The 144,179-nt window shown below is 31.1% G+C and overlaps 12 protein-coding genes and 1 pseudogene across 17 annotated transcripts; 6 read left to right on the top strand and 7 right to left on the bottom strand.

Moving 5' to 3' along the window:
- The first annotated feature begins 417 nt into the window (after positions 1 to 417).
- On the top strand, positions 418 to 1,710 carry LOC108451517 (factor of DNA methylation 1-like; annotated as a pseudogene).
- Positions 1,711 to 12,663: 10,953 nt separating this feature from the next.
- On the top strand, positions 12,664 to 16,350 carry LOC108453575 (cinnamoyl-CoA reductase 1). The gene is made up of 5 exons (XM_017751759.2): positions 12,664 to 12,898; positions 13,022 to 13,176; positions 13,730 to 13,915; positions 14,109 to 14,461; positions 15,946 to 16,350. The coding sequence occupies exons 1-5, from the start codon at positions 12,766 to 12,768 to the stop codon at positions 16,133 to 16,135; spliced, it is 1,017 nt and encodes a 338-aa protein (XP_017607248.1). The 5' UTR covers positions 12,664 to 12,765; the 3' UTR covers positions 16,136 to 16,350.
- Positions 16,351 to 21,106: 4,756 nt separating this feature from the next.
- Positions 21,107 to 27,808, bottom strand: LOC108450300 (metal transporter Nramp6). 3 transcript variants are annotated; one of them, XM_053028942.1, is made up of 14 exons: positions 27,460 to 27,808; positions 26,848 to 27,245; positions 25,479 to 25,557; positions 25,359 to 25,399; positions 24,958 to 25,036; positions 24,771 to 24,875; positions 24,318 to 24,427; positions 23,952 to 24,133; positions 23,793 to 23,862; positions 23,254 to 23,427; positions 22,981 to 23,085; positions 22,412 to 22,543; positions 22,121 to 22,216; positions 21,107 to 21,651 (listed from the first exon to the last, which is right to left on the bottom strand). In XM_053028942.1, exons 2-14 carry the CDS (start codon positions 26,959 to 26,961, stop codon positions 21,316 to 21,318), a joined length of 1,623 nt encoding a protein of 540 aa, XP_052884902.1. In that variant the 5' UTR covers positions 26,962 to 27,245; positions 27,460 to 27,808; the 3' UTR covers positions 21,107 to 21,315. The 3 variants fall into 3 exon arrangements, with proteins under 3 accessions (XP_052884902.1, XP_017603349.1, XP_017603350.1); XM_017747860.2 differs by having other exon boundaries at positions 26,848 to 26,995; XM_017747861.2 differs by having other exon boundaries at positions 26,848 to 26,986.
- Positions 27,809 to 45,349: 17,541 nt separating this feature from the next.
- Positions 45,350 to 47,660, bottom strand: LOC108451907 (CBL-interacting serine/threonine-protein kinase 25-like). The gene has a single exon (XM_017749613.2). It carries the CDS (start codon positions 46,979 to 46,981, stop codon positions 45,635 to 45,637), a length of 1,347 nt encoding a protein of 448 aa, XP_017605102.1. The 5' UTR covers positions 46,982 to 47,660; the 3' UTR covers positions 45,350 to 45,634.
- Positions 47,661 to 58,235: 10,575 nt separating this feature from the next.
- Positions 58,236 to 60,438, top strand: LOC108451998 (probable WRKY transcription factor 40). The gene is made up of 5 exons (XM_017749725.2): positions 58,236 to 58,789; positions 58,896 to 58,961; positions 59,085 to 59,420; positions 59,520 to 59,636; positions 59,774 to 60,438. Exons 1-5 carry the CDS (start codon positions 58,712 to 58,714, stop codon positions 60,119 to 60,121), a joined length of 945 nt encoding a protein of 314 aa, XP_017605214.1. The 5' UTR covers positions 58,236 to 58,711; the 3' UTR covers positions 60,122 to 60,438.
- Positions 60,439 to 61,181: 743 nt separating this feature from the next.
- On the bottom strand, positions 61,182 to 66,019 carry LOC108453868 (uncharacterized). The gene is made up of 5 exons (XM_017752220.2): positions 65,521 to 66,019; positions 62,826 to 62,883; positions 62,631 to 62,714; positions 62,314 to 62,455; positions 61,182 to 62,065 (listed from the first exon to the last, which is right to left on the bottom strand). Exons 1-5 carry the CDS (start codon positions 66,017 to 66,019, stop codon positions 61,733 to 61,735), a joined length of 1,116 nt encoding a protein of 371 aa, XP_017607709.1. The 3' UTR covers positions 61,182 to 61,732.
- A 260-nt stretch (positions 66,020 to 66,279) lies between these two features.
- Positions 66,280 to 69,381, top strand: LOC108450663 (photosynthetic NDH subunit of subcomplex B 1, chloroplastic). 3 transcript variants are annotated; one of them, XM_017748384.2, is made up of 7 exons: positions 66,280 to 67,426; positions 67,513 to 67,663; positions 67,770 to 67,960; positions 68,095 to 68,352; positions 68,541 to 68,646; positions 68,898 to 68,983; positions 69,068 to 69,381. In XM_017748384.2, the coding sequence occupies exons 1-7, from the start codon at positions 66,990 to 66,992 to the stop codon at positions 69,231 to 69,233; spliced, it is 1,395 nt and encodes a 464-aa protein (XP_017603873.1). In that variant the 5' UTR covers positions 66,280 to 66,989; the 3' UTR covers positions 69,234 to 69,381. The 3 variants fall into 3 exon arrangements, with proteins under 3 accessions (XP_017603873.1, XP_017603874.1, XP_017603872.1); XM_017748383.2 differs by having other exon boundaries at positions 66,908 to 67,426; positions 67,513 to 67,693; XM_017748385.2 differs by lacking the exon at positions 69,068 to 69,381 and having other exon boundaries at positions 66,883 to 67,426; positions 67,513 to 67,693; positions 68,814 to 68,929.
- Positions 69,382 to 92,743: 23,362 nt separating this feature from the next.
- On the top strand, positions 92,744 to 95,350 carry LOC108451516 (probable N-acetyltransferase HLS1). The gene is made up of 3 exons (XM_017749198.2): positions 92,744 to 93,072; positions 93,249 to 93,379; positions 94,428 to 95,350. The coding sequence occupies exons 1-3, from the start codon at positions 92,863 to 92,865 to the stop codon at positions 95,284 to 95,286; spliced, it is 1,200 nt and encodes a 399-aa protein (XP_017604687.1). The 5' UTR covers positions 92,744 to 92,862; the 3' UTR covers positions 95,287 to 95,350.
- Positions 95,351 to 99,137: 3,787 nt separating this feature from the next.
- Positions 99,138 to 100,551, bottom strand: LOC108452394 (LOB domain-containing protein 24-like). The gene is made up of 2 exons (XM_017750177.2): positions 99,964 to 100,551; positions 99,138 to 99,580 (listed from the first exon to the last, which is right to left on the bottom strand). The coding sequence occupies exons 1-2, from the start codon at positions 100,114 to 100,116 to the stop codon at positions 99,278 to 99,280; spliced, it is 456 nt and encodes a 151-aa protein (XP_017605666.1). The 5' UTR covers positions 100,117 to 100,551; the 3' UTR covers positions 99,138 to 99,277.
- Positions 100,552 to 101,265: 714 nt separating this feature from the next.
- Positions 101,266 to 123,864, bottom strand: LOC108453152 (ABC transporter C family member 13). Of its 2 annotated transcripts, none has more exons than XM_017751094.2 (36): positions 123,563 to 123,864; positions 123,042 to 123,082; positions 122,832 to 122,919; positions 122,186 to 122,341; positions 121,935 to 122,066; positions 121,007 to 121,107; positions 119,650 to 119,713; positions 118,322 to 118,573; positions 117,950 to 118,055; positions 116,960 to 117,020; positions 116,139 to 116,226; positions 114,841 to 114,959; positions 114,398 to 114,495; positions 113,075 to 113,141; positions 112,168 to 112,285; positions 111,934 to 112,050; positions 111,744 to 111,824; positions 111,127 to 111,375; positions 109,495 to 109,596; positions 109,333 to 109,400; positions 108,160 to 108,291; positions 107,905 to 108,052; positions 107,176 to 107,456; positions 106,918 to 107,074; positions 105,783 to 105,958; positions 105,590 to 105,701; positions 105,429 to 105,482; positions 104,885 to 105,007; positions 103,950 to 104,048; positions 103,775 to 103,867; positions 103,529 to 103,639; positions 103,294 to 103,455; positions 102,989 to 103,176; positions 102,523 to 102,712; positions 101,833 to 102,000; positions 101,266 to 101,636 (listed from the first exon to the last, which is right to left on the bottom strand). In XM_017751094.2, the coding sequence occupies exons 1-36, from the start codon at positions 123,602 to 123,604 to the stop codon at positions 101,556 to 101,558; spliced, it is 4,425 nt and encodes a 1,474-aa protein (XP_017606583.1). In that variant the 5' UTR covers positions 123,605 to 123,864; the 3' UTR covers positions 101,266 to 101,555. The 2 variants fall into 2 exon arrangements, with proteins under 2 accessions (XP_017606583.1, XP_017606585.1); XM_017751096.2 differs by having other exon boundaries at positions 117,986 to 118,055.
- Positions 123,865 to 127,218: 3,354 nt separating this feature from the next.
- Positions 127,219 to 131,961, top strand: LOC108450350 (protein LPA3). Its single transcript, XM_017747929.2, has 12 exons — positions 127,219 to 127,727; positions 128,270 to 128,300; positions 128,588 to 128,680; positions 128,758 to 128,820; positions 129,200 to 129,311; positions 129,468 to 129,553; positions 129,820 to 129,878; positions 129,964 to 130,066; positions 130,154 to 130,214; positions 130,966 to 131,048; positions 131,121 to 131,201; positions 131,581 to 131,961. The coding sequence occupies exons 1-12, from the start codon at positions 127,294 to 127,296 to the stop codon at positions 131,638 to 131,640; spliced, it is 1,266 nt and encodes a 421-aa protein (XP_017603418.1). The 5' UTR covers positions 127,219 to 127,293; the 3' UTR covers positions 131,641 to 131,961.
- A 952-nt stretch (positions 131,962 to 132,913) lies between these two features.
- Positions 132,914 to 138,703, bottom strand: LOC108452099 (putative cyclic nucleotide-gated ion channel 7). Its single transcript, XM_017749842.2, has 8 exons — positions 138,571 to 138,703; positions 137,728 to 137,861; positions 136,714 to 137,302; positions 135,956 to 136,168; positions 135,346 to 135,650; positions 134,876 to 134,987; positions 134,368 to 134,604; positions 132,914 to 134,088 (listed from the first exon to the last, which is right to left on the bottom strand). The coding sequence occupies exons 2-8, from the start codon at positions 137,784 to 137,786 to the stop codon at positions 133,357 to 133,359; spliced, it is 2,247 nt and encodes a 748-aa protein (XP_017605331.1). The 5' UTR covers positions 137,787 to 137,861; positions 138,571 to 138,703; the 3' UTR covers positions 132,914 to 133,356.
- A 516-nt stretch (positions 138,704 to 139,219) lies between these two features.
- On the bottom strand, positions 139,220 to 141,824 carry LOC108452114 (pentatricopeptide repeat-containing protein At3g14730). The gene has a single exon (XM_017749864.2). It carries the CDS (start codon positions 141,654 to 141,656, stop codon positions 139,731 to 139,733), a length of 1,926 nt encoding a protein of 641 aa, XP_017605353.1. The 5' UTR covers positions 141,657 to 141,824; the 3' UTR covers positions 139,220 to 139,730.
- Between the last annotated feature and the right edge of the window lie 2,355 nt (positions 141,825 to 144,179).

Raw genomic sequence — 144,179 nt, 5'->3', positions numbered from 1 at the left:
TTAAAAAGGAAAAACTCCATTGTTACATTTTAATAAATTAGACAGAAATTTTGTGAAGAACAGAGAGTTTGGATGAATATTCTGTAATGTATTCCCATTCACAGATTAGTTTCGAAGGTTGCATGAAAATATATCCCACTTACTATCAACAATGTCAATCGACTGACAATATTCTATGTTTTCAAGTGTAGTCAATATTGCTTAGAAATGCATTTGTGAACTTCTTTTTGATCTTTCAGTGTTCTCCAACTAAAGCTTAATGTATCCCCTGCCGCTTTAAAATCCTCCATTTTCTGTTTTATGATTTGATTTTTCCTTGTCCTGTATCATATTTTATGGGATTTGCTATTTAGGCAAAGGTTATCATGGTCATATTTCAGCCAGTCATTAACATTTGTTTCAATATAGACTAATCAGATGGACTTCAGCTTTGGAGAAGAGTCAGATCTTAGTGAATCTGAGATCAATGAATACAAAGAAAAACCATATGAAGAGATTAGGTCTGGGAAGTACAAACTAAAGGCCTTAAGTGGTAACTTAAGATGCCCCTTTTGTGTTGGGAGGAAGAAACAAGACTACAAGGGCCTGCTTCAACATGCTTCTGGAGTGGGTAAAGGATCTGCCAACAGAAGTGCAAAACACCTGGCTTGGCTAACTATTTGGAAATTGATTTAGCCAGTGAAGCTGACGAAATCTCGCGTCCAGCTCTACCACAAGTTGTGAACCAGACTCCAGAGCAATATGTCTTGCCCTGGATGGGAATAATCATGAACATACTTGCCGAGTCAAAGAATGTAGATGAGTTGCGTGATAAAGGGTATTGGTTGAACTGGTTTGTTAAATACCAACCTTCAGATGTTAAATGTTTCTGGAATGAGGAAGACTCCACCGGACAAGCTGTTCTAACTTTCACTAGTAAATGGGTTGGGTTTCTGAATGCAACTGAATTTGAGAAAGCTTTTGAATCTGAGCATCACACTAAGAAGCATTGGAATGGCCGACAAGCACAGCTTGGTTCTAATAAATATGGTTGGTATGCACGTGCTGATGACTACCATTCCGACGGGCCTGTTCGGAAGGTGGGAAACTACAAACCATATCTGGCATTGTCCAAGAAACCGATCAAGATAGGAGTTATGTTTTGGCAAAATTGGCAGCTGAAATTGACTTGACAAATGAGAATTTAAATGAATTACGGTACAAATACAATACGACTACTACGTCCTTAAGCAGAACCCTTGAAGCGAGAGACAGGCTGCACCTCGACTTTATTGAAGGTCGACTGTTCTAGTTTCTTTCTTTCATATATTTAGTTGATCGTATTCGGATATGCCTTCTGAACAATGTGACATGCATCACTTTCAGATGCCTTCTCTTCTTGATATTATAAATTGGACTGTGTATTTCATATTATTTTCTTACGTATTTGTTTGTTTAGCTGATGCCATGTCCCAATCAAAACGCATCTGGGTTCTTTTTCGTTTTTTTGAAAGACATTCATGGACTCAATTAATCCATTATGATTATAGAATCAGAAATTTTCATGGTTTAAATAAGACACAAGTTAATTCCATTATTGTAAATGGAAATTTTAGACTCGAGAGGAAAGCTACAAGTGATGGAGCATCTGAAACATGGTGGTGCTGCGGTAAAGGAGAAGATGGAAGAACTGAAGAATGAGTTGAAAGAGAAGGAAGAGACGGAAGATGATCTGGAAGATCGGGAGGCGACAAACAAAGCTCTTATAAACAAAGAGTATCGAAGCAATGTTTGCTACAAGAAGCAAGGAAACTGCTAATTCAGGTACTGCATATTTGTTCTTTTGGCTCAAGACTGAATTACATTGGCCTAAGCCTTGTAGTACTAGGTAGACTCATGCAACTGGTCATCAAATCAATATTGTTTTCCTTCGCTATAGGGTTTGCAAGCGTTGATGGGTGCTCGAAGTAATAATGGGAGAGCTTGATCCGAAGGCTTTTCATGACACTTGTAAGTAATGATTTCCTCCTGCTGAAGCAGAAATCCAGGCCGCTACTCTTTGCTCATCGTGGTAGGAGAAACTCCAGAATCCAAATTGGCATCTATTCAAAGTTATAATGGAGGGAGGGAATCATAAAGTATATCTAGCACAGCCTAAGTCGTCAAATGGTCATCAGTTATATTTTAATTGTGGCTTCGGCCAGTATCAAATTGTTCATGGATTATACTTGTTGAATGTTGGCCAGCCATGCAGCAGCAAGAACTCTTGATGCACAACCATGCAGTTGAAGCAGTGTTACATGCAAGTATGACTGAATTGCATGGTGAACTAACTTGGTTTGATGATGTATAAACACTAGTTGACTGATATGCTTTTTGTTAAATTAAATATTTAAATTATTTTTTTAATTATTAAAATTAAATTCATGATAATTATTTAAATAGATAGATGTAGCAACGAACCCTGAACATGGGTTGTAAAACAGGCATGAATATACAAAAATATTTAGTTCAAAAGTCAATATGCAAACCAATTATCTACAAAGAGGGATCTATTTCCATAGTATAAAAATTAAAGTAATTTTACACACTTCCGTAAATATTTATATAGCTGTTATTTTAATGACCTAACCGTTGAATTTATCAATATAATTGTTCTTATCATACATGAAAATTTTCAAAATAATCTGATATTTTTATCATATCAATCTAAAATACTCTATAAATTAATATATATTGAACAATTGAATTTTTTTACATAAAACAAATAGTTAGAAGTTTAAAATTTACATCAAATTTGACGTGCATGATTCACATGAATAGACCATGAAATATAATGATTAGATCTTTTAAAATATTAATCATATAAACAGTTATTAAAGTGTGTAAAAATATTTTAATTTTTACACTATATAAATGGATCCTCCCATTATTTATAATTAATTATTATTTAAATTTGAAAACCTAATTTTTTTAATGTGAATTGGGTGCAAATATGATTTATAATTAATTGTTATTTAAATTTAATGTGCTACATATAAACTTACATTTTATAAACCTATATATCAAAATAATAAAAAGAAAAATTTTCGTTTATTTTAAAGATGTCTTATTTTTGTACTAACTATTCTTTATTTTATGTCTAACTATTATAATACATACTTAATAAATAAATATTTTTATGTTATTACATTAGTGATACATCTATAAAATAGCATATTAACTAACTCATAAACTAACTTCTTGTAAATATAACAAGAAACTAATGTGTCATAATTTATAGATATATAAAGCATCATATAACTAACATACAAATTGTTGACTGGAAGTCAGACTTTATTTTCTTTTCGAAATTTTTTTTTGAAGTTTAATCTATTGAGTGTCTACGAATTTAATGATGGAAATAATATACTTAGGACATTTATGTTTGATTTTTTCTTCAAATTTAGTCTCTCAAAAGCCGGAACACCTCACCCATGAAAGAAATGTGATCTTTTGGCCAAATGTTACCATTTTTACGCATTAATGACACTAAAGGGCAAGGGTTCCAATTCAGCAAAAAAAAAAAAAAAAATTCCCCAAATAGGATTCATAATATGCTTCTTCTTCTTTTTTATTCCCTCTTCTGAACATATTTGGTAGTTAGACATTAGGTTTTGGAAATGACATGACATGTTAGGCATTAATCACCTCTTTCTTCGGCCATCAAGTTACCAACTGTCAAATTCTTGTAGTGAGTCAACTCATTAGGCTCCGATGACTTCTTACTCTTCTACATTATATAAATCTTTATAATAATGTGATTACTTAAAGATTAAGCAGTGATCCAAAAAAGGAAAATAATTTGACGAAAGAAAATGACGATTGAAATTTATTTAAGGTGGCTTACTCTATACTTGTCTGTTAAATAAGACTTGAAAGCCATTACCTACTTTTTCATTTGATTTGAAGTAACCCTAACATTATTCTTCATTTAACTTTGTTTTTTAAGGTAATGTATGAACATTTGGATTAAATTTTTATTTTAAATGTAACAATAAAAACCCAGGACAACAACAGGTGTGATTGCTAAATTTACAATAATTTATATCCTCAAGTTTAATATCGTCATGAGGTGGCTGCTAAAATGTTGAACAATGGGGTTTTTATTTATTACACCAAAAATTATTAATTATTGACCAAAACGAAATGTTGAGATGGAGTTGTTTAAACATTATTTTATTTTTTTTACACATGTTTTTGTTCTTATAATATGGTTACAACATATCAAGTTTTTTCTTTTCTGAAAATTATCTTTAAAGAATGCAAATTTAATTTGATTATTATTCCGTTTCAAGATGCCAAATTTTGGTATTCGGTTGCTATAAAAAAAACAATAATTAAGAATATAGATATAAAAATGATTCCATACACAGCTTACTTATAGAATATAGGTGATTCGAAACTTCTCATGCATGTATGACTAAAGTCATTGTTAAAATATAAATTATAGATAATATGTTCTAAAATGCATAAATTTAATTTATATAATATAATTAGAATGTAAATAAATTAATTTTGAACTTTCATGGTTTCGTAGTTTAGAATTGTTGGTTGATTTCAATAAAAAGAAAGCCATTATGAAATTATGTAATTTTAGGGTAATATAAACAAATCACGTAGATATTGAGGCTTTTTAGTCTTAAAAATCAAGTAAGTATACATTTGACTTGACTTTCAACAGTAATTTCGGGAAGAAGAAGCCGAAGAAAACAATCTCCGGATCTGAAATTTTGAACCACACAAATTCCCTAAGTTGCCAGTCCAGGACGTCGTCGTCTGTCGGTGTTGCTTCAAAAACAATAAAAAAAAAAAAAGGGGTTAGCTATTAAATAATGGCTAATAAAATCAAACTGAAGATATTCTTTGTTGAATTTCCTTCTACAAGAACCACAAGGAAAGCAGTGATTGCTGCATTTACTTGAACTGTATCCTCAATTTCGATTTCTTGCGGCAAGTTTAACAATAAAATTTTTAAATTAAAAAAATATAGGTAGATGTTGACATGGAGTTGACAAAACTCATCAATTTTGACTCTTTCATTTAAATAACTTTGACTAATGAAGCACATTATTTTTTTTCCTTTTTAATTTTATTTTCTGGATTATTATTTTAACAACGATGGAGTCTTGTTGAGAAAAAAGAAAATCTCTTACCAATTACAATCTAGTCTTTGTGTGTTTGCGTAAACTCTTTTATAAATTTATTTTTTAGGGACATTTTAAATTTTTCATTATGATTTATATAACTTTTATATAAAATATGTAAAAGTAGAACATAACCTACTCAGACGTCTATTTACTGCAGTGAAAACACACATATATACATAAATAACTTTTATCTAATAGATTTATATAAAAATCAAACGAATGTTTTAGTTTAATTAATAAAATTTAAGGTTTGATTTTCATAATATTTGTGCTTCAAATATTATCATATATATAAATTTTATTAAAAAAACTCTCGTAATAATATAATTTTTTAAAATTTATCAACTAAGTTGAGACCTAACTAACGAGTGACACCAACTATAATAAAGCTATAGTAAAACTCTTGATTAAATTGGCATCACTAATCAATTGAATCTCAAATAAGTTATAAAATTACTAAAACTCGTTATTTTATAAAACAAAAATATTATTTTAAAGGTATTTTTATTTTTATTTATATAAATATGAGAAATATATATATATATATATAATGAAATTTGAAGTAAAAATATCGTAATATTCATTATCTTTAACTATGTTTTATAAATAATTTGAAATAAACAAAATTATCGTATTTCACACAAAATTATTAATAAGAAAACATGTAAAGTTTAACAATTTTCAAACAATAACTTATATTTATATTTTTATTGCCTAAAATTTATTTGCCCTCCAATTTTATAAAAAAAATATTTTTGCACTTTTTTTTCTCTTTTAGTCTTTAAATTTAAGTTACTTGTAAAATCACCTCAAAATGGATAAAAAAAGTTAATGTCTGTTAACTTCGTTGACGTGGCATACACATGGATTGTCACATATTGATTTTTTAAAATTTTAAAAAATTTAAAAAAATTATAAAACTTATTACAAAATATTAAAATATATATAATTATATATATATTTTAAATATTTGTTTATTGTTAAAAAAATTAATTAATTGCTCACGTGGCATACAAGTGGACTATCACGTGAATGCCACATCAAATTAATCGATGTTAACTTTTTCATCTATTGTAGTGTTTATTTTAGTGTTAATTTGATAAATAATATAATTTAAAGATTAAAATAAATAAATAAATAACTAAAATAATTTTTTTATAAAGTTGAAGTTGGAAATAAATCATTATTTTTTTATTTATTAATGATGGGCCGGTCATCAATAAATTGAGTTTGAATTTTTCCTTGCATTTACCGAACATTTGAGTAGTTTCCAAGAAAATTGAAACATTTTGAAAAACTATACCTACTTTATACCAACAAAAATTATACGCATCTCGGAAGCTAGAATTGGAAAATTCTGGTGCCAGTTGTCGCAATTTAAAGTAATATGAATCATGTAAAAAAATCTATTTATTAATTTTCAACGAGATTAGGTTGATTTGGAAAATATAAAATAAAACTAATTTATTGGATACATAGGTCGTTATTTCATTTTAATTTTATTAATTATTATTTTGAGACTTTGGTGATCACAATTAGGGTATTGAAATGGGTTGGTTTGATAATTAACCGAACTGAATTACTATTAATTGAATTACTTAAAATATAAAAAAAATTAATCGTTAATCAAATCGAATTTTTTCAAATAAATTAATCAAAATAAAATATTTTCGTTAATTCAGTTGGTTAACCGAAATTTATATGTTTTTGTCTTTTGGTTAAAATATGTATAAAACATATAAAAATGCATGCTAATATTTATTTTCTTTTTTAATAGTTCAAAAATATATTATATATTATTTATTTATGATTAATTATTTGATTTTGAACCGAATTAATTGGTAATCGAAATTTTAAAAATCATTAACCGACCTCCAACCGAATTAGATTGATTCGATTGATTAATTTAATTTTAACCGAACTATAAAGACCTTTAATCATAACAGTTTAAAAGGTAAGTAGCACAACTTAAAAGATATTATTGTTAACTAATATTATTGTTTAGATTTGAATCTTATTGTTAACAAATGTGATGTTCTGAAATCATTCTAAATTTAAATCCTATAGATATTATTTAAAGTTATTTTAATATAAATTGGAATATATTATAATTTTTGTTTAAATTGTGAGGTGACATATTATTTATAATTTGGTGTAAAAATATTAGTGCATGAGAAGTCTTTGGCAAGGAAGATTGTGAAAGAAAAAACAAAGCAGCATAAAAATGGTCGTGTTTGATTTTTCTTCAATTTTTTTAACTTCTATTAATACAAACTTGTATATAACAATGATGAAATCATGTTATCTTAAGTATACTTCCCTCACTTCTGGTTTTTCGACCTTTTGTCTTTCGTAAAGGAAAAAAACACGACATTAGTGTATTTTATAAACTTTAGTTTTATAAACTTGTTCTCCCATTAATTTCAATTAAAAAATAAATTTAAGGAATGAAAATAAAAAAAGTAAACGATTGTATAAATATGATATCAAACGATAATGTTAGTTCATAAAATACTGTCATGACGTGTTTGGAGTCCTTTATTAGAGCTTTCATCTGTCACCTTAAACATTATCATCCTTTTCATTAATATTGTAATAATAAATTATGTAAAATTATATCTATAAAATATATAAAAAATTGATGAAGTTTTGGTTAAAATGAAAAATTGAGTTTTGAAATTTTAATGTTTAGATACAAATCTCATTATTTTTAAGTTATTTTAGATTTAAATTTATTTTTATATATTTTATGTAAAAAGATAAAAGAGATAAAATGCTCTCGTAATTAAATTTATTATTTATTGGGTTGAATTTGATTAACTTGTTAAAATTATGTAAAATAAAAACTTTTTGGGTGTTGGTTTTTCTTAAAATTAAAATGTCGACCAAATTTTAGAAATTACTGTACTACGGTTGACAAATTGAGTTCAGTTTCAACCTTTTCAATTGTATTTCATAATTTCAGTATTGAAGAAACTTGTAAATTCACAGAGGCGGTAGGTGAGACAAAAATATCAAAAGTTGGATAAATAAATTTATATAATATTTTAAAAGGTATTATTTTATTTTTTTATTTTGTAGATAATTTTTAGTATATTAGTGTTGGGTTTTTTTAAACTTAAATTTAATTTAAGAATAAATGGTAATATCTCGACAGGCTTAGGTTTATAGAGTTATAAATAATTATTAGTTTTATTATCTAAAATAATATAAATAACAAAAATAAATTGGAGTTTGTAATGTGAGCAAATTTCTTTTTATGTTATCTATATTTATTTTATTATTTATTAAAATTCGAATCTATATTTTTTAAAAAATACAATATATTTTACCATATTATTAAACTATTTTAAGCAAATCTTGGATGGAATAGAGTGATTTGTGAGAGGGAACAATTGGAGAAAAATAATTACGAAAAAGAAAAGAGAAAAAGGCGATCCAAAGTGGGGGCATGACATGAGCATGACATCATTTCCTTTTTGTTTTCTTTCTTTTTAATATAATATTATATTGAATAAAGAAAAAAAAATTTATCATATTGAATTAAGAAACTATTGAGGCAATATAGAAATTGGAGTAGGTATATTTGTTCTGTTTTTAAAGAAACTAAGCGAATTTAATGTTAGATTGCACCACATGGTCTTCTCTACATGTATTTCTAAACGAAACATGCATTTAAGAAATAGACATACGTCAAGATTAAAACACAAATAATACAAATATATCCACCAACATAGGTCTTTTTCTATAAATGACCAAACATAGATAAGAAAATTATTAAAATAAAGTATAAAGCGTAACATCATGTATTTTATAATACTATAGATTATACGAAAAATAATTAAAATAACTTTCACAATATTTAATAAATTGGTTGAGTTAATTGTCAAATAACTAAGCCCTAAAATATAAGTAAATATTTAGTTTTTGTTGATTGCATTTCGTAACATTTTCGTTTAGGCTTTTATGCATAAACTTTTGAAGTGATTTAATTATCTATCAATTTCGATATTTATAATTATCGAAGTAGTCTTCTAAAAATCATATTTTTAGAAAAAGATTCTCGCAAACATAAAATGATGAATAATATTAAAATACACTATTTCAAAGTTTAGAAAAACCCAACAAAATCCACTTTCCCCTAGAGATGCAAATTAAGGTTGGTTGTTTGTGAATTGTAAATTTGGGTATGATATTCGGACCGCTTAACTCAACTAGACGTTCACTTGTACGTCATCACTGACATCGCCACCAATTTTCTTCTTCCTTTTAAAGAAAACCCTCTAATCTTATTTGTTTAATTTCAATGCTTGGTCAATATGTGTAATAACACAAACAAAGATATTAATGGTCCAAATACATTAATTTATATTATTTGAAACTTATATTCAAGGTTAAAATTCAGTTATTCTGTTTTCAATTTTATAAACAATTTAATTCTTAATTTTTATATATTATATAATTTATATTATTTGATAATTAAATATATAATATTATATTAAAATATGTTGAACTCGTCTTAGAAATTTACGAGAAAAATATATAATTATTACAAACTAAATAAAATATCATATTTTAAAAATATTAAAATAATAATGAGTAAACTAAATGAGTTGACTATTTTCGTAAGTGAAATTCTACTTTTCATATTTATATTTTATCTGAACAAAGTTGTATATAAATGATTATCATATGTAATCAATTTTGACTAGGATAAAAGTATCATCAAGATTTCTATATTAAAAGTTTAATTGTATTTTACTCTTTTTATTAAAAATATAAGTAAATTGATCTTTATAAGTTAAATCAAATAGCAAATCAATTAGTTTGTTAAAATTGATTCTTATATACATGGCACGTCACATATAATTATCTGATTATTTCGTCAATCACGCCAATTTTTATAGTAGAAATTGATGAAAATTTTAATATAAATAACTAATTTGCTATTTGATCTAGTGTATAAGAGCTAATTTGCTCATTAGTACTTTCACCCTCCGACTTGCCTTTTACTCTTGTCTTGTTAATTTTGTTTTTGTTTTTTAAACTTTACAATTAGATTTGCTTTGATACATATATATATTTTTCCTTATTTTGATACCTGAATTTATGAACTATATCAATTTTGATCTCGAACTTAAACAATATTAAAATTTGATAACAGAACAATTCAAATATAAAAATAAAATGTATCTAATTATAAGTTAACAAGAAAATATATAAATATCAAAATGTATTTAAATATTAAATTTAAAATATAAAATAATATTTTCTTTCCACTCTGAATCATCCATGTTATATGTATAGAATATTTTAACTTAATGACACCTTGTGTTGTGCAATAAAGCTGAGAGAGAAAAGGTTTTGCCAAAGACAGATCTTAATGACATCTAATCAATTAATAATAAAATAGAATATAATATAATAATTATATAATAGTAATTGGGTTAATATTTAATACTCTTAGTGTATTTTTTTATTTCAATAACAATTTTAAGAACTTGTGATATATCTCTTTTAAAGAAAAATATTTTAATATTTTATTACATATCTATAAAACTCTATTTGTAAAATTTAAAATTTTATTAATAATATTTTTCATAATAATTATGTACAAAAAAATTATATAATGATTAAATATTTTCAAAACTCACATTGTTTACTTTTGTTTTATTATTTACCAAATGTAATTATACAACTTTGTTTTGCTATTTATTTCCTGCTCTAAATAAACAATTTTAACATAAATCCGTTGTGATTTTAAAATTATATAATAATAAAAACAGTAATTTTAGTCACTATTTCTATATTTAATTCATTAGTAAAACAAGTTTTTCTAGATACGCCTTATATATTGTTTCGGACAATTCTCTCAATAATTAAAAATTCATGAATTTTATGATAAGATATATTATATTTTTAAAGAGAATTATTTATTTTAACTTTAGAATCTGACATACCAACATGAGAAAATAAAAACTTTTTTATATATTAAATTTTTGTCACTTATAAGAAGTGTGCCATAATATCCTTTTATCACTTACATAGTGACTTTTATATTTGAAAGGAGTTTTGGCATAACCGACTACCAAAGCATGAAGCAAAATCCGAAAATAGGCACTGACAAAAATTGGAAAAAAAAAAAAATCAGATCTCCCATCCCTTTATTAAATTATATAACTATCATATGCAAAAATTGGTGTGGACAGATTTTGCTATTTACCCCTATCAATGGATATGTTTTTTTTTTTTCATTTTTCCTAGTAATTATGTAAAAGAAAAAAAGCAGAAAAATTCAAAATTCTTTTTATATGATAAATTTCCTTGTCAGCATTGTTAACAATAAACATTGATTGATGTTGGTTAAGACAAAAATTGTTAGTCTACACCCATAATGAAGTTTGTGAATGCAAGAATGGTGCAATTGTGTCTGTAATAAAGTAATTTAGAAGAGGAAAACGATCTTTTGTTACATATTATTACAATGGAATCATTAATTAATTTCTCCCTCAATAATATTCTTTCACGTTGAATTCAGATTACAAATTTAGTAAAGAATGAAGGCCAATATTCTTCAAATTATTGTTAAATCCACATTTTTAGCATAGGCAGAGGAATAATAGCATCATTTCAGTGCACAAAAAGCACGTTGGCCATTGTTCCCTTTAAAATCAATCAATATTGCAATATAACTAATTATGATTTGATGTGTTTTTTAAGAGGTGAATTTTAAAATTACATATAAATTTTAGTTCATACATAATATTATACATAAATTTCAAATTTGTATAATTTTATATATGAAATATTAATTTAATTTTCATAGAATTATTAACACAATTATTAATATAGCATTATTTTAAGCATACTTATTACAATATAAATAATTATATATTTTAACATAAAATTAATATATATATTTTAAATGTATATAATTGAATCAAATAAGTTTTATGTATACATTTGAATTACAATCAAATTTTCATATATATAATTGCATCAAATCAAATTTCAATATATATAATTGTACCAAATTAAAATTTAAAATTTATGTATTAAATTACACATTAAATTAAAATTATTATATAAATTTGAGATTTATAATGATTCTATATTTTAATATTTAATGTTTAATATTATTTATGTTGTATTGATATTACTTTAGGTTATATTTTTCGTATATGGAATCAAACCTAATCCATCTACTTACCAAATTCCTCTCCTTAAAAAATTGTAAAATAAGCAAAAACAGAAATATTTAATACAAATTTATAATATAATAATAGCTTGCCGGAAACAACGTAATACATCACCCCAAAAGGGTATTGAAGGAAAAATAATAATAATTAACGCAAACATAATCATGATTTTAATTTTATTTACATACCTATGAAGCCACCTTCTCCTCTAATTATTGTTTTGCTTTTTATATTTATTGTAAATACATTTTTTAAAATTTACCTTTGGTTGGTGGGAAGGGTAAATTTTTTTGGCTTATAAATATCGACGCCTGTGCCAATTGGCATCCCAGCAAAACAAAGCATCAAAACCCCAGAAGACAAGAGTTTCACCTCAACAAAACACCTACAAAGCAAATATGCCAATTGAGAGCTCTTCCACTAATGGCCCAACCGTCTGTGTCACCGGTGCCGGTGGCTTCATCGCCTCCTGGATTGTCAAGCTTCTTCTTGAAAAAGGTTACACTGTCAAGGGCACTGTAAGGAACCCAGGTTGGTTGCTTTCCATTCTTTTTAATCAGTCTGAAGAAAGAGATTTTGCTTGTTGATCTTTGTTTGTGTTAATTTTTTTTTTTTTACTTAAACATGGATTTTGGTCGTTGGTTTTCTGTTTAGACGATCCCAAGAATTGTCATTTGAGAGAGCTTGAAGGAGCAAAGGAGAGGCTATCTCTTCACAAAGCTGACCTTCTTGATTACCAGTCTCTTAAGGAAGCCATTAGCGGTTGCGATGGAGTTTTCCATACTGCTTCACCTGTGACTGATGATCCTGTAAGTTGTATTTTTTTTTTACTTTCGCAAACTTTTTTATGTCCTGTTTGTTTGTACAGAAAGTATGGTGAGGAAAAAAAAAAAAAAAGAAGAATTGATTTTACTTCCTTTTGTCGAAAAAGTTGAAAGTTACAGCTCAACTAAGATGGAGATGAAATGCACTAGATAATGCTTTTTTAACCAAAAATATTTGGTCAGCTTGATTTGCCAACACAGTGGGCCACCATCCCAATAGCCTAAATACTTTATACTGTCAATTTTATCACCTACTCTTCTGATTCTTGTACTTAACAAATTTTTCTATCAAATTTTTTTGTTCGTAAAATTCCGGTCAGATCATTTTCAAGTGAAAAATGTTGGTTGCAATTCTTTACAGAAGAATAACATTTTCCTGGGAAAGAATCATTCCTTCACAGTATTCGTTTTATTACAATCAATAAATGAGGATTTTGAAGTACAAGATGTGTTTTTCTTTTTATTTTTTTAATGTAATATGTATACTGATGATTGGTGGTTGGGGTATGTTTTTTTATTAATAATAAATAAATAAAAGGAACAAATGGTGGAGCCGGCCGTGATTGGGACTAAGAATGTGATAATGGCAGCGGCAGAGGCCAAAGTTCGACGTGTGGTGTTCACATCTTCCATAGGTGCAGTGTACATGGACCCCAACAGGAGCCCTGATGTGGTGGTCGATGAGTCTTGCTGGAGCGACCTTGAGTTTTGCAAAAACACCAAGGTCACTTGGATTCTTCCTTTTAATTACTGCTTAAGGCAAACTCTAAACTTTTCCCATATATAAACTACCTGATTAAGGGTCCATTTGGATCCTGCTACTCATCACCAAAACCAAAACAGGATTCAAAATAAGGAAATATTGGGAATTGGAAATGAATTAATGATTGGTGCATATACGATATTCAAAATTGCAGAATTGGTATTGTTATGGGAAGGCAGTGGCAGAGCAGGCAGCCTGGGAAACAGCCAAGGAAAAAGGGGTGGACCTTGTGGTGATAACCCCAGTTTTGGTGCTGGGTCCATTGCTGCAACCAACTGTGAATGCCAGCATTGTTCACATCCTCAAGTACTTAACCGGCTCGGCAAAGACCTATGCCAATTCAGTTCAAGCCTATGTTCACGTCAGAGATGTCGCATTAGCACACCTTCTCGTGTTTGAGAATCCCTCTGCCTCCGGCCGCTACCTCTGCGCTGAGAGCGTCCTCCACCGTGGTGAAGTGGTTGAGATTTTAGCCAAGTTCTTCCCAGAGTATCCCATCCCTACCAGGTAAGTTTTTTTTAGTCATCCAATTTGTTTTTTTTTTTTCCATATGAACAATGACAAAATCGGTTCAGAAACTTCAGTCAAAAATCGACTGCTCCAAATGTATAAGTGGGGCAACCCCTTTGCTGTTTGAGATGAAGCTGATTCAGCTCTTTCAATCGGCAATTTGGGTAAAAATTATAACAAACATGAGGCATAATCACAATTTGTCAAAGATTAATCTTTTAATACAAAGAAAATAGTCGTCTGATTTTTTTTTTCAAATACAGAAATTGAAATTCTATTTCCAAGTTGTATTATATCAAAGATTCTGTTCATAAAACAATGAAATAATGATATGCATGACATACAATATTAATGGAAGAATAGGGGTTATTTTAGTTTAATTAATTAATTGATAAAGTGAACAAAATCTGAATTCAGTGCTAGCTAGTTGTTAATTGCATGTTAGTTTGTGCCCAATTGCATACTTTATGTATAGAATTATCTTAGTGGACGATCTCGTTTATTTCCAGTCTCTAACCTACTACAAATTTGCTAGGTGTTTTTTACTTGCCTTGAACGAATTCTCACGGGAGAATTTGAATACCCACTCTTCAGATAACCATGTATAGTAATATGTACATGTTGTGATGATTTGGAGAAGTTGAAGATGTGGAAAAGTTTTGGAAATTAGATTGGATATGCATCTTATTCATTGTTGTAATTGGCTAACTTGAAATTGTCAAATTGCTTGATGTATGCTTGCTTTGGCAATCTTACCTAACACTGGAAAATTTAACAAACAAACACCTTAACCCTCTGCTACACTTCAAATAGAGTTTATCCACAACGTGTTGACTGGTACATTTCGACCTTGTTGTTGTTGGAGGATAGTGACAGGAAGAATTGGTGCCTCTTCTTCAAGCATTAATCTAGTCCAGGAAAGTTACAAGGGCTTAATATGGGAATAGACTAGATAAACCATCTTTCAATATTGTAGAGCAACGGGGGTGGGGGTGGTGTGGGGTAATGGGTGCACCCACCAGCTTTGAAAAAATGACAAACATGTCTACCTAATTCTCCACGACGAAGTGAAGTTTTTTTCTGGAGCTGAAAGTTATAGAAATTGTGGTTTAGAAAGGATCTTCACCAACCCCATATGTCTTTGTCAGCTAATCTCAAGAAAGTTGGATAAAAATGGATATTATATTCAATCCACCTACTGAACTTCAATCATGGAGATTTCGCACTCTAGGGCAATTTACTTGTCTTTATTTAAACTGAAGCTTTCTTTCTTTTTGAAATATTCAATGGATTGTAATCTCGTGCTGCAGAAGCAAGGACAAAAATGGGGTCCCCCCTCAACTTGTTCCACCACCTATTTATTTATTTATATCATTTTTGAGGATTTCATGCAAATCTTCTAAATATTTTAGGGGTTTTGTGTTTGAATGGAATATATATGCCAAGTGTAGAAACTAAAGATAGTGTATATGGAAAAGCAGGTGCTCAGATGAGAAGAACCCAAGAGCAAAACCCTACAAGTTCACGAACCAGAAGCTGAGGGATTTGGGGTTGGAGTTCACCCCGGTGAAGCAGTGCCTATACGAGACGGTGAAAAGCTTGCAAGAGAAAGGTCACCTGCCTATACCAGCGCAACACCAGGAAGATTGTGGCCTTCGTATTCAATCTTAAGCCTTGTTCTCATACACTTAATACTCCTGCTTAGCTTACCTACCATTATTAAGGGAACCGAGACATGCACCCTGGATGGCTGGCATTACTGAATGCCAATGTGTTGTGTGCCCATTTTGTGTTGTCGTATCTAATTAATAGCAAAAATAGCTTATTGGACCCAATAATCTGTTGAACTTTTTCATCTTCTAATTAATCAATTATTTAAAATGAAATGTGTGGAAAATATTATATTTTCATGTTTTAGTTGTTAAAAACTTCTCACTCCTCTCTTTATCAATAGCTAATTAGCAACTCACGGATTCTAATGTTCTAAAATTTTTTAACTACTCATCAAATTAGTTGCTAGTTTAATAGTTTTGATCCTTAATCTAATAATCATATTTAAATTTTTATAGGTTTCGAGTGATTCACTTAAAGACCAATTCAATAATTTTTCCCAAATTGATATACTAATTAATTCCGATCCAATCATATTCCAACAACATTAGCAAATTCGTATTTATATAATTTTAATTATATTATATTTGTTTATTATATATTTGTTAAAACTTCAATATAAATTTATTAAAATCATTATGATGATTGGAAATATTTTTATTAATTGAAAATCGAGGCGAATCTATAATGGCAGGGGTCCAACCCTTCTAAAATAGAAAATTGTTATTTTGGTTCTTTAGAAATTTTTAAAATTTTAAATTAATAAAGATAAAATTTTACTTTAAACCCTTAAAATTATAAAAATTTGATTTAATCCTTTAAAAATTATAAATATATAGACTATTAAAAATTAAAATTTCATTTCGGCTCCTTAAAAAAATTTCCAGCTTCTCCCTTATTGAAAATACTTAAAAAACTATCTTTTAGTAAATAAAATGAAAATGTAGTGATAGTTATAAAATGTTTTAGTATAATAATGATTTGAATCTAGACTATTTTTGGAAAGGTGTGTAATACCCGACAATTTCTATAGTAAGATATTATCCTTGATATAGAAAAAAAAAAGAAAATAAGTGACAAAAAGGGAAGTTTTGAGTTATGAAAAACATTGGGAAGTAAATTATGATATCTTGATTTAGAAAAGGACTAAATTGTAAAAGTGTGAAAAGTTTTGTTGCCTAAGAGTAAATACTCAAAACTTGAGGGGTTAAACTGTAAATATAAAAAAGTCAAAGGACCAATAGTTTAAATATTTTAAGGGTGGAATGATCTAGAAACTAAGGAAAATGGATGAATTAGGACCAAATTGAATAGGTGACGAGCTATGAGGGACTAAATTATAATTTTACCAAATTAAATGATGACCCAAGGATAGAATTTTAAAAGATAATAAAGGGCAAAATGGTCAATTCAAAGAGAGAGAAATCTAGAAAGTAATGATGATGTTGATGATATTTTATAATTATTTAATTAAGATAAATATTATTTTAATATTTTAATGAGATATTTTATTATTTTTATTATTTTTATTAATTTATTTAATATATAAGGAAGGAAAGATGAAAATTTCTATCATCTTTCCATCCATGCAATTCAGTTAGAAGAAAAGAGAAGAAAGAAAGTTTTCTTTTCTTTTCTTTACAATTTGGTCCTTCCACCAAAAATTCACCATTTTAACTTAGAAATTAAAAGAATTTCCTTAGCTATCAAGAGAGAAAGATGACAAGGAGACTATGAGGAGCTAGAATATCAAGTTAGATTCAAGAAATAGAAGTTGGAGGAGAGAGAAAATCAAGTTAAAGATTGAAATCAATGAGATAAGGTAAGAACATCAAGATTTCAATATATTTTTAAGTTTGATACTATTGAAAAAGTATGGAAATGATGTTAATGTAGAGTTTTCTTATATAAGATTTTATGTTCTTGATATGTTAGTGAAGAGAAAATAAGAGAAAGTAATGAGAAATAGTGTAGAGAAAGAAAATAAGGTTGTTATAAACATGGTAAATAAATATCTTGCACTAAAATAGTTTTGGATAACAGTAGTAGGCTAACTTTGAAAAATCACCATAAATTTTAAAAATCGAATTAGAGGATGAAAAAAATATGAAATTAAAGCTTATTAAGTCTAGTTTCTTATAGAAGAAACGGTATAGCAATGGAATTTTTAATTACGAGATATAATAAATTTTGTGAGATAAGTTCAGAATGATTTTGGGTTCCCCTATTCTGACTTTAGAAAATCATTAAAAATTGGATAAAAATAATTAAGAGCTTGAATTTATATGTTTAAAATCCTTAATGAGTATATTTTGAAGATAAATAAGTGAGAACATCATCTGAATCTCGTACAATAAGATAATTAATTCTTAGCGAAGAAGCGTTGAAACTGTCAGACAGCATAACAGGGGTAACTTTAAAGAATAAACTGTACTTATTGGATAAACAAAAAAAATCTAAAAATTTTATAGTAAGAAGATATCTGAATCTAGTTTCAGGGAAAATTATCGGATCTTAATTTGGAGTTCTTTATCTTAAGATAAAAATAATCTAGTGACTATGATACAGATGGACAGCTTTGAATAAACATATAAGTAAATAGTAAAATTATATATAATGTTACTTATAAGCATGTTATATACATTAAGGATGTGGAATGGAGAGGAGGAAGAGGAAAATATATATGAATATTCAGCTAGTATGGTTAATTTGCATGTTATAGGCTCAAGGACTAAATTGAATAAAAGTAAAACTTTGGGGGTAATTTTGTAAAAATGTCAAAAATGACCAAATTGAAGGGAATGAATTGTTTTATTATATAAATTAATAAATTGAATGAAATTATTAATTTAAGATCAAGTGAAAATTGGGAAAATGATAAATTACCAAAATGCCCTTAAATCTTGGTATTTCTGCAATTTAGTTAGGTAGGTTCATATAACTTGAATGAGCACCTAAATATGTCAATTTAAATATTGTATTGTATTTTATATGATATTTGAATTGAATATATGAAATGTATGGATGTTGAAATGAAGCAATAATCCATGTTCTGAAATTACTTGAAAAGGATAAAATCTGTTTGAATATTGGGTTTTAGATGGATATAGGTGATTTACTAAATGAAAGAGTTCCTGCATGTGTTGCAGAAATAGATAACCCGGACGGTTAATCTGAAAAAAGCCTTCTCGAGAATATAAAGTGAATAAGATTTGTTCCTGATTCACTATGGTAATTTAAAGTGAATAGGATTTATTCATGATTCACTACGGTAATTTAAGGCGGATAGAATTTATTTTTGATTCACTACGGTAACTTAAGGCGGATAGGATTTGACCTGAAAAGGTAATCCTGATTCGCTACGGTTACACGATATATGATTCCTTATGATAACTTAAGGTGGGTAGGATTTGACCTAAAAAGGTAATCCTGATTCACTACAGTTACATAAGATGTGACTCGAGAGAGTGCTTGATGATTAAACGTCCTAAGGGTTATTTCTGAATATGAATTGATGGAATATGGAAATGTACGCTTCGAGTGTACTGTTGAAAAATCCATCAAAACTCCAATGATTCAACGGATAAAATATTTGATATGATACGAGAATTATAATATGAAAAGGATGTTACATGAAACATGAAAATGAATACTAAATGATATAAATTAATTGAAATTATTTTGAAAATTTTGGAAATGCCTCGTATCCTATCCCGATCTCGGGTATGGGTATGGGGTGTTACAAGGTGAACACCTGACAATAGTCGACAACTTAGAGTTCATATTATATTTAAATTTATGATCTAGTATCTATACTTTAATTTTACATAATTTGGTTTTTTTACTTTTAAATATAATCTCTCAATCAAAATAGTTAACACCCTTAATTATTTCTATTAAAATGTTAAGGCCGATTTTTTTCTTCAAAATATTCATTCCAACTTATCATGTCAAACTAGATTTTTTTTTTGTTTTGTGTGTGTGTGTTATAAATGTGTGTGTCTTTTTTTTTAAATCATGTCAATATTTTAACCGAAATAGTTAATGGTGTTATTGATCCAAAAAGAAGCATCAAATTAGTTGACCTACGAACTGAAATGGACCGGACGAATTAGATTAAAAAATAGATTTAATCGATTTTTGTTTTTAAATAATTTTATTTTTATGATGATTTAGACTAATTTAACCTCCAGTTTAGTTTTGAAAATCTTACTTAGAGTATATTTTAATTATTAAAATTTTACTTTATAATTTAATACAAATAAATAATCAATTCAATACAAAACATAAAATATAAATTCAAAGCATCACATCTCATTTTTCTCAACGAACAATGCAATGAAAGGACCGAAATAAAATTTAACGTTAAAAAGGAAACATGATTACAAAATAAATTATTGGTTTTCATTAAAAGATTTCACTGGATATATAATTCGAAGTATTTTTCTATTAAGAATAGTGGAAAAATATTCATTTTAAACTTCAAACTTAACACAAAGATTTCCTAGTTGAAAGGATAGATAAGGATTTTGCTAGTTTAATAGAATGAAATAAAAATAGAATCCATACTACTTTATATTAAGGAAAGTGAAGGATTGTTTGTTCTGTTAAATTTTTTATGAAATTCAGGTACATTCTAATATTATTTTATCATGTGAATACTAATTGAGTTTTTTTTTAATTTTAAATTATCACGTCAATAAATTTAACAAATAAATTTTAATAGTAATAATAAATAGACGTTTATTTTAAACTCAAAAAGTCAAAGGGACTATTTCCTAAAAGTAAAAATATGAAGACTAAATTCTAAATATATGAATAATACAAAAATTTAGAGCATATTCCAACCTTTAAATTTTTACTCTATAATTAACAAATATATATATATTTATCCCAACACGAAAGAAAGCGTGGATGAAAATCATACTAGCTTGATAAAAAGATGCATCAATGAAACTGGAATTTCACCGTTCTATTAACAAATTGTAGGTATTGGTTAAGGTTAAAAAGAAAATGATGTTAAAACCAGTATTTTGAACAAGAAGAAAGTGTAATCCATTATCAAAATATTGCACAAACAGGAGAAAGCCACATTAGAATCGGCAAGGTTTTCCGATTTGTACCCTTTTTCCTATCCTTCCTAGCGAGTAAAGCCCTTATTCTACTACTCTAAACGAAAACACGAAAAACTAGAGTAAAACCTGCCTTCACAATGTAGATAAGCTGGTATAGTCTGTTAGTCAAATGTCCTCTGTCTGCCGTCTCTGAGGTAACTGCATGCTTACTATATCTTCTCGAGGGAGACAGTACATTGATGTGTTGCCCGCATCGTCAACCATATGTTGATTTTCGGATGTTAATGCCAGAAGGTGCGTTGCTTCTTTGTTAGGCCGGAATACCAGGTATGCTATTGCAGCCAAATAGATCGCCACCCCTGAAAATCCAAATATTCCCAGAAACACAACTGCCACAAGCTCCCAGTGATTGTGAAGAAGCAAGTGGATGAAGTTCGTCATAAGATAGTATATGTTTATGCCCATGATCAGGGATCCGATGATCCACGTGATAGCTGAAACCTGCACACAACTTATCAGCTAACTAGATTGTTCGATAACACAAACCCAAGTATCTGAGTTAGGAAGTATCCCAATTCCCAAATGCTCAACTCCGTAAGATCACAGCAATATCAAGTCCCCTAACTCTATTTACAACTGAGCCTAAACCCTCATAAAACATAAAATAGTCAAGAAGATTACAATCAAAATAAATTCCTAAATAACTTGGTCTGTTTCAGGTAGCTCCCAATAATGTGTTGATAGCATTTAAGACAAAAAAACTCTCCGGGAAATTTCAGGTCGAACCAATCAGTTGAGCTAAATAAAATCATGTAAAACTTTATGATTTTTAAAGATTCTCAGCCAGATAATTTTGTTACTGTTTAGTCAAGCAACTTTCCATAGCAAAGTCGGTTATAATACTTGTATCATATATGTAACTAAGATAACACCTTAGCCATAAATTGGGAAAGGAAGAAATAGTCTTTACCGCAATTGAGTTGACATATGCTCCCATTTTCGTCTTACTGCTGGTGAACTTGAGAAGCGGAATGAGTGCGAAAGGTAGCTCAAAGGATAATATCATCTGCAAACACAAAATCAAGGTATAACTAACTTGCTGGTGATGCAAACATAAATCATGATGCCTTTCCTCCATAACTATCAAAAGTTCCCCTCTTTATATTCCAACAGCTGACGATATCTAGACACATGTGAATACAAGTAAAAAGAAGAAGAAGAAGAAGAAAGAAACAGAAAGCATTAAGAAAGTATTTCATACTGAAGCAATGATAATTAGCTTTCCAGCCCCAGCAGAGCCACCAATGATGGCAACAATTAAACTAGGGACAATTGCCAAGCACCGAGTAAGCATGTTCCGGATCCATGGTGTTAGTCGTAAATCAAGAAAGCCCTACAGAAAAGAAGGGGATCTCAAAGAGGGAGCAAATAAGATACGCAGGTTAAAATGCTACCATAGAAATAACAACTATCAAGTTACTTTGAGAAACAAAAAATATAGAAGGAAATGAAAGAGATAGAACAGAAGTAATTTTGTTCTCAAAGAGAAAAAATAATGATTAAACCTGGTTGACACTACCATATCAAACTAACCCCTTAGTTTGTTTATGATCAAGATTTATTTAATCCGTAACCAATGGACCCATGACAGTCTAAGCTCCACAAATTAATTTTTACCAAAGTGATAAAAAGGCTAAGTTTTATAACAATAAAGTGACAATTTCTTTTAACTTTTCAAATTTTCAATATAGAAATGCTTAAATTGTTCAATTATGAGAACTTAAAGGAAACATGAGCTGCAAAAGAATGCAGCATACAATAACAGAGTACCTGCATTACATATTGGCCAGCATATGTTCCCGTTATAGTAGAACTCTGACCTGATGCCAGCAAAGCAACTGCAAAAAGTTTTGAACTCCAACTGCCTAAGACATTCTGTAAACAACAATATAAACCATATTCAAACTCCAAATCGAACGTGGTCAGGAGAGCGCAAATATGATCTTAGGATAAAGAAACATAAGCACTATTGATTAAAACTCAAAAGAGCCAGGGAAGTAAAGGGCAACTAAAGAAATCATAAAATGGCTTGGAACCACATACTCTTAGTAAGAATGAGGCCTTGTTCAGGTCTAAATCTTCACAACTATCCTGATCTTCTTGATTCAAATTTGATGAATTGCAAACTGCACCACTTACAGAGATAACTGATATGTTAATGAGAAATGCCACCATTAAAGCGAAGCCACTTTCTATCATATAAAATCTGCAAGCCTCCTGCAGAAGAAGTAACACATCAGATGTTGCTCATTGCTGCACATGACAAAAATCATCACTAACATGAAAGGTTTCCTGTTGTGGTGAATAATATCTTGTTGATTTTGTTTTTGCAAAATCAACTTCTAACCAAGTCTTTCAAAGAGTTTACTACTTGAGCAATTGATTATTAGCGTCGACAACTTTAACCGACTTCATTTGTTTTGTAAACTATACCATTCACCCTTCAAGGGAGGCTGATGTTGTACCATTCTCAATCATGGTTGGCATGCAAGCACATTTGGATCACATTTCTAGTTGCAAAAATGGAAAAGCAAGTTCAATACTAGTCTGGTTAAATAACTTAAAATTCTCCTAGAAATCACCTTAATGCCCCGGACGGATCGAGGGATTTTCCTGGAAAGCACCAGTGCAGAGTGGAGAAAGAGGTTGTGCCTGCAAAAGGGCACAAAATCCATCCAACAGATTAACAGTGCGCCATATGGAAGGAATCACTAGAAACTCGTAAGAAGAAAGACACCTACGGCATAACCATAGCCCCAAGGAGTGAAATTGCTAGACCGGTGGCACCATTTCCTTTGAGTTGAGGAACAAAAAGCCCATCAAGAACTTCACTAGCCACAGGCTTCGCATAGTTCATCTCCGCAAAAAAGCACCCAGCAATTGTAAGTACAAGAAAAGCGATTAAAAACTCAAGTTTCCTAACCTGAAAAAAAAAAAAAAAAAGAAAGAAAAGAAAACAGGCAGAAAGGCTTGCGCTTAGTCCAACCAATCAAAATCTTGGATCAATTAAACATTCCAAAAAGATGCTTATCATTGGTCCGGTAACATAGAAAAACAAACCAGAAAACTGCAGTAAGACCTAGAAGCATAGGGCAGACAAAACATACCCCATATTGCTGCAATGCTAGAAGAACCAATGTACTGAGCCCCGTCAATAGGACACCAATCCAAACTGGGATGTTGAAGAGCATGTTTAACGCAAAGGCTGTGCCAATCACTGGACAAGGAACAGATCAAAAGCCAGAAGCAGTGAAAACAAATGAGAATTGAAGGAAAAAAAAAAGATAGATAATAAGCCCCAGATTTCAGTCCATTGCTTCCCAACCAACTGTTATTAATAGCATTAGAAGGCCATTACACAAATGAAGTGGAAGCTTTATGAATCAAGCACAGCTCAATGAACATCAAAATGAATTGAAATGCCATCTAATTTCAAATGATGATACAAAATATAGTTTTTTGTCTTATTTCACTTTTGAGATATTTCCAATTAAATTAAGATCTTCATCAAGTGGCAATGAAGAACTCAGCTTGTTTAGCTTTTAAGATCTTATGGTCACCTTCAGGAATATCACATGCAACAATAGCGATTTCAGCAAGAACCCATAACACGAAGTTTGGGCCTCTAGGATATTCAGTTCTACAGTGCTCTGCTAAATGCTTCCCTGCAACAATGAAATCAACGCTAAAATGAAAAGAAATATCAGTAGCAAAATATAGAAACGGAAAATATGTAGTAATATATACCTGTGACAACACCCAAATTGGCAGCCAGGGACTGAATAACAAGAGCAGCACATGAAGCCACTAATATGATCCAAAGTAACTGCAAGAAAGATAAAATTAACTTAAGAGAAACCGAGGAAGTAAAATTTTGGAACTTTTCGAAAGAAAAAAAAGGTAAAATAAGGAGAAGCTAATATTAGCTTCGCCACAGGTACTCATCGTTAGCAGTGTCTATTGCAGCTCAAACAGGCTACAATAAGGGATACGAAGTGGCAAGTTTTACATAAAATGGGAAGACTTCCCGAGTATTGTCAATTTGTATTCCGAATCTCCACGAATGGGACATGCTATCAAGTTGTCTAATTCTGTCCAGAAAAAGACAATGATTTACAAGCCAAATAACTGCAGTAGAAAGTACTCACCCCATATTTGTACTGCGCTCCGGCTTGAAGATCAGTTTCAACTGTAAGACAAAGATAGTGTTAGAATATATGCTTAGGTAACTTTTTCAGAATACAAAAGAAAACTTATAATGGTCTTACAATTTCCAGGATCGATATATGCAATTGAAACAAGGAATCCAGGACCCATGTACGCAAAAAAGTTTTTCCAGCTTTTCCGCTGCATAAACAAAATGCAACTAATAAAAATTTATAGTTCTTGAAAGCATTAAATTATTAAACATAAAACCACAGTAAATTCTAAAATAAAAAAATACCATGAAAAACTTGTCTTTTAGTAATGACAGAAATTTATTCAGAAAAAGAAAAAAATAATGTAAATTTATATATCATGGTCCAGCAGGAACCTTATAGAATCCAAAAAAAATAATACCAAATTTCTATTAACCAGTGTGCAGTTACGAAGAGCAATATTCTTAGCAGACTAGATAATCTGTAGTCATTGAGGACCACACAGAGGCACTCTGTTTACAACATCCACAAGCCTCTAACATTTGGATCACTTCGGATAATCCTGATTGATAATTCCTTTAATGAGTAAAGATTTCACACATTGTGAAATACTCTTTCCTAAACAATAGCAATATTGAATTGGTTATGTCTATGCATATTTAAAGATTTCTCAGGCTACACTTTCATTGCACTTCTTAGATGAACTAACTAAATAGCAAAACTGTGATTCAATACTTGTTCTATTGGCTGCATCAAAATACATAAGAAGACATAGCGATAAGTGAATATGAATACAAAGTTCACCAGGAAATAGAAGAAACAAGAACTGAACGCTTTGTTAGTTTAAAATTGTAATCTTCAAACCTGGTGTCTTGAAGGAAATTATAGTGAAAGATAAAAGAACGCCGCAAATATTATCCATGATTTAAACATAGTCGTTCCAGCTGAGTAAGAGGCTAATAAAATAACGCATCTTGACAACAAAAGCAGACTTCGCTTAAGACTTTAGGCAAATCATAGTATGTCATGCAAATTTCGGAATCCATTGACAACTCATCTCATCAGAGATTAAAATCAATATCTTAACTAAACCTTTTATGAAGTAAACAATTGAAAAGCTCATCCTCAGCTAATTCTTAAACTGGCGACCAAAGATGAAACTGACCGTCCTTCCTACATATACAACCCGTATTGTAAATTTAAAGTTCCTTCTAATGAGGACCTACATCTTCAAATAAACCCGCATTTGAATAAGACCAAATAATTCACACTCAAAATCTCATGTCAGTTTAGTCTTTCTCCCTCGAAATCTTAAACGGTGTTTCGACAAGACTTCCCCCCTAACTTAATCCAGCCAAGTTAATGCTAAGCAACTGTAACACCCTTTTCAACATTTAATAAAAAAAATAAGTTTCGACGATTCTGAGGACCCTATAATTCGAGAAAAAGGAAAAAAAAGTATAAAAATTATATAATGGGAAAAAAAAATCAGACTCACGTCAGGCACCACAATTTGATTAGTATCTGCATTCTGAATCAGCGGGGCATTTGAGAAACTCCGGTTGCCGGTGCTAGCTATGAACTGCGGCTGCCCGGAATTAGATCCCATCATACGTTCTTTTTCTTCTCTACCGTATCTGATTCAACTTAAAAAGCAAAAATATTAAAAGCCAGTCAGCAAATTAAATAACAAATGAGCATTAAAGTTGAAGCAGACACAAACTCGTAGTAGAAACCAAATAGTTTAAGTAGGAAAAAAAAAGTGTTTGATTCCCATCTGATGACGAAAAAACCAAAGGCTTGAAAACGCATGATGGTAGACAAAAGACAGATGAAAAAAAAAACCCGCAGCTTTGAGATTGAATCTTCAAATGTCGAATAAAAACAGCGTTCGAACTAGATAAAAATTGCAGAAAAGGAAAATCAATTTTCTTATCATGTCAACAAACCAATACCAAAATGAAAAGACAATATATATAAATATAATGGTTATATCATGTGGGTTTATCTGTAAAAAGGGAAATCAAACAATGAAATGAAGATAGAATTTTTTTTTCTAGAAAGGCAAATGAAACTGAGCAAAGAAGCAAGAGTGAAGAACCAGACAAACCTGAACCTAAGAAAAAAGCGTATATAGGAAAGGAAGAGAAGGGAAAATCAGAGAGACCCAGAGTGGCTTTTCCTCTCAGTTTCCTTTCTCCTTAGTAGAGTATGGCTTTCCCTCTTCCTATTATATATAGAGAGAGTTTTTGTATGAATTGAATTCTTGCCTTTCTTAAAATTTAATACTGTTTCTTCGACAGCAACTTTAGGCTTTTGTTGCTTAGCTTTGACTTTTTCGTGGGGGCTCTTAGCTCTACTCCGCAATCTATAACTATTTAATGGTGTTGTTTTTTTTTGTTTTTTTTTTTTGTTTAATTTCTGGAACAACAGAAAGGAGATCTTAGAGTTTCTTGTTTGTTTCTGGCACACTCTCTTTACAAAGTACAAAAACTGAGGGTGTTATCCTCTCAGTTCGCTTCTATAATAGTCCTGGTGAGCCCACAATATGGACCAACCACGCTCTCATCCTACACCTCTTACGACTTAAGTTTGATGAAGGCTAAACTAATTTTAATTTGAAGTCACCTATCTGTCCATAGGTGGGCCAAGATCCATATACAACACATCTTCTTTACATAAGGTCCCGTCCACCATTTGAAATATTTTTATTTTTCTTAATCACATTTACATCCAATTTTGTGTTTACTATTCCAAAAATACCAAAAGTAAAAAATATTAAATATATTTAAACATAATTAAAATTATTATTTTCTCAATCTTTCTCCTCTCCACACTACAATTGTTAAAAGGTTTTCTAATATCTTGAGAAAAAAAATCATATTGAATAAAGACAATCCTTTCTCTTGTTTATCAATTGTTTTGTGTCAAGATTGAGAAAATAATTACTATAGTTATAGTTTATTTATATTTAAATAAAATTATTCATATTTATTTATAAATTTTTAATATTTTAAATTTTAGTCATTAATGAGCTAACATAATGTGGATTATGCACAAGAGATATGTATTAATTGTACATCAAAAAATATTTTTTAAATAAATAATCATTTTATTGTGAAATAATAATTGTTCGAATTTATAAAAATTTATCCAAAACTCTATTTGTAAAAGTTGAGTGTATAAGATAACTCTTGAATAAGCAGAAATTAATGTATTCTAAGGAATCTCATCTTCCTCAGTAAAATGGTTAAGTTTTATTTATAAAACATCACATGCTATTAGGTTTATAAAAGCCGGATGTATTCATGCGCACAAGAACTGAGTCTGAAAGAGTAGTTGAGTACAAATCACTTGATTTTCCTTCTTTCTCAATAACTTCTATTCCTTTCTTGGTTGAGTGTTATTTTCGTTAATTCAGGATTCACTTCATTTTTCTAAATTAAATTAAATTTATTTAGGGTTTACTTTTTTTCTAGAGAACATCCAAAAATTCGTGTTTCATTATCCTCCTCTCTTAATCAAATCAATTTACATTTGTTTCTTACTTAATTTTTCGTTCTATTTGCTCGCTGTTTCTTTTAAAAGCAGATATACTTGTTAAATTCTGGAATATATGCTCTCTGCGAATTATCCTTATATAAAGATAATGCCAATCATATCTCAAGTGATGATCCCAAGTCCCAACTCTTATGTTCAATCCTCCTTTCATATTTTTACAACAAATTGTTGATATAAGGAGGATGCTGTAACAATTTAAAACAGTTCATTGAATGGGTGGATGATTAGAATATGAATATTGAGGGAAGTTCAGAGAGAAGAGAGTAGAACAAAATTGAGAACTTTTTGACGTGTAAATTTTTAAGGTAATTTTTTTTTTATAGTTCTTGAAATACTACATATTATCTATGTGTGTCTTGAACTTTTTATAAGCTAACCGGTTAACAAGTGACTTATAATCGCAGATTATTTAGAATAAGTATTTAATTAAAGTTGTGATTAGACTTGATAATGGGCCTGGCCATCTCAGCCCGGCTCAAAGGCTCCCCAAAATGTGGGGGATTTGGGCAAAAATATAAGCAAAAAAAAATGAGCTTTGACAAAACAATAAAACCCGTTTAAAAAATGAGCCGGGCCTCAAGTAAGGCATTTTTTGCCAGAACCCGGCCTAACCCGGCCTAAATCTACTAAAGGACAAAAAAAATCTGTTTTTTTTAATATTATTCTCTTATTGTTTGGTCCCTATTTTGCTACTATTTTACTATTATGTTGTTACTATTTTGTTGTTATGGCTTAGATATTATATAAAACTTATTTTATTGTTAATTTTATTATTATTTTAAAGACATTTGTTAATTTTATTATTATTTTAGAGACATTTGCTTGTTAAGTTGCATCTATCTTAATGTTATTTAAGTATACATATTTTTTAAAATTTATTTTAAATTTGTTGGAAAAATTTATTTTGGTATTTTTAGTGTTTTGATATATTATATATTTTTAAAATTATATAAAAATAATATAAAAATTAATATGGTAGGTCAAATTAGGCTCTGATTTTAGCATTTTTATTCAAGTCATACTTAGACAAAATTTTAGACTTATTTTTTGTTGGACCAAACTCGAACCTAGTAAACGAGCCGAAATCTTTATCTAGGCCCGGCCTGACCCATGCTCAACTCTAGCTGTGATATGTTTAAGGTGTGAATGAAACGTTGTATCCATGTCAAATAAATGACTCCAGTCGTTTCGGCCCGGCATCTCAGCTACAATCCAAGCTTTCCTTTTTGTTTTTCTCATGTTAGGATCATGTATTTGTCCCTTTGCCTCTTCAAAATTTTAAACCTACATTTATTTTATTTACTTGCAATCGTTGAAAGGAAATGGAAATCTATATTTTATGGGATTGACATAATTATAGAAGGTTAGTTTTCATTTCATTTTTCTTCCTTTGCCCTATCAGATGATGTAATAAGTTGACTTTAATTTATTTTTAAGTTAAAATATGTTGTTTGTTTTTGTATTTTCGTAGAGTTTGACGTATAGTCTTTATATTTTAAAAATTAAAAACTTAATCTTTCTTTTTTAATTTAAAAATTTTAATTTAATCATTAAATTTATAAGTATTTTTTATCAAAATTTATTAATTTAGTATGTTAATTAAGCTATTTTTATATGACATAATATAAGATTATGAGAAATAAATATATTAATTAAGTTGATAATTTTAATAGAAATTATTAAAGACAATAATAATTAAACTATAATTTTAAATTAAAAAATAAAAATTAATTTTTTATTTTTAAAATATAAATATCAAATTCTATAGAATTGAATAGCATATTTTAACATAATGTTTCTTACCTTCCATCAATTAACCTAATGTATTTCATATTTTTAATTTTAATATTATCTTGTTAGATTATTTTTTATTATAGATTTTTTTACACTAATAATAATTTTTAATTTCATAATCGAAGTTAACATTTACTACGTACTCAATTTTTATATTTAACTTCTTTATTTCACTCATAATATATTAAATAAATTTGTTTACTTCATTATGAATGCGTATCTTCTTATTTGTATTATAAAGTTGATGAATCGAACGGTGTAGAAAGAGTTAGATGAAGTGCAAATGTAAAGAGTTAGCAGTATAGGATTAGTCCCCAGTAATATTCTCCAGCGTGTGGGCGAGGGAGCGTGACAGGTTTAAAAGACAGCATGGGACCGCTGCCACATCACGTCAACCAAAGATCAAAACGGGACCTCCCACGGAAAAACGACCCCATGATTAAAAGAAAACGACAAGTGGCAAAGACAATAAGAGGTTTATCCATGGGCCCTTTGGCTGGTTGTAGTTGTACTTATAACGCACACCACCACCATTTCTTAGATAACATCAAATCTTTGACTTCTCCCACTTCCTTCATCGAGAGAGAACAATAAAGGTTTATACTGATTTTTTTTTTTAACTACAAGTAAAATATAAAGTTATAACAACAATTTAATTAATATAATTTGAACTTAGATCATACTTAAAATGATAAACATTCAGATCATCAAAGACAAACACTCATATATAATGTATACAATAAATTATCCCATCCATTTTTTCCGGAACTGTTACGCTACACGATCTAGTAACACATACCTTTTACCCTTTGATAGCTAAAAATATAGATAATATGTCCATCTGGCACTAACAAGAATTTGTTCGAGAGCAAGACAGGATAAGAAATGTAGTCAAAAGAAGGAATAATATTATATTATGAATAAAGCTGGTTAGGAAATAAAATGAGAAAATATTATGATTTAGTAGAATAAGTTGATGTATTTTCTATTCTGAATTAATAGTCTCCATTGATATATAAAATAATAAGGCCAAGTGGGGTTTACAATATCCATCCAATTCATGCACTATCTTCTCCCCCTTCCCCCCTTTTTTCGTGGAATATTGTTTTCTCTACTGTTGTTGGAACGCTGCCATTTATGCACCATTCATGTATAATTTATGGCAGTCAGTTTCAGTACTCGTGCTCCCTTTACTTAGACCTGCCACTGATTGTGAACCGTCCACCAATTATATCAAAACAGAAATGAGGTATTCCACTACACAATTCCCCTTTTTAGGGCTTTGTTTTCTAATAGAAAGAGCTTCTTTTTTGGTTTGTGCAAAATTTTGAGACATATATTAATTAACTAACAAAGTGATGATTTGTTCTGTTTAAGATTCCCTTGGAAGGAGAGCATGAGAGGCCAGGGAATGGTGTCAACTTTAATGCCTTTACATCTCCATTAGCATATATGCTGTCTTTATAATTATGTATACAGTATGACTAGGAAAGCCACAAAGTTAAACATTTTACATTGAGTTTGAGATTAAGAAAATAATTAAATTATGACCTTTTTTTCTATATGCAACGTTTTCTTTTTTATATATACTTTTGTATATATGATGTCATTAAAAACAGAGAATTTGGGAAACAAGTGAACCCCTTACCTGCCCCTCCTATTGGCTTTTAATTATTATAATTTATATTATAATCAATCCCACTTTTGTCTTCTTCTTCTTTTTTTTTTTTAATAAGAATGAGGGATAAGAATTGTATAAAAATTGAATTCAAGATTGGTACTAACAAAAAATTTAATAACAATTTATTTTCCACTCCTTGTATAGTTCAGCTAGCTCCTTTTATTCACCTGTAATTATATAGTTTGATGTTATAGTCAATATTGATGTTCTAATGTTCAGCAAAAAAAGAAAAACATAAACAAACTTTTAGGGCCCTTCCTTTTTTTTTAATTCTGGGCTTCACCTTTTGTACAAACATAATTCAGTTTTAATTTTTATTTTCTGAAAAAAATTATCAGGGTTATCAAAATCCTAAATCAGGGATAACAGGAATAAATGGCAGTCCATCCCAACACGAAGTAGTGCCCGTTGGAAGGCACAACCAATGACTGAAATTGTGCTTAACCCTTGGAGTTGAATGGCTACAGTATCAGTATACTCACCCTTTCAGCAAACGACTTCTTCAGTTTAGCCACAAATCCAAGTGCAGCAGAAGCCCAAGTCTCCTACAGCAGGCCTTAAACTGTTTAATTACTGATTAAAAAAATCAAAAAATTAAATAAAAGATTAAAAAAATATTTTTATAAAGTTAAAAGGTCAAAAAAAATTATTGTGCCATGTTTAAATCATCCAATTTAATTTAAGGGTCCGACCCGCTAATATATTAATCTGCTTTGAAAAATAAACTTGAAGTCATTTGTAAAATTAAACTTATCGGTGATCAATATTTGTGAGTTATCTAAACCTTTCTAATGATATGGTTTAAAATTTCTTTAAAATATTTTAGGTTATATGATTGAATTATCATAAACTAATAAATAATTATGGTATAAATATTTTTAAAATTAAATAAAATTTTACAAATATTTTTATAAATTATTAGATAAATAGTTTACTTTTGAATTTTTCGTATAAGTTTATGATTGTTATTTTTTTCAAATATTTAAATGTACATATGTAACCAATTAAGAATGTTTTTACTTTTTCAATCATAATATTTTGAAATATTATAAATTTTATAATAAATAAATAAAATAAATTAATTGATACGTACAATTAAATCCATAAATCATACATAATTTTATATTTAGCATCTTATCAACAATGTTGTAGATAGTTAACCACTAGCAAGTAGTATCATTTTATCTTACGAACTGCAATTGTGACTTTATGGATGTTGATCTGTAGGAAATTATATCTCGACAACCATGAGCTAAATATTTTCCAAATATTCAATTTAAGTTTAACATTTCTATCTTAATACTAATTACCTTCTTCACTTTTAATATGACTTTTGTAGCTTAAAGGTCAATTCTCTTGTATCCATCAATTATTACATATAATTACAAAGTTTGGAGAAGCTTAAAGATTAAATCTGCATTCAACGTTAACTACTATCTTTATTTTAAATTGAATTTTAAATCATTTTAATTATATCTTTAGAATATCAAGATTATATCAATTAAGTTATTTCGTTACTAAAATAGTTATTTTAGGTAATATAATTTAATGACACATCATATATTGATAATATGTTAATTTGCATGATTTTTGTGTTTAATTCGGTTAATTTTTGAATTGATCCCTGTTGAATTAGTGCATTTATATTTTAATCTTGTCAGGGATGCAATTGGGACGCTAAGAGTGAAAAACGAGCAAAAAAGGACCAAATTGAGACACAATCAATGAAATGAGGCCAAATAAAAAATGTGAATAAAGCCAAGGACTCATCAGATTTTTTTAACTTTGTAAAAGCCAAAAATAGAAAAAAAAATCTTATTTTATTTTTTATTTAATTTTAATTATATGTGGAAAAGATTAAAGCCAAAATTAGTAAATACCGACACATTTAATTTCACATTTTGATTTTAATCTAGAATTGAATAGAATTACTTTCTTTTTTTCTTCCAATTTGGGTGTTAGCATTCCGTTGCTTCCATTTACATTTCTTTGTTCTTTCTAAATTAGTCTAATTGCTTTCCAAGTACCTTTCTTTCCCATTCTTCACCATCATCATTAAATCACCTTTCAAAATCTACAAAACATGAATAATTTCATGCTTCACTAAATTCCATCTTAGCTTTAGGCCGATATTCTTTTTGGTCGAGAATCGTGAGATACATATCCATACTAAAAACTCTTCCAATCGGTATTCATATTTTTCCTAAGTATCAGGATTGACAATTTATTCCTTAAAGTTAACTCGATTTCAAGTCAAAAAGTGCACATTGGGTTGGAGCCGTGTTTACTGACAGTTGGAGAAACGAGTCGGTCATGCTGTATTTGGATCTTCGAGAACAAATCAAGGAAGAAGTGATCGGGTTTAAACAACCCACGCAGTTAAAGCCGTTAATTCGAGTTGGGTTCTTCAGAGCGTAAGGCTACCAGAATCTTGAATCGAGAACACGTGTATCTCAGTTAGATTATCGGTAAGGGTTGGTTTGCAGGTCATATCGGGACCAGCTATGTAACGGCGTAATTTTCAGTGGTGTCGGAAATGGTGATTTGAGATCACTAAATTCGACAAATAAGATTGAACAAGATAGTAATTTAATATTTATGAGTCAAGTAAGAATTTAGAAGAATTTGTGAAATGGTGAAATTAGTGAATTAAAAGAATTTATTAGGTCAAACGGGTCAAAAATGAGGTATCGAGACCTCAAAGTTGAAAATCGAGCTATAAATATTTTTATAAATATTTATGGAGTGTCATTGAGTTAGTATTAAAGTTTCGTTAGAAAATTTTAACGTTTGGATTGCTAATTAATTAAAAAGGACTAAATTGAAAATAGCGCAAAATTTGTTAAATTGTGAGTAAATAACTTAAGTATTTTAAAAAGATGGATTTAAAGAGCAATTAGACCCAAAGGTTAATGGCTGGACGGTTTGGGTATGAAATAAGCAAGAAAACAATGTGAACAAGGGGCAAAATTGGAAATAACATAAAAGTTAATAGTTAAATAATGATGTAATTGAAAAATCTAGACATTTCTTCATATTTTCTCAGCTAAAACGCCATAGAAGGTCTGGAGAAAGCTGGTTTTTCATATTTTACATCATGTGAGTTTAATTCTTACTTTTCTTGATAATTTTTATGTTTTTATGACTTTTACAATTAGGTCCACTTGTAGAATTCATTAGTTTTTGATTTTATGGGTGAAATTGGAAGTTACCCTGGATGGATAAGGGAATTTTATGATGAATTATTATGAAATTTAAGTTCTAATTTTATATTAAGGTGGTTTTATTAAGTGATTTTGATAGGAAATGATATTTAGGACCTAATTGTGAAAAAGTTATGAATTGAAGGGTTCTGTTGAAATTAAGAATATAAAAGGTTTTGAAATAGTTTATAATGATAAAATAAAGTGTTAATTGAGAAAAATTAGTTCAATTGATGGGTGAATTGAGCAGGGACTAAATTGTGAAAATTGTAAATTTTGGGGTAAAAGTGCAATTTCAAAATTTAAACAGCATAAATTGTGAAGTGAAATAGAATTGAAATGGATGCTAATGAAGGAATGATTTTATAATTATAGATCAAGAAAACGAACTGAATCGTGGAAAGGAGAAAATTCAAGAATAGTCCTTGAATTTCTATGACTTTTACAAATTAGTCCAGGTAAGTTCATATGGCAAAGTTCAATGTTTTGATATGAAAATATTATGATTGTTAAAGTATTTTATTGTTGATGAATACTATCAATTTGCATTAACTAATGAATAATGTGTAACTAAAAGTACAAATTAGTAGGAACAATGGATTTGAGTGCTTCTATTTCGTGACCACGATGAGTTGACGAAACATATGTGATAAGTGTGCCCGTTTAAGACCATAGCTGGGCTATGGCATCGGTGCAATGTGATAATGTGACTCCGTATAAGACCATAGCTGGGCTATGGCATCGGTATAATGTGATAATGTGATTCCGTATAAGACCATGTCTGGGATATGGCTTCGGTATGATATGTGAACCGTGTAAGACCATGGCAAGGCTATGGCTTCGGTGTGTGATGCGTATCAATGTGAAAGTCCATAGTTTACTATGGCAATGTGATAATGAAGCACTCAATTCCTTATTGTTCCCTAATTTGACAATGAAGTAAATGAGAAATGGGCCTAAGGGAGTTAAATTGTGAGTTGCCATATGGAAATTATTCCAATGAGTTATTAATGAAATTGTGATTTGGAGGATGAAATAGTTAAACTAATAGATATATGATTGTGTACGATATTTGATATGATTTGTGTTTATATGCCTATGAGCTTACTAAGCTTCAATAAGCTTACTTGTGTGTGTTTAATATTTTTATGTAGATTGAATTGAAGTGAAGTGGGTAGATCGGATCAACACAACAGGGCACACTATTCAGATCAATTCCGGTAGTTTTTGTTTTATGTTTAAAGATTTATATGGCATGTATAGAGTTTGAATGAATTGAAGTAAAGATGTTATAAACTAGTTAACAATATTTGTACTAAAACAGTTTTTGTAAGTAGCAGTAGTTTGACTTTGAAAAATCACTAAAAATAGTAGAAATGGAATTAAATAATGAATAAATTATGGAATCGAATCTTGATGAGTCTATTTTCATATGGAAGAAGCAAAACAGGTATATGAGCTATATTTTATGAGATGTTTAAATTTTTGTGAAACAGGGCCAGAGTGATTTCTGGATCCCCTGTTCTGACTTTGGAAATTCACCATAAATTTTACCAAGATAATTAGAAGTCATACTTTATATGTACAGATTCCTTATTGAGTCTAGTTTTATTATAGACAAACGGCATAGTCATTGAAGCTCTGTACAGAGAGATATCTGATTCGTAATACACAAAGGTCAGAGTAGTCAAACCCTGAAACAGGGGAGATTTTAAATAATAAACTGTACTAATTGGCTTGACCAAAAATTCTAGAAAAAAATTGGTAAGTAGATATATGAGTATAAATTCAGAGAAAATTTACGGATTTTGATTTCGAGTTTTATAACTCGAGATATGAATTATTTAGCAACTATGACGCAGTTGGACAGCTTGTCTGAAAAGTATTATATAAATTATCTAAATTTGGTTAAGTGCTCAAATAAGTTTAGTAGTGCCTTGTGCTCGACTCCGGCAACGGTCTCGGGTATGGGGCGTTACAAGCTACAAGAGGAAGAATTGCTGGTTAGTGTAACACCTCTTAACCCCAAACCGTCACCAGAAGAGGGTTATGGAGCATTACCGGAGTTTACAGAATAATTACACACAATTCTATTATTTTCTTATGTTTATGTCAAAGCTGTCTTCTTGAGCAGCAGTCACTAAAATATTTATAACTGGAGCTACGAAACTTCAAATTAAGTTCTGTTAATTTTCCTTAAAACTAGACTCATATACCTTTCTACCATAAAATTTTCAGAATTTTTAATATAGTCAATTAGTACAGTTTATTCCTCAAAGTTACCCCTGGTCTGCTATTTGACAACTTCGACCCTTTTTTTACTAAAATTTAATTATCTCATAGCATAGGACTCGGATGATGTTTCCGTTTATTTCTCTTGAAAATAGACTCATTAAAGATTCTAAGCATATAAATTATAGCTCATAATTATTTTTATACAATTTTTAATGATTTTCCCAATTCAGAATAGGGAATTCCAAAATCAATCTGACATTGTCTCACAAAAATTCAAATTCATACCAAATTAGTCAAATCCTATTTTATACCATAACCAAACCTAAATTTATTTATTTCATCCTTACATTTACAATTTCAAAATGACACACACATAAGACATCCTAGGTACATGCCATTACCCATAATTCACACACTTTACCTCATTGAATTCGGGATCGGCCTGGGATGCTGATTCAACGTTCTATCTTTACTTTACCTGCGCACGGAAACAAACCGTACGCTGAGTATGGTATACTCAGTGGTATTTCTATAATCCAAACACTTGATAATATAACAATTAAACTTAAAATCACAATAACAAATATAACTATTCATTTATTTATTTTATAGATAAGTTTCATTTACTTACCATAAAAATTCTATACAAGCCATATAACAAACACAACAATATATTTGCTCAATTCTTTTCATTTGCTTACCGTATAAATTCTTTACAATATATTCACAATTCATTTGTATTCACACTTTACTTCTTAACAATATACCATTTTAATTCATTCTAACATCAATCATCATCCATTTGAACTTCACTCATTTCATGAACCTTTTTGTTCATGTTTTCAATCTCATATCTCAATTTCAATTCTCAATTCAATTTCTCATTTCATTCCAATAGCTCAATTAACCAAATTCACTCGATTTATCTTTTCACTTATTTACCCCTATTAACAAGACTCGGACTCTGATAGATACACGGATTCCTCCCAAACACACCAGAATATCCAACCCAAACACACCCGAAATATTATAAATTCTCCATAACACACCAGTATATCATATCCTCCCAAACACACTAATAATGCATTAAATGCCTCTTCGGATAAACCGAAGTATATAATAACAGAAACATATTCTCGGCCGAACTACAAATCTCCCCATCACATCACAAATCCAATGGAATGCCATTTGTATCCAATCTGGTCCGATACTGTTAATAGGATATTTGATTCACTTTCTCAATTTAATAAGTCTTTCATCAATATACCATTCTAATAATCACATATATTCATATCAATTCCCTCATATTTCCAATCAATATAATTTTTTTCAATATAACATTCATTCAATATTCAAATTTTTACATAAATCATATATATATATATTATATATTATATATTTCAATCAATATAAATTCAATCAAAATGATTTCAACCAATATAAATTTGATAAATTCATCACATACCAAAATCAATCCATTTCAATTGTAAAATATCATAATTCTAACACTAACAATTGTCATCTGTATATAAATATAACAAATAATGACTGAGTTCGGATTATAGAAATACAAACCGTATTTTCTCGAGCTAACTCCGTTGTCTTTGCCATTTTTCCTTGCTTAGTCGAGATTTCCGAGACAACATTAGCTATGGAATTAAAACAATTCATATTCGTTAATTCTCTACTAATTTATATCTAATTAATAAATTTTGATTCAATTTCTACTTTAATTTCAATTTAATCTTAACTAAATTCACTTACTTTTTCTATCTCAATTCATACTTCATTTCTATTCAAATTTTGTCCAAACTCATACTTAACTATTACATTTTCAGCATATTTTCCTAATTTCGAAAATTTCATCAATTTAGTCCCTTCAACATAAAACTTATGAATTACTTTACAATTCAATCCTTATTTCATTTCTAACTTGAATTCCTATCAATCTAACCCTAATTCATTTTTTATTCAACATGAACAATATTTAGAATTCTAATAACTTTCAAAATATTAATTTAATTTCATCAAAACTTTGTTCTAAAACTTTTAAAACATCAAAATTAAGTAGAAAGGGCTAAATTAACTTACCTATTAAACTTCCAAACCTTCAAATCCTAATTCTCCCTTTTTCTTTTCTTTCTCCTTTCTTTCTTTCCTTCCCCTGCTTTTCGTTTGCCTATTCTGTTTCTTTTCTCTGTTTCCTTTCTTTTTTCTTTATTTATTTACTATATATATATATAATATAATAATAAAATAAAATATCCATATTTAAAAATCTATTTAATAACAAATATTTATTTAACACTTGTATGCATTTTTATTATTACACATGTCACAAATTTTACCATACATTTGTCATAATTTAATATATTTATTACATAAAATCTCATAATATAATTATTTAATTAATAAAATCTTATTTAATATTAAATACTAATATTACAATTGTACACACTTATATTTCACATTTGTACCAATAAATTCATTACAATTGTCATTATTTAATTTATTTATAAAACAAAAATCTTATTATTTAATTATTTAATTAATAAATATCTTTTATTCTAAAATTAAGTAAATATACAATTATATTCCAAGTGTTCAAATACATATATTACACTTGTACAATTTTATCATCACACATTTGTCTTTATTTCAATTTATTTCATAATATAATAACTTAATATCAATTAAATAATAATAACCATAATAATTAATTAATTAATTAATATAAGAAAATCCTAGACTCTTCCATCTTTTGCCGCCTAAATTCATATATTAGGCATAATTGCCTATTTGGTCCCTTTTATTTTCTTTTAATCTACAATTCAACTTTCATCCTTTATTCAATTTAGTCATTTTTCCTAATTACTCTTAATTAAGCTAAATTCACTTAATTAAAACTCTAATTAACCACTCGATTAACTTCATAAATATTTTTAATAAATATTTTCTAATCCATTTTTCAGAAACAGTGATCCGAAAATACACCTTTCTAATAACCTTAAAGTTCGGGTCGTTACAGTTAGAACGTTCTTAATTGCTATAACCAGCTTATTGTTGGGAAGTAAAAATTAATTTTTAAGGATCGATTCAAAAATTCAAAATCCATCGAGTCTTGGGCTAAGGCTTATTATTTTTTATTACAAAATTCGAATTTATTTTCCAGTTTAATTTCCAATTTATTTATGATGTTCAATTATTTAATTTCTAAACATTCCAAAACTCCCCTGACTTATTTGTTTATTTTTTTACAGGCCCGTTTTGAGTCATAAGCGTGACTTTTGCCATGACAAAAATTCTGATCACAAGTTAAATGCGGAAGTTGATTATAACATCCAATCCCTGTGGACTCGACCCTACGGGTCTCTTACTACTATTTAGAGTTATTTTTGTAGGAATTATTTTTTATGGTTTCAATGCCCATCATATATGTAATATGATTTAGGGTAAATTACAAAAATAGCTAGTTTTGTTTGCCTTAAATTATATTTTAGTCACTTATGTTTGAAATATTACGTTTTAGTCACTTACGTTATTGTTTTGTTACGAAGTGATCACTCTACCGTTAATCTTCGTTACCTCCCTAACGATAGTCTTATATGACAATCCAAATGTGTTTTAAATGCCAACTTGGATGTCCTACATGGCAGCCCAAATTAAATTTATTTAATTAAAAACCTATTTTCATCCTAGCGACTGGACATCCAAGTTGACATTTAAAATCTATTTGGACTGCCACGTAGGACTACCGTTAGGGGGGTAACAAAGCTTAACGGTAGAGCGACCAATTTGTAACAGAATGATAACGTAAGTGACCAAAATGCAATATTTTAAACATAAGTGACTAAAATGTAATCTGAGGCAAATAAAAGTGATTATTTTTATATTTTGCCCTATAATTTAGAATAAAAAATTTAAAAGAAAAATGAATGTTTTAAAAATAATAGGTTTGAGGTTTTCAAAATTTTTATAAAAGTTTTAACTTTTACTCTTTTTCTTGGTTTACGTTGAAAGTTATGTAATAAAATTCGTGTCGTTTTGTGACTCTAATAATGAAAAGACTTAATTGATATAATAATAGTTTGGGGATATAATTAGAATGTTTTGAAGTTTGAAGATAAATTTAGAATGAGGGTCATAGGGATATCTAATGCAATTAACTCTTTTTAATCTAATATTTGTGTTTTTTTATTTAAGATGTTACCTAAATTCGATAAAAGTTATATATTTTAGTACACAAAACTAATGTTGTTAGCTTTTTAATATACAATTTATTTTTAAGGTTGATTTCATTAAAAGTTAATTAAATTTTATTAAATCCAACACTAAAACTTACAAAAACACCATCATATTCTTTTTAACAAAATAGGCATAGAGTTAATTTTAAAATTAAATTTGTTGTATTAAAAAATCATTAAAATTCAAACATGCCATCAACGTTGGTCAAATTAACACCATTGTGTTTTGTGAAGGGGGTAAGAAGCAGTTAACTAATATCAAAAGGGTCCTTAGATGCTTTCAAGCAATGTCTGGTTATAAAGTCTATTTTGATGAATCTTCCGCTATACTATTATAAAGTCAATAGTATTATGAGCAACTTTTTTTTTGGAGCGGCAACTCTACTAAAAAGAGGATGCATATGGTTAGCTGGGCTGACGTTTGTGCTCCTATTCAGTCCGGTGGTTTAGGTATTGTCTTAAGAGTTAAAAACAAGTCACTCTTAACTAAATGGCTTTGGAGATATGAAAACGAGGGCGAAAGGCTATGGAGAAAGGTGCTGCAAGTCCAATATGATCCTATTTTGAACAATATCCTACCTTCTGTTTCTGCTTTGGGTAATTGATCATGGGTATGGAGAAATTATCACAAGAACACTTATCCCCTGAGATTCGAGCCACAATGATTTTTCCAATAATATTGTACTTTGTGTTGGCGATAGTGGAAGTATTAATTTTTGGTCAGATAGATGGATTGGTAATCTGTCGTTAGAGCTCCGTTTCCCTAGGACTTTTTCTTTAGCAATCAAAAAGAAGGAAAGGTCATTGAATTCGGGTATAAGTCTAATGGTGAGTGGACTTGGAACATCAAACTCTCAAGACCAACCTTTGATTGGGAAAAGCAACAATGGGAGGAGTTCTTGCAGGTTTTTGACAGTGCATCTTTGAATCGGTCTACTAAGGACAGTGTCAGATGGAAACCGTCCAGCTGTGGCAGCTATTCGCCTAAGTCTTTTTGTAACATGATCTTGGATAGAGCTTACCCAAAGGTTGAATACAGTAAATATGTTTGGGCAGGGTATGCTCCACCAAAAATCGAGATCTTTGTTTGGAGATTGTTAAAAGGTAGAATACCCGCTAAAGTAGAGCTTGCTAAGAGGAATATTATCCCATCTAACGCTTGCTGTTGCCCATTGTGTGGTTCAGAAAAAGAGACTATTTATCACTTGTTTTCTAGTTGTTGTGAGTCTTGGGCTATTTGATAGCATTGTGCTTCGTTATGAGAGATCCTCCAGGTGGCCCCAAACAACCCTGATATGTTTTTCATGGTATAGATTCCTGCTATTGACCCCAACTGTTGCAACAAGATCTGGTCTATGCTATTCTTTGTTGTTGTTTAGTCCATTTGGTCTCACAGAAATGAGATGATCTTCAATAACAAAATATGGGATAGGTTTCAAGTCATTGATGTTATATTTGCTAGGGTTGCTTGGTGGTTCAAAGCTAAGTGGCCTGACTCTAAGGCCTCATTCGATGACATTTTACGCTTCCCTCATTGCTAGATCATCCAAAAGATGGCAGTCTCCGCAGTCTGGTTTCCTTAAATTCAACGTTGATGTGCTGCATAAGGGAAGGACGGCCTCGCAGGTATTGGAGGTGTTTTTCATAACGAACTTGACGAAGTTTTGATGTCTTTCTCAAGAACAATCGATGAAAATGATTTCAACACAGCAGATGTGTTTACAATTAGAGTCGCGGTTTTTTCCTTCACTGAATAAGATGGTTCATCTCGCATAAGTTTATCATTGAATCAGATAGCTTGAATTTTGTCAATTAGATAAAAAATGTCGTTTTAATACTTTATCATCTCAAAAGCTTTGTGGACTACATTCTTATCTTTAAAAATCCTAATTATCTATGGAACATTATTCACATCAATAGGGAAACCAACGAATTTGCGGACAAACTGACTAAGGATGGTGCACTTAATGAGACCATCTTAAGTTAATGTCGCCTATTGCTTTGAGTATCAATTTGCAATTGAAGGGAGTGCTTGAGAGCTCCCTGGAGAAATATTTCTCGTCTTTCTAACTCGAGTACTAACCAAATGATTTTATGCTTTGTATTGATTTATTTTTGTTTTTTTCTCTAGAGTTGTCTTGCCAATTTGTTCTCTATACTCGTTGTTGTCAATATAAGATCTTTTCTTTCTTTTTAAAAAAATTTTTTTAACACTATTATAATTTCATAATATAACATTTGTCAAATATAAATATTACATTAGACCAAAATATATATAATCACGGCATTAAAAAACATCAAATTCGAATAAATTATTTGCTTATAAAACATTCCATCAAAAGGAAATTAAAGAGAGGTTAGAAAAAATGGAAATAAATCATAATGGGAAACCAACATGCTTTTGTAGGATAAAACATTGTTAAAAGCTTGTACATGTAAAAACAAAAAAAGAAAAGGAAAGGCATAAAGCAATAGGAAGAAACTTCTCTATAGTTAAAATATAGCACCGTGCACTGTTTTCATACTATATTAGCAGTGTTTAAATCTATGATTAAAACTACTTTATTGGCTTCAACCTATGGGATGCTCAGGCACTCTTGGCCCGAGAAACCACTGGATCAGTTCCGTTGTTCGTCTTTTTCTTCTTTTCATTCTGGCCTATGCTTTCTAGGACCCATACAGTTAAGCTCGAAATGGATATTAGCGAATATAACAATCTAATAATCACCATAAATTAGTTTTTATGTAAACATCAGTAATAAAGTTGAGAAAAAGTTAAGGACCATAATTCTAACTTCTGAGCTATTGATATAATGGATCAAAAAAGGGGCTGATGTCCGTGAGCCTGATATTGTTTTGTGATGGAAAGTTGCATGATTTGTCGCTGTTTCCTGATATAACCAAATACCAAATTGTCCTTTCTTTTTGCTTCAACCAAACTATCATCCATCACCACCCGGCCACCTGGCTAGAAACCGTAACAAAGTATGGCTGGTTATTAATTCAAGATTAACATCATCATTTTAGGCCCTATTTTGGAGTCATCACTCATCCAATGGTTCATCAAATGACCACGACGTAAATTAAAAGAGAGACATGCAACTAACAGCAAAAACTAATATTGGAACTACCATTCCTCATTCTTTGATACTAAAATAATCAAACTACCATTCCTAGCTCTTTGAATCTGTAAGTTAACCCCACTAGGTTCTAATCATTTTTGTTAATTATGATATCCTATAAATTTTAAGTTAAAAAAGTTCTCCTATCCCACGCTACAAATTTCTTTGTAAAAGAAAAAACCATATTTTCTTATTATCATTAATTACTGTAACAGCTCATTTACACACATATATATATTCATGTACATATTTCATTAGCCCATGCCTCAAAACATGGTAACATTTGCTCATATTATACGTCGAATCAAACTAAACTAAGTAGACTAGCTAATACTGAGGCATATATAATTTAACAAACAAAAACTGGTTTACCGAGGCACAATTATTTGCGACAAAGAAAAGATTCCCATCTAGCTTGAGCCTCTTCCTAGCGACAGAAGCCATGTTACTGACAATTATTTTCACCTTGCCAACTCCAAACTATGTCTGCAAGGGCTGGCCTTAATTCTTCCTCGTAAAACTTGTTGTACTCAAGAGTGTCACCCGCGGACTTTGACAACTCCACCACTGCTACCTCCGGCGCCAGCTCGAAAACCTCCGCTGTTACCGCTAATTTCCCTTTCCTTCCTTCCACTTTGCCTTGCATCCTAACCTTGAATTCTTTCGTAGCTAACACCCTAAACTTCAACTTCTTCGCCGTGGATACAACCCTCGCCAGGGTTACCGAAGCCGAACACTTGGAAGTGAATAAAGAAGCTGGCTTTCTCTCATCTTCGAACAGATTCGACAAGTCAAACCCTGATGACATCGATGAAATCAATTCAAACGCGTTGTAAAATGGTGGCGGGGATGACTTCGTGGTTACCATTTCCAGCTCTCTATTGCTCTCAATCCCATTCTTGTCGCCGTTTTCATGTTCAACCAATGATGACATAGTCTTCGAAAATCCCTTCCGGAACCAGGGATTGCCGAAGATCCCCGGAACAGTAATCCTCTTATCAGGGTCAGCAACAAGAAGCTTAGAAATTAATCTCCGTGCGTCGTTTGAAATCCAGGGGGGAAACTCATATTCTGCCTTGAAAATTTTCCTATACATGTGCATAACATTTTCGGCTTGGAAAGGCAAAAACCCTGTCAGGAGAACAAACAAAACAACCCCACAAGACCAAATGTCAGCTTTGGCTCCGTCATACCCGTTCTTCCTCAAAACCTCAGGGGCAACATAAGACGGAGTCCCACATTGTGTGTGAAGCAACCCATCGTTTCTTAGCTGTTCAGGCAAAGCGGAGAGTCCAAAATCAGAGACTTTCAAGTTGTCATTCTCGTCCAGTAGCAGATTCTCAGGCTTCAGATCACGATGGTAGACGCCTCGACTGTGACAAAAGTCGACTGAGCTGACTAGTTGGTGAAAGTATTTCCTGGCTGAATCTTCCTTTAACCTTCCCTTAACTACCTTAGCGAACAATTCACCACCTTTAACGTATTCCATTACGAAAAAGATTCTTTTTTTGGTAGCCATAACTTCTTTGAGCTCCACAACATTGGGGTGACGAACCAGCCTCATGATTGCGATTTCTCGCTTTATTTGCTCCATCAAACCTTCTTTCTTGATTTGGTCTTTGTTGATAACTTTGATGGCTACACTTTCTTGGGTGGAAATGTTTTTCCCGTAATAGACCTTGGCAAAGTTGCCTTGCCCTAATACCCTCCCCATCTCCAACTTCCCAAAGATGATTTTCCTCGATCCATTCTTCTTCAAGCTGATAGTCCGATTCACACCTTGCTGTTCCATGTCTCAACTAAACTTCTCTCTAGTTAGGCAAAGGGAACATTTTTTTTTTTAAACTATAAGAAAAGGTCATTTGGCTCACTAGAAGGAGGACACTTCCCCAGGGAACCGAAATGAGATATGGCTTGAAAATTTTTGGAATTTCTGAGGAGGTTGATTAGTGGGTGAAATAGGGGGAAATTGATGGGAAAAAACACTAGCGTTTGGGAAGGACGAAAACAAAGCAGTGATCGATTGTCTTCTATTATAGCCATTGAAGGACATGAATTTTTGGGGGACTGCGGAAGGAGCGCCAAAGCCCATGGAAATGGAAGTTATCAGAGAAATTAACTACAAGGAAAATCGTGCCAATAAAATAAGGGACACGTAGAAAAATATTTGTGGGGTAAAGTTATATAACGACAAAACTTGGACTTAGGTCTGTATTCCAAGCACTGAAGCTTCCTCCTGTGTATAACCCTATTTGCCAAATGAGTACCCAATTCGACGAGACCCAATCCGAACGGCTCGATTAAATTGTTTATGTTCTAACCGATATCATGAAGAAATAAAATTTTACTCTTTAGTTATGAACCACTCGGCTGATATCGGTTTAATTATATGGATATTGGGTCTAAATTATACGACCTATTGCTTGTAACTTTGTACAATAAATGAAACTATGACCTTTGCCTTTTTTTTTTTGAAATTACAAGAGGGAGGTAAAATCTTAATAATAATGTGATTAGTGCGGATCAGATTCATGCTACATCTACAACAGTGTACATCTTAATTATTAGGCCAACACACAATGTTTAAGTATGACAACCTTTTCAATTCATAGTTATGGATCCAGGCATCGCATATCCCATTTTAATTAAGATTTTAAGCAACCTCTTTGATTAAAAGTTGGTGTTACACATAATTTAATAAATGTATATATAATCTCTAGTCACCTAAGTAGTTAAGAAGAAGAAGAAGGACTTAAATTAATAAACTAATTAATTGCGCCCCATCAATTTACTGTGTGAATGTGTGTAAATATTCAGCCTTTTTTGTTTTCGTTTCCTTTCTGGACTCATTTGAAGAGGAGAATTTTAGAAAATATATACCATGAAATTGAAATACTGAATTTGAACAATTGTGGCATTTCGGCTCTTTGGAATATATCTGGATTTTGGGCCTTTTGAACATTTGGATATCAGGTCCAACTCCCATTTTAATAGATAGCAATAATAATAAAGAAAATGATATAGGTTGAGAAAGCCGAATCAAAAAAGGTTATTAATTAGCAAACGATTTATAATTAAGATTTAGTTTATAACCAGGATCTTGCACCAATACCTTTACTTAATTAAACCCTTACTGTTACTGGGTTTTTTTTTTATTTCTCAAATTCCTAATCAGTTTTCCTATTTGATGGAAAGACACATTAGAACAGAGATAACACATTTTATTTTACTCAATTATTCAACTAATATTTTTTGTACTAAAATAGTTTACCATCTTGTATTCGATTCTTACTTGAGAATTTATAAGTTATATCACCAACCTTTTACTTCATGAGTAAGATTAGAAATAAAACTTTTGAAAATTTTAATCAAACAAATCATCTTTTAAATACATATAATTATAAAATTCAAAATATAAATTTAATTTGTATAATTAAAAATTATAGGGGTGAGTATGATTTGGTTCGGTCCAAATCATCTATGATAATTCAATTCAATTCACGACTTTTTTTTACACTATTTTTGAGTTTTGGACTTATTTTAATAAAATTATCTATATCTTTACAACTTTTGAACATTATTTAGTAGTCTTTTAAGTTTACTTTTTAAAAAAAAATTCAGTATAAGTTTTAATTTTATTTATTATTATTTTAATATAATGTCTAGAACTATTCATATCCCTCTTTCAACCCATAATGTAATTCAGCACACTCAAACTCACGTTTTCATTGGCAATAATGTCACTTAACTTTTAAGTTTTCCTTTTGTAAAAATGTGAAAGAGAGTTGTGAGATGTGTGATCATCCGAATACAATAAACGTGCTTCATATGCTCATCATCAAACTAATACTCAAACATCCCTCGTGTGACTACTTACTGTTCCTATTTCGGCTGGAAACATTTTTTAAAGAAAAAATGTGATGCACTTTTGAATTATTTCAGTAATAATTATAAAGCTAAAAAAATAACTATTAGGAGGAAGAAATATAAAACACAAATGACAAAACAAGTTGAAGGAAGAACGTAACCAAAGTCGTCTAGCGTGCGTTGATTTACAATTAAATTTGGGACGTTTATGATATTAGAATTGGTATACTATATTAAACATATATCAACAGAATACAAATTTATTTGGTCCCCAATAATTGGCTAGTTTTTAATAAATATATCTTCTTTTAAAATAAATGACACAAGTATTTTTACGTACGAGGAGAGTGATTGACTTAAATCAATATAAAATTCGAGTGATTTTGATCATTCTGTAATTTTTTATATTATTACTATTTTGACAATACAATCATCTTATTTCATGCTCCATTCATGTAGATTATATATGTTAAGTTTGGTATAAACTAAAATGTCTAACTATTCCTTTTATGTAAACAAAAAAAAAACTTTCAAATGTTAAATATATATTAATATATTGACAATATTTTACATCGATATGATAGAGATTCAAAATTTTACATGCATTTCAAGTATAAATATATTGATAAATTCAACATTTGGATATTGTTAAAATATTAATAATATAAAAGTTACGGAATGATTTAAAACCACTCAAGTTTTATATGGATTTAAGTAGATCCCTCCTCTTTTTGTTAATATATATGGTACAAGTAAATAATTATGTTGCAATGTGTTGGGTCAAGACCGAGAAATTTGGACACAAATATTTACGTAGGAAACTCTCTCCGAAGAGGATAAAAAACAATGGGTAAAGAAAACTTCACTATAACGGCAAAAATCGAAAAGGGGAGTACAAGATGAAGAAACAAATAAACCCTGAACTTGAAATACAAAGTTTTCCCCAAGTTCTCACAAATTCTCTTAATTTTTTGTTGTTGATTTTCTTTAACTATCTAGGGTTGTTAAAAGACTTATTTATAGCTGAAATCTGTGTAAAAATATGACAAAAACATCTCTAGAATAATTAGAGTTAGACTAGGTAAATATAACAGAGTTTAACAAGGAGAAGAAACTCAGTTAAGAAGGGAACACATCGCTATGTCGTGACGTCGCGTTTGGCTTGTTGGTACTAGTGTGTCGTGTCGTTGGGACATCGACTCTTCCTTATAATGACGTCAACTTTGTTTTTTCTAAAGGCACAATCCGTACAATGAATGAGAGAATGGATTTAATACTAAACTTCATATTAATTAAGTTGAAATTAATACAAATTATTATTAAGAAAAATAATTTAGATAGTTAGCTATACTAATTAAAGATATCAAGAGCAATTAGAGAGTTGTAATAGTAAAAATATGAGTTATTCTTTTTAATTTGGAGACATAAATTATTTAGATAGTTTTACAGTAAAAGGTGTTTTTCTACATTTTAAAACAATAAAGTAAAACCTAAAATGTATTTATTTTAACACTATTTTTTTAATTTGTAAGATTTTAATTAAACTAACGTGACTTTATTCATCAAATCAAACTTAATACATACATTCATAAAAATATTATGGATATGAAGAAACAAAAAAAAAAAAAAAAAGGAACAAGACAAAGAAAGCAGATGAAATTCATAATAAAGAAAAGAAAGTTGGAAAATTCAAGGGGGAGAACTTGACTGAGGTGGAATCGACCATATAACTAAGATAATTAAAATGATGGCGAAATGTTGGATTCTTTCCCCACTGACTCCTCTCGTAAATATTCTGTAATTATTAAATTACTTAACTACTACTTTCTTATATGCATCATCAGAATATCATGATATCATGCATGGCGTCATTTCTTTTTTGAAACTTCCATTAGGGCAGCCATGCATGCATGTCTGTCTTTCTGCATATGTCATTGTTAAATCAAGAAAATGACTTGGTAAAGTTTTGGAATCTTTGAACTCCATTTAATTTAATTATCATTTTATATATTTACTTAAAAACAATATGTATAGATTCAAAATTCAAATATTTTATTTTTGTTTTTTTATGCTAAATCATGTTTGTTAAAAATATTAAAATTTTAAATTTAATAATTAAAGTTCAAAATTATATATTTCTCTATTAATAATAATGTTGGTATCATTAAATTGAGTTAAAATATAAATTTATAAAAAATTGGGATTAAATTAAAATTATGTTTAAAAGTTTTAAAATGAAATAATTTTTGGAGGAGCTAAAATTAATTTTTTTTTTGTTGATCACCGGAGGGAATAAATGTGTTTAGGGATTCAATCCAAAATTATTACATTCCAAACTCGATTGCCTCAATTCCCCAAACAAATCCTACGTCACAAATAGTGTATAAAAATTATGAATTGAATTTCCACTCATAATTCCTTCTTTTTATTTTTATTTTGTAAAAAATAAAAAATTGTAATATTGTAATGAAAGTGTTTAATTATCTACTAACAAATATTAAGTATAATGACAAGGTATAGTGCACTTTTAAGATAGATTCAAATTTTGAAGATAACATTATTTACAAAGCAACTACAACCCTAAATATAGATTATAAAACAAACATGGAAGTTGAAAACAAAAGAGAAAATGTTTTATAGGAACATAAAAATAAAGATAAAAGTTGCTTTTGCTTTTAAATTTGAGATAAATAGTATTTAGTGTTTGAAATAGATAAATTTTTTAATTTAATTTTTAACTTTTATTTCGCTAAAGTATAATGAGGTGATATTTTGAGATTGTTTCACATTATTATTATCAAATTTCTTTATAATTTCTATATATTTTATATTTATATAAAAATTAAATTTAAATGTCAATATGGTATAATCTCATAGTGCTACATTATCACATCTGATGAAATCCAAGTTTAGTATCAACTTGAGAAAAATACTATATTTCAAGACTAATGTGGATTAAAAATAAGTTTAGAGATCAAATTGAAAAAATATTGTCAAGCTTAAGGATTAAGGTTTTGCTTGGTAAAATGGAAAAAAACTGAAAAGATGAAAAATTGAAGAGGTAGAAAACTAGAATAATGGAAAATATATATTTTCTTTCTGTGAGTGTGCTTGATAGGAATGATGGAAAAATGGAAAGAAATAATAATTTTATTTTTATCAATTACTTGATAAAATTAAGAAATGAAAAAAAATTTAAATAAATAATTTTGTACTAAAATACTCTTCTTTCTCATTTTATCTTCTCTCGTAATTTTAAAATAGAAGAATTGATTTTTATATATCAAAATAGAAAATAATAACCTCTCCTAATTTCTTTCTTCTAACTTTTTTTCTTACCTAATACACCAAAAATTCATTTTCTTTTAATTTTTCTTTCCCTTATCTCATTTTTTCACTTTTTCTTTAAAAAATGTACCTTAAATGTTAATTTATCCTTTAAATTTTCAATAAGCCGACAGGAATCTCTAAAGTACCTTGAAGTCAAACTTCCTGTTTGATCCCTTAAAAGTTTAATACGGGAGTGCAGAGTTATGTGCTTTCTTTCAGAAAGGGTAAACGGTGGTTTTGTGCTGTGCTTTTTATAAATTGGAACTTTACGGCCCGCTCCAACTTTTCAACCACAATTCCAATTCAAAAACACGTGCAAAGAACTATGGCCCACCAGACTACCTATGCAATGCACCAGTGTACAGTGTACAGTGTACTCCGTTCTTTTCCATTTCCATTACATACATGTTATATAAATAATTACTTCTTTTTAATTAACTGATACTTGATTGTTGATTGCAGTAGTTAATTTGATAAAATTTAATTGATAATAGAAAGTTAATATATGTAAAATGATAAATAAGAGTACACGCTTTTTATTGTTAAATATTTATTTGTTTATAATATTTTAATCATTATTGGGTAAAATTATTAAAATAAAATACTATTACCAAAGAATTAAAATATTCATCATGAAAATTAATTAGTGAATATTTTAAAATTTTATATAACCAAATTTCTTAAGTTCCTTATTTACAAATATTAACATTGTGAAAATTGATAAATATTAATAGTGTATCAATATAATTGTAAACTATATTATTAGTGATAATTATGTCATGTTCTTAGTATATAAATTAGTGATAATTATGTCACACTCTTAATAAATTTGTCAAGTAGCATTTCAATTAATATAAAGTTGCATAAAAATCATTTTGCACAAGTAAATTAAAAATAAATTAAGAGTATATAAATATTCAAGAAATAGATACATATCCAAACAAGTAAAAAAATATATTTAAAAATCACAAAATTATGGTCTAGCTGCCATCAAACTACTAGTGATGTTATTGCTTACTTTTGTCATTTCATTAGTACTCATATGCTTAACTTATTGAGTGGAAATTAATACATTTAGCATGTAAAAATATTTCGGGAGAAATAAAATTTGAATTTGTATCTATGACCTTAAATATTAGGTCAAGAACTTTACTTAATTTAAACTAGTTAATTGGATTCAGTTAACTAACTTTGAGTTTAAGTAAATTGGAATTCTAGTTTCAAACAAATTCACATCTAATTTCATCATAGTTAGGTTATTTTACGTGAGTCATTTTGACCAGAAGTCATTAATGTAGCCAGGCTAGTTAGATTAATACAAGCTTCATTGAATACCTTTATAAATTATGTACATCAAGTTGAAAATAGCATTTTATAATATTAAAACATCGACCTAGAATATGGATAACTGTTAGCTATATGTATATTTTTCAATGAAGAAAAAAAGAAGAAGAGGAGTAATATGTCTTCTCCAGAAGTTTTTACGGATAAAATTGCTTGATATACTTAACATCGATAAAATTTGGATTCAAACAAAAATTTAAAAAGGTATTTTTCATATATAACCCGATGTTTGTTGATCCATAAATACATATGCTAATTAAATTTGATTAGAGTCAAGTTATTTATCCAATCCTAAAAGTAATTGTTTGAAAGTAAAAATGTTTGAATAAAAATGTATGCTCAAAAAATGGCTTTGGACAAAAAATAAAGTCCATTTTCTAAATGAGCCACGCTTCGGATAGAAATTTTTGGTCTCGTCCCTACCTGATCATTTTGTTATTATTATTATTTTATTGTTATTATTTGTAATTTTATATTTTGTATAACTCTTATTTTATTGTTAATTTTGTTATTATTTTAAAAGAATTTACTTGTTAAGTTGTAATTATACTAGTGTTATTTAAATATAAAGACATTTTTAATATATTTTAATTTGTTAGAAAACATATATTTTAATATTTTTAGTGTATTTAATGTATTATATTTTTAAATTTATTTTCATATAAAAATAATAAAAATAATAATAATATGAAGAGATCGAATCGATTCAATTTAATATTTTTAACTTGGGCAGAATTTTAAGTTAATTTTTTAGACTAAATCCATCTAAACCATAAAAGATGACCACCTGACCTATGATGAATTGTAATGCTAACCCATTAATTAGTTGAAATTGGAAGAGAGGAGATAAAACGTGTCAAACTTTTGGTCTATATATCTACCATTTGGAATTCCTCTTTTGTCTTAAATATTCCAACTTGTATAGACAAGGGCATCCATTTGATGACTTTTGCTCTCACTTTCAACTGTTTCATGCTCCACACCTAATTTATATTTAACATTTTTATTTATTTACGAATTAACTGCAATCATAAGAATTTTACAAATTTTAAATCTAAATTGGTGTTTAAATCAATTAAATTATTAATTTTCAATTCAATCAATTGATCTAATTTTAATTAAATAAATTAATAAAATTCATAAAAATATTTTAAAAATCAATTAATTTTTAACGATTCGTTAAACCTTAATTTATAATTAATCTAAATTTTTATCCAAATCGATATATTGAAAACATATCCGCGGCTGAGCTTCTAAGACGATAAAATCATGAATCCTAACAAAAAGAAAAAAAGATTTTCATTGAAAAGTTTGGAAGATGATGAACAATTTAAGATTTGTGTAAGAAATATAAATGTTAAACACGTACCCTCAATAAATAAAGAGATGTCACAATCTTACGCCGGACCAATAAAGATTTCCGAAGACAGAATCTAACTCTATCTTTGCTTTTCCGGGTGTTAAATTGGGGAGGGGATTCTCGTGAAAAAGAAAATTCGATTTTATACATGTTATATTATTTTTCATTAACTTATCCGAAAGATGCATGAACTTTTGAGATCTACTTGATGAAATTCAAAATTCTAATATTATTCTTCATATCAAACATACAATGCATTCTGCACCCATATGTTTTTTCGAACATATTCTTTTTTCTTTTCTCATTTTAAATTCCTCCTTAATTTAATCTAATTTGGTTGGTATGATTATTTTATAATAATTTAGATACATAAATTCAAATATACTTAAATATATATTTATATCAAAATTTTAAATATAATTAATATTAAATTTAAACAAAAAAACAAAACATATTTACCAAAAGAAAAGATCAATTTTGTTAACAGCAGGTTTACTTAAATACAAATTAAAAAAAAAAAAGTAAAGAATTTATTCGAGTTGAAATGAGAAGTTAATAACTTTATTGAGATGAAAAGAATTTATAAGTAAACAACTTATATAATTTAATAAAAATCAAATGTTAATGACTTATTCATTCTAATACAAGTATAGGAGCTTTTGTAGACAAATGGTAAAATGATTTATTATTATTATTATTATAAGTGCAATTTCAAATATAATCACATATAATATATATTTGGAAAACCACAATCAAAATCAAATAATCACAATGCATTGATTTCAATCAATATATAAAAACATGAGGAATTTAAAATTTGATAAATGTAACATTTACATCGTGGAGAGAGAAATTAAAGAATAAAAAGGGTAATGGTAGCTAGCACCTTTACAGACGGGAGTGAGAGAGTGATTGGGGCGTAAAACTTAGTGAAAATGGTTATGTAAATTAATTGGACATAGACATAGAGCACCAAATGCATGAACTTATGAATTACTATCTTGGAAATTTAAAATTTACAGGTTCATTGAACCGAGCAAACACGAAATATATATACTCTTTTTTGTTCAAAGAGGAAATATATTCGTTGTCTAGTGGGAGTGAGTCATGGTCCACGCCCGAGTCTTGAGGTCTACGTACTTTTTCCCTTTTTTGTGTGTGTCGGAGTCGGAGATTGACTTTTGGAACCCCATTTATTTATCGTCTCCACCGTCCACTTTATTAAGTACAAACAGTTTAAACATGTGTTTGTCAAAGCGTTGACAATTTCCCATCTGTTTTATTCCAGAAAACAATCTTGAGTATTTTAACCCCAAAAGCTAAGTTTTTCTTTAATGGAATTTAACATTTGAGAATTTACAGAATCGGGTAAAAATAAACTGAAAGATTAGTTTTTTTTTTTAGAAACCAATTAGTATTTTCTAATAAAACAAGAATCAATGTATTATTTAAAATTATTTTAATTAGATTAGTTGATTAATTTTTCTCCTTATCAAAACCATCACTATTTCTCTCCAGATTTGTTTTACTTGCCTAAATTTATTTTCATAAAGTTTAGATGTATTTAAGTTATTAATTTATTAATTTATGTATTGTAATGATTTAATTTTAATTTAATTATAGTTTGATTATAATTATATTTGCACTTGGAACCACTTAAAAAAAATTATTAATAAAATTTAAAGAGTTGTGTTATCTTGTAAATTTTTGAGATCTCATGTCATTATAAGCTAGACAATTTCTCTAATTATATTTTATAGGAGCTAATAGTTATCAAAAATTATTTTATATATTTTAAATTTGACTTTGACATGAAGAAAATAGAGTAGTTACCCTTTTAATGGACTGATAAAATATAATAAAATATATAATTATATAACTTGGATCATCGAAATAACTTAGTGAAGATTTGGACCATCAAGCCTATGCCCTTTTTTCCGTAACATTTTAAAATTTTATCTTCACATATTAAAAATTTTAAGTAATTGAAACCATCTAATTATTAATTTAGTTAGGGATAATAAAGTCAATCTATGATTAACAATAACATTTTGTAAAATGATTCAAAAGAATATTTATAAAATTTTAAATTTAATTTATTTATCGAGAAAAATAGCATATTATAAAATTGAATTTAAATGTTATGTTTTGTTTATTAAAATTGAATCAGATTGATGAATTGAATATTGATTCCATCAGTATTATAAAATCGGGAAAAATAAATTAATAAAAATCAGTTGACTTGAGTGAAAATTTGGTTAAAACTGTTTCAATAAAATTTAAGTTAATTTAAATATTTAAATTTTTTATTATAATTTATAAAATGAATGCATATGGTTATTATTAATAATTTATGTTTATCAATTTTTATTTTTACAAATTTTAAGATTTTTGAAATAAAATATTTTGATTTTTATTTTACAATGATTGAACTAATTATTTAATCATCTCTACACTCTAATAAATTATTCATTTTTTATTTTTATTTTTATTTTTTGATAAAAATTCATTTTTTATTTAGACACACACAAAAATATAAATTAAGATGCAGAAAAAAACAAATAGGAAATCCATAATTTGCAAGTTGTATTAAAACAGACCTAACCACTTTTAAACACTCCAAGAAAACAAATAGATAAAAATTATAGAAATAAAAAAATATAAATTATAAAAATTGTAATGATATATAATACAAAACGAATGGAATAGAGGTATAAAAAGTAATGTAATATGAGAAAGCACTTGAATGATAACAAAATTTCAATAGAGAAAAATTGTACTCACTCTAAAATAAAACATCATAAATAGGAGTGATTCATATAACTGGAGAATTCATCGTAAACATGACAAAAAACAAAAATCCCATCACTTTTTTTTTTGTTGGAAGGAAAAAGAAAATAGATGTATTTAACTTTTATAATAATAACTTAATAACTCTTTTATTATTACTTATAATAATTTTATTTTTATATACAATAAAAATAATAATTATATTTTTATAAATATCATTTTATTATAAAACAATATAATCTCAGTAAATATAAGAATTGGTCAACAATTAACTTCTTTCTCTCTCCCCAAAACAAGAAGAGGAGGAAAGAACACCCAAGGTTTCATTATGTTTATGGTGTGCTTGACTTTGACAAATACCCAAAGTATTTTTTTAAGATTTTCAAACCAAATCGACAAGTAGTATCATCTAAATTTCTTATTTAGAAATTATTTTTTTGATGAGCACATTGTTCATGTTTGTGCTACCATATAATTAAATAAACCCCTCCTACTTTATAGCTCTATCAGGTTAACTCAAATCACATGCCACCTTCTTTCTGACTTGTTTATCTTATCTTTCTTTCTTCTTTCTTTATTTTTATCACCGTTGGCTCCAAATTTCCTCAGCCCTTTATTCTTTCTCTTGTTTTCATAGAATATATAGAATTCCTGGATTTGGTTGTTTTGAGCCAGTTGGGGACAACTTGAGTTGAAGGACTTCAAGCAAAACCTAGCTTCTTCTTCTTCGGAGAGTTTTGAGGCAATTTCCAGGTTTTTGGTAGATAAATTCGATCTGGGTCTTTGTTAAAAGGTTGAAATATAGCAGTCTTTTGTTGGGAGAAAAAAGCTATGGATACTTCTTCATGGGTGGATACTTCACTGGATCTAAGTCCTTCTTCAGATAGGCCCTTGCCACTTGACACTCCGGTACATCAAAATTTTGTTCTGGAAATGTTGTTGTGTTATTTCCTGTTTTCTTACTTGAATTTTCTTATACTGAGAAAGCTTTTCAATCTGTTATCATATGTTTCAGAAGAAGGAACCAAGTGGAAATGGCAACTTGATTGTGTTTGGAAAGAAACTTTCTATGAAAGAAGAGGTGAGTTTATGCATCTCTTATATATGGAAAAGTTCCAACTCCGAAATGAATTAAAATTAACATATGACTTTTTTTATTTTTTCTTGGGATGTGAAACTGAATCTAATGCTGTTTGTTTTGCAGAGTGGTGCTTTAGTGGAAGAATTGAACCGTGTCAACGAAGAAAACAAGAAGCTGACGGAAATGTTAGCAGCAATGTGTGAGAGCTACAATGCTTTGCAAAGCCAGTTGACGAATCTAATGAGCAAAATCCCAGTAAAAGAACTCAGCCCTTCAAAGAAAAGAAAATCTGAAAGCAGCAGCAACAACAACAACAACGATAATTATAACTTTGGGATCATTGGAAACTCAGAGAGCAGCTCAACTGATGAAGATTCATGCAAGAAACCCAAAGAAGAAATTATAAAGGCCAAAGTTTCTAGAGTATATGTCAGGACTGAAGCATCTGATACTAGCCTTGTAAGATAATTTCACATAAAATATTATACTCTTCTGCGGATTTCAAGTACTCGAAGAAATTTACTTGATTTCTTATGCAAATTGGTTGAACAAATTCAGGTGGTAAAGGATGGATATCAATGGAGGAAATATGGGCAGAAGGTGACCAGGGATAATCCTTCCCCAAGAGCTTACTTCAAGTGTTCTTTTGCTCCAACCTGCCCTGTTAAAAAGAAGGTAAACCCTGGTTGGCTGGCTTCATTGCATTACAGTTTGTAAAATCAAAACTCTTTTGAAGTTCCAACCCACAATTCATCAAACATTTTCAGCTGAAAACAATTAAACTAAAGTTGATTTTGGGTTGACGTTTTTAGGTGCAAAGAAGTATTGACGATCAAGCAGTGGTGATCGCAACATATGAAGGTGAACACAACCATCTTCCTCCTTCTCAAATGGAACCAACATCAGGTTCAGGCCACCGTGGTTCAGCCTCATTGAACCCATCTGGACCAACCATGACTCCAGCCTTCGGCAAAACCAAGCCCAGTGGTAGTGATGTAGCTAGAATCTGCAGCTCCGGTCTGCCAAAAATGGATTCACCGCAAGTCAGACAATATTTGGTGGAACAGATGGCTACTTCTTTGACGAAAGACCCAAAATTCACAGCAGCATTGGCAGCTGCCATTTCAGGAAGAATGTTTCAGCAAAGTCCAGTTGAATAAAAAAAATGGGATGGAATTAATATCTCAAAATATAAGATCAATTTAGAGTTTTTTTTTTTTCTCGTTTCTATTTTAGGATTTATATCTGTCTTGCTGGGAAAATATACCGGCGGACAAAGAGTTGTTTCTATGATTTTGTCAACTATAAGTAGTAATTGTTATGAACTTAGAATGTTGTAAATACAACATTGCAGAAGAATTGGGGAAACACACAATTTAAAAACAGAATAGGACAGGAAATCTGTTCAAGCATCAGCTTCATGTAAATATTTTTTTCATTTTGTTTTTGTTTTTGAATAAATTGGTGTATGTAACTATTCACAGTCCCTTCCTAACTTATAAGTAAAAGAAAATACGTTTTAACGCACTCGAATTCATGTTCTCCTGCATTGAAAACATCATGTATACTAATCAAGCTAATATTTAATCTACATATTCTTTTCATTTTGAGTATAAAACATAATTGGTTCAAAAAAAGGAAAAAGAATAATTGAATATTTTCAGCTTTAAAATAAGTTTTGCGTACAAAACTTTTGATAATAAATTCTATCAACATTTCTGCACTAATCGTTGTCAAATCACAAGGATGCTTGTGTTGGAGTATAATGAGGTTTTTCATTCTTGTTTTGATCAGCAACAGTTAAACATGCATGTGAATAGTTATACTATTATTTGGAATTTGTTATAATATAGTTTTTTAGGGAAAAGCGTATTTTATATATAAGAAATGGTAAAAAAAGGGAGTAAAATGAGTCATTAAGTCGACATTTAAAAAAGAAATCAAAGTTGTGTTGTAAAAAGACAAAAAGAGGAAGAAAATAAGAAAAGCCATCGACGACTTGGCTAAGTTGGATTCCAAGCGTGTGCGCCCCCACATGCTACAGTCCAAATTCCGTACATGAAAATTAGTCTAAAGCCCAATGACAAGGCCATCAAAGCCAGCTGAGGACCATAATTGCCAGTCAAATGAATTACCTTTAAGTTTTATTAAAATAACATCAAAACAATACAATATAATTATACAACTCACATAATTTCGCAAAAAACATATACATATATATTATATAAGCTCAAACTCAAATACGTGGATAAATTCAAAATCTATATAATATAAACATATAACATAAAAAAAAAATACAAACAAACAAACAGCAATTAATTATTGTTACAATTACAAACAGCGGGACCATTAGCATTAATTATCAGTCCATATTCTAAAACACGTTTCGTTTACCCATGTCCCACGCCAGATTGCATTGCCAAGATTTTCCAGTTTCTAAGCTGAAGATGTTCTCAGCCGCCTCACCTGATATGACAATTCTTACAATTCTTCTTCAAAGTTGTTAAAGTTTCTTGAAATGAAGATTTCTACCGTATATAGGTCCCATTGGCATTTATGATATGCAACATGTTTCCCCCTATTTTTTCTACATAAGAAAACATTTTGTACACAAAACATTCCCCCACAACACCAATCATCATCCACCATATTCAAATGGTGTGAAAGGTCTCAATCAAATAACAGTAAAAACAAGAAAAATACAAACTCTCATCCCAAACCCCCATACCAGATGAAATACTATATACTTAGAAACCCTGAGTCCAGGCAAGTTATCCCAAGGCAGTCGTCTCCTCAACTTTTTTAGTTTCATCATTTGCTTCATCATTGTTAACTTTTCCCCTTGATTCCACCCCTGTTATGCATTCTTGAAACCTAAAGCAACTCATAAGATGGTCATTAGTCAATCCAGCCACTTGCATGAATGAATATACAACTGTAGGCCCTACGCTTCGGAATCCTCTTCTGATGAGGTCTTTGCTTATCACCTCTGATTTTGGACTCTTGACTGGAACCTGCCGAGGGTACCGAAATTGACCAACTATTGGCTTGTGATTAACGAAGCTCCAAATGTACTTGTCAAATGACCCAAACTCATCTATTACCTGCATATAACAGAACTTGCTGTTAAATAATAAAATCTACTGTGAGTGTACTTTAATTCACTGTGTTGTAAATGAATCAGAGCCATTTATATAGATGGTTGTTTCACTATAATATGTAAGTTAGCTAGGGCTTTCTTTGCTAAACAACGGTGAGTGGTGACAATAAGAGCTTGCTTCAAGAGTTTGAATTTTACTTCTGCAATTTGTAAGTAGAGATTAACAAATCAATCATGAGAATAAGTCCATGCCTTGCATATTTGGTGTCCATTTTCAATGATGCCTCGAATCTTGAGTTCTGATAGCAGAGAGCTGGCAGGGCTTCCAGGAGCTCCTATCTTTTTCTCACTTAGTTTAGAAACAGCCCTTGGATCAAACTCCAGAAAGGTGTCCCTGCATACAAATAAAAGCCAAATTTAGCATCAATCACAACAAAAACCCACCTATAAAAGTAAGTATTTTATACATAATACTCGCTACAAATACTTGAAAGCAAACATGACAAGCACTACAGGCCTCACAGTTGACCGACTTTCAAACACAACTGTTCATAGAGTATGAGCAATACCTAAACAAATGTCTTTTGCTAAGGATGGTAGGCCATGTCAGTTCAGCCAAAGCACCTGATAAGCTGAGCAATTCAAACAGTTTCCTGCATATACAAAATAAACAAGCCAAGGAAGTTAACATCTGAAATTTCATGCAGAAATTAAAAGAGGAAAAAAAGGTACAGCCGGATGAATAGTGCAACCAAATTACATACTTGTCATCATGAGCTGGAACTCCCCATTCTTCATCATGAAAAGCGACATAACAAAGATCTTTCAAAGAACAAAAAGCAGTTAGTATTTGCAAATGTTTATAAAATGATACAAGTTACCTGAAAAATACACTAAAAGCAAGTGGTACATCAGTAGAAGCTGTAGGACTTTCGTGGGGAAAGGTCCCAAAAGCCTTAAAGAACCGTGAAGCAGAAAGCTATAGCAGAAGGACTTGGAATCAACAAAACAAAAACATACTTACGAAAGGGGGCAATGGATTTTAAGCAGCTGGAAATTGTAAAAATGAATGCAACTCGACATAAGTGTTATCAGCCTAAAGCCCGATGAAAAATTAGCTAAAGAATTTATTTTACCTACTTTACCCTATGACTGAATTCCAAAACCACTTACATTGTGATCAATGTTTTGCCCTTTTTGTCACTTAATTTGAATCAGATGCCCCTTTCTATCAACTGGATCCATATACATTAGATTGCCCCACCATATTTGTGGCCCTTTTCCTATGCAATAAAAAAACAATCTGAAATTGGCAAGAAAATTGCTAACCTTGGTCTATCTTTCTCAAGACCTCCATTTAACTTCAACCCAAACCCTTCCATCTGAACATCTCTAGAGTCCTTAGCCTTAATTAAGAATAAAATATTATTCCATCTCAACCTGGGGCAAAGCCTCAAATAGTTCATGCACTCAATTAATTGTTGGATGCACAGCAGGTTTTGGGTTCTAGTCTTATTTCCTGCGAATGCCAATATTCCTTGTAATTAAAATAAAAAATAAAAATTCAAATCCATCTGTAATTCTCTGTAATTCTTGACTAATAGCTTCAGGTCTAGCTTACCAGAACAATCATAAAATTCCATTCATAAATTATATTCATAGTATTTACAAGATTAGATCAATCAGAAATTACTAAGATAACATCAATTTTATAGCATTGTGAGTCTACTTGGACTCAGAGTGTCAGATATGATATGTGTCTGACACGAGTATGTTTATTTTTGTCTAAGTTTTTCCAGGTATTTGGAGGGTCATATCCTCATGGCTCATGCCCATGTACGGAAATGTGTTGGACACATACAGATACAGGTACTTTAAGAAAAATGAAATATTGTTCATGGAAATTAAATGCAAGTTGTACTTTACAACTAGGAATCTTCAAACACACGCATAGCCAGACAGATATAACCTGCTGCTCTAGTTGAAACACTGCAGATCTAAAACAAGAAGAAAAGAGTCTACTTTTTCTTCACATGTAATATAAAAGGCCACACATTTAGGTGTAGCATGAAATATTGAAATAAAAAGCTTAGACTTAAGATACACCATTTTCAATGGCTTGTTCTCTGATAAATTTGCTCAAAGTATGGGATGGTCCAGATCATTAATGTAGAAGTGTCAGGCGGGCCAAATTTACAGCCATGCTCAAACACTGAATGGTGTACTATTCAGGTGAGTCCAAAGTTAGGTTGAGATAAAAAGTAGCCATCCCATTCTCTAATAAAATGCTAAAGTTGCATGGTTTTAGACAAATGGTACATTCTAGCAAATACAACCTAAGCCAAAACCCCAAAAACTATCTGCCACAGCCCAAATATAATAAAGGAAAACAAGACTGTCCAGAATGCTTAAGAAAAGTTATGCTTTCACGATTGACATCCAAATCAAGAAAACTTGCAATTATTGCAAACTTCAAGATGTGAAAGAATATAGTATATAGGGAACGCAAACAGCCACTAAAGCATTAATCTTTCTCCCCCCTTTCATTTTGAAGAATGTACCAAATATATAGTACAGAGCTCTTCAATATTACCTATCTATTCCTTCCAGCATATGCAGCAGTAAATATTTGATGCTGATACTGTAAAGGAAAAGAATAAAAACAAACTACACCTTCTACACTAAAGAAAAAAGAAAGAAGCTATATCCTTCCTAGCAGCATAAGAATTTCTATATAGGATCAGATAATTAAATAGAAAGCTATTCAATCAAATTTTGCTTGCATTTCCAACCGAAAGGATAACAGCACTCTTAAATAGCTTCAAATGTCCTTAGAGTAAAAATCTTCTCAACCGTCAGAATGTTTTGTTATATGAATACCCTCTAATATAAGTGTCAAAGTCAACAATGAGCCAACTTCAAACTTGGTTACTAAGCAACCAGCAATCTCCTTTCAACAACTACTATAAATGATACAAAAAAGATGTGTTCCTTGCTATCTATGATGACCCACAGTACATAAATTTATATACTATTAATGAACCAAATGATGCCATCCCATTAAAAATAAAATTGTCTGTATTTACTATTCAAAACTTTTAATAAAGTGTCATTATTTAGTTCACGATAAGTGTATAGATATATACACAAACAATGCATCAAATATAAACTCGTAAAAAAGTAAAAAAGGAAGGACTCGACTAGTGTAACCTGTGTCAAGTTGTTCCTCAATTCTTCTAATTAAAATCAAACCAACGTAAAGGGGTTACTACTTAGACAGAATATCTCCTTCAGCCAATTTACTCAAGACCGGTCAACAAGTTCTAACATGATTCAACTATTTTAACATAAAAATCAACTCCAAAGCACAAGATATATAAGGAATGATACCATTATTACGAATCATGAGAACCAAATAATCTAAACTTAAAGAAGACCAGAAAACATTAAAAAACATACCCGAATTGGTTGTGACCCATCCACATCTTTTCTTGTTATCCAAGCAACCACCTTCCCATGAATCCACCACAATCACCCCATTCTCCCCTTTCGGCCCACTTTGCTTCCTCCTCACTCCAACACCGATTCCATGTTTACCACCCCGCCGCCCTCCTCCGCCAGTCATCCCACTCGACGACGACCCTGCCGATGAAGACGATGCTCCTCCGTCCGACAAGCACGACAGACTCATCGAAAAATTCCCCGCCATCCTTTCCTGCTGCCTCAAAATCGATGCAGTCAAAGTCAACGATTGAGGGGCCGGCGTTGGTTTCTTTTGTGGAGTTAACAGTTCTTTAACCTTCTCTTTGTCTTTTCCCTCAGGTGTTTGCTGGACTTGTTTTTTGGTCGATTTTGGTGCCGGTTTTGTCGGGACCTTGTTCCCAGCCGGACCCAGAACCGACCTCGCTTCCATTTCCGTTGCAGTGTTAGCCGACCTTACCCTCGGCGGTCCCGACATTTACGGCTCAATTTTTTATATCATCTCAAAATTTCGCTACAAAAGTTTCTAATTTGAAGCTTTCTTGACTAAACAGTGAGCTTTGGAATCAGTAATTAAAGAGTAATGGAGTGAAAAGGAAGGTTAAGAATCGTAGGGCTAAGGTGAGAGAATGCTAGTGGAGAAGAAAGCTGGGAGGACACAAATTTCGTGCTGCATTGGTGATATTAGAGAAATTTTGTTACAAGCAAAATACTGGAAGTGGGTCAATTGTTGTTTTCGAGAATGGTGTTGTTTGGGTGGTAGGAAAATGAGACGAGAAAATCAGGGGGGAAAATAAAAGCTTGGTGCTTTCGAGGGAACTGGGTGTAATTTTCGGTGGTGAGGGGGTAGTTTCGGATATTGATGGCAAAAAGCAAAGAATCAGAGGGATCCGCCAATGAAAGAGCGCCACGTCAGATAGGTTTGGGTTTTTAAAAGGTTGTTTTTTGTTTTGTTCTACTCCGACCCGAGTCCGCATTAGCTGCGAAAATAATTAAATGTATCTATTCTGTATATTAATTTTGGGAGTCCTACAAATTCAAAGGGTATTTTAAAATGTTTTTAAGGGTAAAATTACCAAATAAATTTATTTGCAACAAAAAAGAAAAAAAGAAAGATTATATGCACAAAATAATAGTCTATGCTCCTTTTTCCAAATTTATAATAATATGTATCAAAAGACAAATTTAATATTTTCTTGTTCTAACCTAGCTCACATATGAGGATTGTATTAAGAAAAACGCAGTCAAGGGTGGAATTGAGAGTCCTGAAATGTTGCAGTATTGTTCTGTGATTATCCAATAAAAAACAAAAAGACATACGCTTAGGTTAGGGACCCACTTATCCAAGTTCCTTCCACACATTCATATCCTAATGCCCGGAAAAGTTCACACAGGCCTAGAAAACCAGTAAAAAGAACTAAAAGAAATTGAAAAAAAATTAAAAATCAATGGCTACTACTGTACTACCCAAAGCTCTTTCTCCATTTCTTTCAAATCCATCTTCACTTCCTTCTGCTCACTTAACAGCTAAGCCACCATGTTTAAGGCCACTAGACCACTCTCCATGCACCAAAACTAAGCCAAGTGTTCGAACCCATGCTAAGAAAAAGAACCCATGGCTGGATCCTTTTGAAGATGATGTGGAAGACCCCTTCTCGGAATATGGTTCATTGTTCACTGATGGCAAGCAAGAAGAAGATCCTAGGCCCCCTGAAGACCCTGATAATCCTTACGGTTTCTTGAAATTCCCAAAGGGGTTCACCGTGGAGTTGGCTTCACTGCCTTTGAAAATCAGAGGTGATGTCAGGAGATGTTGCTGTGTCATTTCTGGTGGTGTCTATGAAAACTTGTTGTTTTTCCCTGTGATTCAATTGATCAAAGACAGGTATAACAATAACAGCAACCAAAATGTTGAAGCTCTGATTTTGGGTATGAAATTTCCATCTTTAATTGTTAATATATTTTGATCAGATACCCTGGTGTTCAAGTGGATATATTGGCATCAGAAAGAGGAAAGCAGACATTTGAACTGAACAAGAATGTGAGATGGGCTAATGCTTATGACCCTGACGATGACTGGCCTGATCCTGCTGAATACACAGACATGATTGGACTTCTTAAGGTTATTGGCTTTTCATGGATGAAAGTTTGGGTATTTAACAATGGTTTTCAATGTTTTCATGTAGCGCCATATTGGATTAGATTGAATGTAGGTTGTGAAATTGCAGAATAGGTACTATGACATGGTTTTGTCGACAAAACTGGCGGGTCTTGGCCATGCTGCCTTCTTGTTTATGACCACCGCTCGAGATAGAGTGAGCTACATTTATCCAAATGTGAATGCAGCAGGTGCTGGATTACTCCTTTCTCAATCTTTTCCTGCAGATAGCATGAATCTTTCTGATGCTGGATATAACATGTGAGTGAGTTTTACAACAAGCCACTAATTCATATACTTTTGGTGAATTAGAAAAGCTTTGTTTTAAGAGAAAATGATTACGGTTCGGAATTCAATGTTATGTTTTTGGTTTAAGTGGGGTCGTACTGCTATAGGTACCATCAGATGGTTGATTGGTTGGGAAGACCATTTAGGAGTGTTCCGAGGCACGAGGTTGGCCCCTTAAGAGTGTCGATTTCGAGGAAGCTGAAGGAGGTTGTGGCAGAAAAATACAGAAATGCGGGTGTAGAGAAAGGGAAATATATAGTGATTCATGGAATAGAATCGGATTCCAAGGCTTCAATGCAGTCTCGAGGTGATACTGATTGCTTGCTCCCCATTCAAGTATGGGCTGAAATAGCTGAGGATATAAGGTATTATTACCTGCTCTCAAGTTGTACGGATATGAGGGTAAATCGACATGCACTTTTGAGTTGCAATAACATAGTAGACTAGCTGATAAACTTGAGTTGAAAGAGCATGATCTCATCACTTTTGACAACATTGACTAAAACTAGTTATCAAGTTTAACATAATCAAATATCTTATGTTGTGCCAACAGGGGATTTAAGCCACTTTTTGTCATTCCACACGAGAAAGAAAGAGAGAATGTGGAGGAAGAAGTAGGAGATGATGCTAATATTGTTTTCATCACTACCCCAGGGCAGGTATGCACTTTTTTTCAACTCATTTTATAATCAGAGAAGCGTATACTAGTATTCTCAATGTTTTCTAAGGTTTTCATATACGTATAGAATCATATTTCTATATCCAGTCCAAATACTTTAGGAACAATGAAGAGTCAGGGTAACAACCCTTTTTAACTTGTCTGCAGAGATGAAAAAGAAACATACTATGTTTCAAAGTCTGACACTGGAAAGATCCATTAATTTAAGCTATGCTTTTGATGATTCTTTAGCTAGCTGCTCTGATAAATGATTCAGCCGGGGTGATCGCTACAAACACAGCAGCTATACAGCTAGCAACTGCACGAGAAAAACCAAGGTGAGTGTCTCTAGATTTATGTAAAATCATTTACATCAACAATATATGTAAATCTTGAAAGGGGTTTTGTAAATTTGAGTGCAGCATCGGCTTGTTTTGCTCAGATGAAAAGGGGAAACTGTTTGTTCCTAATGCAGAAGAGAAGAAATGCGCCGTTGTCTCATCCAAGACAGGAAAGTTGATAGATATTGATGTGGAGGCTGTTAAACAAGCCATGCAAATATTTCAACGGTCCCTAGCTCTTGTATAGGAGAGGTGTTCGTATATATATATTTTTGGCTACACTCTTGTGATTCCTTTTCTTTCCTATTCTTTCCTTTTATATCTATCTTCAATGTTTCTATAGTGCAAAAGCAGTAATAAGTTACACACGTCTTCGCTTGACAAGTACCCAAAAATGAATTATAGTGTTAAATATGATCTCAATTCACGATTAACTTGGTTGGTTGCATGTTATGAAAAGGGTGATGTTCAGTGTTGGGTATAAAGTGGGTTAAAGCCTTATATCCCAAAACAATCGCATAAGAGTCGGGGAGTTTCCACCATTAATTCAAGCACTAAATTTAGGAAATTTGAGGGCCATGTAGGCTATTTGCTTTCCCTTGTGCCTGCCAATGTTGTGAGATTTTATATTTGGATACGAGACGAAGGGAAGAAGTAAATTTTACTAAATATTTAGTGACTTAACTATGAATATAATACAAAGGAAAAGTAAATATAAAAGACTGAGCTTTATGGGCTTTGAACTTCCTGTGATTAGGAAGAAGAAACTGGGCTATGACATTGACTGCCCTATTCACATTATGAAAAGCCTATTCTCCTTTGCTTTAATTTAATAAAAACAGGTACGGAAATTGAGATTTCATAGTTCATGAATTCGTTTTATTCGTCTATTCTTGTACCTCATTATTATGTTTATTATAATGCAGTTAATATAGATTTTAACGCATCAAATCATATCCTTGTTTTGTTTGGCGTCCAAATTATTAGATTGACGTTTTGACTTTTTTGGATGTGGAGGTCATATCAGTTTAGCTCACTTGGTTCTTTGGCCCAATCTTTATCCAAATCAAGTCATGTTTTGGGTGTTATATATTTATATTAAATTTGGATTATGGATCATTATCCTTTGAAAATGCGAGTGAAAAGATACGTTGGAGTTCGATTAAATATCTAAATTGAATTGTTATTATTATTAATTGAATTATTTAAAACATATAATTTTTTAATCGTTAATTGAATTAATTTTTTCAAATACATTAATTGAACCAAAATATTTTGGTTAATTCGATAGGTTAATCGAAATTTATATATTTTTGTCTTTTGGTTAAAATAAGTATAAAATATATAAAAAATACATTGCTAATGTTCATTTTCTTTTATCTAATAGTTTTAAAACTTTAAATGAGGGTGAAAATAACAAATAAAATATTAGAAACACTAAATGAGTCTCGAAAATAACAAATATTTCAGTTAGTTGGTTAATTTGATTAATTACCCAATTTCAAACCAAATTAATTAACCAATAATCAAAATTTAAAAAAATTATTATCGACCTCCGACTGAACTAAATTCGATTACCGATCATTTAACCGAATTAAATCAATTATTTAAGTTTTAAATCAAACTGTAGATACCCTTAAAAACACGTATAATAATGTTATATATACGAAGATGATGATAATTGTGAACCATCATTGGTTTTTGATTATTGCATGGCTAATGGCTACGTGGTTTTGATCCTTATCCACTTCTACCACTATCCCCATTATTTCCTTAATTTCTAAGAATATTCCACTCATTTGCCATTTCCCCTCTACCATAAAATCCTTCAATCTCATAAACTTGGATAAGATCAATGAAAAGAGTGAAGCTATGTATCAACTACTCTCTATTTTGTTATTTAATCACTTAATTCATCATTATGATTGATGAAGATGATCTATTGATATCTTCAACTTTAATGTTTGCAATTCTTTTTTTTTTTTTTTTTTTTGAAGTTCATGCAATATGTTTTCTTACTTAAAACCGCTTGCAAAGGTCAAATTCTTATTACTATAACTAAAATATATATAGTATAACAAATGAATAATTAACAAGGAAAAAAATGGGTTCTTAGTATTTCGATTTTGTTTGCATTTTTAAAGACATTTAGCTGACCTAATTAAATTGATGTGAGTCGAATAATAATTAGGTTACCTGAGAAAATGTAATTATCAGTATAGTATCTACATAATCTCGCTAATTACATTTTAAAAAATAAAAAATATCAAAAATAATAATGACTATCCAATTAAATAATTTCTCCTATTTTCAAATACCTAAAAGAATAGTACAAATAATTACACGTAAATTCAATTATTAAGATTTTTGAATCATATTAATCTTCAAAAGTCTTAAGATTAATTTTAATTAGGTTATTTAAGTTATGAGGTAGAGTGATATCATGCAATTGACATCATAAGAATTTGGAAGGTATGAAATGGAAAAATAAATGATAAAGAAAAATGTAATGACTTCAATGGCTATAATTCCACCTCTGATCTTTTGTAAAGCAACTTTAACCACTTTATACTTCTTTTGTTATTATACCAGTCAATAACCCATCAAAGTTCTTGTAAACCTGAATTCTGATTCTTATTCCTCAATCAACATGTTTGATATGTATATATATATACATATCCAAATTCACTATTCAAAAACCTTGATTTGAACGAATTTCACTTTTGATCAAAAGAGTAAATAAAGTTTTTAATCGTGATATGTCGTTTGCTTTTTAAGCTAACCATGCATTGAATAATTTTGATTATGTTTATTAGAAAATTCTTCGACTTTTCATAATTTTTTTGAATATATCCTAAAATTACACATTAATTTTAATTCAATATGTAAAATTATACATAAATATTGATTTTTGTAGTCCTATACATGATATTTTAATTTGATTTATTTTTCATAAACAACTAACAAGATTATTGATATTACGATATAATGTTTTTTACATTTACGCATTACATACACAAATTTTTATACTTATCCATTATAAAAATAAATTGTAACACCCCTAACTCGAACCCGTCGCCGGAATAGGGTTACGGAGCATTACCGAAGTTTATAAACCAAACAGATAGAAAATGCAAACATTTCATATCATATAGCATTCAAGTAAAAAAGAAAAAAGGAAAAACCAATCAAAGTCATACATATTGTCCCTTATACGAGCCCTCGAGCCCAAAATACATATTAGAAACAACTCGGGACTAAATTGGAAACTCAAAAAATTTTTCGAAAAACTTTCAAACTTTTCTCAAATGTGTAGGGGACACACGCCCGTGTGGCCAGGCCATGAGTCTCAGACGGTCAAGAGACATGCCCGTGTCTCAGGTCGTGTGGACATTCGAAGAAGGGACATAAGGCCGTGTCCCAGTCCATGTCCAAAATTAGGTGCTTACCGACTTAGGTCACACAGACAAACCACATGCCCATGTGCTAGGCCGCGTGAATATTCTGTGTAACACCCCTTACCCGTATTTGTTGTCAGAATAGGGTACAAGGCATTACCGGAGTTTACGAATTAATTTTTTTTTTAACTCAATATAACCTCTTTATAGATATCTAACCTTCCCTGCAATTTTAAACCAAGACCAATCCACATCGACCAATCCTATTCAACATATTTTCAAGATAGATTCATGCATATTTATAAGATAACCTCATCACATACCAAAACCAAGATTTGTTAGCCATACCAATGGCCGACCTTACATTCATTTCACATTAACATTTACTTTATTAGCTTATACATGCCATTGATTTCCAAAATAAAGTTTCTTTATATACCGAAATCTTGAGGTTGAAAGTGTGATGTGTCTCTGACCGAATCTGACCTCCAAGCTCTTAACACTACAAAACAAGGGAAAATGAAATAGGGTAAGCACTTTATGCTTAGTAAGCTCATATAACAAGAATTATACTTAACAGGGGAAAAGGAAATAGGGTAAGCACTTTGTGCTTAGTAAGCTCATGTAACAAGAATTATGCTTACCTAATATTTTCAATACAATGCAATAAACATTCATATATCCATTCAATGCATTATTACCCTAACATGCACAAACTCAACATTCAAGTTAGTCCAATAATTTCCATGTATCAATAATATATACCATGATTGATGAGCTCAACAATACCATGATTTCCATTCCCTTGTTATTTTTCCATATTTATCCCGTTGAATTTCTTATAATTTCGATGGATTTTACAATTCCGAGTCTGTCAATTCATATTCATGTGCGCACATTTCCATTTCAGAGAGCACACTCCCGCGAACCCTATCCTTACAACGGGATTACCAGTCTAGGCTAAATCCCCTGTAATATAAACTCATAGAGTATTGTCGGTGTAACGCTCCTAACCCGAATCCATCACCGGAATAGAGTTACGGAGCATTACCGGAGTTACCGATTTATTTATCAGATATTTCATTTCATCTAACGTTCATATTTGGAACCACTTAAAATCAAACACATTGTCCCTTAACGTACTTATTTTTCTCGATATGTTTTACTTGAATTTATTACTCGTCTCAATTTAATTAATTTCCTTGTATCAACGTATCAAAAATAATCACCTATTTACATGTCATGATAAATATCATTCTCTTGCCATTTCTTCATAAACATAAATCAGGTAATTCATTATATCGATATTTCATGCTAGCTGAATATTCATACATATTTTCCTCCTCCTCCTCTCCATTCCACATCCTTAATTTATATAACATGCAACAAGTAACATTATCAATACTTTCACTATTTACTTATATGTATAGTCAAACTGTCCATTTGCGTCATAGTCATTAAATTATTTATATCTTAAGCTACAGAACTCAAAATTATTTACTTACATATCTTATTACCATAAAATTTTTAGAATCTTTGGTTTAGCCAATAAGTACAGTTTATCCTTGTTCTGCTGTCTGACAGTTCCGACCCTTCTTCACTAAGAATTAATTATCTCATCATACGAGATTCGGATGATGTTACTACTTATTTCTATTGAAAATAGACTCATTAAGGATTTTAAACATATAAATTTAATCCCTTAATTATTTTTATCCAATTTTTTATGATTTTCCAAAGTCAAAACAGGGGAACCCGAAATCATTCTGACATTGTCTCACAAAACTTATTATATCTCATGATTTACAATTTCATTGCTTACACCGTTTCTTCTATAAGAAACTAGACTCAATAAGCTTTAATTTTATATTTTATTCATTCTCTAATTCGATTTCTACAATTTTTGGTGATTTTTCAAAGTTAGACTATTGCTGCTGTCCAAAACTGTTTTAGTGCAAAATGTTGATTTTCATTTTGCCCCAAATTTCACAGTTCATACAATTCAGTCCTTGCTCAATTAACCCCTCAATTAAGCTAATTTTCTCAATTAATACTTTTCCTAGACATTATAAGTTATTTCATAACTATTGAAATTCAGAATTTCCACATAAAACTCTAACTTCAAACTCTTTTACAATTTAGGTCCCAAACATTCACTTTCTATTCAATTCTTTCAATAAAATCAGTATATAAACAATTTAAAGCTCTAATTCCATGCCAAATCATCATATACTTCCAACACATATTCATAGAAACTTTCAATTTCTTTCATAGAATCAAAAACTAATGAATTCAACAAGTGGACCTAGTTGTAAAAGTCACAAAAACACAAAACTTTCAAGAAATAATCAAGAATTGAACTTACTTGCAGTAAAAATATGAAAAACCAGCTTAAGGGAACTCTTCCATGGTGTTTTTGCTGATGAGAATGCAGAAAAATAAAAAGAAATCTAGATAATTCCACTTTAGTCCTAGCTTTATTAAGTAAAATTTCCAATTTTCCAATTTTTCCCTTAATTCTCCTTATTTTCTTGCTGATTTCATGCCCTTTCCGTCCAGTCCAAATAGACCTTGGGTCTATTTTCCTTTTAAACTCTCTTTCTTTTATCATTTAAGCTATTTAATCATTTCCCACAATTTTGCATTTGATACAATTTAGTCCTTTTTGTTCAATTAGCTATCAGTACTTTAAAATTTTTTGACGAAACTTTAATACTAACTTATCAACACTCCATAAATATTTATAACCATAAATATTTATAAAAATATTTATGGCTTGATTTAAAATTTCGGAGGTCTCGATACCTAGTTTTCTATTCTAATTTTTTTAATATATATATTTTTAGTACAATATTCATTATTTCAAAATTTTTCCTAACTTCACGTTTAACTTATACTCACTAAATTAATAATATTTCCTACTCATTTTTCGGATTTAGTGATCTCAAATCACCGTTAAAACACCATCGAAAATTAGGTCATTACGATCGGATTACGATCTAGGCTAAATCCCCTGCAACGACAATTACTCTAATGAGCTTGGATCTGAATTACCAGTCCAGCTAAATTTAGACCCTAATTCAAATTACCTGTCCGGGCTAAATCTATTTTACACATATTCTTCGAGAGGACTTATATCAGGATCACCCGTCCGAGCTAGATCCTTTTTATCGTCAATTCCTATTCAATGATCCATCGAAATCCATTCCATCCAACAGGGATTTATTTTCCTTTTTTTATCAAATATTATCAATATTTCATCAATTATCATACAATAAACGTTCAAATCATATTCACGTCAATAACATACATAATATTTCAAGCATTAAAAAATATAATTCAAGTTACACGAACTTACCTTGATTCTTGTTCGTATACAAAAATCCACTAATCCCAAACTTTTTCCTTTCCTCGATCTAGCTTCGTATTTGAATTTTCTGAATCTAAATAAATAAATTTAATCATCAATTTAATACATTTCATATTCATACGTAACATTCTCTATAATTCCATTATTATTTATAGTTCATTCAAAGTTGTCTACTTGAGTTGTAGTCACTAAATTATTTATATCTCAAGCTACAGAATTCTAAATTAAAAACCGCTTGATGTTTCTAGAACTAGACTAAAATAGCTTTCTACCATAAAAGTTTCATAATTTTTGGTTTAGCCAATAAGTACAGTAAAATCTTCAAACTTACCCTAATTCTGCTGTCTGACAACTTCAACCTTTCTTTGCTAAAAATTAATTATCTCTTAGTACAAAATTTGGATGATGTTTCCATTTGCTTCTATTGAAAATATACTAATTAATAATTTAAACATGTAAATTTTAACCCCTAATTATTTTTATCCAATTTTTGATGATTTTCTAAAGTCGAGCAGGGAACCGAATTGATCGACTTTATCTCACAAAATTTATTATATTTCATGATTTATAATTTCATTGCTTACACTGTTTCTTCTATGAGAAACTAGACTCAATAAGATTTAATTCCATATTTTGTTAATTCTAATTCAATTTACACAATTTATGGTGATTTTTCAAAGTTAGACTACTGGTGCTGTCCAAAACTGTTTTAGTGCAAGATGTTTATTACCATTTTTCTCCTAAGCTTTTAAAAAATGATAATTTCGTCCCTACTCAATTAGCCTCTCAATTAACCTGATTTTTCTCAATTAACACTTTATTCTATCACTTTAAACTACTTTATAACCTTTGGGAATCAGAATTTCAGCTCTAGACTTTAATTCCAAACATTTTCATAATTATGTCCTAAAAATCAATTTCTATTGAAATTACATAATAAAATCATCTCATAAACAAATTAAAGCTTCAATTTCATGCTATTACATCATAAACTTACAACACTCAACCATGGTGACTTTCAATTTCATCCATGAAATAAAAAAAAACTAATGAATTTAATAGTAGGACCTAGTTGTAAAAGTCTTAAAAACACAAAAATTATAAGAAAAAGGCAAGGATTAACTCAATTGGTGCAAAAATTATTAAATACCAGCTTGAATAAACCCTTAGGATGTTTTTGGCTGATGATAATGAAGAAATATGAAGAGAATTCTAGATATTCCAATTCGGTCCCATTTTTATTTTAGTAAATTTTGTTATATTTCCATTTTGCCCTTATTTCACCAATTCTCCTGATTTTTCTTAGCTTATGCTGCCCAAAATATCTCCTTTTGGGATTATTTGCAATTTATGTCCCTCTTCATTTAACAATTGAACTATTTAATCTTTTTAGTAACTTTTACACCCTTTTCAATTTAGTCATTTTTACTTAATTAATTACTCAAACGTAAAAATTTTCTGACGAAATTTTAATACCATATTACTAACATTTCATAATTATTTATAAAAATATTTTTGACTTAGTTTTACGAAATCGAGGTCTCGATACCTTGTTTTTACCCAATTTCTTCAATAATTTCTTTTTCTAACTAACCATTAAATCGGTAAAATTTTTCTATCGATATTTTCATACGATTTTCCTATCATATCAATATTCATGCAAAAATATTAAAATAAATTTCTATTTAAATCAGATTTATGGTTACGAAACCACTGTTCCGATAACCTTGAATTTAGGCCATTACATTTTGTTTTGCTTAATTTAATAGATATAAGGGACACATGGCCGTGTGTCACACACAACTGAGACACATGCCCGTGCCTCTGCCCATGTGGACAAAATTAGGCCATTTCCAAGCCATATTTCTCACCCATTTGTCATCAATTTAAGTCAACACTTTTACACATCAACAACCTATATCATATCATTCAAATCAAGCTAAATCCAAGTTCTATACATATATTATCATCACATATACTCTAGTATTCAAACTTATCAAATTGACCAAATTCACATATATGCATACTTGTACTAAGTATTAACATATCTATAAGATTATCATCATTCAACTATACCAAACATTTACATCTAACATGATATAGCCTCTAACTTGCACACCAAAACATGTTCATCACAAGCCATCCCTATGGTTAGATATAACAAAACATTAATAAGCCAACATTGGCCAAATTAACTGATACATGACATTATAACCAGAATCAAATCATCCAAAATTACCGATAGAACCAATGGATATTGTGATATAACTCCGACAAGCTTTCAACCCATTTGAGCTTCCAATAATCTATAGGGTAAAAAAAAACAAATACGTAAGTAATGAATGCTTAGTAAGCTTGTGTAATCTTTAATCATATTAACTCATTTCAAATATGAAATCTATACATATCAAGAATAATCTAATATTGATACCACATTAATACTCATAAAGTTATATTCATCAATTCACAAGGCGAATAAATCCACAGTATCATTTATACATATTATCCTAAGCTTAGTAGGATTTTATATAACTTTAACTCCAAATTTCTTTATTTTTATTTTCATCTCTTTACTTTCCATATGCATGGCACACAAGTCATAAACATATAATTCAACCATGGTCACAAGCTAGTGCATTTAACCAGAGCCTTTTTCAAATTGATCACATGATAAGTCATTTCATAAAAATTTCATAATTTAAACCTTACCACTCTTCTGTGAGCACTTGCATATTTTCTCTTGAGAACTTACCATTTCAACTCATCATGTAAATAAACATATTACCATTCAATCAATAGCTTGGCACTTGCCTAAGCATCAACAACAATACTTGCTAGCGTACTTTCACATATTCCATATAAATCAACATTGATAAACTTATTTTCTCAACATGTCACACTTGAGTTTATTACTCGACTCAATTTACATAGTTTCCTTGTATCAACATCTAAAAGATATTCACATATGTACATATCATGATGCATATCATTCTCTTACTGTTTCTTTATAAATATATATCATTCATTTCTTTATTTTAATATATCATGTACCATCATTTCCATGTATTTCGTATACATATATATTCCGGTAATAGTTCGTAATTACTAATATACTTAGTCATAAGGCAAGTTTCATACACGTGTATCTTCTATCTCATATTTCAACATGTCATGTAATATCAGTTTCATGTATTTCATGTATATACTGGTACAATTCATTTTGTACTCATATTTTCTCATGTCAGGATTTTTCCCACTGAATCATTTAAAATATTGATGGATACACTGGTAGTACACACAAATTGAACGAATCTGAAATCCGTCAAATAATATTTGGGGGTGCTTATTTGAGCACATAATCGGGAAGCCCTCTCTCGAGCCATATAACAGGAAGCTCATGTGAGCCATTAACGGGAAGCTTATCTGGGCTATATAATGGAAAGCTCATAAGAGCCATAATCGGGAAGCTCGTGGGAGGTAATAATGGGTAGCTCCGAAGAGCCATTAACGGGAAGTTCCGGATAGCAATTAACGGGAAGCTCACAAAGAGCCTTTAATCGGGACGCTCACGAAGAGCCATATAACGGAATGCTCATAAGAACTGTGGTGTGTCTACAACACATGCATGATCACAACTGATTGGGATGCTCCGATAAGCTATTAACTGGAAGCTCGCAAGAACCATATAACGGGAAGCTCGAGAGGGCTTATAACGGGACGCTCTTTCGAGATGTGGTGTGTCCACAACATATGCAAGACCAAAACCAATATAGAAACCCTATATCCGATCGAATTTCATCTATTCAAACGAGACTTTATACTTATCAATCATTGTCGGATATGTGAATATTTTCATATACATGACAATAATACAATCATATACATACAATTCAATTTAAAACATATAAATTCTCAATTTAGTTACACAAACTTACCTAGCTAAATTGCAGAAATACCAAGATTCCAAGGCATTTTGGTAATTTTCTATTTTCCTCGATTTTCCATCCAATCTTGATCTAAATTAATAATTTCATTCAATTTATTCATTTAGACAATAAAACAATTCATTTCCTGCAATTTGGTCATTTTTGACATTTTGAAAAAATTACCCCTAAAGTTTTACTTTTATTAAATTTAGTCCCTAAGCATAAAACATGCAAATTAGTCATTTTTAATGTAAACCCATGATAGTTGAATATTCATATATATTTTCCTCCTCCTCCTCTCCATTCCACATACATAATGTATATAACATGCTAATATGTAACATTATCTATAATTCCACTGTTTACTTTTATGTTCATATCAAAGCTGTCCACTTGAGTTATAGTCATTAAATTATTTATATCTTGAGTTAAAGAATTCTAAATTAAGATCCGCTTGATGTTTTTGAAACTAGACTCAAATATATTTCCACCATAAAAATTTCAGAATTTATAACTCAGCCAATAAGTACAGTAAAATCTTCAAATTTATCCCTGTTTTGCTATTTGACAGCTTCGACCTTTTTTTACTAAAAATTAATTATCTCTAAGCACGGGGTTTGGATGATGTTTCTGTTTGTTTCTCTTGAAAATAAACTCATTAAGAATTTAGAAATATAAATTTAAACCCCTAATTATTTTTTTTACAATTTTTGATGATTTTCCAAAGTCAGAACAGGGGAACCCGAAATCAATCTAACCTTGTCTCACAAAAATTCATATATCTCATAATATGAAATTCTTTTGCTTACAACGTTTCTTCTATGTAAAACTAGACTCAATAGAATTTAATTTAATACTTTAATTAACCTATAATTCAATTTATACAATTTTTGGTGAATTTTCAAAGTCAGACTATTGCTAATAATCAAGTTTATAACACCCTCCTTTCTTTTCTCTACAATATTTCCAATCACTTCCTCTTATAACATAGAAACTTATATTAGAAAACTCTATGTTAACATCATTTTCATGCTTTTTCAATAATATCAAACTTAAGAATATATTGAAATCTTAATGTTCTTACTTTGTCCTATTGATTTCAATCTTTAACTTAATTTTCTCTCTCCTCCAGCTTCTATTTCTTGAATGTAACTTAATATTCTAGCTCATCATAGTCTCCTTATTATTTTTCTCTCTTGGTAGCTATGAAAATTGTTTTGTTTTTTAAATGAAAATGATGAATTTTTGGTAAAATGACCAAATTGTAAAGAAAAAAATTTCTTTTTTTCTTTTCTTTTCTCACGTTGCTAGCATGGAAAGATGAAGAGAATTCTTCATATTTCTTTCCTTATATACTAAATAAAATAATAATAAAATATAATTAAAATTAAATCAAAATATTAATAAACTAATATTTATTTGATTAATCTAAAATATCATCAACATCATCATTACCCTTCAAAATTATCTTTCTTGCTAAATGTCCATTTTGCCCTTATGATTCTTCAAATTCCTTCATTGACTCATCACTTATTTTGATAAAATTATGATTTAACCCTTCATACTTTTTTCATTTATTCAATTTGGTCCTAATTCATCAATTTTCCTTAGTTTCTAGATCATTCCACCCTTAAAATATTGTCACTATTGATCCTTTAACTTTTTTTATATCTACACTTTAACCCCTCAAATTTTGAGTATTTTCTCTTGGGCCACAAAACTTTTCTCACTTTTTGATTTAGTCCTTTCTTGAATTAATATATCATAATATACTTTCCAATGTTGACATAACTCAAAATTCCCTTTTTACCATTTTATTTCCTTATTTTACTATATCGAGGATAATATCTTAGTATAGTAATTTTCGAGGTATTACATAAATAGATGTATGTATTTTTTAAAATGTATACAATTAAATCAAAATCAAAGTTTATGTATTCAATTACACAATAAATCTAAATTAATGTATAATTTTGATTTTTTATCTATTTATGATGCCAATAGCCATATAAGTGTATTGGTAAAATGTTGAAGTCTTGAGATGTACTTAGAAGAATAGAATGAAAAAATAATTAATAAATATTGGAGGTAGGAAAAGAAAGAAAATGAACTTTAGGGATTGATAGACATATTTAAAAGTCGGGTTATTCGTAAAGTTTAAAAATTCTTTTGAAATATGAAAGGATTTGGATAAAAATATTAAAGTTACAAATTGGTCTAACAAAAAATTTAAGCTTGTCTAAAATATCAGTCGGTTGTGGCTCTAATATTTCTATTCTAAGCCTAGCATTGGTCAACACATTTTCTATTAAAAAAATGTTAAATTGTTTATATTTAGAAATTTAATAAAAGACTGAGTATTAGCTCAGTTAGCATCAACATTATTATTAGTACGATATTTTAAGTACACTGAAGCGCATTTATTCTCCTATTTAAACAACTGGATATAATATTAATATCATGCATGAACCTAGAGGTGAGCATGGCTCGGGCCAGGTCCGACTAAAAATTTAAGCCCGTTTGCTAGGCCCAAGCTTGGCCTAAAAAATGGGCCTAAAATTTTTTTCAAGCCCGATCAAGATAAAAATGCTAAAATCCGGGCCCAACCGGCCCGCCTATATTAATTTTTATATTATTTTAAAATATATAATAAATCAAAAATACTAAAAACATCAAAATAAATATTTCCCAACAAATTGAAAATAAATTTTAAAAATTTGTATACTTAAATAACACTAAGATAAATGTAACTTAACAAGCAAATGTCTCTAAAATAATAACAAAATTAACAAATGTCTTTAAAATAATAACAAAATTAACAATAAAATAAGTTTTATATAATATCCAAACAATAACAACAAAATAGTAGAAACATAATAGTAAAATGGTAGCAAAATAGGGAGAAAATAACAAGAAAATAATATTAAAAAATTAGATTTTTTTTGTCCTTTAGTGAATTCGGGTAGGGCAAGGCCAGGCTCGGGCCAAAAATGCCTTACTCGTGGCCCGAATCGTTTTTTAAACGGGCCTTATTTTTTTGTCCAAGCCCATTTTTCAGGTTTATATTTTTGTTCAAACCCTCCCACATTATGGGCGAGCCCTCAGGTTGGGCCGGGTGGCCCGACCCATAGTCACCTCTACATGATCCCAACCAAACCCAAACCCAAAAAACTTACGAACACTCTTTTTTTGTTATCTTCCATATCTATTTTAGAATCCATATTTGAAATTGGTATTGACACTCTTAATAAAATCATCACCAAACACTAGTAATATACAATAAGAGAGAGAGAGGCATAAAATATTCATATTAAATAACAAAACATCCACTATATAAGATATTGTTAAAACAATATGAATAAAAACTGCTTCAAATAAAATTTTAGTGGACAGTTTTTAATATAAAACTATAAATATAATTTTAAAATTATATAACTTTTTAGTATAATTTTATAAAACTCATAGATATATCTAATTAATTCATAATATTAACTCAATCAATCATTTTAATATAATATAGCCTATTTCTTTAGTTCAATACATTTTATCCTCTTAATTAAATTAAAAAGATTATATTTTAATCACTTATAAAAATAATAATTCAATTTTAATCGTTTTAATATAATTTTTTGTCCTAATTATTTTTTAATTTATTTCGTTCTCAACATAAAATTCCTAATTCACCGTTATTTAATATCTAGGTTAATTTTAGTGTTTGTACTTTTTAAAATTTGAAATTTTAGTCCTAACCCAAATTGTAAAAATTAAATATGTTTGATTAAAGTCAATGACTAGTCTTGTACTATGTGTACAATTGTAGATTTAGTCCATATTCTCCAATTATATCATTCTAAGTCCCTATACTTTTCAAAATTTAAAATTTCAATTTTAATGCCAATGGCAATCGTTTACCCATTAACTAATTTTTAATAAGTAATAAGTGAAAATTACAAACTAACAAGGTGAGAATTGAAATTTTAAATTTTGAAACATATAATAACTAAAATAACCAAGTCAAAGTACATGGATTAAATCCATGACTTTCTTAAAGTATAGAAGTTAATAGCAGAATTTAACCAAATTCTAATCTCTAGTGAAATGCAATAATTAATAACGATTTACCAAATGCTCTTGAATTTATGTATATTTACAAGTATATTACAATTAATACATGTTTTAGCAACTTACATACAGTAATTGTAGTATTTGTATCTGAGTTAATCTCATCATTATTGCAACATCTTAAAATACATGAGCTTAAATGTATTTAAACACATAATATCTTTCACATTAGAGATTATGGGTGACTTGATAAACAAATATTTTTAACAATATTTAAACTAATAATAAAAGAGAAAATATTTAGTGCACTATCAATAGAGTTTTTAGACACCACAAATAAAGTTAGGAGTTGACAAGTGTTTATAAGGGTATAGTAAAATATTAATAAATATTTAAAAAAATGAAATGATAATTTTTTATAACTGCTTGTAAAATAAAAAAATATACTCTCAGTATACCTTTAAAAATTGATATTTGTTTTTTAATATTTATTTATTTTAATACCTTATAGGTACTTTTTGACTTTTAGCCCTACTTGTGGATTTTAAATATTCTACTAATAGTGTACCCATTTTCATTAAATGATAAATAAGTTTTATCTACTTATATTTTTAATAATTTTTATTGATATTTATTATTAAAATTTTCAAAAATTAAACCAATTTTTGAATTGAGGTATAATGGAGGAACCAAGTAAACAAATTTATTAAAAAAAAAAACCTACCAAAAGAGCCAAATAAAACCCACAATTCCAAAATAAAAATCCAGATTCCAACCATTTTAAAAAATAAGAAAAAAAACTCAATTTTCATCTGATCCTTGAGAAGGACAATCCTTTAAAATAAGAAATGTTATTTTTAAAATGATAGTTAAACTTAAAGGGACTTGCATTCATTATTAGTAATTAATAATGTTAATGTACGGTACCCTAAATTTCCTTTGACCTTGCAGCTTTTTTTTTTTTTTCTTTTTTACAGTAAAATGGTTTTCCTAGAAGTTGCTTTTTTTTTTTTATGGTAGTAATAATCAGGTAATGTAGATTATAGCAATGATTATTAAAAATAAATAAATTTATTAAAGTAATATAGAGGCATTATTTAAAACGGGACCAAAATATTCTTTAGGTTAAGGACCACCCCACATAAAACTCCATGTGATGCCAAGTGCCAAACCAAATAATAATAATAATTAAAAGCCAATGGCTCTTTCCATATGTCATAAAAAATATACACATCACTCACCATAACAAAAACAAGCCCTTCATCTAATTTTTTGTTACTTATCTAGAATATGCGTTTATTATGTTTGAAAAGAAATTCTAAAATTTTAATTCATTAATTTTAAATAAATAAGTAAAGGCTTAAATTCCAACAATATAATATAATCTAAATTGAAACACGACATGAAAAACAAAATAAAACTAAAGCATGAAAATATTAAAAAATATCATTAATTTATAAAATTTATAATAATAAAAAAGGCTGTTTTCCGACACATGGTAATCATAGTTATAGTTTTGAAAGATTAGCAGCTTCCTTCAAATAATCTATAGCTTCACCATCAGATATGTTTCATGATTATACTACTTTAATTCAGGCATGGGGTGGCTGTTGTTTTTTAAATAATCAACCCAATAGGATTTGCTTCTTTGCCTTTTTATTACTATATAATAAATATATGCTTCCTCATTCATTACTACATTCTAAAACCAAACATGTAATATGTTACCAAATAAATTTTAAAAAAAAATCAAATTAAGTAGTGAAAATGTTGAAAATTTAAGAAATTGTGGTGGACTTAAAAGAAATAAAAAGAAACATGTCAGAAATTGGTAGATAAAGAAGATAATAATAAAAAGACCAGAAGACTTGACATACAACGAATGGTAAGTAGTTCATTGTACCACTTGGAGTTTGGTTTGATTAATATTATTTTGGAAAACGAGATGGATTTATATAATGTAAAGCGGAAAGATTGCATCAATTCCTTAACACTGATCCCCTCTTTCTCTTGCATGTTTATCAAACTCCCATCAACAATCCCTCATCTTACTCAAACGAATGATTCCTTTCAATGCCATTAATATTCAGGAAAAATTACACCATATAGAAGAAAGAAAGTTGCTTCACATTGAAAATTTGATGGACAAATGGGTTGATAATAACCACCAGAAGAAGAGGCAAAAAAAGGGTTTGCTTGAATTTAGTATCCCTCAAAAAGTGGAAAAGGAAAGGTTTTTATTTTTTTAACACAAAATCTTCAAACAAAGATATTATGGAACCATTTTTTTTCTTTATACCAAAGACTCCATTATTTCACCACAACAGGAATATGCTTTCATCTTTTTATTTTATATACAAGTTAAAACTATACCATAATATCCGAATTTTGAATCTGTTACTAAACCAGCTAAGCTAAATTATTGGGACATTCTTATTCATCTTGAATTACACCAACTTGGACCATATCAGCACAATTTAGATGGCATTAGCTTAGAATTGGACCAGCCTACCACCCTAACTATGCACTATTTTATAACTAAAGTAATAAACAGGGAGTTAAACTAGCTGTACAGATGCCCTTTTCAGTGTGTGTATGTATATAATATGAAAGATTACTTTGCTAAATCCCCGAGATTGTTCTGGTTAAAGGGGTTGTAGTTTTTAATTTCTTCTTCTAAAACTTTCGAAAACAACAAGTTGGAGGAAAAATTGACTGATTGGCATGGCAGAATTGAGCAAATGTTGAGTGGGAGGAACATGAGTCTTGTCTGATAATTTAAGGTCCCCAATCTTGAGAATCTTATTAGTACATTTTTCACCAAATAATAAGGGTTACAAAGGACCGACCATGAATTTTTTGGTGTAAGCATGCATGATCTATTTGAAGCTTTTTTCTTCTTCTTCTTTTTCCAACTCATTACCTAATTATCTGTTTCCACAAGTACAAACACTTGTACAAGTATTTTCAACACTCCCAAATCATTTGAAAGTTAAAAGGGCGGATTGGATATATATTATGGAGGGTGAAGTTACACTTCCTTTTAGTAGTAAATTTTTATTTATAAAATTTTTAGAGTAAAAGTGTAATTTTATTATTATTTTTACTTGGATTAAATCATAAATTTATCATTCTTCAAGCTAAAATTAACTTACAATTTTACAAATTTGAAAGGGTGTAAAGGAAATTTTCCCATTTTAAGGGAACTAGTTGACAGTTTTTCCTTTTATTTGAATAATATTGTAAAAAAAATTATGTGGATTTATTGATTTGAAAAAAAATTTACGTTGAACTTTTATTGACTAGTTTAAAAATTCATTGATGGTGTTAACATCGGTACCATAATAAATAACATACTAATAGCTTAGGTGTCAAATTATATATTTTTAAAGTACAAGTATCATAATAAAACGATATTGACATTTCTAAAATATAGATACAATATTAAATTAAATTGGGAGTATATTAAACATATCCCATTTAAAGTAAAATAATTAAAACTTAAAACTTAAGAAATTAAAATAATTTCAGTAACAATGTACCTAATACTCAAATATATGTTACTTCCCATCCCCCTATTGCTACAATTGATGATGATTAAATGGGTGAGAATCACTATAATTCTCCCACCCCCAACCTTTTTGATATTTTGTTCCCTTAAGAGATAAGTCACATCAATTCAGATGTAAGACTTTATTTGTATGCATAAAATAATTTAGATGATGAAGCGGAGCAATAAATTCAAAGGACAAATTGTACAATTCATCTCTCACAAATTAAGGATTGTGTGAACTATCCATTCCTTGTTTAGAAATGTGGGTAATCTTTTTGAGTGCAACAAATTTCTCTTTTGCTGCTTCGACTATCTGTTGTCCCACTCCTGGTATATCCCATCCCCAAAAAACATTAAACCACTCATCAACATGTATTACGTATATATATGAGGTTTCTTTGGTACTCTCCTTCTGCATCATCATGTTTCAATTTTAAGTGGGAAAAATATAATATTTGTGCATTACCCACAATTTGGACAGAAATTAAGTGGAAGCTCCCATGCTCTTCACTAATCTTACACCTGTCTTAATTATGTACCATAACCACCTTTCATTTAAATAAACAAAAAGCTAAGGTTATTATTAATATCATCACATATTACATGCTTCTTTCTTTTTCCCCAATAATTTGGTGAAAACCACTATAGTATTTTATCATACTAAAAGTTGCATCAAATGCTAAATATGAATTAATTTAAAATTTAAAATTTAAATAATTTGATTTATATGGAATGGTGATTAAAATTTTATCAAATATTTAAAATTGTATTACCTCTCAATATTATTTGTATATAAATTCTAATTGACGAAATTAATGAATAAATAAAACCATTTTCAGGTCTCCACATCATACACTAATACCACGTTTCACAATCTTTAATCATTTGGGTGTTTTTTAAGAACTAAATTTTTAATCATATCTACTATGCATGCAATATATATTTATTGTACATAGAGATTATATATAATCACATATATTTATTAATTAGTTATGTTGTCATGATTTTCATCATCATATAGTTATCATAGTCACCTAATGAAATATCACATGATCATAAAGAAGCTTGGAACGTTACAAAGCAATAATTGTAACCTTATAAACTTATCCACTATTTTATATAAAGCCAAGTATAAATTGGGGAAAGGATTACAGGACTTAAACTTTAATAATTAATATATTAATAAGAGGTTTAATCACAATTCTCTTATATTGTTATGTTATAATTAACGTCGATAATGGTAGTAGGAATAATTGTAAAGCAATAAGAAAGAAAAATAAAAACACAGATTTTATGTGAAAAACTCTTATTGAGAAAAACCACGGGCAGAGAAAAGGAAAGTCACTATGTTGAAAACACACACTATAAGAAGAGTTTGACTACATCTATTTTAAGGGTTAAACAACCCTATTATGATCAATGTTTAATAGAAGAAGTATAGCCCACGGCCTTTCAACCCCATAGATCCCCCTATTTTTCCTCTCTATTTTATTTCTTTAACAAATGACGAGATTCGGGTTACACAACTCTAACAATCTCCACCTTGACACAAATTCTCGACGAACAAGTTCTCCATCTCTTCCATGAAATCCCGTAAAGGGTATTCTTCAACAATGAACACCGATCAAGTCCAAACAATGTTAAAACTTGGCTATAGGAAGTGACTTAGTCATCATATCAGCAGGATTATCACGAGTGCTAACAACAATATCACCATGAGCCATGGGCGAAGCCAAAAAATTTTTTTAGGGGGTTGAATGAAATTTTAATTTTTAATAGTCTAAATCTTTATAATTTTTAAAAGATTAAATCAAAATTTTATAATTTTAGGGGGGTCAAAGTGTAATTTTACCTTTATTAATTTAAAATTTTAAATTTTTTTAAAGGGCCTAAATAACAATTTTTCATTTTAAGGGGCCGGTGCCCTTACCAGCCCCCCTATATTTGCCTCTGCCACGAGCAATAATTTCACACACAAAATGATACCGAACATCAATGTTCTTCGTTCTCTCATGAAATATTTGATCATTTGTAAGGAAGATGATATTCTGACTATCACAAAACATTTTAATGATCTGAAGGTCTTTACTGAGTTCAAAAAAGAGTCTCTTCAACTAAATAGCCTTTTTACAAGCCTTGGTAATCGTCATGTACTCAACTTCAGTAGTAGACAAAGCAACTGTAGTCTGCAAAGTGGCTTTCCAACTAATGGCGCAACCCCTAATAGTACAGACGTACCCTGTGAGAGATCTTCTTTTATCAAGGTCTTCAGCAAAATCAGAATCAACACACACAATGACTCCATCTCTAGTTCTTCTAAACCGTAAGCAAACATCAATAGTACCTCGTAAGTATTTAAAAATTCACTGAATTACTTTTCAGTGTTACTTATCGAGATTCACCATGTATCTACTAACTGCACTAATTTCATATGATAAATCTGGACGTGAGCAAACCATAGCATACATGAGAGATCCTACTACACTGAATATGGAACCCGTGACATGTAGTCAATCTTATCATCTGATTACGAAGACAAGACCGATGAAAGTCTGAAATGGGCTACTAAAGGAGTACTAACAGGCTTAGCACTCTACATATTGAGCCTGCAAAGAACTTTCTCAATGTGCCCTTTTTGACTTAGGTACAATTTACATGCTTTTTATCTCTGAGAATTTCTATCCCAAGTATCTTCTTTGTTGCTTCCAAATCTTTTATCTCAAATTCTTCACTAAGCTGGGCTTCGAGCTTTCTTATCTCTCCTTTATCTTTGGCTGCTATCAATATGTCATCAATATGAAGGAGTAGATATACATATGAACCATTAATACTTTTTTTTTAAAATAAATACAACCGTCAATATTGCTTGTTTTGAAATCGTGATTAGTCATAAATGAACTATACTTCTTGTACCACTGCCTAGGTGACTGTTTTAGGCCATAAAGAGACTTTTTCAGCAAGCAAACATAGTCTTCCTTTCTTGAGACTATAAAACTCTCTGGTTGTTGGATGTAAATATCTTCCTCAAGTTCTCCATGCAAGAATATTATTTTCACATCTAATTGCTCAAGCTCCAAATCATACATGGCCACAATACCAAGTAATGCTCGAACCGAACTATGCTTAACAACTGGAGAAAACATATCTATGAAGTTTACACCTGGAATCTAATTGTAACATTTTGCAACTAGTTTTGCTTATATCTAGGTTTTTCAACTCTTAGAGTCGCTTATTTCTCTTTGAACACCTATTTACAACGAACAACTTTTTTACCTTTAGGAAGCTTCACTAGGTTTCATGTATTATTCTTATGAAGTGGTTCCATCTCTTCTTGCATAGTAATCATCCACTTGCCTAAATCTTCACAACTAACTGCCTCGAAATAAGTAGACAACTCTTGATTTGCATTTATTTTTTAAGCCACATTTAAAGCACAAGTAACAAAATCAACCTTAGTGAACCTCTTTGGAGGTTTAATTTCTCCTCTAGGTCTGTTCTTGATAATAGAATATTGTAGTGCTGACTGTGGTGAAGAAAAAACTATACTTTGAGTTTCTATACTAACCTAAGGAGTAGACTTTGTTGTAGATCTTGGAACAATTTGAAGCTCCAACTACTTCGCATGTGTATTTGATCTCTGCTGGTTTTTTATCAAAAGAGTCTTTAAGAGGTAAGTTATGCAACATAGCAGTCTCATAAAAAATAACATCTCTATTAATTAAAACTTTCCTAGTTTCAGGGCACCATAATTTATACTCTTTAACACTAGCCTTATATCCAATAAAAACAAACTTAATAGATCTAGACTTCAATTTACCATTATTAACATGACGGACACCCAAAAATATTCAAATCAGAATAATTAGCAAGAGTATTGCCCATATCTCTTATGGAGTCTTTTTCTCAACGGCAATGGACGAAGACCAGTTAATTAGAAAATATGTTGTAGAGTCCACTTCAGCCCAAAACAATTTCGATAAACAAGCATTCAGAAACATGCATCGAACCTTTTCCATTATTATTCTATTCATTTGTTCTACCATACCGTTTTGCTGTAGAGTATGGTGAATTGTCAAGTGTTTCATGATTCGTTCTGATTTGCACAATTCATTAAACTCACTAGAACAAAATTTCAAGCCATTATCTGTGCGGAGGTGTTTTATCTGTTTTCTTATCTGCTTTTTTATCATAGTCTTTCAATCCTTAAACATGGACAACACATCATTTTTCTGCTTTAGAAAAAAATGCTCAAACATTTTTGGAAAACTCATTAATGATTGTTAGCATATAATTAGCGCCACTCCTAAAAGGCATTCTAGATGGTCCCCAAAGATCAGAATGAATATAATCTAGCGTTCGCTTCATGTTATGGATTCCTTTGGTGAATCAAACTCTCTTTTGCTTCCTAAAAACGTAGTGTTCACAGAACTTCAATTTGCTAACGCTTTGTCCATCAAGAAGTCTTCTTTTACTTAATTCTACCATGTCGTTTTCACTCATATGCCCCAAATGCATATGCTAAAGCCTAATAACATCATCATCTGACAAGGAAAAGGAAGCGACGACTGCACCACCTATAACTGTTGAACTCTGCAAAACATATAACTTGGCAGTCTTTTTCTACCATTTCATCACAACGAGAGAATCATTGCTAATATTTAGAATTCCACTTTTAGTTGTGTATTTGTGCCCTTTTGAATCAAAAGTACTCAATGAAATCAAATTTCTCTTCAATTTTGGTATATGTCGTATGTCACCAAGTGTTTTGACGACTTCATTGAACATCTTAATTTTGACCGTGCCAATACCTGCAGTATTATTTTCCATTAAAACAACACCTTCATACACTGTTTCAAATGTTGTAAACCAATCTTGGTTGGGATTTATATGGGAAGTGCAACCAGAATCGAGGATTCACTCCTTTCTTACTTTAAAGTTGTCAACAGAAGCAACTAGGAGTTCACCATCACTGTAGTCTTCTACTACATTAACTTCATCGGATTGTTTGAATTATTTTGGTTGTTTTCCCTTTGGATTCACAGCCTCTCTTTTGATCTTATTTTGCAACTTCGTCTCTACAGATCTCATTTTTTGTCTCTCTATTTTATTTCTTTAACAAGTGACGGGATTTGAATCATATAACTCTAACATGATGAATATTTTATAAATATATAAATCATTCATACTTTTTATGTTAATAATCGTGAAATATATTATAAATATTTTAATAATAATATGCCCATTATATTATTTTTATATTTTAAATGTTATGACTGTTAGCAAGGAAAGAAAAGTATCATTAAATAAAATGTGACTCAATATGATTCATCATCATCATCTCATCCCTAAGAAATAGAATAAACTCCATTAAAACAGCTACAGTTACTTTTGACACATCAGACAATCCACTCTTTATATATGGAGAGAGATAGAAAGCAAAGCAAACGAAGCAAACTATATAAAACACATAGACAAGTAGTTGACTAGTATATATTTAGTGCTACTTCCATCACCTTGATTACATCCATCTATTCTTGTTTCTTCTTGTTTCTTTCTTGCTTGCTAATATGTCAGTGAAAATAGCGGCTGTGAATCCAGCACCGACGGTGGGGGTGGGGGTGGTGGTGAGAGAGTATGATGAAGAGGAAGACAAGGTGGGTGTGGAGGAGATGGAGAGACGATGTGAAATTGGGGAAGGAGGAAAGCCTTCACTTGTGGCTGACCTTTTAGGTGACCCCATTTGTAGAGTCCGCCATTTCCCTTCTCACATCATGCTGGTATATGTGCTTTATCAATTAATCCCATTACTTCTCATTCCCAATCCCAACATCATTCTATATATATATATATATATATATATGCATGTTCAAAGTTTTCTATGTGAAAGTTATGATTACATGATTATTTCTCCTTACTTTGCTGATGTCACTTTGTCTTGGGGGTTGAAAAACAGGTCGCGGAATATGGAGATGGAAGAGAGATAGTAGGAGTTATAAGAGGATGTATAAAAACTGTAACAAGAGGGAATTCACTTTATGTAAAGTTAGCTTATATTCTGGGTTTAAGGGTTGCTCCTTCCCACAGGTATATATTATACATGCATATATATTTATGGTTGCCTAAAATAATAAAAAATATATACATCTTTGAATTTGTTTTGGTTTTCAAGTACCTAAATTTTTATTGTGATTCTTTATTTAATATAGATTAGGATATAAAGTAAACATATTTTATTATAAATTAAAATTTAAAACATATTCAAATGCAATAAAAATATAAAATTATCTGAGTGAAAATAATAAAATTTTTGCATTTTTTTAGTATTTTTTTTTTGTAAAGAAAGGTGATATTCACATAATCTCTTTTTTCTTATATGCAAGTTTTTTTGAAGAAATCTTATATGCAAGTTATTAGCAGCTAGTACATGAAGGCAGGAAACAGGAGAGAACCTGTTCCGTTTTGCCTTTTCTACTGCATTTTCTCCTGAAATTCTAAAACTGTTTTTCTTTTCTCGTGCTTTCTTCGAGCCCCATTTGGCCCTTTTAATTCAGGGGTGAAGTTAATCATTTTTCAATTTAATCCCTAAATTTTTATCATGTTCCCAACAAATATGAAATATTCCTCGTATGTAAAATGGAAAGAGGAAAAATGCCAACTAGTTTTGCACTGACACTTGTATTGAATCCACTTAATTGTAAATGACTTATTCCAGGAAAGAAAAAGGGAAAAAATGTAGAAAATGGTATTTATTATCTCATTCTATGCTTTTAGTGTAATGGTCCACCCAAATGTCTCCTGAATTCTTTTGATGCTGCCGCCTTTTCTTATGTCATTCTTGAATTTTTATATGAATTATTCTCTTGTTTTATTTCCCTGAGGGTGTCTTTTATTATTTTTTATTGCTTAATGCTTCTTATCATTGTGTTTTGGAATGTTACTTTGTGTGATTCACTTTATAATTAATGCAGTCCACAATGCCTTCTTTATTATTATTATTATTTGTTTTTCTCCTGTTTAGTCACCATGAAAGGTTTTTGTATGCATGTGTTTGTTGATTATTTCAATCTTATTAGGGGTTTCTTATTTTGTCTCAATGAAATTAGTTGAGGGTTCTAATTATTCGTAAACGCAGGAGGCTTGGCATTGGGAAAAAACTGGTTCAGAAATTAGAAGAATGGTGTAAGAAAAATGGAGCAGAGTACGTATATATGGCCACAGATTGCACCAATGAAGCATCCATCAATTTGTTCACTAGAAAATGTGAATACACCAAATTCCGCACCCCAACAATGCTAGTGCAGCCGGTTCATGCTCATTACAAATCATTAGGGTCAGGCATAGCCATCGTTCAACTCAATCCAAAGCTGGCTGAGACCCTGTACCGACGGGCATTTGCAAATTCAGAATTCTTCCCTAAAGACATAGAAAAGATTTTGTCCAACAAGTTGAGTTTGGGCACATTCATGGCCTTACCAAAGAAAAGTCTCCCCAAATGGGATCCCAAAACAGGGATTCTTCCTCCAAGTTTCGCTATCATGAGTGTTTGGAGCACCAAGCAATTGTTCAGGTTGCAGGTGAAAGGGGTGTCAATGTTGACGTACGCTTGTTGCATGGCTTCCAGGGTGCTTGATGCCTGGATGCCATGGATGATGTTGCCTTCATTTCCCGATGTGTTCAGGAAGTTTTGGGTTTATTTTCTGTATGGTTTACACATGGAAGGCAAGAATGGACCCCGTCTTATGAAATCTCTATGTGCCTTCGCCCATAACATGGGTCGAGATGATGATGGGTGTGGGGCAGTGGTGGCGGAGGTGGGGCAGAGAGACCCTGTTCGAGAGGTTATCCCACATTGGAGGAAGCTTTCTATGTCTGAGGATTTATGGTGCATCAAAAAGCTTAATTATAGATCAGACGAAAAATGTGGACTGTCTGATTGGTTGAACTCTCGACCTTCTTCACCATTGATTTTTGTCGACCCTCGTGATATTTGACATTTTCTTTTTAAACTTTTGATAATGATTATCTTAAATGATCATAGTTTCATTACAAGAACAACATTTAATTGTTTATTACCATATCAAAGAAATCAATTGAATGGTAATAATTAATCATTTTATTTTTTAAATAACAAATTAAATATGGCTATCCTAATTTAAGAACAAAAAGGTTTTTATAAGCGGAAAAAACATTATCATGCTCAGCTTAAAAATTTTGGTTTTTGATGTTATGGTGAGGTGAGTGTAGGGAAATATAAAATTAATTAGGACTCAAATTCTAGAGATTGATAAAAGGTACGTGGTTTTACTTTGCTTTAAATAATTCAATGATCTGTTGTCATCCAAATATTAGTATTATAGTCTAAAGTAGAGACACTTTCGGCTGAGAATCCAATTCAATAAACAAAGTTTTAAATTTAAATGTAAAGGTAGAATTTCACATTAACTTTTATGTATTAACTTAGAATGCAGATTAAAAGAAATCAAATCCATCTCCACCCATTTGTCAAGTTATGAGCTTCGCTATTGCAGGGACCACTGCTCTCCCTCACTAACAGGTGTCCTTTTGAAAACAAATTGTACGGCTTAGGACCAACATTGCAATAATAATATCCCAAGTCGGCAATTGGCAAACACATACCCAACACTAGACACACGGAATCAATGGGTGAGTATGTTTGATCTTTGAGATGATTTGGTTATGATACTTTTTGTGATCGTCCATCTAAATCATTTATTCATCCAATTTTGAATACCCGGTTTCATTTGGTTTGCCCATTTTCATTATTTACTAAAATGTTTTTGTATTAATCTTGATATGTTTTTATAAATTAAATTTAAATAAAACATTTTTTTTTATTTTTAGAAAATAATTAGAGAATATTGAGAAGCAAAAGCTTAGCTAACCCTTAAAGAGGTCTACATTATATCAGTGCTTGCAATCAAATAAATATTCAAAATATAAGCCGAATGGGGCTACTACTTACAGAGTGACTAACAGTTTCCTTGAAATCCCTTTTTTTTTTTTTATATTATTTGGGATGGTGATGGATTGCTTGAGGAATGACCTTAGTTTTCATCAATAGTTTATGATTATAACTTCTTGATCAATGCCTAAACTGATTCAACCATTTAAATATGAACTTACTACCAACATGTATCCTGGAACATCATTTGCACAGCTCAATTCCTCATGAAAAATTTATGGATTTCAAGTTTTGGGTTCAAAATTTCAACAAGTTAATAAGCAAACCAGTTCTGCTAGTTCCAATGCCTTGTGGAGTAGAGGGTTGAGTCAGTTAGGGCCAGTTCTTCATTACTTTTAAAAAGTGCTTTTGAAAAGTGCCGTGAAAAAGTACTTTTGAGAAATACTTTTGAGAAGTGCTTTAGAAAAATTTAAGTGTTTTGATATTGCTGTCAAAAAGTATTTTTGAAAAGTAAAATGTCCATTTTAGACATTATATTATAAAGTAACAAATATGTATTTAAATAATGTTCAAATTAGTTAATATTATGATATTTTAGTAAAAATATAAAAAATAATTTATTATAACTTATTGTTAATATTTTAATATATAATATTAATTTTAAATATTTCTAAGTAATTAATATTAATTATTTATTAAATTTAATTAGAATATATAAACTATATTTAAATATTTAAATATAATAATTAAATATTTGTAATTAGATATTGACACAATTATATTATTTTAAAAAATATTTTTTTATTTTTAATTAATGCTTTTAACACATTTATAAAAATCATATTAAATAACCAAGAAAGAGAACACAAAATAATAGCATCAAACACATTTTAAGTCAAAAAGTAAGGTTAAAAAGGTAAAATAACAGTCAAAAGTACTTTTTGGCTGAAAAAGCTAAAATTTACTGCTTTTTCATCTCTAAAAAAGCTCATCCCAAAAGTTAAAAAAGTTACCCCAATGATATGTGTTCTTCATTGCTTTTAAGAGAAAAATACTTTTTTTAAAAAAAGTTCATCCCAAAAGCAATGGAGAACACACCCTTAGTAGAACACCGTCTGGCTTAAACTGTACAAAAATCAAAGCATGTTGCCTTCTCTTGTACAAGACCCTCATCATCTTCTAATGAACACTTATAATTTTAATCTGACAAAAAATAAAGGGTCAATATAAAATGCTAAAGAATGGTGCAATAAAATGTAAATTTGCAGCAGTCTTGAATGGCAAGAGGAATAGCCTAATTTATCCAAGCAGCAGTAGTTCTTCTGGTAACCAGACTTATTTATTAGTAAATGTTTTTGGACTATAGCTAGATGGCTAAGACTCTTGACTCTCACTCTGTCAAAAGCTCATGGTCAACTCTCTGGCCGAGATATGACATTGTTAATTCAGTTGGTCATGTTAAGGTTAACCTGTGTTCTGTTATGCCACTATCTCAAAATCACAAAAGACATGTCATTACCACAAAGAAGCAATCCGCATTCAGTTATGTGCGCTTGACAGCTAACTCAATTTAAAGAGTTCATATTATTCCAGAGAAAAGCTAGATGCAAAAGTACGGAACAGCAACAGAGAATTCATGCTTCATTAATACTTCTATGATGCATAGGGCTACTGATGATCAGAATTCTTAAGCTGATATGTTATCTCGTTAACACACTCTGTCCCTATTTTCATTGTTGTTCATGCTTTGCATTGTTTTACAACCGATGGCAACATGTTGCTTTATTCTGCATCAGTTTCGCAAAAGCAGGTTATCCTGCTTGCTGTTGGAGAAATGAAATTTCCATCATAAGAGAAAAAACTAGGTCTGGACTTCTAAGATGAGCTGTAAGAAGGGAGTAGCAACTGACTAGATAAAACCAATGTTGAAAAATCTTTGCAAAACTGTTGCTATAAAAGCTTAAACATAAAACCAAATGATTATACCACTAAACTAACACGATATATAAATAAGAGGTAGAGTTCTCAGGAACCAATATGATAAACAGTAGCTAAATCAGCATTTGAAACCTTTTTAATTACTTTATACCAGATATATGACAAAGAATTAAAGTGTAGCAGATACCTTGAAGGAAAGAACTGTCATGCAATAACTCCTTTTGCTTTACTAATTTGGGTACTCAATTGCACGGGTCAAAATAGAACTAACTCTCAGCTTATACAACACAGAGTTCAGATTACAAAAAAGAAAAGAGCAGTATGCTTACACTAAGAGGAGGAACTTTCTGAAACCAGTGATGGCAGCTAACATCTGTATGTGAAGCCTTTTTATTACTTTATACCATATGCATACCAAAGACCATACTAATTTGGGAGGGAATGAAACAGTTATTGTTGGAAATAATTCAATCTGCTTTACTAATTTAGGTCCTCAGGTCAGAATTGGAGAAACTCCCAACTTACAAGACAAATTTTAGATGACATTTCCAAAAGGAGTATGATAATTATTCTCACAAAGACTTCAATAATGCTCAGTATAATGATCCTAGATACTAACAACACTGTACATGGATGTCCTTATCCAGTTCTTATCTGGTTCAGTGTTTCTTTAGCTATCAAGAATGAACCATATTAGAGCAAAGATGTCAAGACTATTTTATCTTTGGTGATACTGGTTGTCAACAAGGGGAGCCTGCATAACTATAGCACAGGGGAATATGATGTAAGCAGTACAGTTGCTTTCATACTGAGGATAAATAGCTCAGCTATGTCCGACATGAGTATGTTCAATTTTTTCCAAGATTTTAATGTGTTTGAAGAATCATTGGAGGATCATATCATCGTATTCACATCTGGATAAACATCGGATATAGGTGATGGATACTGATGCTTTTAAAGGAACATAAAAGAGTATAGATGGAAAACAAGGAATACGGTATCACTATCATATAATAAAACCTAAAAACATAAGTTTCATATAATATAAATCACTTTCACTGCATGATGACTAGAGCTTGTTTCGTGTTATTCACCACATTTGAACACACGGAATCTTAATCTTAAATAAACCCAGAAGAAACTTGGTTGGAGAAAATGAGGTTGGCATCATTGTCCGACTGTTGTAGCAACAAATTGTTGGAACCGGATATTGCTCGGAATGGTTGAGTTTGGGGGTGTTGGGTCTGGGATTTCATAACTGCAATCTCGGCTTGAGTCTTAATTAGCTGACTCTCTGCACTATGTATCTGTTGCTGCAACAGAAATATGAGGCCAACGCAGCCATAGACAGGGTCTTCAAGCCGACATTGTGCCTCGAAATATAAGGAATCCGCTGCTTCAGATCGCAAATGGGTTGGAAGTCGCTGGATGATCAGAGGGAACTAAGTTAAAAAAGAAGTGTTCCATTCATTCACCCTCAACATTATTGTTCCTTCAAAAACTATTAAGTCTATGCTTAAGTCAATCATCTCCCACTGGTTGTCCTATGACACTAGATATCTAAAATCTTTATCAAAATCAATGTCAACAAATATTAAGCAACGCCACCCTTTTCATTATTATTATTATTATTATGTTGAACATAACATTTTTAAGTACACAGAGTTTTCAAAATTAAATGCAATGTTGAACTTGCAAAAAAAAATTGTAAAGACAGAAAGAAAGTTTGACAGTTAAAATCTAATTTTAAAAAATCTAAAGACAAATGTAAAACCCACAATCAGGAAATCGATATATATATAGATACCTGAAGTAGTTTTGTGACATTACTTGCACCATAGATTCTATGAACAGAAGCAAATCTTTGGGGATTATTAGAGGGAAAATAAGGTGAGAGAATGCAATCTTGGGTGCATCTTCTCCTCAAATATCTACAAGCAGCACAACGACCAGAACTCATGGCTTAAAATCTATTGAAACCCAACAAAGATTTTCCGAATCTCAGTTCTCGGGAAATAAATCTAGTGAAGATTATAGTTAAGAATATATAAGGGAATTCGAAAGGGTTAGGGAATTGCAGTCGGAAAAGAGAAACGGCTAGTTTTTTCAAAAATTGAGAAATGAAAGGGAAAGTCTCTAAGGGGGAGGGGATTGCCATATTTGCAGAGAGCTTGGACTTGGATAGAAGAAAGTATGGCAACTTTTTTATTTCATAAGAATATAAAAAATAAACAAAACCACAAGAAGAAAATTTATAGAAGAAACACTAATGCTGTTTATTATTTTGATTTCTCAAATTCTGCGGACAAAAAGCTTTGGAGCTTCCCAACGGTTCTTTAATTAACTGGGGAACAAAAAGGGAAAAACAATCATAATATATATACATATATAGCTTCTTTTGGGTGCATTCTCGCTAAAATCTTTTAACTAAACAAAAACTTTTATAATTTATTTATTTTACATTTTATTCTTATCTCACTTAATATCATAACAATATAAATTATTTTATCTTAAAGATATTTTGTTATCATTAATGAACTCAAACTTTAATAATTTTAATATTTTTATTTTATCATTTAATTGAAATCTCATTTAATATTTATATTAATTTTTATAAATATATTTATCATTTTAACCAAATCTTTGTTAAAACACGAATTATCTCACATATTTGAACTGATAATCATATCTGTAAGGGGGGGGGGGTTCTTGATTTGGCTATCTCGTATATGCGTCAGTATTTTTTTGAAAGGAAATATCGTGTTAAATATCTTATATGTTGATTAATGTTGATATGTTAATAATTAATAGTAATTTTTATGTATTATTATTTTTAATTTCTACAATAATATATTTTTTCGTTAATATATTGTGCATAATGTCAGGATTGCAAGGACTAAGGAGTAAGGAGCCCTTACGGGTATTTCATAAATACTGGGATTCTATATATGGGCTGCTTGTATCTGTCTCCAAGCTTAGACACGAGAAGAGTGGAGGGATCCAACGAGCTACACAACTAGTTTTTGTTTTGACTCATTTATTTCTGCAGCATATGTGATTGATTGATCTGATTTGATTTTTGACTATCACAGTTTATTTCGGGTCAGAGTTTCTTGAAAATGAACTTTTTGATATCTACTGATTTCAAAGTGCAAATCATACTACTACTACTGCTAAAATTTAGAAATTTCAACCCACTTTTGTAACCAAAACCCATCGGTCTTCAACAAAAACATTCGATTGTAGTTCTCTCTTCCACTCTCCTTTCCAACCTGATGTTACAGAAGATTGAAGAACTAATCTACCAAAACAAGTTGTGCTAGCTGCTTTCAAGTTTCCAACTGCTTAAAACTTACATTTGGAGTGGTAGTTTTAGTGAGTTTGGAGATCAACCATCTATTACATTGTAGACGCTTTAGCAAAGCTTGAAAATATGGAGGATTCATCTTGTAGAAGAGCATTTGGGTTACCTTCCTCCACCTGTACCATTATCAAATTTGAAACAGTTGTTCAATCATTTGAGATACTAAATTTCTAAAAATATCCAAAAATAAAATTGAATCTAATATCTAGAAGAAGCCAGACTATATTTTGTAAGTAATGCTAGAGGGGATCAGGAAGGAAAGAGGGGGATTTAAATGAATAAAACAATTAAGAAAATAAATCGAAAACGCACCAGAGCTCCTTGATTGAGAACAAATACATTGTCCATATTCAAAACTGTTGAAATACGGTGTGCGATTGTGATCACCGTCATTCCTTGGCATTCTGTGGATATAGTTTTCTGTAGAATTGAAGCTGTCTGCGTATCCACATTTGCAGTGCATTCGTCCAAACAAAGAACCTAAGATTTTCAATATTGTTAGTGCCTTCCAATCTCGGATTTAATTGTGATCACTGATATTATTATTTTAAAAGGGCAATACTAGCATTCTTTCTTTTGGAATATTATGAAGTAAAATAGAATTCTGCAACTCAAGTTCTATCTTTGGGGGAAAAGCCAAGTAAAAACTATTAGCTTGCTTCCCACAGTTATCCAAAGCAGTGTAACACATTGGTTATGCGTAGTGTTTTACGTTTGAATTTAATTTCATAAAATTTGAAACAGAACTTCAATAATAGAAAATTTGATGAAACAGCTATCATCTCTTTCTTAAAGTTAAATCCTCCAAAAGAAAGGAATCCGAAACAGTTGAAAATCTAATTTTTCATGCAAAAACATTTATAGTCTGACGAAATGAAAACATTTTGACACCAAGCACGTAGAACCGCACAAAAAAACTTAGTTATAGTTAGCAACCAGTTTATTAACTAGACTTGGATCAAGTAATTTTATTTAGTATCAGAGCATCATCTTTTAATTTACCTTAGAAGACTTGAGAAGAGCCCGTGCAAGGCAAAGAAGCTGCCTTTGCCCAACAGAAAATGACGTCCCAGCTTCCTTTACCTTAGCTTCCAGTCCTCCTGCCACTTCTACTTCCTCCTTAACATGACATTTCTCCAAGACATCCCATATTTTCTCGTCGTTGCTCATCCGGAGAGGATCTAGGTTGTCCCTAGAGATAATAAGGAAGACAGCAACAAAACTAATTAAGTTGTAATGCAGTAAAGGTTAAGTACAAGCTGAATGTTATTATTTTTATATGGTGTACTAAGAAGACAGCCAGAGAGAGAAATGATAGCAAGGGGATAACATCAAATGACCTTCAATCCAACCAAGATTTTACGATTATATATTACAAAATCAAGAGAATATGCTGACCAAATTGGCCTTGAAATTATCACAATATATGTCAGGCAAATGATCACAAAATTAGATTGTAGAGGAGTACCTTAATGATGCTTCAAATAAAAATGGGCTCTGGGGTACAACAGCCAAGCGTGCACGAAGATCTCTAACTGGAATATCAACTATGTTCAAGCCATCCACCAAAATCCGTCCTCCGCATATTGGGTTTAGGCGAAAAAGGGCATTCAAAACACTAGATTTTCCAGCACCAGTTCTTCCAACAATTCCAACCTGAGAATAATTTTATTTTATTTTAAAGGAGAAAAAACACCTTCAGGGAAATCTATCCAATCTGACTTGGTCATAGATTGATCAAGTTGCAACAAACAAACTGCAAATCGCTTTAACCTGTGTTCCTCTTGCTATGGTGAAGGTGATATCATTTAGTGCTGCTGGTAAAGATGGGATATATTTCATGGTAACATTCTGAAATTCAACCACTCCTTCAAATGGCCAACTCGAATTTAAATACTGGAATCCACAGAGTTCTTCTTGAGGCACGTCCATATACTAGAAAGAGTATATCAGCATATAACCTGTAAATAGAATATTTATGAATGATAAAAGGAAAGAGCTATCTCACCTGAAGAGCTCTCTCCATTGAAACCATTTCTTTTTCTGTTTCAGTAAAACTTGTCAAGAAGCTTCCCAACAAGGAAACAATTGGAGCTGCATATGAAAGGGCTAATCCTACCTGTAGAAGAACATGGGACACAGATTATCCATTTGGCTCCCAGATACAAGGAAATACTAAAGAGCTTCAATGATTTCCTTTTATTCCTAAAATGAGTAGCCTACAAGTTCAATTTGAAGAAATTCAGGAATATACCAGCCCTGGGGTACCAAAACTAATTGGTAAACTTCCATAAGATCGAATGATAGCCATCACAGCAATAAATGATATTATGGATGCAGCTAATAACTGTTCAACACGAAAAAAACAATACCGATTACAAGCATAACTTCAGAATATAACTTTCACTGCATAAAGTTTTAGAATATACCTGAAGGCGCAGGGAAAGCCACAAACTTGCTACTAACTCTGAATATGAAGTTCTCTGATACTGTGCTACAAGCTCAGTGAATCTAGCCAAGAAATAATCCTGTTCAGATCCCAGTCATAACCGTCAATTATGTTCTTTTCCTCTCAAATTATTTATGCTTTTCATGTCATCTATTCATTCTCTTTGCCAAACTGTATATACAGTCAAGGTTCAGTCCCCAAAAATTTCAGGAAATTCAATGTGTTAACAACTTAAAGCTAAAATCAAGACACATATTTCAGGAAAACAAATTAAGGTTTGGGGATAGTTAGAGCATATGTAGTAACTGAGGCTAGAATGGACGTCAAACTGCATATAGTATTTTGCCCTTGGACATTGGCTCATTATATCAGTCCTATGCAGCTTCCATGAATAAATAGCAGAGTAATTATGAGCTCTATAGCTGCTTTTTAAACAAACTAGAGGGCTTACACCTTCAGTTCACCTTAACGTTTCAACATTGAAACCCAAGTCACAAAGTACTTCAATGTATAGGGGTGACAGCTCAGTGTTCCTTTTTAAGACAAGCACTGTTATTTATTATGATTTTTCTTAAAATAATTCAAGATTCCATAACTAAAACAATTTGGAGATGGATAGAACTCTTACAAAAGGCAAGAATTCCAATTTTTCCCCTATGCAGGTTAAAACCTCACAACTCTCTGTAAATAAACAGCAGAATTGATGACTGTTATATTATATGTGACATACATTGAAAAGGTGAACTCCTTTCTATAGGAAAGAACAACAGCTAATACTATCTCTAAAATAATCAACACAAAATGAATTCAGAACCTGACTCTCATGTTCTTTAGAACATTTGAGCTTTTCTCCTTTGACCTATGAACATCTAAATGAACTAATAAATAAGGGATTACTAAAATCTGAAAATCTACCTCAGAATTGAAAGCTCGTATAGTTGATGATCCATCGAGTGTCTCTGTGAAGGATGCATAAATTGGAGAGCGTGAGACACTGTCCAACCTTCGCAGTTCTCTAGATGTCGACCTGTAGAAGAACTACAAAACTTTTGACTGAATAAAGAGAACCTATATATACAACCTCTGCAAACTTAAAATGAGCTTATTGTTAATTAATAGGTTCCACTCAGCTCTACCCCATTTCAAAGTCATTTTTCTTTTTTTAGTCTCGTATAAAATAGAATAAATATAATGAGTTCTGGAACCAAGGGTTTCACATCCACCTTAATACTTAAAATTGTCCGATAATTTCTAGATCTTCAGCTCCATTTCTTCCTGTTTTCAGCCATTTTGCTTCTTGAAATTTGAAATTTTCATTTATTCCCCACTATTCTCAATTCAAACAAGTTTGCATTTATGCATCTACTCAGATATACAGATACACCTCCTTAAGTTCTGTAAGAATCGATAAACCATAAATATGTTCTAAAGAATGGACATGACAAAGTCAAGCAAATACCTGCAGCTTGCTATAGATGTACCAAAATGGAAATAGTAGAAGCAAGAAAAAGACCTACAAAATTTAAGCAAATTGTTTCCATCAAAATTTCATCACTAGGGCTATTTAATTTATTGAAATCTGGAAGACTGTAGAATCAAAGTAATGGATGTCCAAAATACCTGAACATAGGACAAAACTACCGCTATTCCTAACAGGCCCACAAAATTAGCCAGGAGAATGTTGAGGATGAATGGGAGAGAATCATCAATTGTATAGAGATCCGATGAGAACCTATATGGTAAACCAAATAAGTTCTATGTCTGCTAATACATCTTAAATTTACATGATCTCCAGTAGGCAACTGGGTCTAACCTGTTAAGTATTCGTCCACCTGGTGTTTGATCAAAGAACTGGGCAGGTGCATTAATAACCTTATTAAGCAGTGTATTATGCACCTGAACTGCAGCTTTTAGACCGCCAAATGCAAATGAGAAAGCCCTCACCAAGGTCAGAGAAGAATTAATGATGCAGAAGATGCAAAGTACCAGCTGTACCACCATTTAACACGTCAATCAGAAAACAGAAGAAGCCTATAAATGACTGGTACCCTTCTCTCTATACCACCTCACACCCTCACTTCTTTCCCTTTCTTTTCTGGTTGCTTTATATTCTCCCTAATGCAGAACTACCATAACATGGCTATATCTGAAAGGTGCATATATCACTTATTATGAGCTGAATGGGAGGCTTAGACCATATAGAATTTGTAGGATGAAAATCCAATAGTAGTCGGACAAGAGGCATAATGAAGTAGTTAGATCTAAGGACAGGAGTTTCAATCAAATATCACACCATGAAAAGATTTTGGAGACTAAATGTTCTAATGTTTAGGCTGTTGCCTTTCCAAGTCAACTCAAGTTGGTCTGGGTTGAATTTTGAGAAATCTAAGACAGGCTGCTGGAATTCAGATCAGCATTTGACACTTCTGCTCTGCCAAAGATGGCAATTAGTGAAGTCTTGGATTGGATAAGGTTTTGGTCATTCACTTTTCAAGTTGGTTGTTGAGTGTTTGGATAAGTTTTAACAAGCACACTCCTGGTGTCAATTCAGGATTTTATTTAATCAGTGTATAACCCGAACATGCTAATTGTTGGAGAATCCACCTCTAAATCAACTGGGAATAACTGAATTATTTCCATGGGACAAATATTTTTTCAAAAAGTGTGCGCGTGTGAGTGAGAGACAAAAAGGGACTCCATTACCAGGTTAAAGATAATGTAACATTCTAAAATTATGCTCAAAAGAAAGAAAATGCTATATATGATATAAAGTTTCACCTAAGTTGTGCTCAAAATCACGGCTTACTTCTTGTATAATAACACAAAACGAAAAGAACCCATAAATTAAACTATTGACAGTGGAATTATGCAATATTTTACTAGACAAAATTTTTAAAGAGAAAAGTATGCATGGCTATTGCAATTCTCTATGCGGTGATGGGAGCTACCAGATAAAAGGATGTTGAGTATTTTCCTTGACTGATCCCTGTTGTATCAACCCAATATGATAGCCACAAATCATTTCCATTTCGAGAAGCTTGCATTAAGATTGCAGAAAGCAATATCACAACTGAAATGAACCAACCAGCAAATCCAGCATACTTTCTGAGAAGGAAACAGATTATAAATTGTAAAATTCTAACAATCAAAGGGAAAAAATGGAACCTAGCATCACAAATGGTGAGCAGAAAATACAAACGACTTACTTGTAAACAATAAGTTCAACTTTACCCTCTTTCCTCTGCTCAGCTTCAATAATATCTTGTGCTTCCAGTGGGACATCCAAAGTATTATTCTCCAACAGGGGGCTTTGTTTGTCCATGTAGGAAGTATTTGTGCTGTATAATTTACTATGAATATATGATGCATCAAATTCATTAACTGATGCGAACCCCGAATATGCTGAAACTGCCAAGTCAGACGAGTTTCCTACCCACTTCACGTGCCCTCTTTCCATTACAACAATCATGTCAGCAGAAGATATTGCCTGTTAGGGTTGAAAGAATTTATCAGATAGCAAAAGAAAATTTACTTAAATTACGCACAAATTATTTCCTTTATGATCACATTCATTAATATGCATTATCAACCACTACATTCAACATTTAACTTTATTCCAAGAACCAAACTTAGTGAAAGACTAAAATTACAAATACAGCAACAGACAACTCATGCTCCATTTGCAGCTTCTTTAAAGAGTCTACATATGGAAATTTAACTTAAGTTGAAATAGAAGTTTTCAAAGCTAACAATTCCGAGGTAATTACAGACCATCCTAACCTGGAAATCCATATATATGAGTTTCAGGGTAATTAATGACTTTCTAAAGTGTTTCAAAAATGCTTATGTTATGTTAAAATCAATAGACTTATGCCGCTGTCTATGCAAATATATGGCTGATAATCGAGTAAAACCAACAGAAACCACACAATAACCTGGACATTATGAGTACAGAGGATACGAGTCTTATGTTCCACAAGAGGACCAAGAATAGCATTTTGCAAAATCCATTTAGCAACATGTGCATCAACTGCACTAAGGATGTCATCAAGCAAATAAACATCGGAACCCTGATACATGGCCCTGCTTAAAAAGCACAGTAAGCACCGATTATTTGTCAGTATAAATAACAATATTTTGTGCTAATTTCTCCAGAAGCTAACATCAACAAGCACGCAACGATTATGAACCTTGCTAAAGCAAGACGAGCTCTCTGTCCACCTGATAAATTAGTTCCTTTCTCTCCAATATAAGCCAAGTCACGTCCAGCCATCAATGAAATATCAACATCTAGAGCACATGCCTCTAAAACATCTGCGTACCTGATCAATGTATAAAAAAGATATACATGATATAAATGAGAAATTGGTTCTACATGTGTTCTCTCTCATGATATAGCGTACTCAAATGTTAGACGAAAGATTGGCACTCATTTAATCATTGTAGATCACAATAATATATAATCTTAGATGGATTACTTTTACAGTCTCAAACACAAATTTAAGCATCTGTAGAAACTAGGATCAAATTACACCAGAATAAAAAATTTCAACTGTTTCGCCCTTTCATATCTGCTTATGTAATTCACATTTTTCTGAATTAACTACTGGATTTGAAACTTTGTTCATGTAAATAGAGCTTCCACACTTGCCAAGTTGATTATGAATATCAATCTGTCTCCATTCCATGATAGAATTTAACTGTTACACACGCACATACCATTTAAGTCATTTTTCTAAAATTTGACAGACATGATTATTGGAAAGTTTAAATAATTCAGTCAATTAGATTGAAGCATTTCAAATGTTCTTTTTTTTTTTTTGGGGCACTCATCATGTATCTGTTTCATAGTCTTAGTCTGACTAAAATACTTATTATTTATTTATTATGAACCTTAGTTATTATAAATCTGTATATGAATATCACTTTTTACTTGTATATAGTTGATGAATATAGCATAACAGTGAGCTCATTCTTAAGAAAAACTATGTTACCAATTTTCATAGATGGTATCAAAGCTAGTGCAATTTGATTACAGTAACTGTTTTTGTTTCTGGTTCTACTTTGTTATTTATGCCAAAAAATAGTATTTCCTGCAAGCTTTTATGCTGATTAAAAAAAAAAAAGAAAGATCACAGACTTATTCCTCATTTCACCTAACCACTGACAACTTGTGTCTACCTGCAACTTTTCCATACTTTTCTTACATCAATCATATTTTGTCATTTCAACCCTCTGCTACTTCTACCTTAAAAAAAGGACAAAAATCAAGTTTACCAATTCCAATCTTATCCAAAGTTCTTTAGTTCAATGGACTAGATCAAAGCATTTGGGTTTTTCTAATTCTCTCAATAGGATGATACCTTTGGGAATCTAGATTCTTTCCAAACAATATATTGTCACGTATTGTTCCAGATAAGATCCATGGAACCTACAATATCAAAAAATGAAAATATAAGAACATATTATAGAGTATAGGAACCTGAAGAACCTAGTGAATATACTACTTTTAACATTGTCAATACCTGTGGTGCATATGCAACAGAGCCATTTGAATATATTGATCCAAAAACAAGCCTCATTTCTCCCAATATAGAATTTAACAATGATGATTTGCCTGAACCAACCTGAACATAGCATATACCAGTGATGTGGATGTAGGAAACATTGGATCCTCCAAATACAGTTATACTAGTGCAGATCTATAATTGTATCTACTACTAGGTTCCATTTCATTTTTCTCCCACGCAAGCAGCAAGTAAAAGAAGAAATATCTACAACTAAATCACTTTTTTCTGTCACTTTTAACAGAATGAATATGATGCAAAAGAAGCTGCAAATGATAACTCTTAATCTCTTCTTGGGACGAAGGATGGAAAGGAGTAAGGATGGAAAATTTGTTAATCTAATGGTTACAATACAAAATAGGAAAGTGGTCATTAATCTTAACCATTTGATTAACTAATTTTCCATCCTTCATACCAAGCAAAGCCTTACTGATACAATAAAAATTAATACATAAACTGTAGATCTCTATATGTTATATCGCATAAATTCGTAAAGCAATTGAGTTTCGCTAGGAATCAATAAAAATACTAATATATAGTAACACTACTTCAGGAGGTAGAATCAGAACTAGCATGATCTCATTTATCAACAAGTTTTAAGCCAGAAAGTAATAAGTTGAATATTATGAATATAATGGAACATGGAAAGCTCATGCTATCATCCAAAAATGTTAGATAAGATAATTTCTCCCACTAAGGATTTGAAACTAATCTGTGCTTTCCTTGTGGCAGGAAATGCGTGTATCAGTTAGATGATTCTATTCAAAATTTCTTCATAAACCTTTTTTTGCAAAAAAAAAAAAATAGAACCAAGGTAAAGGATTTCAATCAGAACAAAAGAAAGAATGAAACAGTTGTCATCACATTTTAATGGCCACATGATAGTACACCTAGCAATACTTTGACAGTGCCCTTCTGCATACAATCTTGATATGCAATCCCTTCTCACACTATGAATGAAAATGCACCTATATAACATCTCTAAAGAGAAGAAAAAAAAGAGGCAATTATATAGGGGAAGGGAAAGAGGAGAAAAACTAGAGAGCATATGCATGTAATTCTGACCTCCTGTATTTCTATGAAGAGGCATACTCAAGGAAAGACACTATGTTTCTCAAATTAAATAAACCTGATAAGTATCTTGTGTCAAAATTAAGAAATTCTACTGTGCAAATATTTTGTATTATCTTGTGTATTACTTGTGCCTGCTGCTTAGTAGAATAGTGTTGTTCACTATTACCAAGAAATGAAAAGGAACCTCTAGAAATGCAGGAATATGGAGACGCTAAGTAACAAAGAGACATGAATCTGAAAATGGATAATCAAATTAGCTTCTCCAAAATTTTGCACAATAGATCCCATTTCTTACAAATAGTCTTTTTTTTATGTTAAAACTTTCTACTTTCTTAATGTCCCCTAAATCCACGTTTATAATTTTCCATTGAATGCAGGCATAAGTACCATTTTTGTAGGAAATTACGTTTACTAGTTTGTTCATATCCTTACTATGTCATGAAACACTCAGAAAGAAAAGACGGCACTTTAAAGATAGAGCAGAATAGTAAAATAGCCTCAAGGAATATATTGCACCTCTCCAACTACTGCAACCAAAAGACCCTTTGGGAGACTTAGTGTGACATGATTCAAAACCAAATTCTGATCTTCATTATCGCTTGACCAAGCACAAGATGCATCATGCATAACTACTACCATATCATTGGAGACAAGATCATATTTTTCATTTGAGAAACTTGGTTGAAATTTAGCTTTCTGTTCCAGTTCAGGTTTTTGTTCTGAACAACAAAGGAACCTGCTCAACCTTCTGCTAGATATAAAGGCCTGCAGAAAAGCAAGGAAAAATAAGGCATTTTCATTCTCAATAATAACTAGACCTGTCAATTCTTATACCCAAACCCGAATACCCAACCCAATTTGCAAAAAAAGGTCAACAACCCAAACATGCCCAATCCAAACCCGTAAACAACTCAAACAAGTAGCCTAAAATGACCCGACTTGGAAACCCAACCAGGAAGTCGAAATACCGAACCCAAAATAACCTGAAAATTTTAAAACCTGAATTGATCCAAGCCAGATTGACCCGATCCAAAACCCACACAGAACACCCAATTGACAGGTTTAACAATAACTGCTACTAAGTATGAGTAGCTGTTCTAAGCTCATTGTAGATCATGTACAAGGGAACTCACATCAATAAGTCCATTGATGACCCATGGGAATGAATTGAGAGGAGATATCAAATTATTAAAAAGAGCAAGACATGTGAAAACCTGAAACAATGATTCATAGAAATTTTAGCTTCATATTATTCTTTAGATAACATTTGAAACCAAAATGGAAATAAACAGGGAGTTTTGCACAGAAATATAGCCTAAATACCATTGCAGCATCGAGCTGATGTCCCATCAATGTAAAGAGTCCAAATGTGCATAAAGAGAAAAGAGTTGGTGTTGTAGCCCAAAAGAATACACACCAGGCATCCAAGTACTTCCGTGTCTAAAATTCAAAAAGTAATTAAAATCAAAACCTATCCACCTACTGTAAGAAAACAGAATCAGTAATGTTAATTATATTAATCTAAAAATGCCCAAGAATAAAAGCATGGCATCATACAGCTAAGTGTTTCAATTCCAAAGATCTTGTATCCATCAACCAACTAGAGAAAAGGATCTCCCAGCTATACATCTTTAAAGTGCGAATGTGAGCCAAAAGTTCCCCTGTCCTCCTAATCCTGCCAAAGAACATTTAGAAGTAAAGCATTTCTACAATTAGTACTATTCATGAACTTCTGGTGTCACTATAATTGTTACTCTTCAATCATCATCAGCATAATGATAATCCTTTATTGTCCAAATGTGAAATGCTTTATTGTCCACAAGCAAACAGTACGAACTTTGAAATGCTTTCATCACTAGAACCATTCATCTCACGTGATGCAGCAGTTTGACTATCTCAGTGCATTAGTTAACAGCTTGTTAACAATCTCTGTTTTATGGCCAACCACAGAACGAAGTTCTGCCTAGATATTTCAAGCTTAAGCCAAAGTGTCAAACAAGCTTAAACCATGTCATCTTGCTAACCTTAGTTTAAACTGCCAAACATGCAGTTTTGGTTGCAATCTCTCCCTTATCACCATGAATCTGTACTATTTATTTGCTTGTGAAATTTGTTCTGTTTTCTGTTTTGATCTGAAAGTAACCTTAATACATTTTTCTCATACATCAGTAACATTAGCCTTTTGTCGCTCAACCAAATTCAATAATTGCATTTGCGTATCCATCCATTTAATCAACTAAGGCCCGCTTGATAGTTAGCAGTCAGACCAGAAGGTATTTCTGCAATCACCAAGCTCAAATTTTTTGCTTTTAATATTTTCCTCCAACCCAAGTATCATCATTTGTGGACTTTAACCCCCGTAAACTTCTTGGCTTTATCTTCATCGAGCAAATGGTTTAGACAAGCTCAATGTTTTGGCAAACTTCACTGTGCTATAATAATTTATGTAAAAAGATGAACATACCTCTCATCCTTCTGCTTCATCATTTTCTCAGTGGCACTGGCAATCAATTCAGAGATCCATTTATTTACTGCAGATATAAAATTTCAATAATAAGAATTAAGTGCCAAATCATCTGAGAAAATCTTCAATAAGGAATGTAAAGTAATTAGGCAGTTCCACAGTTAGATTACTCTAGGCTGATCGAGTATTTATCTGCACCATATTATACTAAAATGATCTTTACTTTTCCTAGCCTGAATAGTCTAGAGAGACTTTCAACTAGAATCATGGTGACATAACTGAAAGCAAAGTTTTACAATAACAGTCATTACCAACACAGAAAACATCATATTTCACATTATACGCAAAGTAAACCTATTTAAGAAACAAACTCTCATAATTTATTGCAATTAGTGGCCACTCTTCTGAAGATGAAGTTTACTATAGAAATTTGTATTTTAGATTTAAAACTAGGATCAGAAAATGAAATATTAAAGAGTATTTCTTCAAAGAGTGCAACATTCCAATCTCCACCTTATATCACTATTGCTACTTTATTTTATGGCAATCGAAAAATTTTACCAATTCTCTCAAAGAGAGTGATTTCCAAACGATACACATGAACTATTTTTCTTGCATGGTGTGATAACTACTAATTTATTATATCAGAAACATATTTCTGAGATTTACCAATTTTTAGTTGCTTATTCTACCTCATTCTTGAAAATGTGTTATTTGCAGAAAATGACCTCTCTTTTGCGCTGGATGTATGAGCTTTTAAAATTTATTGTATACATGGATGTTTGAGCTTTTAAACCTTCTGCATTTTTTCCAGAGAGATTTTATTATGAATTGTCAAATACATTCGTGAAAATCACAGGTATATACCAAGTAAAACATCCAAAAAAGGAAAAAAGCTCTACCCGTCAAGAAGCATCCTACCTTTTCAAAACAAGTTGGCTATCGCTTTGGCAGCAAGTCTTATGCTAGTTTCTTAGCCCTTGGAGGAGGTATGGTTACCTTTTAAACTTACTAGTCTACGAGAAGGCCAGTCTAGTATATTTAGCAGTAGTAAAATCAACCACAATAATATAGAGATTTGTCCATCAAAATGTAAAAAGGCCATAAAAAGCCAAGAGCCTGTAGGTTTTGTTGATTACCAAACCCCAAACAAACAGAAAGTTTCATACACTGAATTGACCAAACGCCCCTACATGGAGGATGCATGGACAAGTATGTTTAAATAGTATAGTAACTACAGAACCAAATAAAGAAAATTGCTAATGTAAGATTAAGAGTTAATTTATACCCAAAATGAAATTAAATCTTAATTTCTAGCACTACCTGGTATTAGTAAGATGGTTATTGCAAGTCCAGCCATGAAAGCCAATTTGACTTGCGTATACAGAAGATACAGTGCAACTCCAATTTGTATAGGTAGGCTGAAAAAAATTGTAAGCGAGAGGTCATACAAGAGATCTGCTTTAGATTCAACCTAACATTACAGCACAAGAAGTGGGCCTTTTTATTCCTGAAAGAAAAACTAACTATATTTCTAGTAACATGATATGACTATTCATAGTTTGTGTTTAATGATTCTCATTTCATGATTTCAAAACTTTGTGATAATAAAGATAAAAAAGGATAATGATGCAGTACTGACAGCTTTGATGCTAGGAAAATATCTATGTTTATGTCTTCACCTCTTTCCACAAAGATATCTTACTCTTACTATGCAATTTATAGAACAGCTTGCTTTAGGAGTTATGTGTGATTTAAGAGATTACCTCCACATGTCATGGAAACTGTTGCATAAATTGACAGTTCGATCAGCGTCTATAGACATAAATGTTTGAATTTCCCCCTCCGAAAACTTTGATCGTTCTGCTATGCTGACTGATAAACACTGATGAAAGTTTGTGAATGTAAAATCGATGATAAAACATTGCTCAAATATACAAAGGAATGAAAGGCCCAAATAAATATGACATAGTGTTTTCAGTTATGAACAATATCAATCTCAACAACCAAAGTATAAGGCTACCAAGTAGAAGGGAGAGAGAGGCTAGACCAATAATTTCAAAAAGTCTCTTACAACAATTATCAAAGTAAATACTAAAATTGAAAGGTATAACATCGAAGGGAAAAAAAATCTTAACTCCATCTATAAAAATCATTATAGCACCAATGAACCATTTCCAACCATTCTACAAGGACTAACTTGCATTCCAAAAGCTAAAACAAAATCAAATTCACTACAGAAACAGAGAAACTGCAAACTAGTTTTAGGTTCACTGTTCGTTGGAGTATGAATCTGGAACATAAAACTACACTTCTGCTGTTAATCTGTCACATCCTAATTAATCCTACCTTCATTCTCTGTATCAAGGAATATGGCTAGTTCTAGTCATTTCCTGGCATCCATATTAATTAAACCACCCTCACTGTTAGTTTTGTATAGAAAGCAATCAAGTGCAGACAGCACATCTGACGCTTATGACTGACCTCTCCATTCTAATCAATCTCTTTTCTCATCACCATAGAATATATAATTTAGATTATCATGATAGATAATTTTCTTGAGCGTTGCAACAGCCAGAAAGACTTTGATGTAAAAAATGCCAGCATGTATTCTATGACCATTTTAATAAACTCGTTTCTATTGGTGAAAAAGGTAATAACCATGTCTTCCTTTTCAATATATGTGCAAAAGTAGTTACACTTAATACAAAAAATGTTCTGATCCATTTAATCCTGAGAGTGCTAGCCTTCATTTTACATTATATTGCATGACAATTTGCATGCATGGTAAAGAACTAGAGTGATCATTTTTTTTCATTTTGTTGGATATAGTAGTCGAAATAAATTCCCAACTTCCTCAGATTATCATGAAATTTCTCAAAAACTGTGCAAATGCATCTCTTATCACTGCAATCATTAATACAAGCAAAGGACAGAGTTCTTGTTTCCATCCCGGATATTGAGACAGACACCAGCAAATTTGAAAAAATATACAAGCAAAATGCATCTTTTAGTTAACTTTTGAAAATTCACATTAGGAAATTTTGAAAGAACTAGCACATACCTTATGATAGATAACAGTCATGATACTAGATCGTAACTTTAGCTTCAGCTTTGAAAGATGGAAAGTATACTGTGTATCAGAAAAGGATCTGCATGATTGGGGTAAGCATTTATTAATTATTACATTTAAACAACAAAATATTAGTCAGGCATCATTCTTTAAGACAAAAGAATTGATCAAAGGGGCCAAAGGGGAAAAAAAGCTGTTATAAGAAATGAATCTTAAGAGAGATAAGAGGAAAAGAAAGCATTTCTAGATTTATATATTTCACATATTCTCAATTCAAGGATTTCACAAGAATTCTGAACAACATTATAAACACATACATTAAACTATATGGTATTTTACTACATTTCAAGTACTAATCTGGATATTATCTTTCATGCCTAAACCCTGTTCCATATTAGCATGCCAGTGTAGTAAGTCGGCAACCCATTAATAGTTTGCTGTAAACTTTCCATTTCCTGATGAATGATGTAATTATTGTGTTTCTAATAAGTAGATAAAAGATAACTTAAAGGCTTAAGAGAAATTAAAATATGGTGAAAACAAAATTAATCCTCATGTTGTCTGTTCACAAGTGGTCCAGAATGAATAGAAAAACAAGAATCCAGCACATATAACAGATATAGTTTTACTTGAATCGATCCAAACTAAATATATACCCAAGGGCCCAAAACATGCTAAACATATTTTTCCTACTTTAGGACACATTTTAGTTGCAAAATCTAAGCAGACCAATACAAGGGAACACAAACATAGAGAGAAAATAAGTACAAAAATGTATAAAATCATCATTGATTATTTAGCAAAAAGCTCACTTGACAACTGATACTAGGCCTAACGATATTGCAAGAACATAGCCATCCAAATTTCCAGAACCTGACCAAAGAAAAACAAGTCGCATAAGCAAGGTCAACATAAGTATATTTCCAATTAAAACTTCATTATAATTTAATTATCATGAAGCCCTAGTTAGTTACAAACGGTTTGCAAGGAAAAGTCATGTTGTCTTCTTGGAAAAACTATAAACTTAACAGAAAGAGAGAAACTTAGCTCAACTGAATTCATAAATTCGGCAAGAGATATTTCAAATTACAGAATATGCATATAACAAAAATACTGACTTGTGATCTAAAGCAACATGACATATCATTATGGTTGCAATAGAAAAGATAGAGATAACACCAGATATCCAAGAGATCAACAGAACATGGTCTCATTGATGTACGAAACAATGACCCTTATGTCAAATCATACGTTAGAATAAAGGCTAACTTTTCATACAGACAAAAAAAGTTAACTAGAAAGTATTATCCCCCCTCCTTTACTTACCCTTCATTCCCCACAATCCAATCAAACCCTGGGTAATGACAAAGATGGTTTTCCTTGAGAGGTGATCAGGAACAGTTCTTTAAAACAGCAGAAACTGGTAGAAACCTCAAATCCTAGTATCCTAAGAATCCTTTTATGGAGCTCTCTTTATCATCTCATGTGGGACAGATGCGGGAACTAACAAAAAGCAGAACAGTACTATGACCCAACTCATTGAAGGCTTGAACTTATACCACAAAACTATGAATCTTATTAAGTAGAACCAAAAACAGTACCAAGCACTCAGTTACAGATTATAGAATAAGTTGCATAAGATAATAACAGTTGCAATTTAGATGTTTTATCACATTCACTAATATAGTATTTGGTTTAATTGTATCATACTGGAATACAGAAAAAGTAATTAATCATTCCAAAGTATAGAGAAATATCTAAAAATGAAATAAGTGATGCAACAAAACTAGGGAGGTGGTGACCTCTGACATCTTTTCCAGGATTAGTACTATGCAAACCTTGTTGAAGAAACCGAATTAGCTTATTCAGAAGCAGTGGTCCAGCAAAACCAATGAAATCATTAAAAACCTGCAAAAAGCAATATTATACATGTGGTAGGAAAAACTTAAAATTCATATAAAGCAACTTGAAAACTTCAGCCAGGGATCTTTTATTTTTCTACAAGTTGAACCCCAGAATTCCACATAAGCAAGTAGACCTCAATTTCTAAAAATGTTTTATATGCATTATGGAACACAAAGTTTCATCAACATACAAGCTTCTATTTTCATTCTTTTATTGAAGCATAAAGAACTTCAAGATGTCCTCTCAAGCACTGCATAGAGTAAGAATACCTTTAATAAACCTAGACGAAGATATGGCCATCCATATGCAGAGAAGATTGCTCTAAATAATGATGCATTTGAGGAAGAATTATTGTGCTGGTGTTGCCAGCAGCTTAATAGTTTTTCGTGACATATAGAAGGATCCATATCAGTCGGCAGCAAAAGTAAATCATCAAAGCCAAGCTGCTTTCCCAAACCAGAATTCATTACAGAAATGATAGATCTGAACACAATATGATCCCAACAGCCCTGCATTCTTCTCTTTGACAACCAAGTGACATGCAAAATATTAATATTAGTTTATCTACTTCAGACAAATAAAAAAGGAAAACAAGACACATTTTGTACTGAAATACAAAAAAATAAAAATAAACACAATAAGATTTGGCATGGCTATTTCTTGGATAGATACAATGGACAGTAAGCTTATAGACAGCTGCTAAATATGATGCAAAAGTCAAGGAGGGTCCTCAAAAGCAGGCATGTCAAACAGCTACACAAACTAGGTTTATTTTAAGACTAGCATACGAGAGTAATTTACATTATTATGAAGCTGGAGATACACCAGTTATAAAGATCTCTTTACAATTGTCCATGTGCACTCATCATGCTAAACAGAGTATCATTATTTTCAGCATATGGACTGAGTACATATTCATCAAAATTAATGTGAATTTTTAAATATATACTGTAAAATGGATTTCAAAACTGTAGGGGAAAAATGGGAACTGGTATTTACTTTAAACAGAATGGGAACTTCAGAGTTCAGACTTAGAATCAGCTTACATGAAACTCAAGAAAACCTTAAATCACCAAGGAAAAGGTAGGATTTTAGGAGTACATAATATAGATTGCATTGAGATGCTTACAAAACAAGTACTGGAAATAATACCCAAGTATCCTATTTATATTTAGATGCATCCTTCACGCTTCCTAAAAATTTTTAGAACCCAGTCATACTTCCAAACACAACAGATGGCTAACGGTAGAGAGGCTCAACATCAATATCAAGCCAGTGCAAAGTATAAACCTAATCAATGTGGGATAACACCATAGAAAAGTTGCTTCTAACTAGAAGACTTAATCGATTTGGTTATGTAAATTCCAGTTCAGTTAATTCAGGTAGGAGAGGGATGTTTTGGAACAAAGAAAAAACTTATGACATTGACAACAAAAGGAGGTGGAGGATTCAAACTCCTTTGGTATAAGTTTAAAAAAAAGGATAACACTACTAAGAGCCAGTTTTTTAAGTTGTTTCTAGAAAAATAAAAATTGTATAAACAATAACTAGGCTGGAAGCATACATGAGAAAAGTTGAGATGATAAGAACTACTTACAGAATCCCTGTGACAACCTTCCTCAATGTCCATCTCAGCACAAAGAAGTGAATCTTCCATTGGGCTACAGTGTTTGCAGGCAAAGAGTTTAGCCAATAAGTCTAAATAACATAGAGGAAAGATATAAGGCAGTTATATTCAACAAAGCTCCTATAGCCTTAAATTCAGCTGTCAAGTGAGACTTCAGTATGAACAAGTTCATCAAGCGATTCTCAAAATGTTAGATATGGAATATGGGATATCTAATGAAATGGAACATTTGGCAAAGTGGTCCATGGAAAAATAAATTTTTGTTTAGATACCTATTTCTTCATGCAGAAAATGAATAAAGAAGGACTTTATAAGAGATCCAAAGTCATAGAAAAGGGACACCATGCAATGGTGAGAACCTTTTCAATTTGATTTGTATTACACAAGTGACAACCATAAGACAAGAATTACATACTACAATGGGAGAATGAAAGCTATGCAATGCATGTGATGATCATGTTGAGTCACTTACATTTGGTCTGGAAAAAGAAAAAGAAAACAAAGATGAATAAACTAACAACACAAGAATGTGTAACAAAGTGATAGAGCCAAGTTGTTATTGAATCTATTGCACATCATGATCTTTTTGTAATGTGTTTATATGTTGTAATTAAATTAATCACTTTCCCCCATGAAGCATAATAATTTAAACATTTTCACACTTTACATGTCCTCGCAATTCCTCAATAATAATTCTTTTTTGTATTTATCATTTCCCATACCATCTCCCACCTCCTTTTTTCTATGGTAGCTATGATTGAAAAGGCACCTCTGAAAGTTTTTAAGCACTTAAGTACATCAAATATTAGACTAATCCTAAAACTTTTATCTCATTTAGTTATGGATCCAGTCATGATAGAGAGAGGTTGAGGCACTAACTTAGTTGGTAAATCCCTAAGGAACTGTACCAAGGACCTCATACGCCTTCATTAAGGATCAAAATGCGGTCGAGAGGATTAAACCATTGTCTCCTCCAGCCTTGAGGAAAACAAGTATTAATGAAGAAATGTAATAAGCATTACAAGATCAGACAGAGTTGATAGGATAACCTATTAATTGTTGAATGAAATTCCTGCTGCTAGCCTCATACAACACATAACAAGAATAAGAAAAGATTTAGTGTATTCAAGAAGCTTTTCTCTGTTTTACTTTCTTTTAGGTGGAAGGAGAGAGAAAGCTGTCTAATTGTGCATTTTAGAGAGAAAGTCTCAAGATGAGATTATATCAAGCAGCATATTCAAGTAATTTAATTATCTAAACTTAAGATACACCACAGAAAACAGTAACAAGTAACCTGTGGTACAATCAACATAATTGAAAATTATACCTGCTACTGGCGGATGCCTGTTTTATCCGGATACAGTTAATGGATACGCAAAACATAATATCCAAAAATAAAACAGAGCTTTCTTTAAGACAATCTAAAACCTGTCAAGAAAGATATATAAATAATTATGAGTTGGTTCGCTGAAAATTCAATACCAATTTCCTAAAATTTGCAGTTCCTATGTTGAGTGATTAACTCTATTAAGAATTATATTAAGTACATAAAACAACATAAGAAATTATAATATTGCCTCAAATGGAACAAGACAAAGGCTTTAGCTTTTAGTTGCCTTAAAAAAATAAAAAAAAATAAAAAGGATGAATGAAACACGCTATTGTGACAGATCAGCAGTACGTAATTGCATGATGCATTCCACGTTTGAAAAGATGACTTGGTATGGAAGAAGAAAAGGTTGATCTAAAGATCTTTTCATAATATCATTAACTACACAGTTTAGACTAGTTTTAAACTGCAGGTTGAACTGGAAACTAAAACCAAATGGCTTAAATATTCTTTTCCAATAATATATCTAATATTCATATCCGTGAACACTTTCAGAAACGGGCACCACCAATGATACTTGTGAAGGACAATCATTTGGGCTATTGACTTGTTACAGGAATAAGTATGAACTCCCAAAGTTTACTCTTACTCACCACAATGAAGACAATGGAGGCAAATATTACAAAATGAAATTGCAGGGTAAGATGTTAATTAAATAAAATAGTTTTAGCATCTCAACATTGTGAAAGAAATGATTGTTTCTTTTAGTCCTCAATAATATGTTTATGTCTTTTATCCGACTATTTTAAATGGCTTTGTACCATAAAAACATCAATTCAGAATGGCAACATCCATAGCACAATAAATTATATAGAAGCATTCAATACATTGAAAGAGAACTCTAAAAAGAAAAACAAAGTAATACCTCCATTGAAGAGAATGCCTTTTGCAGATGAGGGATTCCAAACAGAGGTTTTATAGTCCACCATATACAGAGGACCATATTGCAAAATATGTGTTGAAAACAGGCACACCTCAAGGAGAATACAATAGTTGCCTAAATATATTTGAACCAGACAAACAATATTAAGATACCAAAATAAAGTTTTATAAGTAAAAAAAACTGCTTAAAGTTTTCAGCAAGAAAGCCAATGACTTGAAGATAGGAAATCTTACCCAGACCATGAAATGCGAAAATCTGAAAAGCAACTCATGATATAAGACAAAATCTCCATGAAGCTTTTTCTTCACAAGCAAAATGGCATCCACGCATGATAAACATGCTCCAATGACTGCTATAGAATGTAGAAGAGCCTTCTCTGAAAATTTTACCTAAAAGAAATATAAACACACACATAATTTTTGAAGCATTAGTAAATTGCTCGGGTTGGATATTTAAAAGCAATACATTTTTTTGCTACTCGATTTCAAAACTAAATAAAAAAGGAGAGAGAGAGAGAAAATTGAAGGAAATGAGGGAAGAGGAGGACTTGCAGAATATTACTTGCTTAGTTTGATACATAACAATAAATAAGAAGGATTAGAACTTAAAACCAGAGCAGCAGCTGATGCATAAACCATATATTTTGAAAAAAAAAAAGAAATAGAAATAAGTAAATACGTATCCACCAATACCGCAATAGTGCAAGTGACCAGGGTTCATTCTTCCAACTTGTAAATTGTAATATGTCCCCCCAAAAAAAAAGCAAATATATTTCCATTCAGGAGGCATGGCATAAGCCAAGAACAAGTAGAAATTTCTCATTAGACATTAGTAAGAAGGGAATGAAACGAAAATATTCTTATATAAAGAAGAATTTACCGTCCAGTTTGTTCGGGCCCTTCTTCTCATTATTCCAACTATGCAAATCACGGCAATACTTGCTGCATTTATACCAAAACCCAAGACCGTAAACACGAATAAGGAAAGCCAAACTCATAGAAAGTAGAATCAATCCGTGTCTACTTTTGTGTTAAAATGAAGCTTAAAAATAATTAAATAAATAAATTTTTAAAAATAAGAGAAGGATATAAGTCATCAAAACATTGCGAGAAGCCATTTCCATCCCAAACCTGAATAAGAAATAGAGTACCGTTAAAGCGATCAAGCATTTAACTTTTAAACATTTAAACTATCATAGACAGAAAGAAGCAAAACTTAAACAAAAGTACAGGGAAAAAAAAAACTAGAAAATTTAAAATCCAATTGAGTATATCGGCAAACAAAAAGAGGACACAATGCATACAAAGCTTAAAAACACGTCGCTTTTCGGTTCCTGGGAAAATCCAAGAAAAAACAGTCTCTTAGACTATCACTAAAGTCAAACAACAAAAAAAGATACACTAGGTTCTTTAACTTCATTTTTTTCTGAAGAAACAAACAGAATTTTCAAGTTTCAACCAACGTTGAATAGAAACAGAACCGAAACGCTCTTTCTTCTCCATAAGACCAAGAAAAACAAGTTTTCTTGCCCAAAAATTAAATAATAATAATTCCTTTGTCTTTTCTTTTTTTTTTTTTTTCTTGTATGAGAAAGGAATCGAAGAACTTACGAAAGGAGAATTAGGGCAAAGGAGGAATTTGAGTTGCTTCATTGTGGCTGGCGAGATATAGATTCAGGAGCCACTACTGGAAAATATAACGACGGTTTTTAAAGAAAAAGTGACATCAAAGGAAGTTACTTAGGGCGGGCTTGTTTCAGCTCTCACTCCATGCAATTTTGGTGGGGAAATAAAGTGATCTGTTGTTGGGGATTCTCTTTATGGGATGTACAACTGGACTTTCTTCAGTGAGGGAGGCTTACACGTGGCATAGTTCAGTTGAGAAAGAAAGGCATGAGTACATTGCCTATTGATAGTCCATGATCAAATTAAAGAAAACAACATTAAATCATTCAGGCAAATTCTAATTAATAAAATAATGAAAATACAAGTGACATAATATGAATATCTATCAATTTCAATACTAGATTTCGAATATTTTAAAATACAATCTAATCTTAGATTTTATTTATAAAATAATACATGCATGAGTATAAGAAAAATGCACCTCCAAGTCAGTCCATCTCGCATGCGCGGCTGACAATAAAGTCGATACATAAAACAAAAATAAAGATACTGCTTTTTCCTTTCTAAAGCTTTATTAAAGGTTTTCTTTTGGCTTTCTAGTAGGGAAAATAATATCATTTTTCCTAACACGTAATATATAGGAGTATTATGGAATTTATATTATATAGATATATAGATATTAAAATATGTTAACATATAAAAGAAAAATATCATCAAACTACTAAATATTAAAAATATTTTCAAAACTACATATCAACCCACCTAAATTACTGTTTCTTAAAATCTGAATAATATATATATATATATAAAGATCCCTGTAAGTCATATGATCTCCTCAATGTTTTGTCTTCCTCAGCCTCATGCGCTCCACTTCACTCCTCCACTTTAGTCTGGAAAGAAACCGCTTTGTTTTCCTTTTAGCTGGAAAAAATAAAGCAATTTAAAGGAAAGGATGAAATTTGGATAAAAAAGATACCCACCTCCATTTGCCAGTAATCTGTCCGTGTACGCACGTGAATAAATAATAATGCACATCACAAAAATGAAGTAACGTAAAATTATATTATATCAAATGTATGAAAATTTATATGCCATGAATTATTAAATCATCAAACTTTATATCCATTCTAATTGTTATCCCTATTTAAAGGATCATATTTGTTGAGCCACTTTAATTGAAAATAAGTGATTTAATAAGTACTTTCAAAAAGATTTAAATATTTTATTTTATAATCATAATTTATAAAATTAATCTAATTATTACTACAATAGTGAAAGATCGTCTCTCAAATGACATAGACCTATAAAAGATTCTATAATGTATTCTTATATAATAATGGACAAATGATCATTATAACTATCAAGTTAAAAGAAATAAATTCAATTATTTAAAAATAAAAAAAGAATGAAGTATAAAAGGAATGAGATAAACTTCATATTCAATTTAGATCATCTATTTTGTTCCAGATGTTATATTCATTACTTTTTTTTATTATTTAAATATGTAATATCTATTTATATGGAAAGCCATTAGATAGGTATTTTTTACCAAATCAACAATGGTCTCGTACAATAATAAAACACCATGTAAAAGTTTTTCTCCACGCCATAGAGTTTGCCACAAAATCATATTACAAGCGCATACAAACAAGCGTTAAGACTTGATAAGGAAGAGTTAAAGGTACACAATAATACTGACGAAGATAAAAAAACAAATAACATTTAGATTTCAGGTTCATGAAATCAATGAGTTAAGTGGAGGGTGAGGTCAAACTCAGTTGTAATGGTCAATGCTGGGATTAGAGAAAGTTGAGTTGAGAAGAGAATAAAAATGAGCTGGCAAAATTTATTGATACGTGGAAAACTATTCTTCCACGGCATTCTATAATTGCTTGAGATTATTGCTGATGTGGTAAAAATAATTTTATCTAATAATTTTTCCATTTATAGATCTGTACTCTTTTTCTCCTAATAAATTATTACTTTTCTCCAAAAAGATATTGTTATGTGCTATTTTGGGTAAATAATTGTAAAGGAAGGAAAGGAAAAGATAGAACTAAAGGAAATGATATATGTTTTTTTCGTTTAAATAAATGAAATTAAAAATGAAATAAATTATAAATGTGAAGATTTTTTGTATTTTGTTTGGTTAAACTAGGAAAGTTAAGTAAAAAGTTATTTGTTATAAATTCTTTAATTATATTAAATTTATAAAATAACTTATCTAAAATGTTAATATGATATAAAAAAACAATATTTTGTATCTTAAATGAAACAGTACTTTCTTTTCCCAAGTAACTCAAGAGTTACTTTCGCTTACTTGAATAAAAAAATTATCCAAACAAGAGAGAGAATTGGTTTCACTTACTTTTTTTCCCTTATTTTTATTCAATCCAAACATAAGACTAGTTTGTCAAATTTTGTTAATTGCTTTTTCTATTTTAAATTTATTACTATCAAATTAAGAAGTATATATTTTTCATTATAAATTTGATAAATCTAAATTTTACTTATAAAAATAATTAATTAAAATTTAAAATAATAGAATCTTTTAAAAAATTTGACTTTTCATATAAATTAGTTAGACAAAGAAAATGAAATGCGTGTAGTCTCTCCTAGGATTGGGCTTTGTTAAACGGATAAGTCCATCAGGAATGAGGTGGGCTATATATAAACTAGATTTAATGTTTGAATTCCTCTTTAATCACCAACTAGAGGATAACTTAGAAATTATAACAATATAAAATAATATAAGTAGAAGTTGAATATATAAATTTACATCATTATATGTAAACAAAATTAAGAAAACATCAATCATATTTATTGTAGAAATTCATAGGAATATTAATATTATTAATAAGAATTGATAATTATTTTATTTTGTTTATTCTTTGTGAGGTAAAACTTTTGTTTATATCAATTGTTATTTTTGGTGTTCAATAAGGAGAAAAAGGTGATGATCACTTGTGATAGATAGAAAATAGGAGAAAAGGACTGAGGAAGGGAAGTAGGAGTACAGAGAGAGGAGGTTGCGTGAGTTTAGATTATGAGGTAAAGTGTTTTGGGGAAGAGATTATTTATTTTTTTTATGTGTTAAGGATATATAAGAGAGATTCCCTTATCACGTAGTGTCATGTTACTAACAATATGAATAGTGATTCACTTGTATAGTTAGCAAGTGATAGGTATGTTAAGTTTTAATTGTTGTCAAACGTGATATTGTGTGGGCTTACTATGATATTCTTTTTATTGAAGTAGTATGAGATTAATATTTTTTAGCGATTCTGATGGGAAAACTTTTAGTAAATGACTCTCTCATGCCCTTGTGGGTGGTGTGAGGGCCATCCACGAACTATATAAGATGAAGAACTATTAATGTTTGCTTTCTAAATTGTATTTTATGTTGTCACATGTCTAAGTTAAATAAAATATAATAATCAATAAAAAATTACAAAAGTTAGATAAAGTATAATAATCAATAAAAATTACAAACGCAAATAAATGCACAAACATATTAAAATTTAATAAAACAAATTATTTACCTATCAAAATTTATAAAATATATAATACAATGAATTTGATTAATTTAATCCATTTTTATTTCTTTTATTATTTTCGGATAAAATAGAGTAAAAGCAATGTATATTTTATTTACTTCGACATTCTAGGGAAGGGAAGACAATCACGACGAACCCCGAAAACAGGGGGAAAAAAGTATGACACGTGGCTGCCGCTGGTTATCATATAATCTCATCTTAGACGGTTTCCATGGTGTATCCCTTCTTGTCTTTGAGGCTTTCAGGAAAACCAGCTCAGCAGCTCCCAAGGCAATAGCCATGAGTTTCATGGCCGTCTCTTTCTCTTCACTCCTCTCTATCCCGCCACCTCCCCATTCCCTCATTCCACTTCGCCTTGCTTCTTGCCATCGTTTTCCCACTTTCACTCCCGGACCAAGAATACAAATCCAATGCGCCACCAAAGACAACAAGGAAGCAACTCCACCCGCTGCAGCATCGACGGGGAGCTTCGATCCCAAGAAAGGAGTGGCGCTTTACAAGCCTAAGTCATACGATGTTCTCGTAACCGATGCCGCTAACTCCCTTGCTTATGCTATTCAAGATGGCAAAACCCGTCTCGAGATTGATTTCCCGTACGTTTCCTATCTTCCTCTTTATTTATGATTTATTTTGATTTTCTTGGTCTTTTTTTAGGTTTACAAAACCTTTTCTTCATTTCCATTTCCCCTTTAGTTATTGAAAGCGCTATCCCATTTTAGCTGACTGTGTATGTAGTAGTAGTTCACTATAACAAGCTTTTGAGGTTAAAAATTGCGAAATCATCTGATAATAGTAGTTTGGAATTGGCAGTTTCTGATATTTATCTTTTTTTTATTCTGTCTGTTTCTGCTTCTGCTTCTGCTTCTGCTTCCTAATATTTAATGTAAACATAGTCATAGTTGATAAGAACGAACAAATCACAAATGACTTGATTTCTAGCGACAATTCTAATAAAAACTGTTGTTTATAAATATATGAAATCATATATTTTATACTTAAAAGAAATATATTTTGCTTCTTTATGTACCCTTCTTCAGTTCATCCATTTTTATTAAGAATTTCAGTTGATTATCTGTTTACTTTTTTCTCCCTAATAGTTGGTCTTTTTCTATGAATGGGTTTTCTGCCCGTGCAGGCCCTTGCCAAGCAACATGTCTTCATATAAGGTACATTTTCATTTTTACATTTCCCAAAATGAGTTGAACTAACCTTCATGGATTTTCTTTCTCATTTAAAAGCTTCACTGCTTTCTTTTTTCATTCTATCTTTTGTATCTTGCTTTTGTTCCTAATCTGTCCATTTGGCTTTACTCATAGGAATTGAAAACCAAAGCCTAGTATTGTTGCCTCTTGGTGTAGTACTTCCAGAAATCACAGTATATTGTATGATGATGATTATGTTTAAGGAGAAATTTTATAGTACATAATTTTCTCTGATGTCTAAATATGTGAAGGGATCTTCAGATGAGTTCATTGATGCCAACATTCAACTTGCCTTGGCCGTTGTCAGGAAACTCCAACAGAAAATGGAAACCCGGGCTTGCATAGTAAGAAGATACTTCCAATTGCTGAAAAATTGATATTTCGTTTCAAAGATAAGTGTAATTTCTTACTTCTTGTTCAGGTGTTTCCTGATAAGCCAGAAAAGCGGAGGGCCTCTGAGCTTTTCAAAGCAGCTCTTGACTCGGTAATAAAATGAATCATTCGAGATTACTCTCCATTTTCTGTGCAAATTTGCCAAGGCGGGCTCTTTTCATAGCAAGGGTTTTGTTGTTTATTGTCACTGAAGTATACATGGGGTATCATGTTGGCCCTTCGGCATCATTATTTGTTTCATTCCTTAGATGGTTTCAGGGGTTAATTCAATCTGCATTTATATCGAGAAATTCTGACACTTAGATTTAAAGATATGACCTCTCAAAAACTAAAACCCGTCTATTCATGCAGCTATAGATTTTTATATAGGGGCAGTACACTTTTCACCCTCATGCTTTAAATTCATAATCCATTATTTGCATAATCGCCTGCAGAGTAAGGGAGTTTGATTCTTGATTCTTCACTTTCAGATTGATGGTATATCTATAGGCTCCCTCGATGATGTCCCTAGTGATGCTGTAACCTCATTCTTCAAATCTATCAAGAACACTCTGGATTTTGATTTTGTAGATGAAAATGAAGGTTTGTTCCTGAAAATCCAGCTGTATGTGAGAGTTTTCCACTCCACCTAACTAATCAATGAACTTTGATACTTAATTGCTTCAAAATTTCATGTCCTCTTATCCTGTTTATACTTGCACACAAGAATTTAAACATTCTGCAATCTCTGCAATGTAGGTCGTTGGGAAGCAAAGGAGCCACCAACTCTTTATATATTTATTAATTGTAGCACACGTGAACTTTCTGTTATAGAGAAGTATGTGGTATGATTCTTACATTTTATAAGGCCTTTCACCCTTTTCATTTTCCTATTTATTATCTATTTATAGATTGATTTGTACTTCAAACTGGTGGCTAGTCAAAGTTATGCTCTTCTGCTTACATGGGTCTGCTAATCTGATCTGTTTATATACATGAGTAAACATGTCATATTACTCACCGCAGGATATATTAAGTCGGTACACAGTTAAAATAACATATCCGTGCCTTTATTTCTTCTCCATCGTGTGACTGTGATTTGAATTTGCAGGAGAAATATGCTCCATCAACCCCAACACTTCTATTCAATCTTGAACTTGATACTTTGCGGTAAAATTTTTACTGCTTTTCACCTTTCAATGGCGATTCAATGATCAGTGAATTTACTTTTGATTGAGGCTGCTTATGTTTGCAGTGCTGATTTGGGTCTTTTGGGATTTCCTACGAAAGATTTGCACTATCGATTTCTTTCACAGTTCGTCCCAGTGTTCTATATACGAATCAGGGAGTACTCCAAGGTAGTTATTCAATTCACTGTTTAGCTCCATTGAGTTTAATTTCTGACATGGTTTTATACTGACCGTTTTCTTTCCAAATGTTGTAAGACAGTAGCTGTTGCACCTTTTGTGGTGAATTACAGTGGAGCACTATTTCGCCAGTATCCTGGTACACAATTAAACCTTCTTGAAATTTACCTTTCAACTGTTCCATTTCTGTTCCATTATAGATTTTGAACATGGAAGAATGATTGAGTCATACAAACTATAGGCAACTTAGTGCTTGCATACTTGTATCTCTGAAAATCTATAAGCTCTTTCCAGATATGGGTATGCACTTGCATACTTGACACCTGTCCAACATATTTCTAGACAGGTATGCAGATATGACCTTCAAGGACCCCTCAAATACATGGAAAAATGTAAAATAAAAAAAAAAAAAAAATCAACATTGACACATACTTGTATCTCACACTTACATGTGAGTCCAAGTAACTTCATCTAGTTAATTTGATATAATAATCTTGAAAGTAAGGAAACTTTAAAGCAGATTGGACTCTGATGAGAGCAGGCAGTGCAGTCCAAATAAGAAAGATTAGGAGACATCTGAAGAATAGATTATGGAATGATTTATTTGACATGTAACAGAAAAATGATAAATCAATGGGATCATTTTCTATTAAACAACTAAATCTTTTTTGGACCAAGTTTCGGTAATCTTATAGATGTTTTTCCATTTTTGCAAACAATTTTAGTTCTTTTTTCATATTGATTGGGTGCTTATCCTTTTAATCCACCGTTTTTTGTACATGTGAATGCACAATATTGGGCCTAGAAAGAAGCTTTTATGTCACAATCGAATTTGATACATAATGACATGTATTTACATATCTCCCCATTTTAACTTGGAATCTGTGCAGGACCTTGGCAGGTGATGCTTAAGCAAGCAGATGGTTCTTATGCTTGTGTAGCTGAGAGCGCAACTCGTTTCACTCTAGGAGAGGTATTTACCTTGGCTCTTGGTCGTTTTGAATTACATTCTTTCCAATGACTTGTATGATTCGATTTGGTCTAGACCAAGGAAGAATTGCTGCGGGTCCTCGGATTGCAAGAGGAACAAGGAAGTCAACTAGAATTTCTTCGTAGAGGCTACAAGGTTTTTGTCTATTCTATTTTCTCTTTTACATTACCATGTTTCGTTTGAGATTCTTAAATCGAATGCTCATAGCAATATCCTCCATTCCTCCCTGAACAAAGTTCCAACTTTTTTCTTCCTTCCGGTTTTACATGTTCTGGCCATACGATAACATTTCAGCTTGGTATTCTCAGAAATTAGAGGGCATTCTGCATTGGATTATTCTCAGAAATTAGGAGGGCATTCTGCATTGGATTATTCTAAAATATACATAATTGATGAAACTTAAGGAAACAAGATGAGAAATAGGTTTATATACATATGTATATTACATTGTAGGGATTAAGCATCTTGAAATTCTAATCATCTAACCAACAAACCAAGTCACTTATTATTGCAGACTTCTACTTGGTGGGAAGAGGAAGTTGAATTGGAGGTATCTTCTGCATGGCGTAGTTGAGTAGCTGAATGACAGTTAAACACAATGATACATCTTGCGCATAGATGGTGGAATTTGATGATGCATGGAACAAATTTTCCTTATAAATTTCTTTCAAACTTTTTTTTTTTTTACATTTCCATTTAACCAAGCTCCTTCTTTACACAAATCAAAGTAATGTAGAACGTGGTTTTTGCGTTTCTTGCAATCTCCTTGATTCAGACAGTAATGAGGAAGAAAAGTAAAATTCAAGGTTGTTCATATTGCTTGTTGATAAACCTTAGTTTATGTAATGCTAAATTTGATTTTTTTCCCTAATGAAACAACCTTTTATGCCATAAACTTGATCTCCTGTAATAGCAGTCACAGTGTAAGTGATTGTGATATGAAGGTCCAAAAATCATAATAAACCATACAAATGTACTGCTATGACCATGTGTTTGTTGTAACAACCATAAACTTGAGAAGTAATAGATTCTAATGTATTATTTAAAATTGTAGTAAATAAAATTTTTGAACTAAAAAGTTTAGACATTCATTTTAATAATAAAGAGAAAATATTATAAAAATAAAATAAGAATAAAAACATTCCCACTAACATTGATAGTTGATAGGCTCTTAAATAAAATATTTTGATAGTATTAAAAGTTCCATGTTTCAGAAACTATGAATAAAAAACTTGCATATTGACACTTTTAAAAAAAAAGAAGTTGTTTTCAATTTGATAGATTGTGTAGACAAGAAATAATTAGTTTAAGTATTTACTAAAATGTAGTTTGAAGCTTTCAACTAACTGTATAACTTATTAAAGGATTTTGAAACTTATTATTAGAAATAAAGAAAGTAAAAAGCAAAGTGTACTGTTCAATTATTATAAATATATGATTAATAGTATATAACTATTTTTCAATAAAATTAATGCCATTGTTTGAACCAAGATAGTTGTATGGATGGGTGTCTCATTTTTCTATGGAAATATTTAAGAATATTAAATGAATAATATTAAACAAATTTTAAATATAAAATATTTATCAATTATATAAGAGACTCATCAATAAACTCTAAAATAAAAATCTATCATTCAGTAAATCTAAAATTAACAAAAAAAAAATATCTTACATATTAAACAACAATATGAGAGAAATAAAATAAATAAATTTTTTCCTTGAGTGAGTTTATTTTTATTATATTTTAATTTTATATTTTATATTTTAAAATTTAAGGTTTGTTGGATTAAGTATAGTCTTGATTAATTCAAGTGACTTTTTAAAGTTTTAGATAAAACAAATACTAAAAAATAATATTTTTTAATGTCATTTGGTTCGATGATCGGTGCACCATGTTCCGTACGATATGATCGGGATTGGCCGGTGCAATCGATACGTACAAAAATTTTCATCGATACAAAAAGGATAATTTAATATTTTGTTTTAGTATTGAAACAGCGCACACCAATCAAAACCGGTGCTTAACCAACCACGATGATTTCAACCTAATACTTAAACCTTCAATTCACCGAGTATAATCTAACACATTTAAGATTCAAATATCGATATTTGTAACCTTCTTCTTCTGCATATTTTTTTAGAAAAAATGAAAAAAAAAAAGTAGCCGGCAAATATATGAGACAAAGTTAAACCAAGAGTTGACTAAAGCAGTAGTAGTAACAGATACCAAAACAGCTTGAACTTGTTCAAGTATGGAGCAGAATAAAGCTCATTAGATATTATCGCCAAATTAACGATTGTCAAGATCAGTGAAGTCAGGATCTGTTGGCTTTGAAACCTTGAGCAAGCTCTTGGAACTAGTCGAGCCTCGACCCCTGTGGCCTCTAAGATTAGCCGCGAACCGCGATGCAAATATAGTTGCACGAATGCTGTGTTGTTCTGTGGAGCTACCAGTTTGGCCAATCAAGGCCTGTTGATCGTCATCATCATCATCATCATCATCATAATAGTCTAGCTCTTCCTCCTCTTCCTTACGTCGAAGTTCTGCATGTTTCCTTTTGGCATACTTGCGCCATGCGGTTTGGATGAAGCAGGCTGCCCAAGTACGCCATTGCTGTGAGTAGAAGCGGAAGGTGTGCTGAACCTGCCTACTATGAAGCCGCCTGAACTGACTTGAAACGAATTTCAGCTCTTCAGCTTCTAATGCAAATGCCTCCACCTCGGTTAAAGCCATGACTGTTCGAGTTGATAATGGCAAGTTGGAACCAGCTTTGGGGTCAAGCGCCCAAGTCAAGAGCTCCTCACCACAAAAGTCCCCTTCTTTCAGCAAACCTCTGTTGAAAAACCCACTCCTTCCGCCATCTGTTGTCACACTTTCAAGGCGGCCACGTATAACAAAAAGCATCTCGTTTACTGGATCCCCTTCTCTGACTATGTAAGTGTGTTCTGTGTATAAACTTGGTTTGAGTCGCTCACAAATTGCATCAAGTAACCTCTCATCCATGTTAGCAAACAGAGGTACCTGCAAACGGTAACATGAGTTTAATGAAACTCAAATCCAATCTCAAAAGTCAGTTCGGAAGGCCAAGAGTCTAATAGGGTATGCAATTTTAACACCCCTCTCGACGACAAACAGGCGAGGGATCTAGTAAGCAAAGCGTGACTTTTGACAGTATGTAATGCAAAAAACTTACACTAAGATCACCCTCAAGTTACTTTATGATTCATATGCTGGCCCCAAAGAGACACTAAAAGTTGGTTGTAAGAGAACAAGAAAAAATGTACTCTTGATGATCATTACCCGTCGGACCAGATTCAAACAAAGATGTCGCTTAATGTCCCTCCTCAGATCTTTTGGTAAACTCTGGACCAAGTTTTCTTCGTCAACTCCACGAGTCTCTAACCATTTGTATTGGTCATAACGTCGAACTCTCTCCTTGAGATCCTCGGGAAGCGCACGATGATGCATCCACTGCTCGGAGTCACGCCTTTTAATCCTCATTTCCTCGAGACGAACTGTAAGAGACTGAAGGTAGGTCTGTTGCAATAACGAGAAACCTCACTTCAGCGTTGTTGTATAGCTTACGTTTTATTTTGTTTAATTTTTCAAAGATAAACGTGTAATAATCCCTTGAGAGTAAAAGTTTCAGCCGTTTCTGGCAGTTATAAGGAATCATGCTTTAACAAAAAGGATTCAGAATCGAAGCCATCAAGTCAGTATGCTGAAATTTAGACCTTTTTTTCCAGCTTTCAGTTCTCTGGTTTTGCTTTTTAATTCATTCCTAAAAACACAACAGCCTTCAGTTTACCTGCATGTTTCCAATCAAAAGCGCGAAGAGGATAAGCCCAAAGATAGCTATTGCTATGGAAAACAGAACCTCTCCTGGATATGTGCTGGTTTCAAGGCCCTGACCCAGGGTGCTGCACAAAATAAAATGAATTTCGATCAGTATGTATGCATACAAAAAAACAAAACTCAAACATCAAAAGATGACAAATTAGCAGAGATAATTCTCTCATCCGGCAAGTGTCATGCCAAGCGCTCTAAAAAAAAGCAAGATGGGTTAATCCGGAAAAGGAAGGTCCTTAGGTATATTGCGAAGATGATAATGGGATTTTTTTTTCATTCTATCCTATGTATATTAGAACACGGGAATCAAAAGTATTTTGGTAGCTTTTTAACAGAGATCACGATTTGCTACAAACGTAAAATATATAAGACAATGAAAATGTGTGCCTATGTCTGTAGACTGTAATGTATTGAGGAGAAAGTGCAGACCTTAAATTCTGTAAGCCCCACCAGAGACAGTAACAGAATTTAGAGAAAAAGACGTTGGATGAAACAATCTCAGATTCTATAGCTCGTGTGTAGATCCCATAATTGAATGGTGAATCATCATCTTGAAGACCACATTTACCATCAAGTTCTTTGTCTCTCACCCTTCGCCAGGCTGCAAAACCCTGCATATGCCTATTGCCGCAGTACAAGAAATCTATGTTGCACTTTCCACTTTGTTCACAAGCAATTCGCCAGCATGTGTCTTTACGCTCTACTGCCAATAAGTACCAAAAGGCCCCAGCTATCTGCATACTCCATCTCAAACTAATCAAACCAGTCCAGTGTTGTATTTCAATTGTATCTTGAATACGCACTTTTAGTGAAAAGATTTGGTGTTGATGTATATCCTAAGATCGATGGGATTGATTATGACATCTAAAACTGCCACTGCTGATGGGGTGGCAGATACTAAAGAGGAATGCAACGCAACAATATATAATGGCATGCATAACCTTACAAAGGCTGGATGCTTAAACCATCCACAGTCTGTCATGGCTAGAACAGAATTGGAGAAATTAGCAAGCTCTTGTAATAGCTAACAGAAACTTACATGGCTAGCAAGAATGTACCATAGGAGATAATAAGCAGCACCGACCCAAGCACTGTCAGCGAAAGTACCGGCTGTCTTCTTCAGCTCTGAAGTTAAAGGTATAAAGCGGACAAACCTAGGAATATACTGAACAAATACAATGACTAGCAAAGCCTGTTTCGTCGCCCATACCTCTGAACCTTTTGATTTGTGAAGATATTTCCACACCACCATCTGCAGATAAGGAAGCAGTTAAGGGAAAGAACCATTTCCACCTCCTATGCAATTCAGAACAGATACAGCTGCATGCTGTATGTTATTCTACCATAACATCTCTCACAATGTTAGCATTGAGTTTTCATGTAAAATTTCTTTGGTCAATCTATATAATGATCAATTAGGACTCTTAAAAAAAATGCAGAAAGGGTCTTTCGAATGTATGTAACAAAGCCTAGATTGCAAGAAAGTATGCTCAGATCAGCAATATAAGAAAAATGGGATTTTTCTTTATTATGTCAAAGTTTAGAGATTGTTTCTTGAATTATGTATCTTATAGTATTATTCTTATACATATTGTACAATAAAGTACCATATGAGTGAATATAAACGGATGATCGTATTCATATCAACTGCAAACTACCACATGAAACTCAAAGAATAAAATTTCAACAGAACTTTATAAAGTAGCTAATAGAAATTGAATTTTCTGATAAAGTAGCAGAGCTCTACTAGATATACATAAACATACAGACATTGGCGAAGCAAGTAGTTTCTCAAACCTGTGGCAGGGGGAGCACAGAAAGAAAATCAACAAAGAAGTAACGACTTAAATATCGAGTAGCTATCTGTGCAGGATCTATCACAAGTTCACCTCGTCCAAAAACCCTCGAGGATGGTGCAATATATGCTGTACGGAACTGAAGACCCATACGAATGAGGTAGAAAGCATCGATGACTGTCCGAATGGTGGTAGTTGTGACTCCCAACCTTACGTCAATGCCAAGGCAATGTGCTCGACTATTGAAGATGGGAAGATAGAAAAACAGTGGATCGACTGATACTGAAAGAATGCAGGACACCACAAAGAACCTGTTCCATAGCAAAATAGATTTATCTTGGGGATCAAATATCATTTTATCGGACACTTTGAGATCTTCCGGGAACACAACTCGCGTCACCTCGGATCTGAGGTTGCGACCCAATGTTAGTAGTCCTTCTGGTCCTTTCATCATCCCTATATTAAATGATTTCTTTGATGCCTTCTTCTTTCCTGGACCACTGTATTTGTAGCCCTCTACATTAAATCCACCTTTCTTCATTCCTCCGGTCCCTGACGCCATTGACACTGGAGAGTCTAAATCGTCCAACCTTGAGTTAAAAGTAGATGCAACAATCAGGCACTAGTACAAAAATCATATAACAATAATATCCTAAACCCTGCAACTTTGCTAAATAGATTCAAATGAAAAGAACAATAGACAAGGAAAAATCATAACTTTTAGCTTCATTAACTGGACAATCATTTTCCATTTGATTTCATATAGATTTCACTTTTCTGATTCACAAATGCAACTCACTGTTAACTAATGAATATTTAATTATATGAAAGATAGCCTATACCAATTTGTCAGTCCTAGTAAGGAAGAAAGTGATAAATTTGGTCACACAAGAATCGACAAATACTCTCCCCTTTCCAGCCGATCGTATGGTGTTTGAAATGAATCACATAAGATGCAAAAGAAATATATCTGAAGCAAAATAGAAAAAGAAATGTACCGTATATTAATTAATACCTAACAAATTTCTCCTTCTGACCTCCAATAATCTGAGACTTGTAAGCACCACCAAACATTTTGCAGAAAGATCATGTGTTTTGAAACATTGAGTCCCGCTACTTCATGGATATATCAAAAAGTTCACATCCAATCTTGCCTCACAAAATTTTCCAAAATTTGTCAGCATCATCATCATCATGGAAAGCAAACATATCATTTCACCCATGAAAATTCTGATTCTTAAACACCACAATAATCTCAAGACAATAAAACCTAAGCGGCATTTTGAGTGGCACTAACGATACAAGTGATGTATGAAAGTTGTGTTAAAAAATTCCAAACTATCAGCCCACAATTCTTCCATTCTCAAATTAGGTATAAACGCCTTGAAAATTAATTCCCAATAATACATACCTATTTATGCTATTCTTAATATTGTGTTTGTAAATTCTAATTACAATATTGATGTGATGTTTCATTTGGCTTATTGGAGAAGACTATCATGCTATGAACAAAAACTCCAGCTTTTTCTTCGTTTTTTTTATTGTATTGCTAAAAACTCCTAAGATTTTTTTTTCTTTTAAATTTTTGCTTGGAGAAGTCTAGGAACCCGATATTTAATTGAAGTATGCTGACCATTAAAAGAAAACCAGAAAGGAGAAAAAGAAAACTGAGAATTATCTGGAAATCCTAGAGAATGTATTCAGAACATTACCCAGATTTTAACTAAATAAGGTAGCAAATGATTAAAAGAAAAACAAATGAATTACGACATGAATATTACATTGCATTGCATGCATAGCATTGTATATTGAATATGTTATTAATGCAAAAATTAAAATTATAGATAAGATAACTTACAGTAATTATTTGCTGGTTGGTGCTACGGGAATGTACAATATAGGAGGATCAGAGAAAGAAAAAAAAAACACACACACAGACAAAAAACACAGACAAAAATAAGGGCTTGAACAAGGAAAGGAATGGTCCAAACGAAAAAGAGAAAGATAGAGAGAGAAATTTATATGTTATTTTTGGGGAGGTTTAAGAGTTAGTTATTACGGTTATTGGCCTTTCCCAAAGTAATAAATTAAAATTATGGTACATTTTGATATTCATCTTAAAAAACACTAAATTCAGTTTTGAATGCTGACCCTATCTATACTTGGATCATTATGATTATATTATATTCATATCTTCCTAATGCTTATACCAATTGGATTATACTACAATTTTAATGTTTTTATATCATATTTTGGATCATTAAATGTTAGAAAAAGCAGACTGAAAAAAATAACAAATGTTTATGATCAAAAAAGGCTCAAAAATACAATTAGGACCATTTTGACAAAACATACAAACATTAGTAGCCAAATTTGTCATTAAGCCAAAGCTAAATTCCAATCCTTTTAGTTACAAATGTGCTTTTCAAGTCACGACCCAAAACTTTTACGGTCCAAGAGTGAAGTAAAAAAAAAAACTATTTTAAGGATTAGAAATGACTAAAAAATTAGGGATCATTATACCAATTTGTGATTTTTTAAAAATTAGGACTATATAATGAATTTTGCATTTTTGGGGGGAGACAGTGGACTTGGCTTCAATCAACCTATTGGTAATTGCTATAACAAAAGATTGTTATAGCTCATGTACATGCCATGTAAAACTTTACCTAGCATACATATAGTTTACCTTCAACATTATCAGAAGTCCATTTGACATCTCGTCTTCTAAATAGCTTTAAAATAACCAAAACTCCAAAACGCGTAATCAATCTTGGACTAGACTACAGGCGGAAAAGTTTCAGCATACAAGTTGGCCAGCTAGTTCTTTCCCTAAAGAATATTATAAAAGTTTATCTTATCATTGAACCATAAATTATATGGGGTTTGTTGGCGTTATTTCTCATTCATATCTTATTCTGGACCCGAGATTTTAAGGTTGTATCCACATATGAAGAAAAGATGGAAAAGCATTCTGTCATTTATTGCCATGAGAATATATCCAGCACGAAGTTGACACTAGAAGTCTGGTACATAGTCGTGTTCGTGCAAAAGAGCAGTCAATGAATGCAATCCGTCATAAATAGAGTTTGATCCAGGATGCGTCCGATCACCATTAATAAAGGCATGGATTCCATTCTTGACTTCAATCCAGCTACACCCCGGTAATTTTCTGACATTTTGTTGCTTCATCATGTTTCTAACATCCAATACTTCTTTGTATTTCCCAGCTGCTACGTAAACATTGGACATCAATACATAACTACCACTATGCTCAGGCTCAATCTGAAACACATGCTTCGCAGCTGCCTCAGCTATATCTGAGTTTCCATGGAGCCGGCATGCCGCCAATAAGGCCCTCCACACAACAGCATTGGACTCAGTAGGCGATGCTAGAGCCAACTGATAAGCCTCCTCAAGCTGGCCAGCCCGACCAAGCATGTCAACTACACAAGTATAATGGTCTATGGTAGGAACAACACCATACTTTGACTTCATTTGCCCCAGGAGTTCACGCCCTAGGCTCACAAAGCCAGCATGGCTGCAGGCTGACAGGACCCCCACAAATGTGACATCATCAGGCTTAAATTCACTCTCACACATGAGCGAAAACATATCCAATGCCTTACTTCCATAACCATGTATGCCATAACCCATGATTAAAATGTTCCAGGACGCAACATCCTTATGGCTCATCTTATCAAAAACCAAATGAGCCTCTCTCATACTCCCACATTTCGCATACATATCCATAATACCATTGGTGATAAGAACATCATCAATATCTTCATCATTTCCATCTTTTGTCAACCCATTAATAATCATATGGCCATGAATCTCCTTACCATGCATCAATGCTGCCATCTGAGTACAAGAAGGAAGCACAGTGGTCAAAGTGATCAAGTCGGGCTGAATGCCATCCGTTAACATCACTCGAAAAAGTCTCAATGTTTCATCATGATCACCGCATTGTTCATGAACAAACAAAATTGAATTCCAAGAAAAAACATCCCTCTCATCCATCATTTTGAAGATCTCCAATGCTTCACTAGCACACTTACACTTCCCATACATATCAATCAAAGTATTTGACACTACGATTCTGGAACCATACCCCATTTTCACGACCACTCCATGAATTGCCCTCCCATTGTCCATATCTCCTGTCATTGCAAAAACCGACAAAACACCAGTAACCGTGAAACTACTCATTTCAACCCCTCCTAAACACATCTTCTTAAACACTCCCAAAGCCTCATCGAACTGCCCAACCTGCGCATACCCATTAACCATAGCATTCCAAAGCACAACATCTCTCACAATCAATTCATCAAACACTTTTTCAGCATCCTCTATGAATGAAAACTTCAAATAGCATTTAACCAAACCACTCCCAACATACAAATCTAAGTCCAACCCAAGTTTAAAAACCAACCCATGAATCTTCCGAACCTCTAAAACCTCCATAATATCACAACAACCTTTAAGCAAACAGGGAAACGTGTATTTATCAGGGAAAATACCAAGAATCCTCATTTCCCTGTAAACCTTCAACCCTTGAATGGGATCTTCATTCGTGATAAACCCAGAAATTATTGCATTAAAAGAAAAAATGTTTGGCCTTTGGGGGGCAGTTTGCAATAAGGAAAGGGCATGGGTCATTTGGTTGCACTTGGAATACATGTTGATGAGACTGGTGAGGGACGCGGGGGAGGCTTGAAGGAGGCCATTCCTGAGCATGTAAGAGTGGAGTTGCTTGCCTTGTGTGAGTTTCTTTTGATGGGCGCATGATTGGAGGGAGGCAATGAATGAAGAGAGACGGTAAGACGGGGGTTTGGGCGATGATGAGGAAGAAAATTTGGAAGACGAGAAGCAAAATGGATAAAGAGATACAAATTTGTTGGTGTTGATTGAGGATTTTGAGAGGATGCCTCGTTTGTTCATTAATTAACCGGAAAAGAGTATGACTATGAGGATACAACTATAAATCATACGTTTGTTGGGGGTTGCTTTTGTTTGAGAGCCAATTTTTGAAATGGCAGTTAGGCGGGCAAAATGGAAGGGCTGAAGCATTAATTAGCGCGGTGAGCATTAACTAGCGCGGTGAGCATATTACTTCTCAAAAAGCATTTTTGAGAAATTTTCTGTTTGTGGTTTGGACAGTTTTAAAATATATTATTTAGTAATCTATAAAAATAGTTATTTTTATCTGTTTTAGATTATATTTTAGTCATTTATGTTTGAAATGTTACGTTTTAGTTATTTATGTTATTATTTTTTTACGAAGTGATCACTCTTCCGTTAAGTTTCGTTATCTCCCTAACAGTAATCCTACGTGGCAGTTCAACTAAATTTTAGGTGCCAACTTAGATTTCCTGATGGTATGAGAATATATTTTTTTATTAAATAAAATTAATTAATTAAAAAAATTAAACCCTAAATCTTAGTTAAAAAACCTCATTTCCCCTTTTTTTAGTTTTCTTTTTTAATTGATTAAAAAAGCTATTATCATCAAAAAAATTTATTCTTGTACAAAAACAAAACAAAAGAAGATTTAACGGAGAGTCCAGGTATATCTTCTTCACTGACAAATTTATGTTTTAAAACTTAAAATAAAGTGGTTGTCGAAAAATAAAAAGATAGTAATCGTTTTTGTTCCTAATCATTGTATTTTCCAATTCTTCACGTTCTTGAATAACTAGTTTCTCAATCCGATTTTTCCTGATTTGAATCGGCTTGTTTATTCAAAATCCCTTTGTGGGTATCACTTTTTTTTTATCTAAAATTCTTTTAATTGTTAATATTCATATCAAGAATTTTAATTTAGGGTTTTCATTAAATAATAATTAATTTTTTATTTTTCAGTATTGAATAAAAGAGATAGAGGAATGCAAAGAAGACATACTTGAACCCTCCATTAAATCCATCTTTATGAAGCAGTCAATTTGATTTCAACTATTTTGATTTTAATAGTAGTTTTTCCAATTAAATGACAAAAAAACCATTGAAATAAAGAAGAGACTGAAGAAAAATGAAAAAGAGAAGATGAACAGATTTTTTAGTTAAGGTTTAGGTTTAAAAATTTTAATTAATTAAATTTTTTAATTAAAAATCTATTTTCATCCCATTTAGAAATCCAAGTTGGCATTTAAAATCTAGTTGGACTGGCACGTAGGATTACCGTTAGAGAGATAACGGAACTTAACGGTAGAGTGATCACTTCGTAACAAAATAGTAACATAAGTGACTAAAGCGTAACATTTCAAACATAAGTGACTAAAATATAACTTGAGACAAATAAAAATAACTATTTCTATAGATTACCCATATCTTTTTTATTCCAAAAATATTTTTTAAAAACAATATTAAACGAGTCCTTAATTAGAATTCGGACATGGCAAACCCACGCTACTACTACTTCTTTTGCGGTAAAATTGAGGGCTAAGCCCTGATTATCATTTATCAAACCATTATGATCCATAAGATCTGGTATACGCATACTCTCCGTCTTTATTGTTTAAAAGCTATTTTTTAATTACAAAAGTAGTTTTCATAAAAGTAAAAGTTCAGATTCATGATTTGAGATTTGAACTTTCTTATTTAATTATTCTAAATAAAATTACATAATTAATTCCATCACAATTTTAAACTAAAATCATACAAACATGGCATGTCACAACAACACATCTCCATGTAGTATATCAACATGCCTCATATCAATTTCTTATACTATTAGGAGTTTGGTTGACATTTATTAATGATCAAATTAATTAATACTAATTTTAGTTAACGAAAAATCTCATTAATTTTTTCATCATTACAACTTAATTAAATGAGTCTTTTTTATAAAAATCAATTGATTTTTCTATTCTGTATAAAAAAAAGACATTAATATTTTTAAACCGTATATATAAAATTTGGGATGAGGAATTTGCTCACCTCCCGCAATGCGAAAAGATTCTTGCTATGAATATATATCGCACATCAAATCCCCGAGAAAAAAAAATGTGTGGCACATCAAATCAGCTCCGCCATAATAATGTCACTGTCACATGGCAAGGCAAGCATGCACATTTGTAGTCAAAAAGTTAGTCCTCATTATCTATCCTTCCCACTACATTCTTACTTTTACAGGATTTTTATTTTTTATATAATATGGGTGAAGATAGAGTTATTTGATATTGAATTTAAAATTTTATGTTTATAATATAATGTTTTTATTATTAGGTTTAAAAGTTGTAGACAAATTAATAACTTTTTATAAACTTTATTTGACACGTGTTATTAAAAATTAATTATATTAATTTGTTTTATAATTAAAAAGTAATTTTATATTAATATAAATTTCCTGATTTTTTAACATTCTGCTAACCATTCTTACAAATATAGTTTTTTTAAGGAGATTTTATAGCTTTTGTACTCTCATGTATGACTTTACCAAACTCAGACCAGTCATCATCTGTCGAA

This window comes from Gossypium arboreum, chromosome 5 (genome assembly GCF_025698485.1).
Source record: "Gossypium arboreum isolate Shixiya-1 chromosome 5, ASM2569848v2, whole genome shotgun sequence".
Taxonomy (NCBI): domain Eukaryota; kingdom Viridiplantae; phylum Streptophyta; class Magnoliopsida; order Malvales; family Malvaceae; genus Gossypium; species Gossypium arboreum.
This window is presented reverse-complemented; position numbering and strand designations above follow the sequence as displayed.

Excerpts from the sequence above, each read along its gene's own strand:
- LOC108451998 (XM_017749725.2), top strand. The coding sequence starts at position 58,712 with ATGGATACTTCTTCATGGGTGGATACTTCACTGGATCTAAGTCCTTCT. Across the intron at positions 58,790-58,895 it reads CCTTGCCACTTGACACTCCG|AAGAAGGAACCAAGTGGAAA; the intron begins GTACATCAAAAT and ends CATATGTTTCAG. Across the intron at positions 59,637-59,773 it reads CCTGCCCTGTTAAAAAGAAG|GTGCAAAGAAGTATTGACGA; the intron begins GTAAACCCTGGT and ends TGACGTTTTTAG.
- LOC108452394 (XM_017750177.2), bottom strand. The coding sequence starts at position 100,116 with ATGAGTTCTGGTCGTTGTGCTGCTTGTAGATATTTGAGGAGAAGATGC. Across the intron at positions 99,581-99,963 it reads ATGTCACAAAACTACTTCAG|CGACTTCCAACCCATTTGCG; the intron begins GTATCTATATAT and ends CTGATCATCCAG.
- LOC108451516 (XM_017749198.2), top strand. The coding sequence starts at position 92,863 with ATGTCAGTGAAAATAGCGGCTGTGAATCCAGCACCGACGGTGGGGGTG. Across the intron at positions 93,073-93,248 it reads TCCCTTCTCACATCATGCTG|GTCGCGGAATATGGAGATGG; the intron begins GTATATGTGCTT and ends GTTGAAAAACAG. Across the intron at positions 93,380-94,427 it reads AGGGTTGCTCCTTCCCACAG|GAGGCTTGGCATTGGGAAAA; the intron begins GTATATATTATA and ends TCGTAAACGCAG.
- LOC108452114 (XM_017749864.2), bottom strand. The coding sequence starts at position 141,656 with ATGAACAAACGAGGCATCCTCTCAAAATCCTCAATCAACACCAACAAA.
- LOC108450663 (XM_017748383.2), top strand. The coding sequence starts at position 66,990 with ATGGCTACTACTGTACTACCCAAAGCTCTTTCTCCATTTCTTTCAAAT. Across the intron at positions 67,961-68,094 it reads TCTGATGCTGGATATAACAT|GTACCATCAGATGGTTGATT; the intron begins GTGAGTGAGTTT and ends GTACTGCTATAG. Across the intron at positions 68,647-68,897 it reads TCATCACTACCCCAGGGCAG|CTAGCTGCTCTGATAAATGA; the intron begins GTATGCACTTTT and ends ATGATTCTTTAG.
- LOC108450300 (XM_053028942.1), bottom strand. The coding sequence starts at position 26,961 with ATGATGGGATCTAATTCCGGGCAGCCGCAGTTCATAGCTAGCACCGGC. Across the intron at positions 23,863-23,951 it reads CTTGGGGCTATGGTTATGCC|GCACAACCTCTTTCTCCACT; the intron begins GTAGGTGTCTTT and ends GCCCTTTTGCAG. Across the intron at positions 22,217-22,411 it reads AGCTAATTATCATTGCTTCA|ATGATATTATCCTTTGAGCT; the intron begins GTATGAAATACT and ends TTGTGTTTGCAG.
- LOC108451907 (XM_017749613.2), bottom strand. The coding sequence starts at position 46,981 with ATGGAACAGCAAGGTGTGAATCGGACTATCAGCTTGAAGAAGAATGGA.
- LOC108452099 (XM_017749842.2), bottom strand. The coding sequence starts at position 137,786 with ATGTTTGGTGGTGCTTACAAGTCTCAGATTATTGGAGGTCAGAAGGAG. Across the intron at positions 135,651-135,955 it reads GGTACATTCTTGCTAGCCAT|ATAGCTGGGGCCTTTTGGTA; the intron begins GTAAGTTTCTGT and ends TGGAGTATGCAG. Across the intron at positions 134,089-134,367 it reads GTTTGAATCTGGTCCGACGG|GTACCTCTGTTTGCTAACAT; the intron begins GTAATGATCATC and ends TACCGTTTGCAG.
- LOC108450350 (XM_017747929.2), top strand. The coding sequence starts at position 127,294 with ATGACACGTGGCTGCCGCTGGTTATCATATAATCTCATCTTAGACGGT. Across the intron at positions 127,728-128,269 it reads CGTCTCGAGATTGATTTCCC|GCCCTTGCCAAGCAACATGT; the intron begins GTACGTTTCCTA and ends CTGCCCGTGCAG. Across the intron at positions 129,554-129,819 it reads CTGTTATAGAGAAGTATGTG|GAGAAATATGCTCCATCAAC; the intron begins GTATGATTCTTA and ends TTGAATTTGCAG.
- LOC108453575 (XM_017751759.2), top strand. The coding sequence starts at position 12,766 with ATGCCAATTGAGAGCTCTTCCACTAATGGCCCAACCGTCTGTGTCACC. Across the intron at positions 13,177-13,729 it reads CACCTGTGACTGATGATCCT|GAACAAATGGTGGAGCCGGC; the intron begins GTAAGTTGTATT and ends AATAAATAAAAG. Across the intron at positions 13,916-14,108 it reads AGTTTTGCAAAAACACCAAG|AATTGGTATTGTTATGGGAA; the intron begins GTCACTTGGATT and ends TCAAAATTGCAG.
- LOC108453868 (XM_017752220.2), bottom strand. The coding sequence starts at position 66,019 with ATGTCGGGACCGCCGAGGGTAAGGTCGGCTAACACTGCAACGGAAATG. Across the intron at positions 62,884-65,520 it reads ATGGGTCACAACCAATTCGG|ATCTTTGTTATGTCGCTTTT; the intron begins GTATGTTTTTTA and ends GTTCTTTGAAAG. Across the intron at positions 62,066-62,313 it reads ATGGACACCAAATATGCAAG|GTAATAGATGAGTTTGGGTC; the intron begins GCATGGACTTAT and ends TGTTATATGCAG.
- LOC108453152 (XM_017751094.2), bottom strand. The coding sequence starts at position 123,604 with ATGAAGCAACTCAAATTCCTCCTTTGCCCTAATTCTCCTTTC. Across the intron at positions 109,597-111,126 it reads TGGTTGCAGTAGTTGGAGAG|GTTGGTTCAGGCAAATCATC; the intron begins GTGCAATATATT and ends TGCTATGTTCAG. Across the intron at positions 105,959-106,917 it reads ACTCAACATCCTTTTATCTG|CTGGTACTTTGCATCTTCTG; the intron begins GTAGCTCCCATC and ends ATGGTGGTACAG.